Source organism: Lygodium microphyllum, chromosome 25 (assembly GCF_053477565.2).
Source record: "Lygodium microphyllum isolate KBCC chromosome 25, Lygodium_microphyllum_v1.1.10, whole genome shotgun sequence".
Taxonomy (NCBI): Eukaryota; Viridiplantae; Streptophyta; class Polypodiopsida; order Schizaeales; family Lygodiaceae; genus Lygodium; species Lygodium microphyllum.
This window is the reverse complement of record NC_141159.1, coordinates 4,906,872-5,016,491: the sequence shown is the minus strand read 5'-3', so window position 1 is coordinate 5,016,491 and position 109,620 is coordinate 4,906,872. Positions and strand designations below refer to the sequence as shown.

Here is a 109,620-nt window from a genome sequence, read left to right as displayed (position 1 = left end):
TTGGCTTCTATCTATGGCTAGAAATTATATCAAATGGACATGAATAATACTTTCTTGAATGGTATATTGCAAGAAGAGGTATACATGGATCAACCAAAAGGATATGTCCACCATACATATCCACATTATGTGTGCAAGTTGAGGAAGGCATTGTATGGATTGAAGCAAGCACCAAGAGCTTGGTGTGAGAAGATCAATAAGTTTTTATGTAGCATGGGATTTTAGCAAATCATGGATGATTATATTCTTTATGTCAAACATACTGGAGATGAAGTTGTTGTGGTCATCTATGTTGATGATCTCATCATTACAGGTACTCTAGAGAGAGAGATTGTTGAAGTATGGGTTGCACAAGAAGTTTAATAATAAGGATCTTGGCTTATTGAGGTATTTTCTTCGCATTGAGGTGATTGATACTCCACATGGAGTTTGGCTAGTGTAGAGATAATATCATTAGAGATGTTAGATAAGTATGGAATGATAGGATGTAAGCCACTAGAGGATACATCTTTGGATCAAAACATTAAGATGGTGGATGATGGTCCGTATGTAGAAGATGTTACTATGTTCAAGAAGATGGTTGGTGGCCTAATCTACGCAATCATTACTAGACATGACTTGAGTTACTCAGTGGGAGTCATTAGCCAAATTATGTAGAAACCATGCAAGTCACATTTGGATGCAGTGAGGAGAGTTTTGAGATATGTGAAGAAGATTGTTAGCTTTTGCTTGTTCTATGAGAAAGGAATCAAGCCTACATTGTTTGTCTACACATATGTAGACTAGGATAGAAGTATCATGGATAGAAGCTCCACTAGTGGCTATGCATTCTCATTTGGTTCAGCCATCATAAGTTGGAGTAGCAAGAAGCAACCTACTGTTGCTCTATCTAGCACAGAAGCAGAGTTTAGAGGTATTGCATTGACAGCATGTGAGCAAATATGGCTGAGATTGTTACTATGTGATATGGGAATAGAGAAAGATCGTGGAGTTATCATGTAATGTGATAACATTAGTAGCATTATGTTGGCAAAGAACCCAATCTTCCATGCAAGGATGAAGCATATTGAAGCGCACTACCATGTCATCAAAGAGAAGGTTATGGATGGAGAGATAGACTTGGTACATGTCAAAACCAATGACCAAGTTGCAAACATCTTTACCAAAGTACTAGGTTAGGATAAGTTTGAGTACTTTAGGAATGCACTCGGGGTATTGTATTTGTGAGCTCATTCTAAGCTTGAGGGGGAGTGTTGAGAAATAAAGCATGATAAGCTACAACCTATATATGCACAAATAAAGTATCCTATTTGTAAAAAGCCCTAAAAAGGTCAAAAGGTATCTATCTCTTTAGAGGATACTTGGTGTGTAATCAGTTGAAAATGAAGGATGAAGAATAATGAAGGTGAAGAAGAAGAAAAACCCTTGAGCCTCCATATCTCTTGTCATTGCCCTTTCCATTGTGCATCATTTTTCATTCTTGTCAATAACATATTGGACATGTGATTTAAAGTCTTCAAATTGCAATGTCTACCTGAAAATGTGCAATGTCATGTCAAGCCTCCAAATGATGGAGAACCTTTGTATAATAAGCTTACATTGGAGTGTGACTAAGAAAGATTGTTTCTTGTCAAATCATGGTATTACACAGTATATCCTCAACCAAAGATGGAAGAGGTCATAACTATTATCTACCACATTGTGCAAGTGATATATGAATTTTTTGTATTTGCACCCTTGGCATAGCTAGCGGAGCTTTGAACTTTCATGCATCACAAAAACGTATGTAGGAAGATCAAATCACTTTAACACTTTACAATTTTGTGAATGCTATTGAAAGGCCCACACATTAGCAATTGGTAGAACTATCCCAAACACTAATTATGTCCCTCTAGAGCTTCTCATATGTGATAGGCTATAGGCATCATCGATGTTTGGTTGCAAAATTTTCATAAATCTTGGCTCAAGTAGACCATGTGGCCATAAAGAAGAACAACTTATCATATCATATGGCACCATCTAAATAACCCTTACTGTTATATGTAAACTATCTATTTTGCCCATGTGAGATGGACTTGCCATGTTGCACTTTCATTAAAACCTATTTGATGCATATATGATGTCAAGCTACTGCTTGATTGAAGTATTTTGACATTGTTTCTCATTCCTCAATTCTAGCCACTAGTGGGCACTAAGAATGTGGCTTAATGCTTAACGCATGCTTAGGTGTGGTATCTATTGCATGTGCGTGCGTACATGTACATGCATATATGCACATGGGGCATTATCACCCCCAGTTTGGGACATGCCATGCCATGGTGTGCACACACATGCCCACCACCCAAGTTCAAAAAGTAAAATGAGAAACTTCACCCTTAAGTAGGAGAAACAATTTAAAACTAGTAGAGCAAAAGTTGGAAACATTAAGCATTTTTAATAAAGATTGAAAAAACACCTTTGTTTTTAAGAATTAAAAGCTTATTGGAATATTCTTTCCGTGGTTATATCAAGGTCATACCATACATTTCGTGCGCATATCATACACTCATTCGGTACGATTAGCGCGCATTCGAATGATCATTTCATTTGTCCATTGGTGCTTTCTTCAAGATTTTGCCTATTTTTTTGGCCTATTGTACATTCAAACTTCTGTTCTTTCGTACCTGTCCCTCTTCTCTTCTCCCTCACCTCAACCCTTTTAAAACCCCCCTCCTTCTTACCCCTCGCCCCCCCTCTCATCACACAAATCAACCTTCATATTCTTCAATCTCCCTCTCTTGAGCTCAAGCCTCCATCTTCTTCAATCACCCTATTCTCTCTTTCCCTCTGCCTCTCCCTTTCCCTCACGTTGTCTTCATCCTCTCCCTATCCATATCCCTCTTTCTCTTCCTCTCCCTCTCCCTATCCGTTTTTCTCACCTTCTCTTCCTCTCTTTTCCCTATCCCTATTCCTCTCCCTCTCCCTTTCTCTATATACATTAGAGGCTTTAGAGGCTAGACTAGCACAAACATATGTAACATTAGGTACACTGAGAGACAAAGTGCACATATATAGCTCCATGAACCATGCACCAAACTATAGCATACATTGATTACATCCACACTCCTCTATGGGGCATGTGGAGTGACCATTGGTCATGACAATATCACATACGATATGAGCGATGAGCTCAACTCCACATGAGATCATTAGAGTAGAGATGGCGATAGCACCTATGGTGGTTGAGGCCATGCTCCTAGCAATGACTTTTATACATAGATTATGGGAGCTTCCTCAAGATAGATACCCACATCTAGCATTGTCTTTATCTAGACAATTAGCAAACAGAGGGTGATAGACACGGCTGGTACAGTTAAATGGATACATGGATGAGCTTGCATGGTTTGTAGATTGATAGAATACCCTCTTACGATTACAACTTGGATTTTCCTACACTTAAAGTCAATCAATCGGAGCTAAACCATGTGATCACATTGACACTTGAAAGTGAAAGGACTTGGAATAAACCCTTTCTTCACATGGCAAAAGGACGACACAATACTAGAGTCACTTGCTTCAGCTCTCTAAGGATGGGTTCATCAAGCTATATGGATACCCAGCTACCGCATGAGGTACATATAGTTATTGGACAGATCTATACCTCAACACATCATCTAAGGATTGAGACAAGAAAGTGGGAAGGTGTGGAGATAGAAGATTGCATGTGCCAACTTTGTGAGATAGAGCTAGAGATAAAGGAGCATTACATTTGTCTATACTTGATATATCACAACATTCAAGGAAGATACCACTATTTTTTTCAAGAGGAATTAGGACCAAAGGTGTTTGGGATTCTTTCTCTTAGAACTTCAAAGGTGTAGATCAGTTATTATACCAGAGACACCACAACCAAGCAATGTCAATCATCCTTGGAAGGTATTGAAGCTTCTCTTTCAACCTTTGAGCATTATCCCTCACCTTCACAAACCCTACTGGAATTTTCTTTACATAACCATTATCATCACTACTCTCATAGACATCTATGTCAACTGTAGCTTTTGCTTGATATCAAGACTCATACACATTGAATCTCACATCCTTGCTCATGTGAACCTCTTTAGTAATAGGATCATAATATTTGTAGCCCTTCTCATTTAGATACACAATAAAAATTTATTTAATAGCTTTTGGTTCCATCTTCTTCCTCAAATCATCAAGAACATGTACATAACTTATGCAACCAAACACCCTAAAGTATGCAACTGTAGATGTCCTGCTATACATCTCATATGGAGACATATAATGTGTCAAGGCTGTAGGTGTCCTATTCATGATATGGATTGTGGTATGTACTACTTCAGCCCAATAGGTCAAGGGCATGTGCATTTGATTTATCATTGTCCGTGCTACTTCCGCAATAACCTTGTTCTTCCTTTTTGCTATACCATTTTGATGTGGTGTAAACTTGGAAGTGACTTGTCTTTTGATCCCTTGGTCTCTCAATAGTAAAAGAAATTGTTTGACATATATTCTCCACCATTATCCAATCTCAAGCATTTTATATAGCCTCCAAATTACTTTTTTGCTATAGCCTTAACCCCAAAAACTTTTCAAATGCTTCACTTTTGTGTTGCAAAAAATACACCCATGTCATCTTGCTAAAGTCATTAATGAAAGTGATATAAAATATGCATTTTCCACTCAAAGAGACAATTTGAAATAGACCCCAAATATGGAAATGTATCATTCCAAAGGATAACTACTCACTCTCCCCCTTTTTGAAAATGGGAGTCTAGACTGCTTGCCAAACTGACAAGTCTCACATACATGATCATAATTTACATATCCAAACTATGAAAGGCCATGGACAACTTGTCTAGACTGCATCTGTTTAAGTCTTTGCAAATTCACATGTCCAATTCTTCTATGCCATAGTTCTACATCTTTATCATACATGCCTTGTTTCAACATACATAGAACTTTGAATGATGGAAGTTCATGCATCCAAAGCAAATAACCTACGTCTCTTTTTACCACGAGCAATAAGTTTGCTAGGTCTTCCATTCTTGAACTCCTCAATGAAACATCCATACTTGTTAAACTTCACTTGCAATCCTTGATCAGCCATTTGATCAATTGATGCTTAGTGATAGTGGGCACGTATAAGACATCCTTAAGCTTATTTTCAATCTCATCTCTAGTCACCAAGGGCACACTCCCAATATGAGTTATCTTATGCAATGTGTCATCTCATATAGCCACATAGTCTTTAGTTTGCATTTGCTACTTTCTATCAAACCATTCTGCATGGTGATTCATATGGTTTGTAGCACTTGAATCCAAAAACTAGTCATCCTCTTTAGGAGGGTGTGACATACTCCCAAGTATATGCTCCGTGGCAAAGAGATGACCTCTAGCATTTTTCTTATGAAAGTACTGTCTCTCAAAGTGACCAAACTGGCCACAATAATGACATGCACCATCTCTTTGTGGACTAGAGCATCCTCTATATCTTAAGTAGGATCTCCCCTTGCCTGTAGGCATAAAATCACCACATCCAAAGATACTATAGTCTCATGCAAAGGTGTTTCCATGGCCATAAGATGATCCTCTAGCTCTAGATGAGCTACATGGCCTCGCTTAAGATAAGACACACTATCGTCATTTGCATTCTTTCCACTGCTTGATGCATTGAGGCTCAACTTAATCTCTTCTGTAAGACACAAAGAGATCAACTCTTCAAAATTAGGCATAGAGTCTTCCCTCACAGAAATTGAGGTATCAAGGGACTTTTATGTTGGTCCAAGTTTGTTTAGAGTGACAAATACCAAATCATCATCATCAACTAGTGTATTTATTGAAGCAAGATCTTCTGTAACTTGTTTAATTTCTACCACATAATCTCACTGATTCTTCTATTTCCTCTCCATGCACCATATGTAACCTCTACTTTAGCTTTATTTTCTTGGCCTCCACATGTGCCATATATATTTTCAATGATTTTCCAAGCATACTTGCAAGTATTTACATTTTTAATATATGGAATCAGTGTCTCTAATATACATATAGATATCCAATGCAAGTCTTTCCTGTTTTTTCTAGTCAATCCCTATATGCCTTTTTCTAATATTTGATAGCCTCATCAGGTAGTTTTGGACATGCATCTTCACTTGTAATAAGGTCCCAAATACCTCTTCCCATTAAGAAATTTTTCATACGATAGGACCATATACTGTAATTGTTCATCAATTTATCACCCACAATTTGTGTAATCTATGCATTTTTTGACATTATGACAGCTACAAACTCATCAAAACTAGTTGTATGTAATGTACCAAATCAATATCCAAGCATGTGAATAGGACGGAGCATTGGTCAAATCCGAGACCATAAAGCATTCAAAATCTCCAAATAAATGCATATAAATTGACTTTTACTATAATAGTATCGTACATGTTCCTACTATTGTCAAATGTACCCATACATCATGCCCATATGTCAAACATTGGCTATCTAGCAATGCCAACAATGGAGTCCCAGACAAGCTCAACCCATAGTAATTTTCTTGGAAATTTTCTAACATTTTTTCCCTTTCGAAGAATCTGCACTCAAAAACGACATAAAACTAGCTCTTAAGTCTCAAATCAAGCTAGTTTACTCTCTGTAGTGTGAACAGAAAACCTGTGAACCAATTCCATTTAAAAAACTAGTTCCATCCCTTGATAGTGTGAACTCAGATCTTTAGAATAACTAGCTTATCTTTATTAGTATGAACAGATCAACCAATTAACAAGTTCAATCTCTCACAATGTGAAAGTATATTTGGTGGAAGGGGATTTCATTTTAATTGAGCATTAAAAAAAGCTTAGTCTATGATTTTCTACAGCATTCTGAACGGTGCATAATCATCCAAGTCTCATACATGCAAACAATGGCACGAATGCAAGGACTGTATACTCTCATCTTGCACGCCATATTTAGAGCTATAGGCTCTATACCTCTATTGTTTAATATGAAATTTCCTTGAAAAAGCTATTCTAGCTCTCTTCTCTATGGCAGACATGGATAAGCCCCTGCTTTTTCTGTCAAATAGCTTGTGTGCTTCCAACAAGCTGGCCTTGTGCTTTCGGGCTCAAGCAGCACGCCCCTTGATTGAGTAGGATATGAGCTCAAGCTACCCCCTTGCTTTCGAAAATCAAAGCATAAGTCAATCTGAACTCGAAGACCAATAAACCTTGCTGTTATACATCATTTTTAGCCTCCTTTGGCTTCCCAATACATTCAAAAGCTAGCACCAATGCCCGAAATTTGAGCCCCAATGGATCTATAATTCGATGTACCTATTTTGGGTGGATTAGATGATGATTAATACTCGATTCAACAACGGAAAAAAAGCTTTCAACTTGATGTAGACCTGGATTCAATGCACTCCTCGATCCAAGCTTTCGATCCCGCAATCTTGTTCTGATACCAAATGACAAGAATGAAAAAGGATGCACAATGGAAGGGGCAACGACAGGAGATATGGAGGCTCATGAGCTTTTTTTCTTCTTCATTCTTCATCTTCAATTGATTACACACCAAGTATCCTCTAAAGAGATAGATACATTTGACCTTTTTAGAGCTCTTCACACAAAGGCTACTTTATTTGTGCATACATAGGTTATAGCTTATCCTATGCTTTATTTCTCAACATTTATTTTGTGGTGGCCAATTTTAGATAGCCAAAGTATGGAGTGTTCATCACATTTATGGACTTTAAGTTGCCAATCTATTTGTAGGATAAGATAGCATCGACAACCTTCCTTGTGTTGGGGGACGAGGAAAGAATGATTAACATATGGTTGAGGGACAAAATACTTTTCCATTTAAAGATGAATTCCATGCATGTCATTGAATGGTATCAAATTAGCTATAATAGCATAATACATAGCACTCAATTAACATCCTTGTCTTACATATTTATTAGGCTAGAGAGTTTCACTATCAAATATAATGCAGATTGCTATTCTATCCCCATAAGTCTAGCAAATTGTGCTAGCCATTTTAGGCCCAAAATCCATTCTATTCAACCTTTGGCAACAAAGTCCCATTTGACCATGCTGAAAGCTTTTGCTATGTCTTGTGCATTTATATGTATCAGCATATTCAATGCATTTATATGTGCCACTATCCATGATTTGCATCCTTGGCATCCTAGACATAACCTGCTAGTAAGGTTTGCAAAGCCCAAGAGATGGATGGGTCATGTGTGGTAGAACGATAACTATCAACTATGAGTTCTTCAAACTAGTTAATGTAAACACGTCATGCGAGATGAAAGGTCTTAAGGGTAATGCTCATTTGGGTGTAGACGTTAGCGATTGGTGGTGCTACACACCTAGTCCCCATCACCATGGGAGGATTGAGCATATGGGATGGGCAAGAACTCCAAGTTTTGTGCTCTCTATTATTATTTAGAGGCTGTAGAGCACTGAAAGAAAGCACTTGGTTCAGGTTGAGTCCATATAAAGCAATAGGTCACTAGAGGCAGGGCCAAGGGGAGCTTGCTTTTGAGTTGAAATCAAAATTGGGTTAGTTGTAGGTTTCCTCCATGTTGTTCTATTTTCTACCTTTTCCTTGATGCATTGAAGTGGTCAATCTTTTATGTGATGGGGTTCTTTTTGTGAAGCATGCCTTATTTGCATGATCCTCATTTTTGGCATGCAAAAGTTGCAATTTAGAGTTATAGGAATGGTCTTGTATTCAGGTACTAGTTTCATCCTTTATCAAATTTAACATGAAATGATGTTTGAACCATGGGTAATTGGTGTCTAAAATAGTGATGCACTCCATTTTCTTGTCCAAATTTTTATTTGATTTTAAAATCATAGTGAGATTTGTGGAATTGCATTGTAACTTTGCCTTGGGCATGATTTAGAAACCCCATCTTGAGTGGAAAGTGGGAGGGCGAATCCCTAATGGATTTGTCCCATGGTTAACGGTGGTCTCAGTGAGATGAGAGTTTACTTTAAAGTATTAGACTTAAGAGATTTTAGGAAAGGGTTGGACAATGCCTATCCTAGGAAATATTATAGAGGGCCCAATCTCATATCATTTTGGGGGATTAGGGGGTTAGACTTTGTCTCATAGATAGAGGGATAGACGTGTCAAGTCTCCCTCATTTCTTACCTTCTTAAGTGAGGTGTGACACGGGTTCGTTTTGATTTGAGGAGCTGATTTGCACAATAAGATACTCGATAATCGGTGCTAGATAAACCATTAGATGACTGTTGTACTATTTAGGAGCCTCAAATTCAAGTCAATCCTCATGGATATGGAGTGTAACTTCCCCTACAAGGTAGATTCAAAATGAATCTAGGCAACAATGTATGTGATATTCCAAGGGAGTTTCTAATGGTATCACCTAAAGCTACTTAAACTGTACCATCAAGGGTTCATTTGATAGGCATGTTGTACTGGTATCAGAGTGAAACAATATAAATAAGTTAGCAATAATATATAAATGTGTTTTCTTAATATTTTGACTTGTAATATCAAGAGCGAAAGAGTTGAAGTTAACCTAAAAGAAATATTCTAAATGCTATGATATTAGTTGCCAACCACCTTCTGCGACCATGAACACTGAGCTTTAAGAGAAGAAATTCCTCTTGAAGCGTAACAAGCCACCGAAATTTACGAGGAAGAGACTTGATATCAGGACTGATGCTAAAGTCTAGATCGAGACCCTTCAAGATTATTTTAATGTGGTAGGAATAAGTATAGCTAATAAAGCTATGATTACAAAGCTATGGCTGCAAGACATGAGGCATGGTTGTGATAGAAGTAGTGGTGCTAGGATAATGCTACCACCAAAGCCCTTGTAAGCTAGGAAGATATCAAGAAGGCCATAAGACAAAGTTACTTGTTGCCTCTTATCCTTCTATCAAGATGAATGCATTCTTTATCTTGCACTAGCTAGGATTAATATATGGAGGCCTATTATTCCAAGTTTGTGACACTTTAAAAATATGCGCTGCCTATGGATACTACCCAACATGTGAAAACATTCTGCTATGGGATGAATCAATCCTTGGATGCTTATCTAGAGTACCTAATTCCAATTGATTTACACGATGCTCTTATACGAGCCAAAGCTTTGAATAGGCCAAATGAAAACCAACTTCTTAAAAGATAACTACCTCAATGAATGCTAAAGACAACTATGATGACTCAAAAGACTAATGGAAGAGTTGCCGCAAGTGTAGTGAGAAAGGCTACATTTGAAAGAGATGCTCTAATCATGATGCTTCTATTTCAGTGAGTTGGGACATATCCAAGAGAATCACCTTGAATTGCATCAAGGGGGGGAACCGATAAAGAAGTGAGGCACAAGTTCAACATTTGACTTCTCTCAAGAATCATATAATGATGAAGGCATATAACCCAAATCAAACGATGAGAAGGCCAAAATGGCCAAGTTCCTATAGGCATCTATGGTGGTTAGCTTGATATATGCCATGATAGCCACTAGACTTGACATAGCATTTATAGTGGAAGTTGTGTCTTAGTATATGGTCACACCTAGTCGATGACATTGGGACATCATGAAGGGTATTGTGAGGTACCTTAAGGGAACTACATATATGTGCATTTGTTATGGTAGCCAGGATACTGCATTCATGGACTGCACAAACTGTGATTATGCAAGACATGCAGATAGTAGAAAGTCCATCTCTAGCTATAACTTCATCAAAGAGACTTCTCAACTACTTGTCAAAATATTGTGAGCAGGTAGCCATAACTTTAAGCAAGTCTTCAACGCCTTAATGTTCAAGGCCTAAATGGTAAAAGTAATGCGATTCAAAATCAACCACATAAACATGTATACTTACTTTTATTGTTTGTTCCATTAACTTATCCCGTCAACAATGCAAGTTTATTGTTCAATGGCCACTTACAAACAAGTATAATTATTGCTTCTTGAGGCTCTCGATACTTCTTGAGATAGGGCTCTTTATCCTTACCCCTCCTCTAACTTCATAGGTATTTCCAATCCATGCAAAGGATCAACGAGGCAGCTTACAAGTTGAAGCTACTTGATCATTGAAAGATTGATAATACCTTTATGTGTCTCCTTAGGCATCTCCAAGGTGACATGGTAGAGGTTGAGGAACTTATGGTTCTTAAATTGATATTGGCACATAATCTCTAATGTCTCTCATTCCATTCCCAAAAAAAAAAACAAATGCACACAATCACATCCAAACCTTACGTCCCTTCATCTTGGGTCTTAACAATAAATTGCTTTTTTCCTCAATTCTTTTTAAGAGTGATACATTGTCTTGAAGTCTTTTTAATTTGTTCGCCACCTTGTCAAGAGTGATACATTCATCCACAATCTTTGTATCACCTACAAGCTATAACCAATGCTCTAAATTTAAGTCCCTCTAAAATGTGTACATGTATTTTAACACCATTTTCACCATAATCAAGAGTGATACATTCATCCACAATCTTTGTATCACCTACAAGCTATAATCAATCCCTCTAAAATGTGTACATGTATTCTAACACCATTTTCACCATAAGCTAAACAGTTTTTGGGTCTTGTAGGTAGCTAAGCCAATCTAGTTCTTCTATATTTACTCTCTTTGCTAAGTGGCACTAAATATTTCAATGCAAACAAAAGCAAGGTTTTTTGCCTTGAGGAAATACCATCCCTTAGCTCTATGAGGCTTAAAATTTTATACTCATTACTTTATACTTTCATTATAAGAACAACCAAAGGAATCATCAACTTAGTTATACACATTGCTATCGATGTGAGAAAATAAGCAATTATACTTTTCTTTTTTTGCATTGGCAAAGCCATCAAGAAAGAACCTTCTCTTCGCTCCACAAATGCACAAAATTTGCTAACATTGCTTTATTGTTTAGCATTACCATAGCCAAGAGATAGTTTTCAAAAATCCAATGAAGTTCTTCTCTTTGCTCTATCAATGTAAAATTGGAAATTGTAGTTCCAACCACCCACAAAAGCATTCAAAGCTTCAATTATCAATGGAGCAACCACCTATCATTGATTTTATGTTCAATGTAGAGCAACGACCTATAATAATGAAGCCACGATCTAATAAGTTTTAAAACTACAACTTTATGAAATGAGACCTTGTAACTTATTGCATTTGGACAATTCTAAACTCAAAATATGCACATGATGATGCAAGCCACATAGACAATCTCCTCTTCCTAGGTGTGTTGCAATTTTCCCTCTACTTCACCTCATAGTGCAATGCATGATGATTCTAATTACATGTAAACAAAATACCTTGAGGTTGGAATTGATACAAGGTTGATAAATGCATATAGAAACATAACCTTGAGTGGTCACATCCACCCTAAACTCAATCTTGAGTGTTCATATTCTTTGACTTTGGGATAACTCGTCTCAATTCATTTATAGTGGCATATAGATCTCCAAAATGGCCCTACATAATGGTCCCAAAGGCATAGCAAGAATCTAGTAGTCAAGCACTTAAAGAGCAAACTAGGCTTTCAAAAATCATTTTATCTCACATATGTTGATTTATTCATTGTAATATGGATCATCTTTACATGTTAATCATACCACAAAGTGACAAACCTTATTATATGATAAATCAACTAAGAAGCTACCAAAAGAAACACCCTTAGAATGAGCATGTGTACAACTTTGAAAAGGTATTGCACAAGTTAAAGTACGCCAACCATGGGAACCTCACATACCTCTATTTACCAACCCTCCACTCTTCAAGCAACCTATCATATGCGACCCAAAGCTTCAAATGTTTCAAGGGATCTTACACGAAAAATGCTTTAAGATCACAAAAATGATAGGAAATGAAGATCTTGTATGAATAGTGGTTATCTAGTGATATAATACGAGGAAAGCAAGTGTTATTTTATCGATTGAACATAGGTTGAGTCATTTGTCCTTTAAGAAGCCATATACAAAGGGAAAGGCAAGAGTAATGCAAGTATTGCATAACGTACAATAAGGATACCATAAGGTTAAGAAAGAAAGGAATCAATGCTTAATTGCATGAAGAAAATCCATGGCGAGATCAAGCAACCTACACAGTATAACAATAGGACCTTCACCAAATATAAGTATTTGATAACACCCAAAAGACTATTCAAGGCTCTACATTGAAGGTCTTTGGACAAAACAAATGCTAGTATGGCTTAAGGACAAAGATCAAGCCTATGGTACACTTAGTGAAAAGATGTGTATAACTTGGAACCATTTAGTTCTCAACCATACTAAGCTTCGAAGAACCAAGTGGATACACCTCAACTTGTAAAATCCAAGGGCATAGAGAATGTGTTTTACTTAGCCGCTCCTTCACACAAGAAAGAATAGCACATGTGAAATAATCACAAACTAATTTTGCTAGCCTAAAAAGTAAAACCTTGCTAATTTTTGTGGAGACAAAAATAGACAAACGAAAGCCATCATGTTGTCTTCTATGTAATAGAGAAATGAAAGCTATCATGTTGTCTTCTATGTATAGCCTCCCTAAGCATGTACACTCACATAATAATCACACCATAATATATACACAAATTGGGCCCTCAAGTGTGGGATAGCACTCTGGCTTTTTCCTGAAGTTTGAGCCATCTTCCTATCCATACATATGTCTTGTGCACATAAACAAACTAGCACTCCCTTAGGGAGAAAGCATGAGAAGTTTTCCCTTATTGGTACAAGAAAATCTGGTGGTTTGCAATTTCTACACCAAGCTAGCAACCTCCATAATGACCAACTTCAATCAAGTCAATTGATGCCAATCAGCCTCCCACCAAGAGATCCTAATTCCATGAATGACATCTTATCCAATTACCACTTTTTTTCATCCAAAGCACAAAATAACTCCAATTCCCATAGTGAATTTCCAAAAAATTCAACATCCAAATCAAGCTCCAACAATAATCACCACTCTTCTCTCAATGGTCCCACAACAACAATCCCTAAAATTCTTTGTCTGGTGCAAGCTAAGGCATGGTACCTCTGACAAAGAGTGCCATGGGACTAGCAGTCATCCGGAGAGGGGGTTAATGTTAATTATATGATGGAAGGCAACAAAATGGCAAAGCAAATCAACAAAGACGCCCAAAGGCGGAAAAAGTAAAGTGAAGTGCAAGTCAACTAAAGGGTGCAAGACATATAATAATTGCCAATCAAAGCTCATAGTCATATAATTAATTGTAATATCATTTTCAAAGCCAGGCATAGCACCCATACAAGTTGTAATATTTTTCGTCAGGTAGAAAGACTATAGCTTGGTTAGAATGTGAGCACTAGCTTTTATTTACTTTCATGGTGATAGATATAATCGTGTATGTATGCATAAACTAGGAAAGAAAAATAAGAAAGATAGGCACCCAAGTTAATTGGAAGCCTAAACACCAAACCACATGTATAAAAACTAGAAACGAAATGAATAAGCTCATTCTTGTGGTGTGTAAACTTGAGAGCATGCTTCTTGTTGCTTATATTCTATCTACTTGTACTCCATCTTGAGAGAGAAAGAATGAGAGTGCAAGAGTGAGGGAGAGAGTGAGGGACTTGAGAGGTGAAGCTTCTTTCTTGCATGCACTCCTCTTATTTCCCTTCTTGGGTGAAAGGCAGATTGGAGAAGAGATCAAGTTGTCTTTCTTCTTCTTTGCATTTCCTATCATGGATCAAGTGCTCACAAATCTAATTGAAAGCTATGGAGTAGAGGAGGCAGATCAAGTACCACTGCACGAATCATGGAGCCATCACCAAGATTTCACTTCATAACATCATAAGCAGAAGGTAAGCTTTCATGTGGTTTGGAAGAAGAATGGATAGATCAATGAGTGCAAAGTAATATATAAGCTATGTGAGAGATAGTTGTTGCCAAATTGGATGAATCACTTGAAACAATAAGAATTCTATCAAGTACGATATGTGTGGCTTATTAAAGCCTCGAGACACACACACACACACACACACACACTCTCTCTCTCTCTCTCTCTCTCTCTCTCTCTCTCTCTCTCTCTCTCTCTCTCTACACACACACACACACCCTTGTGTGTGTGTGTGTGTGTGTGTGTGTGTGTGTGTGTGTGTGCGTGCGTGCACGCGCGCGCACGCATGCGTGCACACGACCAATACAACTTGATGATTAAAAGGAAGGTGGAAGAAGTAGAAGAGAAGTAGGAACAACCCCCGTGACTAAGCTCAAAGGAACCTAAACTTGAGTTCAATAAGGATTTGGACTTGTGTTACAACTCTTCCTGCCTTTCCAACTCTTTATATTCTCATATCAAACAAAATGATAAATGAGCATAGGCATAACCAATTAGTATTTTGAGCAAGTATGCATCTAGAATCTTCAAGTTAGTCCATGGTGATTTACTTCCTTATAGCAAGGGATTTGAAAGTGCACCTTAGAATGAGAAACATGAGAGGTAGCTGAGACAATGAAACTAAAGCTCTAGCATCGGAATAATCAACCTCTTTCAATACTCCCTTAAACCCAAAATTTCAATCTTCAAATGCTACCTTCTCCACTAATTGTTTGGGTGACCTCATCTCATTTGATAGACTAGCTATATCTTCTCGTTTACTACTAATATTTATTCTCTTAATACACCATGTAGCAATAAGAGATTCATAATTAAAGCTACTAATGTTTAGGATTATCTAATCACACTTACTCATTTTTTTAGCACACACTGAGTTTGTAGGCTCTTCACTCCAAAAAGTGATTGTTTGAAGAAAAAGGATGCAAGAGCCATCATAACAAAACCTTTATTTGAGCATTGGATAAAGATTGTTAGTAACACCTGTGTGAAGCACCGGCTTGGTGATGCACTTTATGTAGCCTAGGCATAGAGCGCTTAGTTCCTCTTAAGCAACTAAATGCAAGTCAATCCATCATGGTTAGCCATATGCAAACTTTGATAGTTCTGTGACTACTTTATATATTGGATTTATTTTATATGTTTGGAAGCTTAGATTCCTACTTCTAGAAAACATGTGCCTTAATACATCATTTGCTAGAGAAAAGTCCATGCAAACATCATGAGTTTATACACTTTATACACGCTACCAATAAAGATGACAATTTCAAACACGTTTTAAAAGGATTGGACTTTGTATGAGTCACAAAATTCAAAAAAAAAAATCATATTGTATCTTATAAGCAGTTGTAGCTTGTTGTGATGGAATTGTTAATGTATGTAAAGTAAATATATTGCGAAAGGTTACAATAGATAATTGGATCAATCTTCATTCCTCCATTCTTCTTCCACTCACCATGTATAAAGCATCATAAACCACTATGGATAAATGCATTATCTTCACATTACTCTAACTTGATGTTGTCTGGCTTGATAGTATCTCATTCTCTCTAAACTTGTTATTCTAAAATTTCCTATTTGTTTACAAAAGTGTTCTCACTTACTCTTTCCTAAGCTACCACCATCAAGTTGGGTTACTAGAACTAAACATGTATCACCATTTCATGTTAAAATACCATATTAAGGAAAACACTATTTGGTCATAATTTTGTTATCAAAATATACTCTTAGTCATGTATCTATTATTTTGAGATAGGTCTCTTTATCTTTGCCTTTCCTCTAACTTTATAGGTACTTCCAATCCATGCAAATGATTAAGGAGGTAGCTTACAAGTTGAAGTTATACCTTTCATGCGACTCCTTAGGCCTTTTTGAGGTGACATGCTAGAGGTTGAGAACTTATGGTTCTTAAATAGATATTAGCACTTAATCTCTCATGACTCTCGTTCCATTTCAAAATTTTTAAAACAAAAACGTTTTACAAATGTGCACTCTCACATCCAAACCTTGCATGTCCCTTCATCTTGGGTCTTATTGATAAATTACTTTTTTCCTCAATTCTTGGCATTGTCTTGAAGTCTTTAATTTCTTCGCATTCTTGGCAAGAGTGATAGATTCATCCACAATCCTTGCATCGCCTGTAAGCTATAAAAAATGCTCTAAATTTAGGTCCCTCTAAAATGTGTGCATGTATTCTAGAGCCATTTTCAACATAATCTAAACGTCTATTGAAACTTGTAGGTAGCTAAGCCCCATCTAGATGTTCCATGTTTACTCTCTTCACAAATTGGCACTAAATATTTCAAGTCAAACAAAAGCAATGTTTTTTGCCTCGATGAAATACCATCCCTTGGCTCTATGAGGGTAAAAAATTTATGCTTGTTACTTTATCATTAAGAACAACCAAACGAAATATCAAGTTAGTAAAACACATTGCACTCGATGTGAGAAAACAAGGAATTATACTTTTCTTTTTTCGTGTTGGCAAAGCCATCAAGAATGAACCTTCTCTTGGCTCCACAAATGCACAAAAATTGCTAACATTGCTTTATTGTTTAGCATTACATAACCAAGAGGTAGTCTTCAAAATCCAATGAAGTTCTTATCTTTGCTCTATCAATGCAAAACAAGAAATTGTAGTTCTAGCTACCCACAAAGGCATTCAAAACTTCAATTATCAATGGAGCAACCACCTATTATTGATTTTATGTCCAATGTAGAGCAACAATCTAATAAGTTTTAAAAGTACAATTTTATGAAATGAGACCTTGTAACTTATGACATTTGGACAATTCTAAACTCAAAATATGGACATGATGATGCAAGCCACATTGACAATCTCCTCTTCCTAGGTGTTGCAACTTCCCTCTACTTCACCTCATAGTGCAATGCATGGTGATCTCAATTATTTGTAAACAAATAGCCTCAAGGTTGAGATTCATATAAGGTTGATAAATGTAGACAAAAATATAACCTTGAGTGGTCATAGACACCCTAAACTCACTCTTGAATGTTCATATTCTTTCACTTTGGGATTACTTGTCTCAATTCATTTATAGTGACATAGGGATCTCCAAAAAAACCCTACATAATTGCCCCAAAGTCATAGCAATAATCTGGTAGTCAAGCCCTCAAAGAGCAAACTAGGCTTTCAAAAAATCAAGTTATATCAGATGTGTACATTGATTCATTGTTATATGGATTATCTTTCCCTATTAATCAAACCACAAAGTGACAAACCTTATTATATGATGAATCAACTAAGAAGCTAGCAAAAGAAAGACAACCTTAAAATGAGCATGCATACAACTTTGAAAAAGGTATTGCATGCGTTAAAGTATGCCAACCATGAGAACCTCACATACTTCTATTTTTCAGCCCTTCACTGCTCAAGCAACCAATCATAAGCGACCCAAAGCTTCAAAAGTTTCAAGGGATCCTACACCAAAAATGCTTTAAGATCAAGCCTATTGTACACTTAGTGAAAGGATGTGTATAACTTGGAACCATTTAGTTCTCAACCACACTAAGCTTCACACCTCAGCTTGTAAAATCCAAGGGCATAGAGAATGTGTTTTACTTAGCCGCTCCTTCACACAAAAAAGTATAGCATAAGTGAAATAATCACAAACTAATTGTGCTAGCCTAAAAGGCAAAACCTTGCTAATTTCTCTAGAGAAGAGGTTAGTATATGTATATATATAAAATCTACCACTAGTTTGGCATTAAAGACCTTGTTCTGAAACAAGGTCTTCTCTAAGACCCTTTATTTACACATTATGCAACTATATATAGCAAAAATGAAGATGTGCACTCCGACACAACACATTTTTTGGATGCTTTTCAACGGTTAAAAAATATCTGGTATCTGAGCTCGGTATGCTTTCCTGCAGTTGCCAAAAATTCAAGATATCTTGAGCTCAGTATGCTACTCTAGATAGCTGCTTGGAAGGGAGATGCACACCTGTAGTACTGTGTACACTGTATACCACCACTGGAAAAGGAACACACAAGAGTGCTAATTGCAATCTTGCAGGACCGGCCATGTCAGCGAGGTACTACTGCTTTCAATGACAAGGAACCGCTTCTCAAAGACGATCTTCTTGTCAGAAATTATACATGAACAAGCTCCCTTTTGAAGAACCAGAATGCCTTCAGGACTCGGACTGATGTACAAGTAAAGGAGCTTCGTCCCGATGAAAGGCTTTGTATATACGGCTATTCTAAAGTTTTCAAAAGCCTAAACAACCCAGCTGCCTCTCTGATCCGCGAAAACTCGATACAGAATGCCTGGACCTCAATAAATAAATCTTGGACTGCCAACCAACAACAAAATGTCGACATCACTGACTAAAACTGACCATTGGTAACCGTCTTTAGAAAATGATCATACCATTTATAATTTTGTTGCGAATGAGAGACTGTAAAAATACACAGACGAGACGAACCAGACGGTTCTGCATATATTTATCCTGCAAACCAAGAGAAACGTCAAGGACACAGTCCAGCCAACTGGCATCCAAAGAATGCATCTTTAAATCAACCATTTCAATCCTACCAACTAGACACGTCCTTAAACATCTACCATAACATCAAGATTACTCCGGCTGCATGTTTTCACGGGAATAGTTGTGACTTGCATACATTTTGACACACACAAAATAATTCTGGCCGTAAGTAATTTGATAGTGTCTCAGAAAGATGATTGATTTGTAATACCAACCAAATGTTTTTTGTAGAATACAAAGTGCAGTTTTTGACCTTTTGGTGTAGAATAGACCCATGCCTATACTAATGTCTATAACATAATATCAAAGGCCCACATTTCTATCACTAATGATTTGCTGCCCATGTTCATGTAAAGGACTTTTTTTGACAGGGGAAAAGACTTCAAGCATAGTAAATATGCTTTGATGCCACAATCCCTAGAAAGATTCGTGTTGCATTTCATGAGAAACACAAAATATATAGAACATGTCATGTAGCATATTTACCTTGGTCTTAGTCTAGGAAATTAGCACGAGTCATGAGAACTAGGGCTAGGTATAAAAGGCAGAGATGTCAGATTTTGTGTACTTATGATCTTTCGAATATTCATGCTTGTCATCTCCATTCTTGGAGCTTTGAGGTTTCCATCCTCTTACCATGGCACGAGGTATGTTTTCATGCTCCACCATAGCATGTGTTGAGTTACATGCTACACCATTGCAAGAGGTGTGTTTCTTGCTGCTCTTTCATGTCCACCATTGTATCTTTTGGCTATGGCTACATTGAGTCATATGCATAATGTGACTTAGTTATGGCTATTTCATTTTCTTAATTTCTTACGATTGTTAGAAGTCTTTTCTACTTAGAGGCTAGCTTTATTATAGTGGTATCAAAGAATGTCTTTGATCCAACAGGGATGTCATTTTCAAGCTTTTGTTTGGTTCCGAGCATAGAAGATTGGTTGCAGCAGTTAAAGAGGACTTGCCAGTTTACAACTCATTCAAAGTTTGAACAATTTGGAAAGCTTTGGGACAAAAGAGGAGGCTACAAGAGACAGAGACCAGTAAAAAGAGAAGCTTCTTCCTTATCTCTGTCGCAGTCACTATTGTGTCCTGCAGAAAACTTAGATCTTCACCAGGATCCAGGGGTACCTCATGCTCTTCTGTGCTTTGTGCCCCACCCTTCTCTCTAATAGTCACCTGTAACCTCTTTCATTTCCCCTTTTTCTAGTTTTCTATATTGCCTGGGGTTGCCAAACTGCCAAAGCCCCTCACACTCCTTGATGCTGCAGTCTGAGTTGTTCAGCCCAAAGCTTCTTTTGCAGACAGTCTCTCTAATGAGAGACCTCCTTTGTGCAGAAATAAGAAAACTCTGGCAATGAGAGCTTGCTTGAGTAGAAGCTTTGATGAGTTTATCGGGAGTAAGCATAGAAAGAATGCAAGCTTAATCTATCAAGTAGAAGCACACAGAAGAGCTTCTGCTAGCTCCATGCATTCCTGCACAGATACTTTAACAACTTTTGGTTTAGTGGGCTCCTCATGATAGAGCAGGGTGTGTCTTCCAGGCCCATGTGCACCTTGTACACTGAATTTTATTGCACAAACTCTTGAGCCCATTGATCACATGGCTTCACAGCTGCAAATGGTGACAAAGCAGGCAACTGCATTTTCCTAAAAAAGGTTGCAAGATGCTTAAGTGACAAACTACTGAAATTCAAGCTCACACATAGAAAGTTTCTATGCTGTTGTAGGTTTGGGAGTTGAATACTGACTTCTTTAGAGGCCTTTCCCAAAGAAGTGGATGCCATGAGGCTCAAGAAGAGCGCCGTTCCCATGTCCACTTGATAGTTAAAATAAATTAGGGAAAACTCAGGAATGCTGAAAAGAATAGTAAATGAAGAAGATTTATCCTAGTAAAATCAGTTGATTGACTAAGTAGCTCAACTGAGATCTGATACCATGATAAAAATCATGGGCGATCTAGAGCTAGTTATCTGTAGCTAGGGTGGATTGTGAACTAAGGAGATCAGATTGAAATAAGGACTGAAATAAACCAGAAATAGAGAGCAAGCGGACCAAAACAACCAATTCTAAGGACCTGATCCAACTCTTGCTCGCATTGCGTAAGACTGATCACAATGAGCAAAAGGCTCGAAAAAGGCTTATCCTAGTAAAATCAGTTGATTGACTAAGTAGCTCAACTGAGATCTGATACCATGGGTTATCTAAAGCTAGTTATCTGTAGATAGGGTGGATTGTGAACTAAGGAGATCATATTGAAATAAGGACTGAAACAAACCAGAAATAGAGAGCAAGTAGACCAAAACAACTACTTGTAAGGACCTGATCCAGCTCTTGCTCACATTGCTCAAGACTGATCACAATGAGCACAAGGCTCTTCTTGTATAGGCTTCTCATAAGGTACCAAACCCTCTCTATCCATGTGCAACATGAGAATGAGTCACTGCTATTTAAGCCCTCCTCCCATACACCATTCGACCATATTTCTTGACAGTCTTCCTGCCTTGGACCCCAACTAGAGCTTAAGGAATGCCGTCAGTCCTCCAGTATGGTGGTCTCTCTCTTTCACACTATACCTTCTTAGATTATTGCACATTGTGTTGACCTCTTCTTGCACATATCAAGGTTTCAGAGCTGTTCGATCAGCCTCTTAAACATAAGCCCAACTCTTAACAACCTCTGCCAACATGCTACAGTTTAACCTGACCATAAAAATGAGCACAATACCAGCAAGTGGCCACTTTCCATGAACATTCAACCCATGCAATCATGCATTTCATGGTGTGATACAGTTGGCTACCACAGATCATCTTTGTTAATTATACAAAGGAAATTACAAAGAGACCTAAAGAAATAACAACCGATGATGATGTTAATTGAGCAAAGGGACATCAGATATGTAAAACTCAAGGATCAAAAACAGTTAGAGTTGATGGAAGAAGTATGGGGATTTGAAAACTTAGAGAGTGACCGTGTGAGACTAAAAATCAAAGCATATCATACAGGTTCATTCACAATTGCTGCACACAAACTATCCCTTTAATTAACTCAACCAATCCAAAACAAGATGTAAAGTCCAAAATCCAAAAGCTCATGATGTTGCACAAAGTGAAGCCATACTACACGCACTTTCTCAGAAAACAACTTGCCACATCAAGGCCAGAAGGTTTTACCACCACTTTGCTGCTTACCTTGATATTTTCACAAGAAGAGATGCAATTTGAGATATACATGTGTACAAATTCTGTGGGCAGATCTACAGCCGTTGTGAGTCTATTAACAACCTCCATAGAGTGTAGACTCATGTCCATGTTGACCAAAACTTTAAAATAACTGCCAAAACAATGGCATATCTAAAATCAGAGAAACCATAACAGTACAATTTTCATAACAGTGACAGAAGCAATGAAAAAATAAGAGTCCAACCAGGAATTCTTACTCAGAAATTTGCACGGAGTTCATCAACTTCAGCAGCACTTCTACAGCAATGACAGGGTTGTTTTCCACTAATTCCTAGTTCCAAAATTAGCAGCAAAGATCAGAAAATTTGCAGGAGATTATCAGTCAATGAAATATATGAAGACTTCTGTTTGGCGCCGGATGTCCAGCAAAGTACTTTTGTGCAATAAATCAACACTTATCTTCCATTTTCTTAATTCCAGCAAGACATTGCATATCAAGATAATTTAGTTTGCTATAAAGGAGGATGAGCTCTAGTTTTGCGTAAGCATCTATTATGTCTAATTGCTTAGAGAGATTATTTGTTTACATTAATCAGAAATCTATACGGCACAAATGAACCCTGGAATCCTTTTCATAACTTATAAGTGCACAAAATTTTACAACTTATAAGACAATTTGTGCATCAATATCCATTTACCTTTCTAGTAACAGTCTACATTTCTTAGATTTATTGCCCATTTTGGATGTCCAATGATGTCATGCGCATGTACATTGGATCTATGTGGCTGCTTCTTGAAGCAACCTATTATAATAGCATCCATAATCTCCTAAAGGCCCAGGGGTTAGACGCACCAACTATCTGTCAAAAGATGACGTACCAACGAGATAGTAGGGTTTGCAAGGAGGAACACAAAGTGAACTCGGCAAACATGGAGAAGAGAAGAGAAGAGAGAAGAAACTCTGATGAATGGAATGACAAAGTTCTGAATCATGGAGTAAATGTGATACAAGGGAACAAGGGTGTCGTAGCACAAGGAAGATGATGAAGACAGCCACGAACTACGAACCGCAATGTCCTCCTGAAAGGGTGTGAGGGTAGTGGAGAGGCTGGAGAGAAGAGGTAACGGACTGAATGAATCAGCCGTGAGGAATGAATGAGAGAGTGGCCTATAAATAGGCATAGTCAATCTAGGATGGCACCCTTTTTTGGGACTGCAAACCCTAAACACAAACCCTAAACGCAAAAACGCAAACTACGGGTGAAGGGTGAAGGGTTTCTCAACACCCCCTCTCAGGCCCAAAAAGGAGAACAAGAGAAGAGTGAGATGGAGATGCAATGCTACATGCTAAAGAATGCTCATGCAGCAGGTGCCACTTGGACAGCGTCCCTGGTGGAAAAATTGTTCACTTGCCCAAGCACCCTAGTATAAAGATGATGAAAACATGCAATGCATAGGAGGAATGTTGGACTTTGTGTGGTGCTGAGAACCATAAGGATATACTCGTACTCGATCTCGGGAGGTGGCTCCATGCTGACCAAGTGACCAAGGCAAGAAGAGAACAGGAGGAAGAATATGTAGAGGATCCCTAAGATCCAAGATTTCCACCGAAAAGGGAACCTGCAGTAAAAAACAGTAGATAGAGTAAACTAGAGAACCCAAAACTCAACCTCGAGAGAGAAGCCACTAGCTCCGTGCATCTATGCTGGAAGGAATACGAAGGCCATGTCACCAAGTCACGGCTGAACCTTTGAGGTCCCGATCTAGGTGGTACCTGAAGATCCTGGGTATCGATAGAAGAGATGACTGGTCGAGAACAACTACCCCAAGAACGTAGAGAATAGGTGAAGAACTTCATGTGGAGTAGGTTCCCCCTTTGAGGTGGGAGGTGGAGGGGCCCCCGCTGAAGTCGAAGAAGAAGTGGATGCCTCCTCTGAGGGCAAAGAAATAACATCCCCCTCTGTAGTAGATAGGGAATCCAAAAACTCATGGATCACGGACTCCGAAATGTCTGATGATGAAGGAAGTGCCGCCGATCATGCCGAAGAAGGTATCTAGGTTGCCAAAGAGCTCCCAGAGATGGCCTCTCAAACCTGAGTAGTCAAGGGTGGGGAAGGGTGGGGCTCAAAATGAGCAAGAGGTGGGCCACATTCACTGACTCTCAGTGGAGCGAACTGGATAGCCCAAGAAGAGGAAGGAGTCGAGCAGCTACTGTCTCTTGAAGGAGTGGACTGACAAGGAGACGGCATCAAACAATCGTTGTCTCTCAATGGAGCAAACTGTAAATACGTAGGTTGTGGAAGCCACTGTACCTGAAAATAAGTGGGAGAAGGCTGTCGTCGGCATTGCGACGATCTCCAAGAGGTCGTAACGCCAATCGATCCTCCATGTGCTCGAAAGGACTTAGTGTGCATTGGATGCGTCTTATTGCCTTGAGCATAATACTCTGATAGCCAATGCAAAACAATCTCTATGACCCAAAAAGGAGAGGTAGCACAAGAAGTGCTTGGTGGAAGACGCATATACTCCGAGGGATGGGAAGCAAAGGTCAAAGTCGGTAATCTTCGGTGGTGTGCCCAGTGATGCCACAGTAGGAGCACCCAGTAGTTTGGTCATCTGTTGGTAAAGAAGCCATGGGTACCAATGTGCCTTGCTGAAAAAGGAAGAGGTGAAAGAGGTCAGCTACGAACCATGAACCGCAATGTCCGCCTCAAGGGGTGTGAGGTAGTGTGAAGCACGAACCGCAATGTCTGCCGCAAGGGGTGGAAGGGTTGTGGAAGCGCTAGAAGTGAGCTGCCAATGGGAGGAGGATGCTACAAACAGTAAGAGGTTGCAACTAGTAGAAAAACACAGGTGAGGAGAGAGAAATACTAAAAACGCAAGTGAGGAGAGAGAAAGACTAAAAACGTAGGCTACAGGAGAGAGAAAGACTAAAAACGCAAGAAAAAACAGCAATAGCAGTCAATATGCTGAAATTAGCTCCGAACAGTGTGTGATAGGCTGGAAACAAGCACCAAACTGTTGTAGACAACAATGGCCAGCTTGGACCGCGATGTCCTCTGCATTCGGGGTGTGGGCAGCAAACTGAAATACCTGAAATCTGCAAAAACGAGATTGTTTTCTAAATGGAGAGTGATTAGCAACAGTCGCTCTACTGTAAACAACTGCAAACTACAGGTGGAAGGCTGGAAATAGGCGCCAAACTATAGATGACAGCAAGGGACAGCTGAGAATGCGATGTCCTCTGAGAAAGGGGTGTGGGCTGCAAGCTGAAAACACTTGAAACCTACAAAAACGAGATTTTGATGCAACGGAAGAAGAGAAGTGGATGCCCAACCTGTCAGAGTGCAGCGATGCGGAAGCGTGGGACCAAGACTGAGAGACAAAGAACGCAGAGAGAAAAGAGAGAGAGAAAAAGAGACAGTGGAAGATGAAGATCTGCTGTATAAAGTGTGCTGTATACAAAGATGTGCAAATATGTACACGGGCGCAGTGCGTGGAACTGCATGTCTCCACCTCGACGATGCAACCTGCTGTTCACCTCGAAGTCCGCTGCAATCTGCACGATCTCCAACCTGTAACCTGCAAATCGAATTGTGGAAAACTGTGCAGAACATCGGCTATAAGTAGCCAGCCAAAATGCGCCCAGAATAGACAGGTCGGCTGCATTAAATGCAGCTCACTGACCAGTACAGGTCGGACATGGCAGTCCGACTGGTCAGTCCGACCAGGCTGCCGTGCTGTATGGCCAGGAATCTGATCGCTAACACCCCCTCTCAAAGCCTGGACGTGGCAGAAGCCTGAGGGATCTGGCATGTCTCCGAAGTAGAGCCTGGGAAAGCGAAGATTGTCCTCCGTCTTGCAGTTCTCCACAGCGATGGTCTCATCCAGAAGCTTCTCTCTGATGAAGTGGTACTGGATCTCTATGTGCTTTGTCCGGGTATGGAAAACAGGATTCCGTGCCAAGGCAATGCAACTCTCATTGTCGCATTGCAGCAAAGTAGGACGAGTATGGGGGCAGCCAAGCTCCGCCAACAATCTCCAAAGCCACAGCCTCACATGTGGTGGAAGACGCGGCCGATATTCCGCCTCAGTAGATGAAAGGGCTACCGTGGGCTGCTTCTTGCTACTCCATGAGATAACACCAACACCCAAGGTAAAACAGTAGCCTGTAGTAGACCGCCTGTGGTCCACATCACCACCCCAATCCGAGTCGCTCCAACCTGCAAGTACAAGATCTGAACCACCTGTGCCTGCTGGATAATGAATCCCTGAGTCAGATGTCCCCCTCAAATACCGAAGTATCTGCTGGGCAGCCTGCCAATGCATCGTCTGAGGTTCACTCATGAACCCCGCCAAGAGACCAACGGCAAAACAAAGATCAACACGAGTGTTGAGGAGCCAAATCAATGATCCAATCAACTGACGATAGCGGGAAGCATCCGCCAAGGGAGAATCTGAGTGTGAAGTGGCCTTCCAGTTCGGATCCATAGGAGTAGAAATGGTCCGATAATCCTCCATCGCAAAAGAAACCAAGAGCTCCTGTACATATCTCTGCTGAGAGAGGAAAATCCCCCTCTGAGACTGATAAATCTCATGGCCCAAGAAGAAGTGGAGTAAACCCAAGTCCGTCATCTCAAACGTCTGATATAAAGCTGCCTTCGTCTCTTTGACCTTCTGTGCATGATCACCTATGACAATCAAATCGTCAACATACAACACAAAAAGCACACAACCAGCCTCGAAAGTGTGTACATAAAGCTGCGGATCAGCCTTGGAACGCGGATATCCCAACTGTGACTAAAGAAATGAGTCGATCTTCTCGTTCCATGCACGCGGAGCCTGCTTGAGGCCATATAAGGCCTACTTTAACCTGTAGACTTGCCCATCTGAAGTTACAAAGCCAGGAGGCTGCTCGACATAGATCTCCTCCTTCAAATCACCATTGAGGAAGGCCGACTTCACATCCAACTGGTAGACAGGCCATCTCCTATGGCCAGCCAAGACAAGAACAGCTCGAATAGTCGCCATACGAGCAGCAGGGGCAAAAGTGTCATGATAATCAATCCCTGGGCGTTGTACAAAACCTTTAGCAACAAGGCGAGCCTTGTGCTTGTCCAAAGAACCATCGCTAAGGTACTTGGTCTTAAAGACCCATTTGACGCCAATCACCTTCTTATTTGAGGGGCGAGGCACGAGATACCAAGTGCCATTCCTCTCAATAGCCTCCAGCTCGGCTTCCATAGCTTTCTTCCATGGTGCGGACTGTAAAGCCTCCTTCATGGAGGTGGGCTCTCGATCCTGCATAACACGGGTCATCAAACAATAGTTAGAGCAAACAAGCTCCGTAGAATGTGCTTGGTGCCTCCATGACTGCCGCGGACCATCCTGCGGTCCCCGCTCCTCAGAAACCCCCTCGATCCCTGAATCTCGGAGTGTGTCACGGGCCCAACGAGGAGGAGACCGGACCTCTCCTCGTCGCTCTCCATCAGCTGAAGACTCTGGGATATCCACCGGTGGTAACTCCTCGGGGGTGACCACTGGAACAGTAGACTCTGTATCGGAAACAGAATCGGAATCAAAAGGCGCTGGCTCCAAAGAAACTATCTCGGGAGCCCAACTTTCCCCTGGATCTCCAAGAACGAGATGCTCCTCACCTGCTGCTATGGCCAGAACCTCCACGAACCGCACATCTCGACTAGTGTACACATCCCGCTTGACGGGATCATACAAACGATAGCCTTGGGACTAAGAGCTATAGCCAACAAACACCTGTCTTCGAGAAGCTGCTTCAAATTTATCACGATGAGTCTTGGAAATGTGAACATAGGCATCACACCCAAAAACCCTGAAATAAGAAACATCGGGCTTAGTTCCAAAGTAAGCCTCAAAAGGTGTTATCCCATCAACGGCCGAAGTGGGGGATCGATTAAGGATGTGGACTGCAGTAGCCACAGCCTCGACCCACAAAAACTGTGTCTGTTGGTGCTCCATCATGGTGCGCGCCATCTCGATCACACTTCGGTTCTTCCGTTCAAGAATGCTATTTTCTTGAGGAGTGTTGGTGTTAGCAAACTCCCGATGAATACCTTTATTTGCACAAAAACGAGTAAACTCATTAGAAACAAATTCATCACTCTTGTCCGATCGCAAGGTCTTCAATCGCTGGCCCGATCGGTTCTCCTCAAAGAGAAGCCAATCCTTAAAGTGAAAGAAAGCCTCCGACTTCAACACCAAGAAATAGACCCAAGTCATCTTGCTGTAGTCATCTACAATCAACATGAAGTACGAGCTCCCTGTCAAGGACTCATTCCTCATAGGGCCACAAAGATCAGTAGATACAAGTTCCATCAGGGAAGTAGACCACCGTGAAGCTTTGTTGGGAATCGCATCCCTATGCTGCTTCCCACGAATGCAAGAGACGCATGCCTGCTGGCTCACCACTATGTCCGGCAACCCTTGAACAAGCTATCCACGTGACGCCCTCCGAAGATAATCATAGTTCAGGTGACCAAACCGAGCATGCCAGAGCTCTGACTGTGTCTGAGAGATAAGAAGAAGAGTAGGAAGAGCAGTAGAAGACGTCAATTTGTAAATGCCATTCTCCTCATATCCTGATGAGAGAACCTTCCTTGACCCACGATCAAGGACTCGCACCGAATCACTGTCAAACTCCACCAATAGTCCAAGTGAACAAATCTTATGAACCGAAAGTAGATGATACCCTAAACCTGGCACATGCAAGACCTCTGAGGTATAGATACCACGACGTCCATCTGGAATAAGCTGCATCTCACCCCGTCTTGCAATAGACACCGAAGAGCTATCTCCGATGAGAATCTACCCACGCGAAGATCGCAACTGGGCAACACCAATTGATGAAGGAGTCATGTGCCGGGAGGCACCACTGTCAATGATTCACTCTCGAGCCTGGGTAGCTGTCATCGCAGCATTAGAAGCCTTCGGTGTAGAGCCCTCAATGACTGCTAGATAGAGAAACGCAGCTGATGAGGGTGCAGCCACCGCTCCAGAATCCTTCGAGTCCTTGTTGGTGTCCTTCGTGTCTTTGTCGGGGCAATCCTTCTTCCAATGGCCGGTCTTACTATAAATATGGCATGTGGATTCTTTTTCCTTGTCTTTCTTTGACTTATTGTCCTCCTTCTTCTTCTTTTGGTCCTTTCCCTTCTTCTGAGAGGCTTGACCTGTCAAAGCTTCTGACTTGGAAGCTTGCTGTCCCTTCAGTTGTTCCTCTTGGTCCAAGATCATAGGAACCAGCTCTTCCCACCGAAGAGTAGACTCACGCCCCGAAGCAATAAGGACGGAGTAAAAAGCACACAATCGTGGCGGCGATTGGAACAAGAGTGTGATCGCCATGTCTTGGGAGGAAATCGGCTTCCCCGCATTCGGAACCTGCATCTAAAGCTGTCTAAGCTTGTTGATATGCTCCCGCAACGAGGAAGACTTGTTCACGGACAAGGTCTGCATCTGCACCTCCAAAGAAACCCGCTTCATAAGGGTCATCCGGTTATACATCTGGTCAAGCTCTAGCCATATCTCCCGAGCCACCGTCAAGTGCTCGATGTGGGCTATCACGACTGTAGTACAAGACAGAAAAAGAAAAAAACGAATCCGGGCATTCAGTTTGTCCCAGTGAGACTGTGCCTTGGCTAACTCTGCACGAGCATCGGAAGAGAGTTTGGACTCATCTCTCACCGAGGGCCGGTCGATCTCCTCCTGTACAAGCTCTGCCAAATCATAAGACTCAAGGATGGCCAACATCATCACGTGCCAGATGCGGTAATTGTCGCCATCGAGCTTTTGATCTACAGGGAGAGCCGGTAAGACAAGCACCTTCCGATCCATGATCGTCTAGAACTCCAAGTCAATCTCTGTAGACATCTTCACTTGTAATGCCTTCACAAACGCAAAAGCAACCCCCTCTGACTGTGAAAACGCAGCCTACTAGGGCTCTTTCTTCCACGTCCCATACCTTCTTTACCCGCCGGAGGTGATGAAAAAGTAAAACCTGCACTTGAAAGCTGAAAACTCAGCCTTCCTCCTCTTCAAACAACAGTAAACAGCAGCAAATCCACCAACTGGACTCCTTTCCCGCACGCCCACGCTCGCTTCAACCTTGTTCCAATGCGCAGCCCTCCCGCTCGCCCTCAAACACTGGAAACGCAGCCTTGTGTCGCGATGAAATCTCCTCTTCAAGTAGGTTATTCACTCAGTCAGTCCTTCTTCACTGCTCTGATACCATGTTAGAGTGCAGTGATGCGGAAGCGTGGGACAAAGACTGAGAGAGAGAGAACGCAAAGAGAGAAGAGAGAGAAAGAGACGGTGGAAGATGAAGATCTACTATATAAAGTGTGCTGTATACAGAGATATGCAGATATGTACACGGGCGTAGTGTGCGGGACTGCGTGTCTCCACCTCGACGATGCAACCTGCTGTTCATCTCGAAGTCCGCTGCAGTCTGCACGATCTCCTGCCTGTAACTTGCGAACAGAACTCTAGAAAAGTGTGCAGAACATCGGCTATAAATAGCCAACCAAAATGCGCACAAAATAGACAGACCGGCTGCATTAAATGCAGCCGACTGACCAGTACAGGTGGTCAGTCCAACCAGGCTGCCGTACTGTACGGCCAGGAATCTGATCGCTAACACAACCCGCCACCGGTCTTTGCCTTCACTGGAGTGGAGGATCTTTGCCACTTTTTGAGCAAATCCAGCTCTAATACCGTGTCAAAAGATGATGTACCAACGAGTCAATAGGGTTTGCGGAGAGGAACACGTAATGAACTCGGCAAACATGGAGAAGAGAAGAGAAGAGAGAAGAAACTATGATGAATGGAATGATGAAGTTCTAAATCATGGAGTGAATGTGATACAAGGGAACAAGGGTGTCGTAGCACAAGGAAGATGATGAAGATAACCACGAACTACGAACCGCAATGTCCTACTGAAGGGGTGTGAGGGGAGTGGAAAGGATGGAGAGAAGAGGTGACAGACTGAAAAGAATCATCCGTGAGGAATGAATAAGAGAGTGGCCTATAAATAGGCACAGTCAGTCTAGGATGGCACCCCTTTTTGGGGATGTTGTAACCAGCTTTCCTTCAGTGAATGGGTGGTAAATCCCTAATTACAAGCTAATTACAGCAACAAACAATAAATGCAAATCTGAAACTACAAATTTACCTACTGATATTGGACAATGCACACCCGATTAGCCCCAAAACTGGCGCCCCTTTCGGTATTTATTTAGCTTTATTGAAAAAAAGGTTAATTTACAATGGGATTTTCCCGATCCCCTTCGCAATCCAAACTCCCTTTGCTGTCCAAAGTGACCAGCAAGTCTTCAATCTAATTTGCCCCTTAATTCGGCACTTAATTGGCCTTCAACTACTTTGATGGAGATGGAAATGCCCTAAATTCAATGGCTGGCTAGTCCTCCACCTGAATTTAGCTGAAATTCACCTTCAGCCCTGAAAAATCCAAGTCTTGGAGCTTCAATTTCTGGCACGCTTCCTGAGGCTACCGCTAAACTCTAATTTCTCCTGTAAATTAGGATTTACAGCAGAGAAATTTACAATTTCTCACCCTCCAAGGATCCAAATGCTGAGATCTTCGAAGCAACGCTGTGAAATGGCTAGGAGATGAGAGAGAAAGCTGTAGAGAGAGAAAAATCAAAGTTTTGTCGAGAAGAATGACTGAAAATCAATCAAATGCAGCTGCTGCCCTACCAAAACAGCCTGTAGATGCAAAGAACTGAAGAAAATCAGTCATTTACTGTTGTTGCCCTGTCTCAATAACCTATAGATGTTGTCACCTGCTATTGATTGGTCTTCTCCTGCCCTTAGCTGCCTTAGAAGATCCTCCAATGGCTACAAATCAGACCAACAACATCTCCTCCCTCTCTTTTTGCAAGCTGATTATACTAAAAATGCCTCTCTCCAACCTCTAAAGACGTTTTTCAATCTTACATACGCATTTTTAATAAGTGGCAACCTTTCAAAATGGTTTTTCCAACATTATCCATAATTAAATATTAATTTGAGCAAGGCTATGAAATGTCTAGGAGATAAGAGAGAAAATTCAAAGTTTTGTCGCGAAGAATGATTGAAAATCAGTCAAATGCAACTGTTGCCCTACTACAACAGCTTGTAGATGTAAAGAACTGAAGAAAATCAATCATTTACTATTGCCGCTTTGTCTCAACAACCTATAGATGTTGTCACATGTTGTTGATTGGTCTTCTCCTACCCCTAACTACCTCAAAAGGTCCTCCAATGGCTGCAAATCAGACCAGCAATATTTCCTCCCTCTATCTTGCAAGTTGAATACACTAAAAATGCCTCTCTCCAACCTCTAAAGACGTTTTTCAATCTTGCATGGGCATTTTTAACAAGTGGCAACTTTCCCAAATGGTTTTTCCAGCATTATCCATAATTAAATACTAATTTTCGATCTTTAAATACTAAAAATTAATCTAACGATTATTTTGGTGCCCAGAAAAATGATTTGACTAGCCAATAATTAAATTGGCTAGGTAACTTCCATTCCCGAATTGGCATTAGGTACCATTAAATGCCACATCTCTAATGTCACCAACTAACACTTATGGCCAAATGAATGACCTAGGCCAACAACTGGAGTATAACTTATAGCAACTTTTGTCTTTGACATCCCGTGGTTTCCTTGGGTCTCGGGCTCGTAAATTTACTCTAACCCCAATTACACCTCACATGTCCAACATTTACTTAACCATGTGATTAAAAATTAATCCACATATTAAGTGAGGTTTCAAAAATACATGTCCTCATGACAGACTGCAAACCCCAAACGCAAAACGCAAAAACCCAAACTACAGGTGAAGGGTGAAGGGTTTCTCAATACTATCCCCTTCTAAGAATCGTTGAATCATTTGTCATGATTTGTGTCAAAAGGGTCTATATGACCAAGTGCACAGACGATGGGACCTTGGAATATACAGCAGTGTTTGCGCTAATAGCACAAATGACTATCATCTTGATGATCATTGCATTGGTTACTCATGAGAGATGGCTATGAATTCAGCCTTTGAATTGTCTTAATGGTAACCTCCAAGAAGAGATCTGTGGAGCAGCCATTGGGCTTCAATCTCACAATATCAAAGGATTCAAAAACTAGTTACAAAAGGCCCGTGATGGACCAAAGCAAGCACCCCAAGTTTGGTATCACAAAAGGCCCTTCATGAACCAAAGCAAGCACCCCAAGTTTGATATCAACAAATCTTCTACTTTTTTCTTGCTCATGCCTTCCAGAGGCCAAACTTTGACCTGGTAGTAAGTGACAAATGGACAAAGATTAGACTTCTTCACTTTATATTAAGCTTCGGACATTTGAGTTGAAACACCTACCTAGATTCAATAGCATAGTAACAGGGGATGGCAGTCTCGGCCCTGCAGATGTAGGGACACTACCCCACACACAACTGTTGGTGGAGATACCAAAATGGAATGGGGATCATCCCCTATCTCATGCCCAACAGCTATCCCCTTTTCAAGGACAGCCAATGTTTTTGGCAATGGATGTCTTCTTTTTCTTTTGACTTTTAACCTTTTTCTTGCAAAAACTTGAATACATTAGATTTTTTTGTTTCCCTTTCCTCACACAAATAAACACATGCAAAATAAGCATACTCGAATACCAAATCAACCCAAGTCACATGCAAGAGAGTCTTTTTAGAACGTGTCTATTCATGAATATCCACATGTTTTGTGATAGTACACATCCACCCACCACATTACATGCATAGATTTGGTAAATATGAAGTCTAAAAGGTTATTTATATATGCTATCCTACCCCCCGTTCCTATCCTTGGTTTTGGCCATCTCCCATCCCCATTCCCAACCCCGTCCCCATACCCCATCCCATGTTACTATGTCCAATGGTTAACCTATAGACAAGGCACAATACAAGCCATACACATAGAAATGTAACAAAGGAATGGATATCAAACTTGCATAGTAACATGGGATGGGTTTTGGGGACAGGGACGCTGACGCTGACGCGGACGACCATCCCCTGTCACCATGAGAGGGGGCTATAAGATGGGGACAGGATTGAGACAGTACAAGGACGCAATGGGACTAGGAGGCAAAGCTAGAAAATGGCTATCCCTTGTTACTATCCAGACTCACCTCCAATCATGCAAACCCACAGAGCATGGGACCAACGGAATAACAAGCCATCCTCAAGTCAGAAGGGCTAGAATCTCTTACCACCAACTGACACTAACCTTTTAAATACACCTTGTATTTTCCTCAGAGTCTTTATGGTGTGAACACAACCAGGCACTTTTTACCCTCTTGTGTGGGAGGGGTTTTTTTCCCCATGTGAATTCACTTTAGTGTGTAGGCCTATATAACCTCGAGGTTGTAGCTTGTATTCTCATTCTTGTGATTCATTTTAGTGAAGATACTCTTGCACGCTTCTTTGTGTGTCTCCTCTCACTCTCACTCTCTACTCCACTTCTTGTCTATCAAGCTGTCCATTCGATTCAATAGTGGTATCAAAGCCATTGTGCCACTGGCCGCACCGCCATTGCTACATTGGTTCCACCGCCACCTTTGACGTGTGGAGTCCCTCATGTGCTGCCCGCAGCTGCTGTCACATCAACTGTGACCTTTTCTGCATCGCTTTCTCTCTACGCGGCCTGCACACAATTTTGGGTGCAGTCCTGCACACACGTGAACGACCTCAGCCTTGCACCCAGCCTCTCTCAGCCCTGCCTCTACACATCTCTGCAATTTTCTGTTGCACCTGAAATCTCAGAAACCCTACTTTTTTAATTTGGAGTTTTTCAGAAATTTTCACAATTTCCGATTCGTCTTGCCTGTCTCATTCTCAATTTCCAAGAAATTATCAATTTCACCCACTCCGCACCCAACAGTTTGGGGGTTTTGACCGAACTGCCCAATTGCTGCAATTTCTTGAAATTTCCACCATAAAATTTGGGGCTTTGCTGGATTCACAGTCCATTGCATGGATCTTCATCGAGTTTGTGCAAATCCGGTAATTTTTCCACCATTCCCACAAAAAATTTGGGGATTACTACCCCAAATACTTTTGCATGCAAATGCTTGAACAGCATCTGCATCAACACTTGCATTGATTGTAAGCTCTTTATCATCTCATTGTAGTTTTTAGCCTTTTTTTTGAGGGACTGCATTGGTGTAGTCTTAAACCAAGAAGAATATGCAGTTGCTTACACAAGCAAAAGGTAGTAAAATGCAAAAAAAGAATGCTACTACCTATGAAAAGGAGCTAATCACCATCATTCAAGCTTTCAAAGATTTGAGACACTATCTTTTAGGCAAATAGATCCTGACAATCTGAGGTATTTTCTCAACCAAACTAGAGATTTCTAAGAGGCATATTCAATGAGCCAATTATTTAGCTCAATTCAAATTTCAAATATTGCATATTCCTGAGAAGCAAAACAAGGTAATGCCTTGTCAAGAAGGCCTAAGATTCATACAATGTCTATAATTCATCATACAAATTTCATTGGTATGAGAAACATATATGCTTCTAATGAAGGTTTTAAAATCATTTGAAAAAGTTTACAAATTGGTAAAAAGACAAACTCTCATGTTATCAAAGATGGATTTTTTTCGATGGGAAATAAATTTTGTATTACTCAAGATTTGTAGCCTAAAATAATGGAAGAATGACATGTTGCTCCCTACATGGCTCATCGTGGTATTTTGGACACAATTGAGATGCTTAAAATGTATTTCTTTTTGTCAAGCCTTCGAAGAGACATTGAGCAGTTTGTTAAAGAATGACTTGTGTGTCAAAAGATAAAGTTTGATCACCAAAAGTTTGTAGAGCTTTTACAACCATGACCAATCCCAAGTTAACCTTGTGAAAACATTGCTATGGATTTTATTTTTGGCTTACCAAAAAAAGCCAATGGCAATGATAGCACATGGACTATTATTGACAAGTTCAACAAATAGGCTCATTTCATTCTAGTCAAGAAGAATATTAAGTCTCAGTATATGAATAGCATATTTATTCACCAAATCTTCAAGCATCATGGTTACCACAATCCATTGTGAGTGAAAGGGATCCACGAATAGCTAGTCTCTTTTAGTGATCTCTCTTTGAAAATTTAAATACAAAGCTTATTTTTTCTTCCTCTTGTTATCCTCAAATTGATGAACAAAGGGAGATAATCAATCTCACAATATTGAATACGTTGAAGTGCTATTGTCATAAAGCCAACCAACAATGGAAAAAGTATATACATTAAGTAGAGTGTGTCTCGAATAACATAGTTCATACTTCTACACGTAAAACACATTCGAGATCATATATGGTAAACCACTCTTACTTCCTATTCTCAAAGGGGGAGATATTTCATCTAATGAATTTATACATAACACGGATACACCGTGAGACAAGCTATACAAAGATCTCAAGGAAAACAAAAGAAAGTAATAGATAAACATAGAAGACATTTTGTTTTACAAGGAGGTTGCATGTGGCTGAAATTTAACAAAGCTTGTCTAAGAAACTCTAACAAGCCTTCATCCAAAGTCACTAAGCTCACAACAACAAATTAAGAGTCATTTCAAGTCAATGAAAAGATAAATGATTTTTGTTATAGATTACAACTTCCAAAGAATTAGAGAATTCACAACACTTTTCATATTCATATTTCGAAGCCTTATGACAGGCCCCTTGAGAAACCACATCATTCTGTGCAATTTTCCTTCTTCAATTCCATTTCGGATTTCAATTTCCAACCCCAAAAAGCCTTTCTACGGCCTTTTGAGAGAGTCAGAGCGCCACTCCGAAGACTTCAGTGGACGAGACTCGAGACTGTTAGTGCCTATATATACCACTTCCCATTCATTCTTCACCTAGTTTACCACACTCACTTCTTCTAAGACTTTCGTCTCTCCTCTCTCCTTCCATCATATTCTATAAATGCCCTGTCTACTGTGCATTAGGTTTGCGTTTGGAGTTCATTTCTAACCTAGCGTCAACTTCTCCAACCTAGCGACAGCACATCCATAGCTCACAACAATTCCTCCTCCTCCAAGCGTCATCTTCACCTTTGTGTTTGACTATCTAAACAGTTTTTCTTCATCGTGCAACTTCATCCACAAGCAAGCATCATCATCAGGGTTAGTTGGATCTTGTGTTTTGCATCCTCGCCACTTCCTTTATCAGACGTCACACTTCCTAGTTAGCGTCATCATCATTAGAGATTGTTGACATTTACATTTTCAGTAACTGGCAACAATCAGTCTTTAGTCCTACGTTTGCAAACTCAAAAGGCCTAAAGACTGATACCAGTTACTGGAGAGTTTTTAGGCATCAGTCTTTAGGCCTACGTTTGCAAACTCAAAGGCTCCTCACCCTTCGACGACACTCTCCCTACTCCAAGCATCACCTCTTCATTCCTGCATTGCACATTCACAAGCTTCTTTAGCAATCTCTCTACTCCAAGCGACAATTCATCATCCCTGCGTTTGCAAACTCGGAGGCTTCTTCGGCAATCTCCCTGCTCCAAGGCATCCTTTGTGCTACGGCACCCTTGTTTTAGATCCACTTCATTATTTCATTCATTCATCTAAGTTTCTCTTCTTTTCTTCTCTCAATGTTTGTCGTACACACTTTGTGTCTCTCCATGCAAATCCCACTCTCTCTCTGGTTGCTCAGTCATTTCTTGACAAGGCCTCCACCACTAGAATCTAAAATAGAGGATCCATTTGAAGTACGTGAACGAGAAGATATAGTTCAACCAAGCAAATAGTTTTTCATATGATTAAAAAACAAGGAACATTTCTAAAAAGTTTCTTTTGAAATTTAAAATTATTTTCATTTAGATTCTAAATGGAGCCATAAGAGTATTTTAACGATTATCAAAAAATGCTTTCACCTTATGAAAAAGTTGTAGGATGAAAAGTACATTAGATGCTTATTTTTTTATAGGACACCTTGTGATCATGTAAGCATTTCAAAAAGATACATGAGATGCTTATCTTTTTGTGAAATACCTTGTGATCATATTTGGATTGTCATTGATGAGATGCCCAAAAAGAATCAAAAGTTTAGTCAAGTGCTCAAATTGCCAACAAGTCCAAATGACTAAGATTTTTTCACTCAAATAGTCGCATCGACTAGAAGCCCACATAATGAGTGATTTCAGAGGGAAAAACCAAATGCTTATGATCAAGAAAATAAACCATGAACCGATGAACCTATACAATTAAGCTCTCCAAAATTGAAATTTGGCGACTTTTAAAATTTCAAAGGTAACTATTTTTTTAAGTTACTTAAACTTAAATTTTTTTCATGTTAAAGGCTCCGAAATTTCACAAGGAACGATTTCGACTTCAATAGCTATCTCAAATTCTTAACCATTTGAGATATTACTCAAGTAGAAGGCTTAGAAGCTTCTTTCACTAGAAAATTGACAGATGACATCTAGAATAGGACTTGTCATTTTGAAAGTAACAAGTGTCCCTACTCTTATCATTTTGTTGAGCACTTATCATTTTCAAAAAACACTTGGCATTTGTAGCCTCCACTTTCCACTTTTGAGCACCCAAGCCCCACATCTATATATTGGAGGTCTCTCTCTTCACTTTGAAAAAGCACTAACACTGAAATTTCCGCCACATGCTTTATACACGCTTAGCTAACACTCATCCAAAAAGCTTTCTACTTAGAGTAAACATATCAAAGCACAAAAAGAAGGAAATAAGCTTTCTACCTAGTTTATGCAAAAATTAGGATCAAACTCTAATTCTCACAATTGCAGCAAATTAGTCCATTATATATGGTTTAAGCACTTGGTGCCCATGATTTGTTTCAATAAAATCCAATAAAGGGGGAAGGATCGGTTTCCCTCTCAATCCAAGATGGCTCTATGCCATCGGGCATAAAATCTGAGATATCACAATCAAAGTACAAAGGAAGCAAAGTGAAAAAGTCCTTTCAAGTGAACTGTATGACTCTACACTCCCGATGAAGCATCAAAGATAAATGCATTCCTCATGGTTCATATATGCCAACAACCCCAGAAGCGTAAGAAAAAAAACAGCACTTTCATATCAGCCTGCATGGCATCCACAAACTTGGGATGTCCAAAGATCCACTCTTTTCAAAGCATCGATAGTCCAACCACACGAAACCAAATGGCCAATAGTAGTAACCAAACACTCCGCACCATCGCACAAGTAAGGAGCCAATGGCAAGGGATATCTACCGATGTTTAACAAAAGAAGTAGCAACCATTGAAAATCCTTCGCTTTGTCACAAGGACGTGAAATTTTGAGATGTTTTAATCTTGCCGATAATATGAGACGCACATGGCAATTATTTCATGGTAACAAGCCAAGGACCTCAAGGATGCAGTGCATGCCAAAGGAAGTTATATAAGTTATACCTGATAGCTACTAGGTGATACCCGGTGTCAAACTTGGGCCTAGACCAATTTATTGGCCACTAATATCGATGGTGACACTACAGACTTTTGTTACTATGTGGCAAAGAATGATTGACTCCATTATAATTGCCAAGAGTTTTGAAAATGGAGATATGGAAATGCATTTTAGAGTCTCAAAATGGATATTCGGCTAGAAGCTGGAAAGTGTCATTCATGAAGATTTCATTTGGCTTTATAAAAGATTAGCAAACAAGACATCACAATTTGTACAAGAGTGGATTCTTGTCAAAGCATAGTAACATGGGACAAGTTCTAGGGACAAGGACGAGAATCAAAATTTGCAATCCCCTACTATCAACATCAAAGAGGGCTGTAACGTGCGGATGGGAGTGGATGTTATAGGGACAAGATGGGACAAAGACAAGCAGCTAGAAAATGGTCATCACATGTTACTATGTGGCAAAGAATGGCCGACTCTACTATAATTGCTAAGAGTTTGAAAATGGAGATGTGGATATACATTTCAAAGTCTCGAAATGGACTTTCGGCCTTGGTCTAAAGTGACAAAACAAGAAAATGGAAACCGGAAGAATATGAATATGAATATGAATATGAATATAATATAAATGTGTGTGCATGCACATGCGCACGCATGTTATACTACACTAGAGAAGTTACTACTTTAGCATTTACATAGTTAGATGCTTACGTTGCCAAACATACACATTATGCTCACTATTTAGTAGCTATTGGTTGCTAGCAAGAGTTACGAGTTAGTACAACCTTCATAGTTATGCAAATCTTTGTGTGACTCCATGCATCCTCACACTTCGGATGGCTTTAATAAAGAGAAATAAGCATGCAAACACATGCAATAAAAGTATAATTGAGATTAGAAATGAAACCTGAAATCTAAAAGACATTGCATGTCGGTCAAAAAAAAAAACATGGGTGGATAAAGTTCAAGGCCACTTCCCTCAATCCAAAAAACAAAACTTTTCCTTTTTCAACACAAGAATTATGGAGATGATCTGATCATGAAGATGCTTGCTCGAGATTGATTTGATCATGGACATGCTTAGCTTTGAGTACTGTAAAGTCATGTTTAACTTTTGAATTTTGGAAAGCTTTATTTTCTTTTGCATTCTAATAGTTGTGTCTGGCTATTCTGTGCAAGAAAAGCCATGAGCCAAAAGCTGCAAGGCTGAGATAGCATCAAATTCAAGTCGTGGCTAGCAATTTGGACAAATTGTGCAGTGATTGCTCAGTGTTTGCTGTCAAAAAGAGAGGGCACTACTGTTCCAAACCTAGTGAGCCTGTTGACAGCAGCTCTCAAGGCTGTCTTGGCTTAGCAAAGCTAATCCTTGGGCTGGCGGTGCTAATCAGAGCATTGGCAATGCTTTCCAGAGAGCTGGCAGTGTTGCCTTAGAGCCGGTGATGTTTCTGGCCTGCTGCTGGCTGGTGTGCTTGCAAACAAGCAACCAGGCTATTGTGTTGCTGTTTTGACTGATAACTAATTGACAATTGTGGAGGCCGATCTGATCATGGAGATGCTTGCTGGCTGCATGTGTGCTGCTGTAAGTCACGAAGCAAGACATCCAAGGTAATCTTAGTTGGCTGCACTGATTTAGACAAGGTGCTGGTGGCACGTCAGAGATGCAGTAACGGTTGTAGCACCTGAGTGGGGCAGATGCATCTAAGTAGAGTTGTATTATTCTATTAAAATAAAGTAAAGAAACACTAACAGGTGCATGCAAAGGTTTTGAGCAAATTGTGCTCATATCTGGGTGGCATTGTGCAACCAAGGTAACAGTGAAACATTTCACCCCTGAATCAATCACACCTGCAACATTGCATTTCCGCACAAAATGTTTCACCCTTGGGGATGTCCTAAGTGAGATGCAACATGAAATCGCAGAATAACACATGTAAAATACATATATTCAACAAGTGTACTATAGACATTGCTTGTTTCCTTTGGAGTGAAATGGGTATGTGAAAAACACTAAAATATTTCAACAGTGAAACGCATTTCATGTTACATGCCTCGTGAAATGTGTTTCATGGTTACCATATGTGCAACTACCTAGAAGTGTTTTAGCTCCGCTTGTTCTTTACTTTCTATTCTGATTAACTGTTGAATCTATGGTCGATTTAAGTTCTGCTGCCCTATGGTTTACTAAAGGTAAACTCACTTTGGACAATAGAAATGACCACCTAGGGCCATTGTAAATGTCTAGAACTTTGGCCAATTATGTGTCTGTGGTACTAGGAACATTTCTAGCAAGGTTCTAGCTCATTTTGTGACTGGTCATTTGTTGAGGAAACTGCTACCGCGTCACAGATACACTGCACCTTCATAAAGGATGCCTCCCTTTGCATGTTGAACCCCAATGTCTTTCAAAGAATCAAGAGACCACATGAAAATATTAGAAAAGATAGTGGGGATTAGTTTGGAAGGCAAACATCGAGACTTTAAATAGACACAACTTTACAGCTCTTTGAGTAGGACATGATGGGCCAATTAGTTAAGTTGCATCTAATACCCCTTTTCACTCATCCCAAGGGGGAGACGGCAAGTATCAATTTCAACAAGCAGCAAACCCTGAAATCTCTCCTTTAAACTGCTATTAGATAAGGCTCAAATAGCGTCCCATACTTGTTGATTGCTTGAAGTCCAAGTTCTGCCGTTTTTCTAAATGTTACAAGGGCTAAAAGTTAGTAAGTGTGTTTTGGGGACTTTACATCCTTTAATGGACCAATCAGGTAAGTTGCATTTCAATCCCCTCGTTTTCTTCTGTGTAAGGAGATTGCTTCCCCCATCCTCATCAACCACCTGATACATAGATATGGACTATGAAACATACACCATCTTAAATGGACCAGTCAGGTAAGTTGCACTTAATCCCTCTCTTTTCCTTCTCCCCAAGGGAATTACTTACCCCATTCTCATCAGCCACGTGAGCCATAGATATGGACTGCAAAATATTTGACAGCTGCAAACCATAGAATCTCTCCTTTGAACAGCTAATAAATCACGCTGAAATAACCTCTCAAGTCCTGTTTATTGTTTGAAGACCTAGATATCCGCCTTTTTCACAAAGTTACAAGGGCTAAAAAAGGCCCCATTAACCTAAATCTTGATCTTCCTGCGGCACATTATCCTTCGTATATGAATCTCTTATCACCTGCTCCCTGCTTGGCCTCCATATAGATGAAATGGAAGGCGTCTTCCGACTGACCTTTTTTTTTTCGTGAAGATAATTGAATTAAGTAGTAAATATTTACATGAGACCATCAGGTCAACATTCTCACTATATCTCTTACATGCTATTACATCAGAGCATCAGGTCAGCATACTCAATCTCTCGCACACTGTCACTGTAGAAATTTACAAGATGTGAGTAGGCTTCTCAGAACAACCTATTACATAACCAATTCTAATAAATCAAACAGAAAGACCAACTGGAGTAGAGCGAACAATCGCCAACCAAGGAGCGGCAATGTCCGGAAGGACCAAGTCTGCTGACATCATAGAAGTGATTTGCCATAAGACCAATCCACGCACACAGATCACATGCCCATGGATGCTCGATGCCGAATCAAAAAGTATGCCATATGTGACACAGGGCTGTCCATCTAAGAAAATGGAATAGGCAAGAACAATCTGAAGACAAAGAGGGCATAGAGGACATATTTCCCATAATCCACGAACGAACTGGTATGTGGTGCTGGGACATCGAGAACCACACACGGGAAATGAAATTCCATATCTGTCTCACAATAGGGCAAGAGACAAAGAGGTGAAGCAATGTCTCATCACATGTAGTACAGAAAACACAGCAGCCTCCAAAGATCTTTCAGGTACGGAGCACTTCTCCCATTGGAAGACCCCCAATGAGCAGCCTCCACATGGACACTTTACCCTGATACGGAACCTTAGACTTCCAAAGCTGGATAAATCTGTCCCACCACTTCTTTTTGCTATCCCTGAGATGACAGAACTTATTAACCTTCCCCGTGACCCATCTTTTAGCTTCCACCATCTGATGATATATCTAATTTATTGACCTTTTCTGAAAGTCATCAGGAAGCACAAACTTCCAGTCACGCCATGGATGCAATGGCTGTAATGTAAGCAAAGGAGAGAACCTCTGAAGACAGTCTTGTATAGAATACCAAATGTCCATGTATCCACAAGGCACCCTAAAGTACCGACGAATACGCCTAAAAGAATAAAGGTGGGGCTGCCCCGGAATAACCCCATCATAGACTATCTTCAACCCTAACCTAGCCATCCGATTAAACTTATCTCGCTACAAATCTTTTGTGTGGCCAATCCAACAACCTTGAGGAAGCCAGTATTTCTCCTTGCAACGAATTTTCCTCCGTACGAATATCCGGAGGACGCCAGACAGCAAAACAAAGCATCTCTTGCCATGAAGCACTTAAATGAGAAAGGAGAAAAGACTAGGAGACCTTTATGAGCCTCGTAGAATTAAGCGCATGCCACCAGGAAGCATGAATAACCATGCTTCCATGAGAGATGCCAATCTTTTCTATGAAGAATTTGGCAATAGTTGACCAAGGATGACACTGAATACATAGAATCTGCAAAAGGGACAACCTCAAAGCGGCCATATGCAAATTAACATCCAACAAAGCTGCACCCCCCATCCTTTTCGGAGTGGTCACATGCTGCCAAGAGATCCATACCTGCCCCAAACGATTGCCTTTCTTTTTCCACAACATAAATCTGATAGGCTGGACCAATTCCAAAAGAGACTTCTTAGTCCAAGGCAACAATGGCAGAAAAAACGAAATCATACTAATCATGATGCATTGAGCCACTTTTAGCCTAACATGAAGAGGCCAACTCTCAGATTTCCAGTACATGAACCTGTCATGGATTCGGGATGCCATCCAATCCAACAAAGCATGGGGAGCAACCTCCACACCAATAGGATATCCCGGGTGTCTAGTTATATTGCCCCTTGGGATCACAATTCCATTCCATCCAAAGGCCTGTAGATCATTCTCCGTACAAGAGAGAATGGTGGATTTTTTAGTATTAATGTGAAGACCCGATGCCAAAGCAAAAAGGTTCCAGACCACCATTGCCCGTTTGACATTAATAGGATCCGCCTTGAGAAACATAAAAGAAACATCTGCCAAAGATTGACCCACCAGCTGATCACCGCTAGGAAGAGATAAGCCAACTATCTCACCTTGAGCTCCCAACTCATCTAATAATGAGAGCATCGGGTGAGTTACCAAAGCAAACAAGAAGGGGTTGAGTGGACAGCCTTGCTAAGAGACCGAGATAAGGCGATTCCCTCCGTAATCCCTCCATTAAGAGCAATATGGGCCACTGCACCCTGACTTATGGTATCAAGTAGAGAAATCATACGGGGGCCAAAACCCATTGTAGACATTAATTGCCGCAAAAATGACCAACTGACATGATCAAATGCCTTCTCAATATCCAACTGAAGCATAACAACCTGCTGGCTAGAATCTTTGGCATAATCGATTCCCAACTAGACATTCAAAATGTTGTGCATTATATTCCGACATTTAATGAAACCGTATTGACGTGGATGAATGAGGTGCGGAAATACTTTTTGCAATCTGTTGGCAATGATCTTGGAGAAGATTTTATATAACGATCCCATAACTGAAATGGGTCTCCATTGTTTCAAAGAGGACGAAGAGGGAACTTTGGGCAACAACCTGATGACTGCAATCGTCCAGTCTGAAGGCATCATACCCGAGTTCCACACCTGCTGACACAATCGAGTAAATGGGTCCTTAAGCAGTTGCACATTGGCTGAAAACGGCTCGTTAGGAAGCCCATCCCAGCCTGGACTTTTCCTTCAAGGCAAGTGAGACGGCACTTCTTCCACTTCCTCTTCAGAAATATCGGCCTCCATTAGATTCAACCATTCTGGTGCCACCTGATTACTAACCAAGCCACAAATGTATGTTCGAGCAGAGAAAACAGCATCTGTAAGGATCTCTTGCGGACCCAACAAGGCCCTGCAAAAGTCAATAGTCATCCGAATAATGGAGGCATGATCAATCACCATATCACCTTGCCCATCCTTTAAGCGCACAATATTTTCCTGAGCATATTTCTGATGCACACGAGTAAAAAATTGATGAGTTTGATTATTGTTATCATGTAAAGCTTCGGCTCTGGCTAACAGTTTGTATTTTGCATACTCCTCTTCCTGAAGAGATTGGACCCTGCCTTTCAACCATTCACTGCAAGTGAGCAAGTCATCATCGAAATCCCCAGTCTGACAAAAAGCTAAGGAATGGGCTACTAAAGCTTGAGCATGTTGCAATTCAACTCGAAACAAGGAAGCATGTTGAATACCATATTGTTGAGATAAGGCTCGCGCATTATCCCTAAAAACCGCCCATGCTTCCATTCCTATAGATAGAACCTTCAAGCTAAAAGAAGCTATTAGGTGCTGAACATCTACCAAAAACTGATTTTGCTGCAAAAAAGATTGATTAAACCGAAGACGCAAATGGGCAAGGAGAGCCTTGAATGCATGAACAAGTATGTGGCTCATTTCTAGGACCAAAGGGTAATGATCTAACAGAACATGTCGTCTTTCCACCCGCATATCAATGACTACAGGAAGAAAGGAGACACTTTGGCAGATGTAGATTCCATCCAGTCTGGCCCAAGTATTTGGATGCTGAAAAGAGCGATAAGTATATCCAGCTTGTGATGGATACATCCAGGACCACATGTCTTGTTTCAAAGATGTTGCTGCAAGAGCGTCCCAAGCCTGCCGCTCAAGACCATCCATAACCGAATGTGGAGAGGTCGCTGATCTGCAGAAACACAGGCATTAAAGTCACCCATAACAAAGCCTTGACAAGCCAAGGTAAGGCAGTGCAGGTCCTCCCAAAGCTGATGACGATCCCTTGCATTAGAAGGAGCATACACGCCTACAATCCACAGAACCTCCCCCTCATAACATATTTCCAAGATCAGAAATCGACCGCGGGTATCTTGAGAAACCAATGTTGGTTGCAAGGAGGATTTGACAGCCAGCATAATTCCCAATTTGTATGGAGCGCGACCACTCAAAAAGACCGCATAATCCTTATACACATAAGAAGATCCAACCAAAGAATGTTGTTTGTGCTCCACAGCACAAAAAACATCCCAATTTCCGGCAAGCACAACTTTCCACAACAGATATTGCTTGCTGCCCGAAGAAATACCTTTTACATTCCACAAAGCAAGTTTCATGATCAATCAGACAATAAGAAAAACTATTGAACCATCGCTTTCCCTTTCCCTTTTACATCTATAGCCTTGGCAGCCTGGAATCTCTCCATTTCAGTACGTATAACATCTACAAGATCTGCTCTCTACATACCCGCAATCGAAGCTTGGGAAGTCACCTCCAGTTTGCTGGGAGTGGAAAACGTCCCGAGGAGGCACAAGCCTTCCACGAGCTTCGAATCGCAAGGCTGAATCAGAAGTCCTTCTATCTTCCACTGCTCGGGTATGCAAAGATTGAGGTTTCATATAAAAACCCCTACCTCTGCGTTGGAAGGTTTAAGTGATTGGGGGTGGTGAAGGATGGACAGGATTCAATCGAGAATCTTGCCTAGCATTACGACAAACCACAGTGACCCAAGAATCCTCCCGAGGAGACAAATTCCGCCCTACCACAGTCGAAGGACGCTCCCCACCCTTGTGAGGGTCATTCTTCTTGCCTTCGTCACGACCTTGTTGGGGAAGGTGCTCTGGATCAAGTATTGTTTGCTGAAACATGTGTTGAGGGTGGTGGTCTTGCATTTCCATATCTTGATCCATAGAGCCCTGCACTACCTCTGTATTTTTGTCGCATTCCAAAATGAAATGGCCCAATTGACTGCATCTAAAACAATGTCCCGCAAAAGTACCCCATTTCAACTCATACACCAACGTTTGTAAGCCTAGAACTTCAAAATGAATTTTTTTCGGGCGAGGTTTACTTGTATCCCACAGCATACATGCCCGGTTCCTATTATAGGAAGCCAGTCGAGGTTCCACCACAACCTCACCAAGGGTTCTCAGTACCATAGGGAGAAGTCTCCAAAGATGCGCAGGAAAATCCACCACCTCTACCCAAATTGGGCAAGCCTATATCAGCATGTCCTGAAATTCAGCCATGGGCCTCCAAGGGACCACATGAACTAGCTGCCCATCCATAAACAAAGGAATGCGTTGCATGACAAGAGCCCGTACTTCTGCAGAACAAAACAGAACCTCAAAGAACCTGCATACGCCCTGAAGCATCATCTGGGCATTGTTCAGAACTGCAGCCAAGCACGAATTCTGCTGATCAAAAGAGTCCTTCTAGTAAAATAAAATATGGCTGCCCTCTCATGGAAAGCAACTATCTGTTGTAGGACCAGGTCAGTTCCCATGACTGCTACTACTTGATCCCCTTCCGGTAATGTGTTAGCTTTATCCTCATTACTGTGAACATAATCCGACATAAGATGATTGGCAGTGGCCAACATTAACTGTAAAGACCCATTAGGTTGTGGACATGAAACATGAACCTCAGGCTGAGGCAAATTCGGGCCGAAGGCCGGTTCTTCAACCGACATCCTACGACGTTTGCCCATCTCTTCACTATCCAGCAACGGCCCAGGTTCATCTACCAACAAATCACCATCCGAGTCAGCCAAGTCTTTGTCATTCCCTTGCCCGATCTGCTGATCGAGAAAGGCCATATCGATACCATTAGATTCCTACAGGTTTGCCATAGCAGAAGCAGATTCCGATCCCAAAATTCTTCCTCTGTATCTCTCTCACTCTGTTCAAAACCCTCAGATTGTGCTGCAAGCTCTCTACACAGTTTCAAAATGAGCAGCTACACGTTGAAGATCGTCCATGCCAGAGGCGGATGCAGAGTTGGCTACAGCTGCCCCACAGCTAGTAGTAGTAGTATTATTAAGGAAGCTCTGAATCTCCTTATGATGATGAATATCCGTCAGGCTGCTACTGCTCTGGCTCAAGTAGGGTTCCAGAATAGAGTGCATGGACCTGCACGGACTGTTGAAGGTGAAGAGCTTGCCGGCAGCCGAGAGGACGATGAGGGCCACATGGACATCGCAAAGCACGATCAGCTCTTGGCCCTTCTTGAAGAGCCCAACCTTGCGCTTGCAGAAGCTCACGTTCCGCCTCTCTCTCTCTCTCTCTCTCTCTCTCTCTCTCTCTCTCTCTCTCTGTGTGCGCTGACACAGAGCAGGATTGTGCAGGCGTTCAGGCCTCGACAGAGTCAACACAAAGGGTCAGGTCGCCATCGCTCGATCCAACCAATTTTAAAAACCCATCTGCTTGTCACACAAGGATTTTCCTAACTTACTACACAAATCTTTTTAAATCATTACCACTAACTAAATGTTTTTTGAGAGTATCAAGGGCCTCCTAACTTACTACACAAATCTTTTTTAATCATTACCACTAACTAAATGCTTTTTAAGAGTATCAAGGGCCTCCTAACTAGAGAATAATTTGGACCTTGATTTCAGCCTGGAAAAAATTGGTCATAAACAGAGAAACCTTCATATACATTGTCTTGAGGCCAAAAAAGGTTGACTCAATATAATTGCTGTTCCTAAATACATCTCATGATCACTATCATGAGTGTAAGAAGAAGGGACATTAACAAGTGCATAACAATTTTAAAATGCAGGGTGTGAAGCCACAACATCAAAACAAACTGTCAGAAACTATCTTGAAGACAGAAATGAAAGGAGACTTACAGGCAGCCTCCGGGGTGTCAAACCACAGTGATAGACAAGTTTCGGATCTGCTTCTAGCTCCAAAAGCACTTGCTATGCCAACAAACAGGTGTCATCAGAAATGCCACAAACTAATGAATATAAGTTTCAGTGTGTATGCTGGGAAAACATGCCATCAAGCAGAATATTATACTTGCTGCTGTGTGAGGGACAATGGTCCTTTTAGGGCTTTTGTAATAAGCTCTCTAAGTGCTGCTCCTCTACTTATATCAGCACACATTCCGTAGTCCCACAGAAGCTCATGATTGTTATCTGGCATCAGCCACACTATCTGCACACCATTCAGTAAACTCTTGTTCAGCCCAAAATTGTTGATGTTACAGTGGCCAATCACATTCCAGGCTTTCTTCTGACTAAAATCTTGCATCTAGCCTCCTGAACACATCACTGTCAGGTAATTATGAGGTTGGCTATGCCAAGCAAAGTCATCAAAAAGTGCACACTTGGGCAATCTTACCCTTAACTCTGGGCAATGTCCACTGCAGGAACTTATGTTTAAAAAACAAACAGACTTAATGTGCAGTTACCTCTCCTTCCTGTGTAGGTAGTTGAGGAGGAAATGGGCGCACCCAAGGAGGCTCAAATCCTTTAAGTGTAGAATTTTGAACCAATTCAACTGCAGCTGTATCCTGATCCCCAGAACCAAGACGCAGTTGACCTCCAGACACGAGACCCCTATAAAGTTTACATTCAGACAACACAAACGTTAAAATAATACAGCCCACTAAGACAAAAGGTGATCTCATTATCCAGGTCCAGAGAGTTAATCCACATCCTTACTCTTGGGAAGCCACAGCATCGGCACTCAGGGGGATATCAGGATCAGGTAAAGCTGTGCCAATTGCAGCCTGCTTGAAACAGCTCACCTCTACTTTAGGAGGAGACCTATCTGCAAATTTTTGTAACATAACCTCGCGGCTTTCAAAATTCTGCAATTAAAAACATCAAAAAGAAGATATTAGACAAACTATAAGTCTAACAAATCAAAGACTCCCAATGCTTTACTGAAGCCACAGGAATATGTCCATACATGGGCAGATGGATCAAAACTGGTGATAAATTCAGTGACAGTTCGCCTGTGAAACTGCGAAAGCAAACAATTGTTATATTTTACCTCTCTTGTATTTATATTTGAATGTCAATTTGACTAACCAAAATTTACATCAAAGCAGCTCCACGTCACAAAAGCATAATGCTCTATAGGGAAAGATTCCAACCCCCCATTCCCCAATCAAGAACCTACACCAAGTAATATGACATGCAAAAAACTTGGTCTCTAACTCAGAGAATATATTACAAATATCACTCTCCATTTGCAATCAGCAACACAGCCTGCACTCCAATACCGCGATGAGAGAAGGCATCATGCATGCAACAAAGTAGAGTATGAACATGAAGAGTGGAGGAAGAATACGAAGGAGATCTATGGATGAATGACCCAAATGTAAAATGACTGGTGAGTGGTGGATGTACAATGGCAGCGATTGATGAGCATGAACAACTGGGTGTGGCATTTATAGGGCAAAGGTGGGATGCCACTCAACAGAGATAAGGAGGCAGACATAAAGTACTCCATCCATGAAAGGCACCTGGCCCAACATATGGACATACCCAAAATAAAGTTGGACCAAAACTCTGTTAGCAATGTACAATAAATCATGGTTCTATTGTCAGTCTACTTGAGTGCATTTCATTTCTAAGTAGGCTGCATATTTATGGCTGGCCAACTTGCATTTATGGCCTTATTAGTTGCCAGATGACCCTATCATCAGTTTCTATTATTTCAGCCTATTTAAAGGCTACCTCTCCATCTCATTATCATATGATGCGTGCACACTTCATCCTATTGGAAAGAGGGAGACTGGGAGCACTCTATTGGTTGCCCACAGTCCATTACACAGTCTTGTGCTTTGATATATGGATTTTGTTACGCGAGTTCATTATTTCTGAGTAGTGTGTTCTTGTTCTCTGTGTTCACAGCAACTTCATATTTTTGCTTATATTGCTCCACATCAAGTGCCTTGGTTCTGGTGCTGCCTTCTGTGTTTCAACTGCTGTTTCAGGTCTGATCCCTCTTCACAACAAACTTTGCATTTTGCTACTATTAACATTCAGCTGGCCTGGGCACTTCATCTAACAGCTGGGTAGCAGACTTCAGCTAATGGGTGGACTGTTTATCTTGCATTTTCAGTGCTGTATCCTATGTTTTCACGGCTACAGCCTGCATTTTGATCAGCCCAGGCATTGTTCATACTCAGCTACTGACATTTTCACCATTTTTTAAAAAGTCATTTTTCTTTTTTTTCACATGCATCAACATCTTCCTACCTATGTTTCCATCTTTTTTACGTTTTCAGCCTGATTTACACATCAGAGGAAAGGTTCGCCTATCTTGGTTGTGTGCCTCTGTTCACTACACTCAATTCACAAATAGTTCCTGCCACCAAAATGGGAAATAAAATTAATGATTTAATTAAACTTAACAAAGATTTTTAATCAAAATGAACTTTAATTTTGGTACCCCTAGCTCTTGGCATGGTGACCATTGCATCAACAATGAAAGATTTGACACTAGGGCATGCGACAAACATGTATGCCGGCCATGTGGTACATGGCTAGGGGTAAAGGAACAAGACACAACATGAAACTTTCATTAAATTGAAAGTTTGTAATTTACATTTGAGCTACATTGAGAGTTTCGCCCAGTAAGCAGCTCACTTAGGATACATAAGTTATTAAGCAAGCCCTAAGCTAAAGTTTCGCTCATTGAGCAGCTCACTTATGATTAATGACTAAGTCATTAATAGCACTTAATCAAAAACGTAATATGATTAAGGAGAAGCCGGTTACTCATTTGAAAAGCTTATTTTGGCTATTTGCCTCACCATCAACAATAAACTGGATTCCATTTTCAGCCCCAACTTTTTCAATATCTTCTGCCCATTCCTCCACAAGCAAATTTGCACTTTTTCTTTTGCTTGAGGCATCATGTGAGGAAATGAATTGCATCTTTCCATGGGAAGAAGCAACCATCCCATGGATGGACTGTTTTTTTCGAGTATTACTCCACCCATCCGCTATCAAAGAGACACCATTCTTCACCCAACTTTCTTGCACAGCTGCCAAAGCACATTCACTTACATCCTTTTCCTTTTGCAACAAAGTGGTACGCAGTGTCTCATATAACGAAGGCTTATAGGTTGGACCATACTTTGCAATCTCTTAGACCATCTCAAGGAAGTAAGGAAATCTTATAACATTAAATGCAGCATGATCATGGTAGAAAAACCTTGCCACAACTACATCCAACCTCTCTACAAGGATCCCGAGTTATTCCCGAGGTTTGTTGCTTGCTCCATTTTCCATGATGGGATTCTGAGGATACAAAAGTTCCAAGTCCCCCATGCATGACTCCATCACCCATGACTATATTGTCAACTTGTCCACTAAAAAAAGAGACATCAATTGCTTGATTTTTCCTTGCACATGCTTTGTCTTCTTCACTTGGATACTTTGCCAAGAGCTGTCTTCGCATTTCAAGTGTGGTGTTTGGACAAAAATTTATTTAGGCTCCGACATTAACAAGGCATAAGTATTGCTTCATACAATTGGATCCTCTTGTTTTCAATTGGTCACACCTTTTATATTTCCATTTCTTTGCACCTCCATGAGACTCGGTCTGTTTTGAGAGTCTAGAAAGAGAGAGAATATGCTATATTATAGGTTGTAGCCAAATAAAGAGAGAGAGGGAGGAAAAGTTTCAACTGTATACTCAGAGCTACAGCTTGTTTTGAAATGGAGAGAGAGAAAGATGAGACTACAATCTACTTGACAGTTTTCTTACCTAGAGGCTGAAATGATTGCACATGAGTCGCAGCACACAATGCCCTACTCCCGACAGTCCAACAGTTTGCATGCCACTCATCACAGTCCGAACACCTCGTGGGTCACTTTCAACAGTCCCAATAGCAATCGTCACTTTGGGCTGCATCCACATTTTCCCAGCTGTCCCCCCTTCATAGATGTTCCCCATAGTGTTTTCCCATTCCTTGAGCATTTTTTTGGTGTGGAACACGTTCCCAAGGGGATGGAACAGCATTCCCTTGCTACTATGCACCTAGGGGAGCACAGGTGAAGACTGAAAACGGATCTTGGAAAGGACACAAAGCAAGTTGGCGATGCATCAAATGCAACAAACGCAAATCTGTAGGGCTGAAAGTAGCCCGATTTGCGGCAAGAGGAGTACCTAATCAATAGATGAAACAATGAGACCTAAAATCAGAAAAATTTTGCAGCAAGGGCATAGATGTTGTAATAAACTACTGAACACAAGGACAAAAGAGAAAAACACAAAAGAACGTTGCAAAGAATATATCTCAAAAGAATGCCTAGGAAATGGAATTCATATACCAAACAAGAGAAAGACGCATACAATAGTGAGTCACTAACTCATAGGCACTGGCACCAACTCCTCTCTCCACATAACTTGCACGTGATAATGACTGACTTAGGAGGGAGCCTGAAATAAATAGGACAAAAATATGCCATAAATGGCCACAAGTTAGCCAACATTTAATGTTGGTCAACCGGCAATAAATGCCTAAAAGACATCATACTGACCATAATAAAATGCGTAGAATGCCTAGTTATGTCAAGCATGATCTAGACTCACACATGAGCTGACTAGACTGCTAACACTATGGTGGATCTTTCATCATCGTATATTTTTATTTTAATAATCACTTATAATCTAACAAAGGGTATTAGCAATGTACATATCATGTTGATCAGCAATCTACTAGAGTGTTTTCATTTCTAAGTAGCTGGTACATTTATGACTAGCCAACTTGTATTTCTGACCCCATTAATTGTTGGCTTACCTAAGCAAATTTTCTATTGCTTCAACCTATTTAAAGGCTACCACTTCTCCATCTCATTATCATATAATACGTATGTAAAAGAATACTCAAACACACAATATAAACACAATCGTACAACAAAGCATAGATTGATAAAAGAACTCGATACAGTTAGGGTAACTCAAAGACAATGAACGCTAAAGATAAATGAATAAATACAATGCTCAATGCAGCAAACACACTGTGCAAGGTAAATATTAAACCTCGAACTCTCGTGTCTTTGAAGAACAAAGGCAAAGGGTATGAATAAATACAATGCTCAATGAATAAATACAATGCTCAATGCAACAAACACACTATGCAAGGTAAATATTGAACCTCGAACTCTCGTGTCTCTAAAGGACAAAGGCAAAGGGTATGAGATGGAGAGTATTTCATACTCTATACGGATCTTGAAACGTTGCAAACACCCTCCGAGTGTACACAGTAACAACAAACACACATCAAGAGAATCTAGATCAGGCTCAACACGACTAGGACACCTCGAACAGTGGACAGCAACTAAAGAAGTGCCAGAAAGAAGCAAGCGTCACAGCGGAAACTGTAAACAAGCACTGAACTGTCTTGATGATGATGGCAACTAGCTGTAAGCTGAAAGCGCAGGCCGAAACAGATCAAACAGCAACAAACACAGAGTAGGTGAAGGCTGGGAAGGGTGTCTGATAGGAGGTGGAGGCTGGGAATTGGTTCCCAGCAGCTGTGATGTGATGTCGAACAGCAAATGCAAGGATAGAGGGCTGCAAACTGTCACCAGCAGCTGGAAAATAGATGGTACTAGGTGCTTGGCTGATGGACAGCAAGCTCAAATTGAGATATCCACTGGGAAGGGGTGTAGACACGAGAGAACAAACACCAACAATTTGCAAAACAAGATTAGAATTGAGTGATGATGGGCAGCCTGTCTATTTATAGATGAGTGGATCCTCCAAAAATGAGGTTGGGCATGTGGGACACAAACTCTCTAGGACAGCAGTCCTTTAACGAATCTTCTAGTAATAAGCATGTTTTGGGGCTATAATAAAACAGTTTTTACCTCCACACCTGCTCTTAGGCCCAAAACTGGAACCAGGAAGAGACTGCAAAGCATAGCCCAGCCATAATCATCCCAAAGGCATCCCATCCTAAAGCAACCAAGGCATCGGGCTAGGGGTGCACAAGGACCTGCCAAACACGATGGGGACAGCTCAAACACTAGGTAGTAATTGGAGAAGTGCCAGAAAGAAGCAAGCATCAAGCTGGAAACTGTAAGCACAACACAAAACTATCCTGATGATGATGGTGACTGACTGAAAGCTGAAAACCCAAGCTGAAACTGATCAAACAGCAGCAAACCAGCCTGGGAAAGGTGTCTGATAGTAGACAAAGGCTGGAAATCAGGTGCCAGCAGCTGCAATGTGAGACCAGCAAACACAAGGATAGAGGGCTGCAAACTGCAAACTGTCACCAGCAAGTGGCAAAAGGCTGATAGCAGGTGCCAAACTAATGGACAGCAAGCTCGAATTGAGATATCTTTTGGGCAGGGGTGAAGGCAGCATAGAACAAGAACCAACAATTTGCAAAACAACATTAAGGCTGAGTGATGGGCAACCTGTCTATTTATAGATGAGTGGATCCTCCCAAATTAAGGTTTGGCATGTGGGACATGGACACTCTCTAAGAAAGCATTCATTAAATAAATCTTCTAGTAATAAGCATGTTTGGGGTTGTAATAAAGAGTGGCAGAACATAAGCCTATTGCTTTGTAAGATGAGGATTGGGATAAAATGAATAAGAAACCCATTACTAATATTAAAATGGCTGTCACAGATGATATCTTGGTTGATATCAAGGGACTTACCACTGCTTATGCACTTTGGAAGAAACTCAAGGCTATGTATGAGAATACAACTCCTGTCAATCAAGTACATCTCATGCGAAAGTTAGTTAACTTGAAGCTTGATGAGTCTAAGCCTCCCTCAAAGCATTTAAATGCTTTCATTGGTATTTTGAGTCAGTTACAGGATCCAGGCTTGCTAGCTTTTGATCCTAAGCTAAGGGCCATCTTCTTGCTCATGACTTTGCCCAATTCATGGGAAACATTGGTTGTGTCATTGAGCAACAACCCCAACTTAACATTTAATGGTGTGCATGGTTATATTCTCAATGAGGAGATTAGACGCAAGGCAAGTGGAGAAATAGTGGATCAACCTACAATGTAAGAGGATGACCAAAAAATGCTACAAATAAGAACAAAAATTATAGCAAAAGCAAGGAAAAACAGCAAGACGTCACTTGCTATCAATGTGGACGAAAAGGGCATAAAAAGCCCAATTGCAAGTACTATAAAAAGGAGCAAGAATGCAAGAAATAGGCTAATGCAAAACGCAAAAAGAATAAGAAGGATAGCAGCTCTACCCCTAAAGAAATAGAAAAGGCAAATGCAGTATCTAATGTTGTTATTGAAGAGATAAAAAAAGATAAAGATGATAATTTGCTAGTTGCATCTTCAGATCCACATGCCATGACAGTGGAAGACATGTGTGTCACTAAAAGGGATATGATAGATGCCTTGTTGTCTGCTCATCATGGTTTGTCACAATCGTGGATTGTTGACAGTGGTGCTTCATTTCATATAACTCCATCCCTGGAGTGTTTTTCTTCTTATACAAAAGGTAACCTTGGGAAAGTCTATCTAGGCAACAACCATGCATGTGATATTGAAGGAATGGGCACCATACACCTAGTTCTTGAAAATGGTCACGAATTGATCTTTCATAATGTTAGGTATGTACCTAGTATTGAGAAGAGCTTACTTTCTATTGGGTAACTAGATAGCAGGAGTTACTTCACTATCTTTGGCGGTGAAATGTGGAAGATACAAAAAGGGTCTATGCCAGTCACTAGAGGTGGTAAAAAGGGAACTCTATATTATCTTCACTGCAAGACACTTCCTAGAAAGTTTGTTGCAATCGCTAAAGTGCAATCACACGGAGTTATAACACAAGCGTCTTGGACACATAAGCCAACAAGGTTTACAAGTACTTTCTTCACTTGAAAGAGTTAATGTAAAAACTCAAAGCTTGACTTTTGTGATGACTGTGTTTTGGGAAAACATGTAAAGACTTCATACTCTCATGGAGCCTCTAGGAAGGCATGTATCTTGCATTTAGTTCATTCTAATGTATGTACCATACTAATAAAAACTCATAGTGGTTTTCATTATTTTGTGTCTTTTATTGATGACCATTCTAGAAAGCTATGGGTTTACTTGCTTAAGCAGAAAAGCAAGGCATTGGACGTCCTTAAAAGGTTTTATGCATTTATTAGTACTCAAAAGGGTTAAAAATTAAAATGCATAAGAGCAGACAACGAAAAAGAGTATATATCTAAAAAATTCAGTAAGTTTTGTGAGGTTAATGGGATTAAACAGAAGCTTAGCTCCTTATAATTCGTCACCTAATGGTGTGGTTGAGCGAATGAATCGCAAGTTATGAGAAAAGATTTAGTATATACTATCCACAGCTAATCTTCCACAATCATTTTAGGGAGAGGCACTTAAAACTACGGTGCATATTTGCAACCGATCTCCACATCGTGCACTTGAAAGTGGCATCCCTAAAGAGGTTTGGTCTAGCAAACCTGCTTCATATCACTACTTCCTTTGGCTGCGAATGCTATGTACATGTACCTGTTGATAGCAAAACCAAACTTGACATGAAATCCCATAGAGGTATCTTCATGGATTATGGAGATGAAGGTGAAATGGGCTATAGAGTTTGGTTTCCCAAGTATGAAAAAGGTACTACGCAATCGATATATGGTATTTGATGAGTCAAAGCTACTGAAAAATGCCACATCTAATGATTTGGACAAAAAGAAAGTGAAATTTCAATATGATCAGCCACTTGAACAACCATCAACCATTGAAATTTCAACTTCATTTGATGTTGTTTATGATAACCAACATATCATCATTGAGCCAAATGAAAATGGACAGCAAAGAAATGCTGAACATCAGTTTGAACAACAAAATCAGCATGCTGAAAATGAATTACAGCAGCCCGAAAATGTATTACAACGACCTGAACATGCAGTTCAACAGACAAATAAAGAGGTCATTGACACTCCTTTGGATGTGGATCCATTGCCAAATAACACAGATCATTGGGTAAGAAGGTCTAATGTGTTAGGAGACCTATACAAGGGTTTGATCCCTCTTTGGACAGCATTTTGCTCATAGATGACGATGAGCCTCTCACATATAAAGAGGCATTATTATGTGAGTTAAAGAAAAAGTGGAAGCTAGCTATGCAGGAAGAAATGAAGTCATTGTATCAGAATAATACTTGGGATTTGGCTCCATTGCCCAAAGACAGGAAAGCTATTCCTAACAAATGGGTCTATAAAATCAAGTGTATGGATGGCAAACCCAAATACAAAGCCAAGCTTGTGGCTAAAGGCTATACACAAAAAGAGGGGATTGACTTCTAGGAAGTCTTTTCGCTTGTCATCAAAATGACCACTCTTCGGGTATTATTTGCTATCATAGCTTCTATAGATCTTGAACTTGATCAGATGGATGTTAGAACTATATTCCTACTATTGAGCTAAAAATGTATTAGCATTACTTAAACACCCCCAAAACATGCTTAATTAATGAAGAAACCTTGATTATTTAAAAGAAACACAATCCTAGAGAGTTTTCCTGTCCCATAAGCACAAACCCACTTGGGAGGGCCCAAACTTTCTATAAATACGTATGCTGCCCCCTCCATTCAGCCCTTAATCTCGTTTTTGCAGATTTCAGGTGTTTCAACTTGCTGCCCACACCCCGTTCAAGAAACAAATCTCAGCTGAAGCTGTCCATTGCTGTCTCCATCAATTGGCGCCTCATCTTCAGTCTTTCTCTCTCCTACAGGCTGTCCTGCTTGTGTTTTTAGTCTTTCTCTCACCTACTGCCTACGTTTTCAGTCTATCTATATCCTCATGGCTGTTTGCATTAGATCTAGCTTCTCACTGCTACGTTTTGTTGGTGTTCAACATCCGAAGGCTGCCTTGCTACGATTTGGGATCCATTAAGAGTACCACACACTCTCCAGCTCATTACCCCTGCCCTGATCCTTGAGATACAAGAGTTCAAGGTACAATATTCATTCACTGCATAGTGTGTTTGCTGCATGAGCATCGTATATTCAATAGTCATATCACTTCATTCATTCATTGTGTTCATTGTCTCTGAGTTACCCTAACCCTAACTGTGTTCTTTTATCAATCAGTGCTTTGTCGTACAGTTTCTGTTTATGTTTGTGTTAGGGTATTTCTTTACATGATATCAAAGCCTTGTACTCTCTGAGAAACCTAGGCCTTTGATCTAAAAGCTCTACAGAAGAAGCAAGAACAACAGTAGATTTAAATGACTTCGTACACAACAACACCGATTCAATCTCCAAAACCAACTATGCCGAGAACCGAGCGAGAGTAGGCTGATCAGCTTGCTCCACAAAATCCCGACATGGTGGAAGACACTTCGGATTTCATGGAAAAAAAGCTAGGCAAGCTGACCTCTGAAGAATACAAACTAATCATAGCTTATAGACCAAAGAAGATTGAGGAGCTCGATCGAAGGATTGCCCTTCAAGAAAAGCTTCTAAATGAAGGTATGCATGAATTTCTCTCTTCAAATATTGTGCGTAAATTTGATGATGTTACAGAGCCATCGAGACCTCCATCAGGGATGGGTCCCCCCTCGTGAGGAACAAGATTCATTTCTTTCATCCTCTTCCGTCCACTTCAGCGCAACTTACTTTAGATTCGTCTTTTATTCCTTCTTCTTTTGCCTCTTCTGCTTTGCAATATTCTAGTAGACATCATGTGGAAGAAAGAGTCCAGTCTATTGACTACAGAAAAGGTCCTCTTGATGACCAATTCTTGTATGTTAACACACATCATGAGGATTATAAGAAAAAGCCACGTACCTCTTCTTCTAACATTCCTTTTCTGTCTACTTCACAAAATCAGAATAAATTTGATGTTCCTTTTTCTTCATTGCATGGTGCATCATCATCTTCACATTTTCATTTCCAATCATTAAATGATAAAAATGAACAAAATGCATCTACACCTCACACACCACATTTTCAAAACCCACCCATCCCACCACATTCTTCCGCTACTTCTCCACTTCCATTCACATCATTTACATTTCCATTTCACACACCTCATATCATACCGCACATCGCACCGAGAGCTTATGGAAACACAGACGCATCCTTTAGGACCTCATCCTTCCCTCAACCGGGTGGTGTTCCACCTACTTTACACACATTTTCGGGATCATTGCAACTTGGGTATCCCCCCAGTCTCTTCCGAGTATGGATCGCTTGACTCTACAGTTTGCCTCCATAGGTGTACCTAGTGGACCTTCTGGTCATACTACTCTGCTCCTGTCTAATTTTGGACAGGGCTTCCGTATCTCAATGCCTCCACCTACACCGGCACCTTATGGAAACGTTCATGTTCTAGTGCCTCCGCCTCAATTGGCACTCATTGGACACTCACAGCCTACTTCTGCCTACCCACCTCTACCTCCTCCTTCTACCTATCAAATATATCCACTTCCACCATCTTATCCCCCACATCCATCTTACCCAACCTACCCGATACCTTATGGTTCTGGCTCATCTTTTGCCAAGCATGCATTTAATGATAAGACTCATTTTAACGGATCAAACTTTACCACTTGGTCGAACTCGATGAGACATTTCCTTGACTCCCAAAACCTATGGGATCTTGTGCAAGGATTGGAACCCCAACCCAATCCCATGCTTGTCCCATACGAGGTTGTCCGCAGATGGAAAGCTAGGAATGCCTCCGCTATTGTCGAGCTGATGCAAGGCTTATTGCCTCAGTTTCATTCTCAGCTTCAACATTTGACTTAGCGTTTAAGCGATAGGCACTCTTGACTGACCGCTATGCAGCTCAAGACAGGACCCCCGTCGTATCAATCTTCACCATGAGCTTCAACTTTTCAAAATCACTGACCGAGATGACTTGAAATCAAGTTAGTTGAGTATCGGCGTCTTCTCGCTGAATTCTCCACTACGAGGACTCCCAAGTCCTCTAATGATCAAGTCACATTGTTCCTAAATAAACTCCCCAGTAAATATTTCAATTTTGTGGAAGGTATAGTTTCAAAGCCTACCATGCCTACATTCTATGAATTTGAGTGTTAGCTATTGCGTTACGCACGGTTGTTCGATCAATTTCATATGAATTCCTCTTCAGAGGGGACTCTTGTTGCTCATTCGCAAAAAGGGCAACAAGAGAAGGGAAAACAAAACCAAACCTCCACTCAAATTCTAAATCTAAAGCAAAATCAATCTGGGGATTCACAAGAAACATCCTAATCTCTCAAACCTGGGTGGCACAATGTATCTAAAAAGAATGATATTGTCAACATTGTCAAAAGGCTAGCCATTTTGATGACGAGTGTCGATCAAAGACAAGAGGCATAGCAACAAAATCTAAGTCATAGACCCCCGCCCCTTAGTTAGGGCAACCCCCAACAAGGGAGGTAGGGTGATGGCAAGGGGCAGTTTAAAGGTCACACTCATACTGCCACCGCTCAGCCATCTCAGTCAACAACGTTCTCAACTCCAGAGGGCTTCTCTGACTGGTCTACAACGGCCCACATTGTCTCCATAGAGACATTTGATGCGAATCTCGTCCACATCTGTGAATTGCCTCCTGACGAGGTTACCGCAGAGGCCCACTCGTCCCAGCCGAGCACTTCATCTCCTGTTTGGATTATGGACAATGGAGCTACACATCATATGACTCCTATAGCGGACATTTTCCATTCTCAAGCCCTTGCAACCCATCCGCATAGGAAACAACTCCTCGATCAAGATTCAGGCTCAAGGTTGTGTCACTTTTGCCACTGACAAGGGTCTGGATCTAGCTTCGCTGGACAATGTATATCATGTCCCTCAGTTTGGGGTGAACTTATTATCTGTTCAGCAGCTTTGCCGGTTGGGGCGAGCAGTCTTCTTTACAGGGACCACAGTCAAGGTTCTTGACTCTTAGACTGGTTTAGTGATTGCTCGTGGTGAGGCACAGCCTAATGGCCTATACCACATGACACATTTTCTGACCGAGCCAACTGCTGCGTGTTGGAAATAAAGGCCTCATGCCTTTAAATGTGCTCGGATGTGAACACACCCTTAGCATTTGTACTTACACGCGTATATCTATCTAAAAACCTAAAGATACACACTCATTATTGTACCTAAAATTGTGCACACTCTCTACTCTGCTCTCTCTCACTCTTTGTCTCTCTGCGTCTAAGGAACACCTATTGTCTCGATCTTCGTGCCTAACCCATCACTACAAGCTGGTATCAGAGCGGACAAGAGAGAGCTCAAGTGTTACAGGAGTCCCAGGTGGACTCAACGAGTATCAGTAGACAGTCAAGTACAAACAGCACTCGCTAGTAGGCAACAGTCGCAAGCAGTGAGAACAGTCGACAGCTCTGCAGGCATCGTGGGTAGTCGCAAGCAGTGAGCACAGTCAACAGCTGCACGCATCATGAGCAAGTGCAGGCAGTGAGGACAGTCCACAAGCGCCACGTGAGACTCCAACGAGGAGACAGGATAAGCGAGGCATAGGTCGCGTAACATGACGGGCAACAGCTGACGGGCAACCAACGAGCGGCCGTTTGGTACACGCAACAGGTCACGGACCTGAACGACCATTGACCCGTAATTCTTCTTTTTTCTTTTTCAAAAATTTTAAGCTTGCTTTTGCCTCCTCTCCTCCAAGTATTCGCGCATGCAAGCACAATGTGCAAATCTGTGCAAATTTAGGCCCAGAAATTTGGGGCTTTTCCCGAATTTGGAGATCTTAACACAGAACTAGACAATCTAACTCAAAATTTTGCAAAGTCGGTGCACGTTTGACCGGGAATTTTGGGGGTTTTTACATTTTAGTAAAATTATTTCAATTTCACTCAAATTAGTGCACGCAAGACTTGGAAAATTTGGGGATTCGTCTAGATTTGGTGCGAGTAAGATGCAACAGTGATATCTCTCTCAGAAATTGCAAGAATTTGTGACATTTTGTCCCCAACATTTGGAGCTTTTCATATACATGCACAAATTGGGTTGAAATTTACCTAATTTCTCGACATTGATATACATTGGACCCTGTGCAATTTGGGACTTTTGCAGTTTGGGTTAAATTTGTGTACCATTTGGTCATTTTATGTACATGCAAGTTCAATTCCATGCAATTTGGACATCCAACACTTGTAAAATTTGGGGGTTTTGCTGAAATTGCTCTATTTTTGCAAAATTGGCCTGTTCTATGCATGATAGAGAAAATGCAGATATGTGGTTGATACTTTGAGCACAAAAATTTTGGGGCTTTTGATTGTTTGTGTCAAAGTTTATGCCGTTGGGTACATGTACAATAGAAATTGCAGCTAAAATTTGGGATTTCTTATATAATGTGATGCATATGCCCTTGGAACAGCTGTAATCAATTGTGAAATGCTGTAGTACATGGTTTGGTGCTTCTGAAAATTTAATTACAGATCCGAAATCTGTGCTTCTAAGTGGTTTTTTACTACTGCTTGGTACTTGTTTGTACCTTGGTGACTTGGGTGATAGTTTTGGGCCTGCATTTCATGTTTTTTTGTCACATTTGGGTTGAGAATCATGGCTGGCAGCAATGACAGCAGTAATCTAATGCACATAAAGAAGCTTGAAGGAGCACATAACTTTGCAGTTTGGCAAAAGCAGTGCTACAATATCCTGCTGCAAAAGAAGCAGGCAAAGCCGATAAAAACACAAGGGGCAAAGCCCGCAAATATGAAACAGAAAGATTGGGATGAGTTAAATGAGCTTGCACGGTCAACCATCGAGCTATCGATTTCTAATGCCTTGCTGTTTGACATTGAAGGTTTGGATTCTGCATATACTATATGGACTCGACTGAAAGAATTGTATGCACAGAAGAGTGCTGCAAGCAAAGTGTATTGACTAAAAAAGCTTATGGATTTGCGTATGAAAGAGGGTACACCAATGTCTACTCACTTGAGTGAGTTTAACTCCATTTTCAGCCAGCTAGTTGCCTTGAAGTTCATGATTGATGAGAAATTTAAGGCTACCTTCTTGCTTTCCACTCTACCACAAAGTCGGGATACATTCGGGACTGCTATGAGCAATTCTAATGCGATCCTTTTGTATGCTAATGTAGAGAGTGCTCTACTCATGAAAGAAATGAATTGGCAGAACAATGCATCCAGAAGTCTTCCAATGCTTTGCATACTAGGGATAGATCACAGGAGAAAGGCAAATATGATAGCACGAGACGCAGTAAATCACATAGCAAAGATATTAAATACCATCATTGTGGCAAGAAGGGTCACTTTAAACGTGACTATTACAAATGGAAGAAAGAGAAAGAAAATAGCAACAAGACAGATGATAGCAAGGAAGAGAAGAAAGACACTCAGCCTAAGAAGAGCAGTGTCAAAATTGAAGAGGTAAATGTAGTCACTCATGACAGTGATAGTGGGAGTGACGTACTCTTTGTCTCTTCACACTTTGGTGCATATCCTTTACTTGCAGATACAGATGATGATATGCATACCTGGATTCTCGATTCATGTGCTTCCTTTCATATCACCCCTAATCATAAGTGGTTCTCTGCCTATACAGGGGGTCGACATGGTGTTGTCGATCTTGGGGACAACTATGCATGTGACATTGCAAGTATTGGCAGTGTGCAGTTGCAATTTCGGCATGGCTTTGTCTTCATATTTTAGCATGTATGGCATGTACCTCAACTCAAGAAGAGCTTCATTAGCACAGGGCAGCTAAATGATAATGGTTTTCATACCACCTTTGGTAATGGAAAATGAAAGATCTGTAAGGGATCTAGAGTGATTGCCAGAGATTGCAAGAGTGATACTTTGTATCCACTTCATGTATCTAGTGTGCATGACCATGTTGTTGCAGTGACCGAGCAGCCAAGCGTTTCTTTGTGGCATGGCCGATTGGGACACATGAGTTAAACACGAATGAAAGTGCTTTCTCGTTTGGGTTACTTAATCATTGTATTCATGGTAAACATGCACAGATGTCTCACAAAAAGTCTCTTTCTTTGAAATCTTCTCCTCTAGAGTTAATGTATGTCAAATGCCAGGATTATCTTTAGGGGGAAAGAAATATTTTGTCACCTTTGTCGATAATGCTACATGAAAGGTATGGGTTTAATCTATTCGTAGCAAGGATGAAGTGGTTGATAAGTTTAAAAGATTCTTAGCATTGGTTGAAAATTAGACTAATAAGACACTTAAGTATCTCCGCTCTGACAATGGTGAGAAATATGTATCCACGGTCTTTCAAGCATTTTGTGACAGCAAAGGGATAAAGAGGGAGCTCATTGCCCCTCATAATCCACCCCAAAATGGAGTTACAGAGCGTATGAATCGGACCATACAGCATAAGGTCCGTACGATGCTGTCTCATGCCGCATTACCCCATGGTTTTTGGACAAAGCCTCTTATGACAACCATTCACTTAATTAATCGGTCACCAAACAGGTCTTTCCGAGGGGGGAACAGTACCCCAAGAAGCGTGGTCGGGCAAGCCACCTTCATATACGCACCTGAAAGTGTTTGGCTGCGAGGCTTTTGTGCACATTTGTAAAGAAAAACAGAACAAACTTGAGCCAAAGTCTTGTAAATGCATTTTCCTAGGATATGGTGATGAGGGTGAAATGGAGCATAGATTATGGGATCCCGAGAAAAGGAAAGTAGTACGAAACAATGATGTTATCTTCCGGGAAGATCGCATGCATAAACAGCCCGAAAAGACTGAGGAGGTCCGTAGGGTTGTATTCCAAGAAGAAATACCTTTTGGACACCAAAATGTACCTGTTGTACAGCAGCAAATGCCTGCTGTAAATGAACCTATAAATGCAGAAAATGATGCTGGAAATGATCAGCCAGCTATTGCCCATGATAATGAGCCACTATATGTGCAAGAACAGCCAGGACAGCAAGCTTTTAATGCTGATTTGTAGGCTGCAATGCCAAGACAACATACTGAAAATGGAAATTTGCAAGAACAGCCAGCAAACAATGACCATTGGGTTAGGAGATCGTCTAGGGCTACTAGACAACCTCATAGATTTGTTCCTCGTGCAAACAATATGGCTGATTATGTCATGTTGACCGATTGTGGTGAACCGTCTTGCTTCAAAGGAAGTAATGGACAGATAGAACAGCAAGAAATGGTATAAAGCCATGTTGTTAGAAATGGAATCTCTTGAGAAAAATGGCACTTGGACTTGGTGCAATTGCCTAAAGGGCAGAAAACACTTCCATGCAAATGGGTTTACAAGATGAAGGTCACTTCTGGTTCTTCACCAAAGTACAAAGTAAGATTGGTTGCAAAGGGATACAAGCAAGAGCATGGAATTGATTTTGATGAGATTTTCTCTCCTGTAATCAAGATGACTATATTGAGAACCATTTTGGGCTTGGTTGCAGTTGAGGATATGGAACTCATACAGATGGATGTAAAGACTACGTTTTTACATGGTGATCAGTGTGAAGACATATATATGCAACAGCCTGAAGGGTTTGTTGAACAAGGGAAAGAACAAATGGTCTGTAAACTCAAAAGGAGTTTGTATGGGCTGAAACAAGCACCAAGAGAATGGTATCATAAGTTTGATACATTCATGCAGTCCCAAGGCTTTCATAGAAGTCAAGTGGATTGTACACCAAGAAGGTAGCAGATGATAGGCTGATTATCTTGGTTTTGTATGTAGATGACATGCTGATTTTGCTGGCAGGGATACTCATGCCCTGGACTCACTAAAGCAAAGTCTTCATGGCAGCTTTGACATGAAGGATCTTCGTGATGCAAATCACATTCTTGGCATGCGAATACTCAAAGATAGGTCAAAAGGATTACTCTATCTATCTCAACAGGAGTATATCTCCAAGGTTTTGCAACGTTTCAATATGGAGGGGGGGAAAACGATTGGGGTTTCATTGCCTCCATATGTGAAACTTAGTACAGAGGACAGCCCTATATCTCATGATGAGAAGGCTAAAATTGCCAAGATACCATATGCTTCAGCTGTTGGCAGTTTGATATATGCTATGGTTGCTACATGTCCTAACATTGCCTTTGCAGTGGGAATGGTTAGCAGATACATGGCAACCCTTCGCAAAAAGCATTGGGATGCAGTGAAAGGTATTATGAGATACCTCAAAGGCACAAAGGAGTTGTGCATTTACTTTGGAAAGCAGAAGGCATTTGTTGTTGGCTTTACGGATGCAAACTATGCTGGTCATGTGGACTGCACGAAGTCCACTTCTCGGTATGTGTTTACTTTCACAGGAGGAGCGGTCTCTTGGATCTCCAGGTTACAAAAGTGTGTTGCATTGTCTACTACAGAGGCAGAGTATGTAGCTGCCTTTGAGGCATGCAAGGAGACTTTATGGCTTTCAATTCTAGTGGGAGAGCTTGGCATCACAGAGTTACATGTTCTCCATTGTGATAGTCAGAGTGCTATCATGCTAGCTCGGAATCCTATCTTTCATGCAAAGACAAAGCACATACAGGTGAAGTACCACTTCATTAGAGGTGTACTTGACAGCAAGAGCATTCATTGAGCTTGTCAAATTGCATACAGATGATAATCCTGCAAACCTTCTCACGAATGGTCTTCCAGCAGATTAGTTTGCTCATTGCCAACAGATAATGGGAGTTGGATAGATATATGTATTTCAGCTTTGTACATACCTAGACTTAGCTGATTTCTTTTCTCCTCTTAAGGCATATTACCTTTAGGTGGGAGGTTGTTGGGTATAAAGGCCTTGTGCCTTTAAATGTACTCGGGTGTGAACACACCCTTAGCACTTGTACTTACACATATATATCTATTGAAAAACCTAAAGGTACACACTCGTTATTGTACTTAAAATCGTGCACACTCTCTGCTCTGCTCTCTCTCACACTCTCTATCTCTCCGCGCTGTCTCGATCATTATGCCTAGCCCATCACTACACTACAAGCTCTGTGTTCCATAGCTTCCAGGCCTTAGCCACATCTTGGGAGCCAACAAATAATGAGCTCCTTTGCCATTTTTGCTTAGGGCATCTTGGTTATGACTCTCTTTATGAGTTGTCATGCTGTGAGCTGGTTAAGGGCCTTCCACGCCTGAAGCTAGCTCGAGATGTCTGTAAAGCATGTCAACTCGGGAAGCAGCACCGTACCCCATTCACTCAACAAACCTCACATTGTGAAGAGGCGCCTCTTAGATTGATTCATGTTGATCTTTGTGGACTGACATCCACTACTACCTTGAACAGCGCATTGTACTTCTTTTTAATACTGGATGATCATTCCACATACATGTGGGTGTATTTTCTCGAGCATAAGTCACATGCTTTCACATATTTTTCTGCTTGGATGCTGTTGTGGTTTATAACCAGACCGGTCGTCGTATCGGTTACATGAGTAATAGCGGTGGTGAGTTCATCTCCCACAAGTTTTGTGAGTTTCTACAGAAGCATGGCATCTCACGCCAGCTCACCTCTACCAACTCCCCTTCTCAGAGTGGAATCGTAGAGCATAGGAACCGGAAAGTCATGGAAATGGCACGCTCTATGTTGTTCACAACAGAGCTCCCTAAGTACCTTTGGGTCGAGGCTGTTAACACTTCAGTGCACATCCTCAACCGGTGTCCGACTACGGCTCTTCCTTGGAAGATCCCATATGAGGCATTTTTTGGCTCTCGGCCTATCATTTCCCACTTCAAAGTCTTCGAGTATCGTGCATACGCACACACGCCTGATGACAAGATAGAAAAGCTCACTCCCCGAGCTGATCTCCTTATTTTTGTGGGATATTTCTCTAAAGCAAAAGCCTATCATATGTTTAATCATCGGACAAACAAGGTGATCGTTAGGCGAGATGTCGTCTTTGACGAGAGGGACATCGTGCAGTCCTCTACACACGACTGCAATCCGATTTTTTCTTCCATATCATTAGAGATCGTGCCTACTGGACATGGTCTACTTCCTGCTCCTGACATTTCTATAGATTCTTCCGCTCCCAGGCCCCCTCCTCGAGACCTATTATCTCGTTCGTACCAGCAAACCTTGCGGGATTTGGGGATCCTACCACTCGATTCCACTCCGGAGGGACGTAGAAGATCTACCCGGCTTGCTCCTCAACCATCATTTGCGTTGCTGTTTACAACTGATTATATAGCGCATTCTTAGCTGGATACATGGCAAGAGGCTCTTCAGCACCCTCAATGGCAAGAGGCCATTGTGAAGGAGCTACAAAGTATTGACCAAAATGAGACTTGGACATTGGTGGATCGTCCGAGCTACAAGAAAGTCATCGAGACAAAGTGGATTTTTAGGACCAAGCTAAAAGCTAATGGGACTTTAGACAAGTACAAGGCTCGCCTCGTGGTGCAAGGGTTTCGACACAAGCATGGCATTAATTATGAAGAGACCTTCGCCCCTACTGCACGGTTGACTTCCTTTCGGTTACTACTCGCGCTAGCCACTCACCACGGTTGGCCGATACATCAGATGGATGTCAAGAATGCCTTTCTAAACGGTTTCTTGGAGGAGGAAGTCTATGTGAAGCAGCCACCAGGCTTTCCTTCAGGGAACCCTAGGGATAAGGTATTCCGCTTGCATAGAGCTCTTTATGAGCAAGCGCCGCGGTCTGGTTCCATAGGATGGATGAGTTCTTGCAAACTCACAGATACCATTCTAACCCTTATGACACGAACTTATATATTCGATCTACTGCAGAGGGGGTTAGCTATATCTTGCTATGCGTTTATAACTTACTCATCACAAGCTCAAATTCTACAACCATAGCGGAAATCAAGGCTAAGCTTAAAGCTATATTTGAAATGACAGACCTTGGTTTGTTGGGGATGGAGGTAGTTCGTTCAGTGGGGTGTATTTTTGTGTCACAGCAGAAGTACGCACTTCAGCTCGTGGAACAGTATACTCAGGATCAGCCACAGCCAATGGCTACGCCTCTAGATCCTACTATCCACTTGTCGAAGGATACCCTAAGATAGCCCTTCGATGAACATACCTATCATTCTGTCGTAGGAAAACTTATTTGGTTAATTCACACTAGGCCAGATTTAGCTTACTCAATTAGCATACGCAATCAGTATTTCAAGGCACCTAGAATGTCACATTGGATTGCATATCTTCGTGCGTTGCGTTATTTGCGGTATACTTATTCTTATAGCCTGACATATGGTTCTAGTTTATGTTTGCAGGAGTACACTGATTTTGATTGGGCAGGAGATCCTGGTATCCGACGTTCCTGGTGGCTACCTCTTTACCGTAGGCACAGCTCCCATTTCTTGAACCAGTCGTAAGCAGGGGACGATGGCAGCTTCCACGACCAAGGCTAAGCATCGGACTCTCTTCGATGGCACCATCGAGGCCATCTATCTGAGGAGTTTATTGGTGGTGCTTCACTTTCCATGTGACTCACCCACAGTTATCTACTACGACAACTAGAGTGTCATTGCCCTTACGGGCAATCCAAGCATCACACCACGGACACAACATGTGGAAGTCCACTTCCACTTTTCCAGAGAACAGGTTTAGCTATGCACTATTCGCCTAGAGTTTGTGCCATCATTAGATAATTTTCCAAATATCTTGACCAAAGTGGTCAACCAGCCGGTTCTTATGTACGTGCTACCCAGGATCTGCTTGGGTACACCCTCCCCTACTTTTTCAGCTTGATGAGGAGAGGGAAGTATCGAGCTCTCTTCAATGGCACCATCGAGACCATCTATCTGAGGAGTTTATTGGTGGTGCTTCACTTTCCATGTGACTCACCCATAGTTGTCTACTGCGACAACCAAAGTGCCATTGCCCTTGTGGGCAACCCGATCATCACACCACGGACACGGCATGTGGGAGTCCACTTCCACAATTCCAGAGAACAAGTTTAGCTAGGCACTATTCGCCTAGAGTTTGTGCCATCATTAGATAATTTTCCAAATATCTTGACCAAAGCGGTCAATCTGCCGGTTCTTATGTACGTGCTACCTAGGATTGGCTTGGGTACACCCTCCCCTACTTTTTCAGCTTAATAGAAAGAGGGTGCTTCCCGTTTGCTTTTGCTTCCAATTTGAGAGGCGGCGGCTTCAACTCTTGATAGTGACAGTGATGATGCTTACAGTTTTTATTAGACATTACATTTATTTTTTATTTTATATTGTATTATGGACATATGTAACTTCATCCGCACTGTCCAGATGACATGATTGTAAAAGGACACTTGGACAAGTGAACAATTCCTCTACGAGGGCATTGTCTCAATGGCTCCGTTGCATAGCATATTGCATGAGCATGATATCTTGCATCTCCATTTCCATTACCCCATACATTGGCATTCTGTTCATGTAAACATGCATTTGTGTGCATTTATCCCTTTTCAATCGTTTGGAGTGATCGACTTTAGGATCCACCATGTTCATGGCATTGCACATGGCAATCTCCAAGGCAACCTTTCCCAACTTGCTTGCTTGCTTTGCTTGTCTTGCTTGCTTGACATATTTGCTATACACACACCTTAGTCATTTTCTTCATTATCGACACCCAGTAATGGTAGGGATAGTATGCTTATTTTATGAAGGTCTTGGGTCTGACCATCCCTTATGACTCTCTCGTTTGGGGCACGAATACTCAATAGGACAAAACTGATTTGAGACCCTCACTTAATGCTTAATCTATCAAACCTAAAAAGCCCTTTTTTAAAAATTAAAAAATTAAAAAAACCTATAGTTGATTCCATCCGCCTTTGTAGGGCTTGGTAGACCACTGAGCAACTGACCTGCACCCTTTGTCTGATGCCCTGTCCTCTCTCGGGTGGTCACTTAGGCTCCCTCGGTAAGACAACCATCGCCTCTGTAGTTTTAGTAAGTCACCGGGCAGCCAACACACACCCTTTGTCCAATGCTCTGGCTGCTTTGGGATGGGACACCTTGGGATAAAAGATAAACCAAGAAAGAGCTTGACTGGCCTCTATTCTCGTGGCATCGTTGTTGGTCTTGAGAGGGGGTGTTGAGCTAAAAATGCATTAGCTTTACTTAAACAGCCCCAAAACATGCTTAATTAATGAAGAAACCTTGTTTATTTAAAAGAAACACGATCCTAGAGAGTTTCTCTGTCCCATAACCACAAACCTAATTGGGAGGGCCCAAACTTTCTAAAAATACGTATGCTGCCCTCCTTTCAGTCCTTAATCTCATTTTTACAGATTTCAGGTGTTTCAACTTGCTGCCCACACCCCATTCGAGGAGGACATCTCAGCCGAAGCTGTCCATTGCTGTCTCCATCAGTTGGCACTTGTATACCAGCCCTCTTCACGCAGTTTGGGGCTGATTCCAACCAAGCAACTACTGTTCCTGTGTAGACCTGCTGCCATACAGCCTACCACGTCATCACTGTCCTACAGTTTGCATTTAGTCTTTCTCTCTCCTGCAGGCTGTCCTACCTGCGTTTGTAGTCTTTCTCTCACCTGCTGCCTACGTTTAGTCTTTCTCTCTTCTACAGACTGTCCTACCTACGTTTTTAGTATTTCTCTCACCTGCTGCCTACGTTTTTAGTATTTCTCTCTCCTCCTTGCTATCTACATCAAATCCAACTTCTCACTACTGTGTCTGTTGGTGTTCGACATCCGAAGGCTGCCTTACTGCGATTCACGATCTGTTCAAAGTACGACACTCTCTAGCTCATTACCCCTGCCCTGATCCTTGAGATACAGGAGTTTAAGGAATAGTATTCATTCACTGCATAGTGTGTTTGTTACATGAGCATCGTATATTCAATAATCACTTCATTCATTCACTGCGTTCATTGTCTCTGAGTTACCCTAACCCTAACTATGTTTTTTTATCAGTATGTGCTTTGTCGTACAATTTCTGTTTATGTTTCTGTGTTAGGGTATTTCTTTACACCTACATGGTGATTTAGAATAAGAGTTGTACATGAAACAGCTAAAAGGCTTTGTTATGCCAAGAAAGGAGCACTTGGTGTGTTGGCTTAAGAGAAGCTTGTATGGTTTGAAACAGACTCCTAGACAGTGGTATAAAAAGCTTGATGCCTTTATGCTCTCACATGGGTTTAAAAGAAGCAATGCAAATCACTGCTTATATATAAAGAAGCTTGACGATGGAAGCCTTATAAATACTTGTGCTTTAGGTAGATGATATGGTTATTGCTTGTAAGCATAAAAGCCAAGTTAATGCATTGAAAAGACAGAATGCCACCTAGAAACTTGAATAACCATGCAACCATGCAAGATACTAGTCTTTTCAATGAAAAATTTTGCAATATCTAACTAGGGATGACTGCACACATGGTTCCTGCAAAAGTGACAATCTAAAAGCAACCATATGAAAATTAACATCCAATAAACATGCTCCCTCCATTCTTTTAGGAGTAGTCACATGCTACCAAGAAATCCACACCTGGCCCAAACATACCCTTTCTTTTTCCACAACACGAAGCCGATTGGTTGAACTAGTTCCAAAAGAGACTTCTTAGTCCAACGAAGTAAGGGCAAAAAAAACGAAACTGTACTGATCATCATGCATTGAGCAACTTTAAGTTTGACATGAAAAGGCTAGGCTTGAGATTTCCAATACATAAACCGATCATGTATATGGGATGACATCCAATCAAGCAAGGCATAGGGATCTACATCCACACCAGTAGAATAACCCAAGTGTCGAGTATATCTCCTTTAGAAATCATAGCTCCTTGCCAACCCAAAGCTTGCAAATCACTCTTTGTACAAGAAATCAAGGTAGATTTTTTAGCATTAATATGAAGCCCCGACACTAAAGCAAAAAGATTCCACGTAGCCATTGCTCGATTAACGTTAGTGCAATCAGCCTTAAGAAAAATAAAGAAATCATTAGCCAAAGATTGACCCAAAAGTTGGGCACCACTGGGAATGGACAAACCAACACTCTCTCCTTGATCAGCCAACTTATCCAACAATGAGAGCATTGGGTGAGTAACCAAGGCAAATAGCAAAGGACTAAGAGGGCAGCCTTGCTGAAGAGAACAAGACAAGGCAATTTCATCTGTGATTTTTCCAATTAAATGCAATACGAGTCACAGCACCCTGCATAATGGTATCAATGAAAGGAAACTCGAAGCCAGAAGGAAGAAGCTTAGCTGTGAGAGCTATGGCGGATGGAGAGCAAGAGCCAACAGAGAGAGAGAGGCTTAAAAGTGGGAACTCCAACAACCACAATGTGTGGTCGGGCCTTCCTTCATTTAAACTATCATTAAAAGAATAAAGAATAAGTGACTCTGACGAGCGCCCGCCACCTACAGTATGCAATGGCGGATACTATCAGTGTAGTAATACACGGGCGGCTAGGTGGAGGTACCTTTATCCCCAACAACCTCCCACTAAAAAGCAAATCTACCCCAATGAGAGAGAAAAAAGAAAAGACAATACAACATGTACACATGTACACATGTACAACAGGATGAGAAAGCAGACGTCATCTCATCCAATGCCCATCAATCTCCTAAGGAAGGCAAAGCGCTCAGTAGTGAGGCTCTTCGTGAACAAGTTTGCAAGATTTTGCTCAGTCGTAATCTTGACAAGGTCAACAGACCTGTCCTCAACAACCTCGCAAATGAAGTGATACCTCACCTCAATATGTTTCGTCTTCACATGGAAGACCGGATTCCTAGCCAATTGAATGGCACTCATAGAATCCAAATGCAATGTAGGCATAGCATCTATCATACCAAGGTCTGCAATCAAACGGCCTAACTAGATAGCCTCCTTGCAAGCCTCTATGGCTGCAATATACTCGGCCTCTATAGTAGAAAGGGCCGTATACTTCTGCGCCCTTCACATCCAAGAGATAGCCCCTACAGCATAAGTGAACACATAGCCAGAAATGGACTTTCTACTATCTGCATGTCCTGCATAATCAGAGTTAGTGTACCCCACGACTCTTGTATCCTGGCTACCATAACAAAGACACATATCTGTTGTGCCCTTCACGTATTTCATGATACCCTTCACGGCATCCCAATGTTTCTTGCCAGGTGTAGCCATATAACGTGCCACAACCCCACATGCAAAAGCAATATTTGGATGGGTAGCTATCATGGCGTACATAAGACTGCCCATGCTGATGCATAGGGAATCTTGACCATCTCGGCCCTCTGCTCATCTGTCTGCGGACAATCGGCTTGTGAAACCTTCACATGAGAAGGTAATGGACAGCGGACAGCCAATAGGCTTAACATCCTGCATACGGAAGCGCTCAAGGACTTTATAAATGTACTCCCTCTGTGACAGATAGAGTAGTCCCTGAGATCTATCGCGCGTAATACGCATACCAAGTATATAAGAGGCATGTCCCATATCTTTCATCTCAAAGCTCTTCTTCAGCTGAGCCTTACGAGCATCTAGCTCCTCATGAGCTATCCCTGCTAAAAGCATGTCATCCACATAGAGTACCAAAATCAGTAAAGAACCGTCACGGGCTTTCTTTGTATACAAGCACGGATCCATAGCACTACGGTTGTAGCCATGTGACTACATGAATGCATCAAACTTATGATACCATTCCCTAGGTGCCTACTTCAAGCCATATAGACTCTTCTTTAGCTTGCATACTAGGTGTTCCCTGCCAGGGTCTGCAAAGCCCTTAGGCTACTCCATGTAAATCTCATCCTGCAAGTCTCCATGTAGAAAAGCCATCTTGACATCCATATGGTACAAGTCCAGGTCAAGCTATGCAACCAAGTCCAAGACTAAGCATAGGGTGGTCATCTTGACCATAGAAGAAAAGACTTCATCAAAGTCAACACCATGCTCCTGCTTAAAACCCTTAGCAACCAATCAAGCCTTGTATGCCGGCTTGGGATATCTAAGGATACTTTTCAGCTTGTACACCCACTTGCATGGCAAAGCCTTCTTATCCTGGGGCAAGGAAACCAAATCCCAAGTCTGATTCTTATACAATGAGTCAAGCTCAGACTGCATAGTCCTCTCCCAAGAGTGACAATCACCCCTACGCATAGCCTCATCATAAGTGAGAGACTCTCCTGCATCTATAACCAGTACATCATCCATAGAGGGCGCAAAACGGTCAGAGGGTCGTCTATCTCTAGTAAAACGCCTCAAGCCAGGCTCTGCAACCTGACCGACATCCTGTCTAACATCAACATGTCTAGCATCTGATCAATGAATATCAGGTAATATTGCACGCTGTCTAGCTGGCCGTGGAACGATTGAACGGGAGCAGGTGGCTCCTCCTGAAAGATAACTCTGCGTACCTCAACCACTTTCTCAAGCTGCATATGCATTTTGTCCTCATGAAAGATGACATCATGACTGCGGATCACTTTCCGCACCTGCGGATCCCATAAACGGTAACCCATCTCTCCTGCATCTCCATAGCCAATGAAAATACATTTGACACTTTTAGAATCCAACTTATTGCGTTTGTCCTTGGGCACATGGCAGAATGCCTCACATTCCAAGACACGCAAATGATCATAAGAGGAGGGCTTAACTGTCCATACCTCCTCTGCAACCTGAATGTCAATGCCACTGCTAAGCGACCTATTAATGAGATGCACTACAGTAGTAACTGCCTCAAACCAAAAGTATTGCAGTAAGCCAGCCTCGCTAATATGCTACGGACCCTTTCTTGAATAGTCCTATTCATGCATTCAACCATACCATTCTAGGGAAGGTTGTAAGGGACAATCAACTGACGCTTAATACCCCGCTCATCACAAAACTGCTCAAAAGCACGTGATACATACTCACCCCCATTATCTGACCTTGGACATTTGAGCATTTTCCCAGACTGGTTCTCTACTAATGCAAGCCAACGCTAAAATGTGTCTAAGACATCGGATTTTCTTTTGATGAGATAAGCCCAAACCTACATGAGTAATCATCTATGAAAGTAACAAAGTACTTTGTCCCACCAAGTGACTGACAAGGCATGGACCCACATACATCTAAGTGCACAAGAGCCAAGGGCTCACCCACGCGTTTCTTACCAGACTTTTTATGCGTATTTCTAGTGTGTTTGCCATACAAACAATAATCACACAAGAATCAAAATGCGAAGAGTCAAAAGGCGGAAGATACTCCAAAGCACGGAGCATTTTCATTCCTTTAATAGACATATGTCCCAAACGAGCATGCCAAAGGGATACATGGAGAATAGAACCCACAGACAAAACATGATCCAATGTAGCTCCACATACAAGTAAGGGATAGAGGTTGCCAAACTTGACACCTCTTACAAGTACAAGCCTGCCACGAGTAATCTTCCATGCAAAGTCTCCAAAACACACAAAATACCCTGCATCATCAAGCTATCCAACGAGTCAACGCATGTACATGACGTACATCATGCAAAACAAAAGAACTGCCAAAAGGAAACTGTAGTTAAACATCTCCAATGCCCATAATGTCAAGAGACCTGTCATCACCAAGACAGACAGAACCAGACATGGTATGATAGGTATGAAATGAATCTCTGCAGGGTGTCACATGAAAGAGACACCCGAATCCAAGAGCCAGCATTGCGCATACATAGAATGTATCTCAGAAGTCTGTAAGGCATCGGATAAAAAAGCTACAAGTATGTAATCATCACCTGAATCAGTGGCCTGCATAACATTAACCTCTTCTATCTTCGCACTGGACTTTGTAGGTACAATACTGTCCTCAGAAGACTTTTCTTGCACTTTTTCTTTTCTCTTTTCCTTGCGCTTATTATCGCGCATTTTATGGCTCTGCGGCCTATGTCTTGCTATCCCACAATAATGATAGGTAAGATCAGACTTCCGTCCACGAAACTTACTGCAACCACGTGACTTGGACGTGGACTTCTGAGAGTCCCTGTCCTTATGATCATTATTATGTCTGCCATGTCTACCACCTCTAACGGTCAATGTATGTGAAGAGCGGAAAGCATCATAGTTTCTCCTGTTGATTTCCTCATTCAATAAAGCACTCTCAACATCTTTGATTTTCAATCCATCAAGCTTATACGTGCATATGGCAATACGGAATACATCCCATGATTCAAGTAAGGTGCCAAGCAAAAACAACGAGTGCAAGTTGTCTTTGAACTCAATACCCTGTGACAACACTCTTCATAATAGCATAAAACTGGCTGAAATGAGATGAAAGGGAGGTCCCCTCCTTCATGCAAAGATCCATTAACTACTTCAACCAATACATCTGTGACGCAAGACTCTATTGTGCATGGAGCTCCTGAATCTTCTCCCATAAATCCCATGCACTCTGATTTTTATCTTCAACAACATTATGATAGACTTCTTCTGAGAGTGACAAAATAATGGTAGACTTATTTTGCTTATCAACTTCCATCCAAACATCATCATCCATATCCTCAAGTTTACCACTCTTGAAACGCAAGGGTTTAATCTACAATTTCTGCACCAAAACCTGTCATATTTGGAACTTCCAATACCCATAGTTGGTACCATCCAACTTGGTAATGTTAAAAAGAGCTATATCTTTCAGATGACCAGCCATACTGTGCCAAATCAAAGCAAAAATGCAAAATTGCAGGTTGCTGTAATTAGCAGAAAATGCACTAAAACCACTACTAAAACTAGTTGAAAGGGTGGATTTCACCAAGAGAAGCACATGTCCACCAAATAGACCAAGATAACATCAAATAGTAAGTATTACCCTCATAGAAGTGCTCAAAATCTGCAGATCTCAGCTTACTGTAATAAATGACAACAGTATGTAAAACTGCCCCAAAATAAAGCAATCACTGATACATATGTCACTGCAACTGCCAGGTAACAAGATACATCCAACAATGAGTTTCCAGGGGCAAGAAGGTACCAAGAACTGTCAAACTAATAATTTGTCAGACGAGACATCTCATAGGTCTAGAAGTCATGCATGTAATGGGTCTCGGGGTAAGAGAAGAGACCAAGCACAAGCATAACTGATAGAGCAAGAAGCTCAATACATAACCATCCAAGATGCATACAAAATTGACAAACCTGTGACAGAGATAGGTGCCTGTCCCAATAAGCGTATCAAATCAGCCCACTACAGACAAACTGCAAACATAAAGCTCTCAAGAGAGCAAATGCATGTAACTATGCCACAAGCTCAAGCTCATCCGTAAATAAGACTGTGTACATCCAAATATACCAAAAGGCTCCCACAGGAAGTGAAGTCAGATGCAAAGAGAGCAAGCAACGCTCTAATACATCAAATATATAGCATCAAATATACCAAATCCCAGTAGGGTACATCCGAAGCATAAATCCCAAGCTATCTCAGACCCGTAAAGCATAAGCCTGAAAGCATTCGAAGAGCATGTAACTGACAACCAAATGTAATGCCCAGTAGATCCAAAATGCTCAAATACATCTGAAAACGAAGCTCCAAGTAACTGCCAAGCATGGGCAAACCAATGGCATCCATATCTAACCAAAGCATACATGCAAGAAGCCTAAATGTCAAGCAGTGACAACAAGCATAGACTGGTCCAAAGCATGACAACTGACGCCAAATGCCAGTGAAGAACGACCAAGTTAGAGCTTAATCCAAGCTCAAAAGCATTCCGGAACCAAGAAGAAGCATTTGACAACCTCCAAATACATCAGTATGATCATTCAAACCTCCAGGACGCACCCTGTATCCATGAACCAATGCATACACCAAGTAAATCAACTTCAGACCACTGTATTGCCGCAAGCAATTTACTGTTAAATGAAGCTCAAATGGTGCTCAAATCTGCTCCAAATCAGTCCCAAAGCATAGACATAGCATCCCATAACATCCGAGCATCACCGGGCATCAATAGGCATCAAATGGGCAATGCCAAGAAGCATTAAACAATAAATATCAAGTGATGCCATGTTTTGACAGTCTTGGAACTATGTATACAACAAAGGGCTGAAGGGGGAAGAAGCCGATGAAGGTCCAGAAGCTCAGGGAGGAGGCGAGAGATCAAAACATACCTGCAAATGAAGGTGCCATGGCTGCCATTGAAGCTCGGGTTGAAGCTCTTCAAATCCGGGCTGAAGAGAATGCCAGGCAAGCTCCAATGCCTAATTACTAACCAATTGTTTCAAAGAAGAGAATGCCGGACAGAAATTCTTCCTTCTGGGTTAGTAATCCGGGCTGAAGAGAATGCCGGACAGAAATGGGCCTCCATTGTTTCAAAGAAGTCAGAGAAGTAACCTCAAGCAACAACCGAATCGCAGCAATCTTCCAGTCTGAAGGCATCCTACCACAATTCCACACTTGCTAACACAAGCAAGTTAATGGGTCCTTAAGCTACTCAACATGGACTGAAAACAGCTCATTAGGAGGCCCATCCCAACCAGAGCTTTTCCTACGTGGTAAATGGGACAACACATCCTCCACTTCAGCCTTTGAGATATCAGCCTCCATCAAATCAACCCATTCAAGCTTAACCTAATTACTAACCAAGTCGCAAATGTATCCACGAATAGAGTGAACAACATCAAAAAGAATCTCTTGTGGACCCAACAAAGATTTATAATAGTCAATGCACATTTGAATGATGAAGGCAGGTTCAGTAACCATAACACCTTGCTCATCCAGCAAACACACAATATTTTCTTAAGCGCATTTCTGACGTAAACGAGCAATGAACTAATGAGATTGACAATTATTATCATGCAAAGCTTCCGCTCCGACTTGCAATTTGTATTAAGCATATTCCTCCTCCTGAAAAGATTGAACTCTACATTTTAACCATTCAATGCATGTAACCAAGTCATCAGTAGTATCCCCTGACTGATACGAAGACAACAAGTGAGCGTACAAAGTTTGTGAATGTTGCAAATCAGCTCAAAAACAAGAAGCATGTTGAATACCATACTATCTTCGGGACAACGCATGTGCATTATCCCTAAAAACAGCCCATGCTTCCATATCTCCAAATAGGACCCTCAAGCTAAAAGAAGCAATCAATTGTTGGATACAAAAACTAATTTTGCAACAGAAAAGATTAATTAAAACATACAAGCAAACGAGTAAGGAGAGCCTTAAAGGTATGAACCGGCCTATGAGTCAAATCCAAAACCAAGGAATAGTGATCTGACAAGACATGTTATCGCTCCACCCACATATCAATCATTGCAGAAAGAAAAGAATCACTCTGACAAATGTAGATCCTATCAAGTCTGGCCCAAGTGTTTGGATGCTGAAGAGAATGATAAGTATATCCAGACTGTTAAGGATACATCCAAGACCACATGTCTTGTTTCAAAGACATAGCTGCTAGTGCATCCCAAGCCTGCCACACAAGACCATCCATTACGGAGTGCAGTAAAGTCGCTTGATCCGCAGATACACGTGCATTGAAATCACCCATAACAAAACCTTGACAAGCCATGGAAAGGCAGTGCAAGTCATCCCAAAGCCGACGGCGTTCCTGAGTAATAGAAGAAGCATACACGTCCACCAACCACAAAAACTCACCCTCATATATAATTTCTAGCATCAGAAATCTGCCACGAGCATCCTGAGAAACCAAGGATGGTTGCAAGAAAGACCTAACAGCCAACGTAACTCCAAATTTATGTGGAACCTGACTACTAAAAAACACTATATAATCCTTGTATACATAAGAAGAACCTGCCAAAGCATGTTGTTTGTGCTCCATAGCACAAAAAACATCCCAATTACCAACTAACACAATTTTCCACAACCAATACTACTTATTGCCCGAAGAAATGCCCTTAACATTCCATAAAGCAAGTCTCACAATAAACCACAAGAGAGAAAACTACTAAATCCTCACTTTTCCTTTCCTTTTAACATCCGTAGCTTTAGCAGCCTAAAATCTCTCCGTCTCACTATGGATCACATCTACAAGATCCACCCTCTGCAAACTAGCAATCAAAGCACAAGAAGGGAACTATTGTTGCTGAGAACGGAAAACATCCTAAGGAGGCAAAAGCCTCCCACTTTGGGTGAGAACGCACCCTTACACTCTTGTACTTTATGTATATTATCAAAAACCTAAAAAGTGGTATACTCCTCTTTGTACCAAACATCAAGTGTGTCGTGCTCACTCTCCTCTCTACTGCTATCTACTCTCTATGTGTGTTATCCAACGCGTTTACTCTCACCTCACTTATTCCAGCTCCATCAAACTGATATCAGAGCCAATGACAGGCGTCAAGCCGCGAGACATGCGAGCAGTAGGCGCAGGCGAGCAGGAGTTGCAGGTGTCACACACGAGCAAGAGCTTCATGTGTCGCACGTGATAAGGAAGAGTTGTAGGGTCGTAGGTCACGCAACAGGTACACGAAAGTCGACGAGGAAGTCAGGCAACTGACGCGCAACCAGGCAAACCAGACACCCACAGTCGACGTGCAGCAGGGGGTCAAGGAGGTCACGAACTTGGCAGCAGACAGGACAACGACCAAGACCAATCATCACGAACTTGGTACACATGCCTACCAGTCCACGCAAGACTACGATGACAGGTAAAAGTCAGTGTTTTCTTTTAAAATTACAAATATCCTTTTTCTTTTTCTTTATTTCTTCTCCATCGGCATTCACACGCAAAGGCACAAAGTGAAATTTTGCCCAAGAAAATTGGGCCTTTTCTCCAATTTGGAGATCTCAACACGGAACAAGACAATTCAACCCAAAATTTGCACATTTGGTGCACATCTGCTCGAGAAATTTTGGGGATTCTTACATTTTAGTGAAACTTCTTCAATTTTACTAAAATATGTGCAATCCAAAAATTTGGGGCTTTTGCAAAATCCCTTCAATTTGGGCAATAAATATATAGTACATGCACTTGTGTACATGTATTGATGCAATCTCGAGAGATTACCCTCTAAAAATTTGGGGCTTTTGATCAAAAATTGTCAAATTTGTGCTCGAGAATGCCTTCAGAGCACAAATTGCAGTGAAATCTTAGGGATTTCACATGTAACTAGTGACTTGGTCTATAAAGGTGTCAGTAATTGCTTGAGGAGTGCAGCAACAGACATCCTTTCAACTCTGAAAATCTATTTGCAAATCTGAAATTTCTGCAATCTTGGGATTTTCTCACCGCTGGTTGGTACCTCTATGTACCATAGTTACTTGTGTCACATTTGGGCTTGTCTTTGGTGACTGGTTAGTCAATTTGAGACTGCAAATTATGGCTGGAAACAATGACACCAATAATCTTTTGCACGTTAAGAAGCTTGAGGGTGCACATAATTTTGCAATTTAGTAAAAACAATGCTACAATGTCTTGGTGCAGAAGAAACATATAAAGCCCATCAAAACAAAGGGAATCAAACCAGCAGACATGGAACAAGACGAGTGGGATGACTTGGACGAGCTTGCTCGCTCTACCATTGAGCTCTCAGTGTCAGACAACTTGCTCTTTATTATGGAGAAGCTAAATTCAACATATGCAATGTGGCAAAGGCTTGAAGAATTGTATGCTCAGAAAAGTGCAACCAGCAAGGTTTACTGGCTGAAAAAATTAATGCACTTTCGCACGAAAGAAGGTACAGCCATGTCTGTACATCTAAATGAGTTTAACTCAATTCTCAGTCAGCTGATTGCTTTGGATTTCCATATTGATGAAGAGTTCAAGGCTAACTTCTTGCTATGTTCTTTGCCTGAAAGTTGGGATACTTTCAGGACAACTTTGAGTAATTTGAATACTCAGCTGTTATACTCTGATGTGGAGAGTTTTTTTCTGATGGAAAAACTCAAAAGGCAAAATAACTCAGTAAAACAAGTTTTCTAATGCATTACACACTAGAGGCAGATTTCAGCACAAGGGAAATTCTGAAAATAGAGCACGCAACAAATCTCGTGGAAAAAATGCGGAGTGCCATCATTCTGGCAAAAAGGACACTACAAACGGGATTGTTTTCAATTGTAAAAAGAGAAGGGCAAGAACAAAAACAATGAAGCCAACAAGGCTGAAAACAAGGACAGACAGCCTGCAAAGAATAGCAATGTGAAAATAGAAGAGGTTAATGTAGTCACTCATGATACTGACAATGATGGTGATGTACTTCTTGCTTATTCTTTTAAGTGCACATGCATTGATTGCAAATTTTGAGGATGATATGCACACTTGGATACTTGATTCAGATCCGTTCTTTCACGTCACACCACATCATGAGTGGTTCTCTGACTACAATGGTGGTGTACATGGTGTTGTCCACTTGGGGGATAACTAATGGAAAATATGTAAGGGCTCTCGCATTGTTACAAAGGGGTCCAAAAGTGATACCTCATATCCTTTGCATGTATCTGGTGTGCGTGATCATGTAGTCGTCATAACTGAGCAGCCAAGTGTTTCTTTGTAGCATAGCCAGTTGGGACACATGAGTCAATCTGGAATGAAAGTGCTCTCTCATTTGGGTTATTTACCATCTTTGAGGTATGCTAATTTACCATCTTTGAGTTATGCTAATTTTGAATAGTGCGATCATTGTAAACATGCTCAAACATCACACAAAAAATCTTTCTCTAAAGTCTTTACCCTTAGAGTTGGTACATTCAGATGTATGTCAAATAGCAGGATTATCTTTAGGGGGAAAGAAATATTTCATTACCTTTGTTGATGATGCCACACGCAAAGTATGGGTTTATCCAATCCGTCGCAAAGACAAGGCCTTGGATAAATTTTAAAAATTCCTAGCACTTGCTAAAAATCAAACCAACAAGACATTAAAATGCCTTTGCTCTGACAATGGTGGGAAATATGTATCCAAAGCCTTTCAAGACTTTTGTGACAGTAAAGGGATTAAAAAGGAGCTTACTACCCCTCATAATCCGCCCCGAAATGGTGTTGCAGAGCATATGAATAAGATCATTCAAAACAAAGTCCGTACAATGCTCTCACATGCTACTTTACCTTATGGATTTTGGGCAAAGGCTGTTACAACAGCCGTACACTTGATTAATCCGTCACCAAACAAGTCTTTGGAGTGGTCGGGCAAGCCACCTTCGTATGCTCACTTGAGAGTGTTTGGCTGCGAGACATTTGTGCACATTCGCAAAGAAGAACGCAACAAACTTGAGCCAAAGTCTTGTAAATGTGTTTTCCTAGGATATGGTGATGAAGGTGAGATGGGGTATCAATTATGGGATCCCGAGAAAAGAAAAGTAGTACGCAACAATGATGTTATCTTCCGGGAAGATTGCATGCACAAACAGCCCGAAAGAACAGAGGAGGTTAGAAGGGTTGTATTTTGGGAGGATGTACCAATAGGACAGCAAAGAATTAGACAGCAACAAATACCTGCTGTTAATGTCCCTGAAAATGCAAGGAATGATGCTGAAAATGATCAACAAGATCTTACCCATGATGTCCCACAAATTCAAAAATTCAACAACCACCTGTGCCTTTGGAACAACCTGAACCAACTGTACAGCATGCTAAACCTGCAAAACAGCAAGCTGTTAATGCAGATCTGCAGGCTGAACAGCTAGCAAATCTTGACCACTGGGTCCGTAGGTCGACCAAAGTGCAAAAACAGCTAGATAGATTTGTTCCTAGTGTAAACTATGTGGCTGATTATGTCATGTTAACAGATTGTGGTGAACCGTCATGCTTTCAGGAAGCAATGGACAGACAGGATAGTAAAAAATGGCACAAAGCAATGCTATCAGAGATGGAATCCCTCATGAAGAATGGCACTTGGGATTTGGTACATTTGCCAGAAGAACAAAAAGTGCTACCCTGCAAATAGGTTTACAAAATAAAAGTCACTTCTAGTTCTTTGCCAAAGTACAAGGCACACTTGGTTGCTAAAGGGTACAAGCAAGAACATGGAATTGATTTTGATGAAATCTTTTCTCCTGTAGTCAAAATGACTACTTTGGGAACCATCTTGGGCTTGGTTGCATTTGAATCTTACATGGTGATCTGCATGAGAAGATCTATATGCAATAGCCTGAAGATTTTGCTGCAAAGGAAAAAAAGCACATGGTATGTAAACTCCACAAAAGTTTGTATGGACTGAAACAAGCACCACCAAAATGATATCACAAATTTGATACATTCATGCAATCTTAGGGATTTCATCATTCTCAAGTTGATCACTGCTTATACACCAAGAAGGCAACAGATAGCAGCCTTATTCTCTTGGTTTTGTATGTGGATGACATGCTGATTCTCAGGCAAGGATGTTCATGCCTTGGACTCCTTGAAGCAAAGTTTACACAATAGCTTTGATATGAAAGATCTTAGTGAGGCCAATCACATTCTTGGCATGCATTTCAATATGGAAGGGGGAAAAGCCATTAGTGTACCATTGCCTCCATATGTGAAACTTAGTGTAGATGACAACCCTATATCAGATGATGGAAAAGCTGAAATGGCCAAGATACCCTATGCTTCAGCTGTTGGTAGCTTAATATATGTTATGGTTGTTACACGTCCTGACATTGCATTTGCGATGGGAGTGACTAGCAGATACATGGCATATCCTAGCAAAAAGCATTGGGAAGCAGTAAAGGGTATCATGAGATACCTTAAGGGCATAAAGAATTTGTGTATCTCTTTTGGTAAGGAGAAGTCATCTGTTGTTGCGTTCACGGATGCAGACTATGCTAGCCATCTTGACTGCAGAAAGTCTACTTCAGGATATGGTTCATGTTCACAAGGGGAGTAGTCTCTTGGATATCTAGGCTGCAAAAGTGTCGCATTGTCTACTACAGAGGCAGAATATGTGGCTGCCACAAAGGCATGCAAAGAGGCTTTATGGCTTTCACGTCTAGTGAGAGAGCTTGGTATTACAAAGGTTCCTATCCTCCACTGTGACAGTCAAAGTGCTATCATGCTAGCACAAAATCCTGTCTTTCACGCAAAGACAAAGCACATACACGTGAAGTATCACTTTATCAAGGATGTACTTGACAACAAAGGCATTGAGCTAGTCAAGGTACATACAAATTAGCCCTGTAGACCTTCTCACGAAGGGTCTTCCAACCGAGCGGTTTGCTCATTGCCGCCAGATGATGGGGGGTGGATAGTATATGTATCTTTCAGCTTTGTATATCCATAGACTTAGCTGATTCTTTCCTCTACCTTCAAGCACGTTGCCTTTAGGTGGGAGGTTGTTGGGAATAAAGGCTCATTGTGCCTTTTATAGTGTTCGGGTGTGAATGCACCCTTACACTCTTGGACTTTATATATATTATCAAAAACCTAAAAAATGGTAGACTCGTCTTTGTACAGAACATCAAGTGTGTCGTGCTCACTCTCCTCTCTACTGCTATCTACTCTCTGTGTGTGTTATCCAACACGTTCACTCTCGACTTATTTATTCCAGCTCCGTCTGGCTCCATCATAAAAATCAACATTGTACATGATTTTGTCTCATAGGCCAATTTTGGCCTTAGAAGACATTAATATATATTTCTTTCTTTTCATGTATCTTAAATGTAGTATTGAATTGTTTCACCTAGAACTTTCCCAAAGGTGACACATTTGGGAGGTTGAGATACAATATGTAGTTCAGCCACCATCTACTTATCTAGAAGAAGACTTTATGTTTTAGGCTATGGAAACCAATGTTCAAGCTAATGTTGGGAATAAAGGGCCATCGTGCCTTTTATATGTGCACGGGTGTGAACACACCCTTAGCACATTGTACTTTCATACATATACCTATCTAAAACCTAAAGTGGTACACTCATCATTGTACCGAAAAACGTGTTCACTCTCTACTCTGCTTACTCGCACTCTGTCTCTCTCTTAGAGGATAAGGCCTGTCTACCTCTATCTCCGTGCCTCATCAGTCCCTACAAACTGGTATCATAGCCAATGGCTCACTCAAGCTATTGAGAGGTGCACGCGACACACAGAGTCTCGTGTAACAGTCTTGTGGACTGTTGAGGAGCCTACAAGAGGCAAGGCGAGCAGGAATCGCTGGCAGGTTGCTGGCGGGCAACAATTGACTGCACGGGCAGTAGTGTGACGGGCTGCGACTAGTCAAGGTCCAGCATGGACCAAGGCGCTGCAACTGACGGGCAATAGTGGGTAGCAACCAACGCGCGACGCCAGCGGGCAAGGAGACTTGACGGGGCGCAACGCGTGACGTGCAACACGTGACAGAGCCATCGGTCGAGAGCGCGACAAGGAGGCATGATGGGTCAACGGACCTGTCATTCAAAACTTTTTTTTCAAAAAAATCTTTTTCTCAAACTCCTTCCCCTAACCGGGGTTTGCGCGTGCAAGCACAAAACATCAACTTTGTGCAATTTTGGCCCAGAAAGCTGGGGCTTTGCCAGACTAAGCACTGTTCGTGGGAAAATTGAGGCATCTACATCGGAATTGTAGACATTGTGCGCATTTGAATTGGGGATTTCGCCAAAATTATTGAAATTTTGCTCATCTGAGTGAAATTTCTTAACATTTAGCCCAGAAATTTGGGGCTTTTCCCAGATTTGGGAAATTTGATGCAGGGCAAGCAAATTTATCTCAGAAATTGCAAGAATTTGTGACATTTTGTCCCACATTTGCGGCTTTTCATGTACATATACAAATTGGGCTGAAATTAACCCAATTTCTCGACATTGAGGCACATTGAACCCCGTGCAATTTGGGGCTTTTGAAATTTGGGTAAAATTTGTGCAACATTTGGTCATTTTATGTATATGCAGGTTGAATTCCGCGCAATTTGGACATCAACACTTGGTGAAATTTGGGGGTTTTGCTGAAATTGCTTCATTTTGGCAAAATTGGACAGCCCTATGCATGACAGAGGAAATGCAGATGTGTGTTTGACGCTTTTGAGCACAAATTTTGGGGCTTTTGATCGTTCGTGTCAACTTTTAGGCCCGTGGGTACACGTACAACAGAAATTGCAGCTGAAATTTTGGGATTTCTCATGTAATGTGATGCACATGCCCTTTGGAACAGCTGTAATCAGTTGGATAATGCTGTAGCACTTGGTTTGGCACTTCTGAAAACTAAATTACAGATCTGAAATCTGTACTTCTGCGTGGTCATTTATTGCTGATTGGTACTTATTTGTACTTTGGTCACTTGGGTGACAATTTGGGCCTGCATTTACTGGTGTTTTGGTCGCTTTTGAGCTGAAAACCATGGCTGGCAGCAATGACAACAGTAATTTGATGCATATAAAGAAGCTTGAAGGCGCACATATTTTTGCAGTGTGGCAAAAACAGTGCGACAATATCTTGTTACAAAAGAAGCAGGCAAAGCCGATCAAAACTAAAGGGGCAAAGCCTGTGGACATGGATCAGGAAGATTGGGATGAGTTGAATGATCTTGCACGCTTAACCATAGGGCTATCGATTTCTGATGCCTTGCTCTTCAACATTGAAGGTTTGGATTCTGCATATGCTATATGGACTAGACTAGAAGAACTATATGCACAGAAGAGCGTTGCAAGTAAAGTGTATTGGCTGAAAAAGCTTATGGATTTGCGTACGAAAGAAGGTACAGCAATGTCTACTCACTTAAGTGAATTTAACTCCATTTTCAGCCAACTGGTTGCCTTGAAGTTCATGATTGATGAGGAATTTAAGGCTACTTTCTTGCTTTGCACTCTACTAGAGAGTTGGGATACATTCAGGACTGCCATGAGCAATTCTAATGTGATCCTTTTGTATGCTGATGTAGAGAGTACTCTACTTATGAAAGAAATGAGTCGGCAAAACAATGCATCCAGCAAGTCTTCCGGTGCTTTGCATACTAGGGGCAGATCACAGCAAAAGGGCAAATATGATGGCAAGGGACGCAGTAAATCAAGTGGCAAAGACGTTGAATGCGATTATTGTGGCAAGAAGGGTTACTTTAAACGTGACTACTACAAATGGAAGAAAGAAAAAGGAAAAGGCAAGAAGACAGATGATTGCAAGGAAGAGAAGAAGGACAGTCAACCTAAGAAAAGCAGTGTAAAAATTGAAGAGGTGAATGTAGTCACTCATGACAGTGACAATGGCAGTGATATACTCTTTGTCTCTTCACATTTTGGTGCACATGCTCTACTTGCAGATACAGATGATGACATGTATACCTGGATTCTTGATTCAGGTGCTTCCTTTCATGTCACCCCTCATCGTGAGTGGTTTTCCGCATATATAGGGGGTCGACATAGTGTTGTCCATCTTGGGAACGACTATGCATGTGAGATTGCAGGTATTGGCAATGTGCAGTTATAGTTTCAACATGGCTCTGTCTTTACACTTCAGCATGTACGGCATGTACCTCGGCTCAAGAAGAGCTTGATTAGCACAGGGCAGCTAGATGATGATGGTTTTCGTACCACCTTTGGTGATGGAAAATGGAAGATCTGTAAGGGATCTAGGGTTATTACCAGAGGTTGCAAGAGTGATACGTTGTATCCACTTCATGTATCTAGTGTGCGTGACCATGTTGTTGTCGGGACCGAGCAGCCAAGTGTTTCTTTGTGACATGGCCGGTTAGGACACATGAGTCAAATAGGAATGAAAGTGCTTTCTCATTTGGGTTACTTGCCTTGTCTTCGTTATGTTGATTTTGAGCATTGTGATCATTGTATTTATGGCAAACATGCACGGACTTCTCACAAAAAGTTTCTTTCTTTGAAATCTTCTCCTCTAGAGTTAGTACATTCAGATGTATGTCAAATGCCAGGATTATCTTTAGAGGGAACGAAATATTTTGTCACCTTTGTCGATGATGCTACACGGAAAGTAGGAGTTTACCCTATTCGTAGCAAGGATGAAGTGCTTGACAAGTTTAAAAAATTCTTGGCATTAGCTGAAAATCAAACAGATAAGACACTTAAGTATCTTCGCTCTGACAATGGTGGGGAATATGTGTCCACAGCCTTTCAGGCATTTTGTGACAGCAAAGGTATAAAGAGGGAGCTCACTGCCCCTCATAATCCACCCCAAAATGGAGTTGCAGAGCGTATGAATCAGACCATACAGAATAAGGTCCGTACGATACTGTCTCATGCTGCATTACCCCATGGTTTTTAGGCAAAGATTATTATGACAGCCGTTCACTTGATTAATCAGTCACCAAACACGTCTTTGGGAGGGGGAGTTCCCCAAGAAGCGTGGTCGGGCAAGCCACCTTCATATGCTCATCTGAAAGTGTTTGGCTGCGAGGCTTTTGTGCACATTCGTAAAGAAAAACGCAGCAATCTTGAGCCAAAGTCCTGTAAATGCATTTTCCTAGGATATGGTAACGAGGGTAAAATGGGGTATAAATTATGGGATCCCAAGAAAAGGAAAATAGTACGCAGCAATGACGTTATCTTCGGGGAAGATCGCATGCACAAACAACCTGAAAAGACTGAGGAGGTCCGTAGGATTATATTCCAAGAAGAAATACCTTTTGGACAGTAAAATGTACCCGCTGTACAGCAGCAAATACCTGCTGTAAATGAACCTATAAATGCTGGAAATGATCAGCCAGCTATTCCCCATGAAAATGAGCCATTACATGTGCAAGAACAGCCAGGACAGCAAGCTGTTAATGCTGATTTGCAAGCTGAAATGCCAGGACAGCATGCTGAAAATGGAAATTTGCAAGAACAGCCAGCAAACAATGACCATTGGGTTAGAAGATCGTCTAGGGCTACTAGACAACCTCATAGATTTGTTCCTGGTGCAAACAATATGGCTGATTATGTCATGTTGACCGATTGTGGTGAACCGTCTTGCTTCAAAGGAAGTAATGGACAGATAGAACAGCAAGAAATGGTATAAAGCCATGTTGTCAGAAATGCAATCTCTTGAGAAAAATGGCACTTGGACTTGGTGCAGTTGCCTAAAGGGCAGAAAACACTTCCATGCAAATGGGTTTACAAGATGAAGGTCACTTCTGGTTCTTCACCAAAGTACAAAGTAAGATTGGTTACAAAGGGATACAAGGAAGAGCATGGAATTGATTTTGATGAGATTTTCTCTCCTGTAATCAAGATGACTATATTGAGAACCATTTTGGGCTTGGTTGCAGTTGAGGATATGGAACTCATACAGATGGATGTAAAGACTGCGTTTTTACATGGTGATCAGCGTGAAGACATATATATGCAACAGCCTGAAGGGTTTGTTGAACAAGGGAAAGAACAAATGGTCTGTAAACTCAAAAGGAGTTTGTATGGGCTGAAACAAGCACCAAGAGAATGGTATCATAAGTTTGATACATTCATGCAGTCCCAAGGCTTTCATAGAAGTCAAGTGGATTGTACACCAAGAAGGTAGCAGATGACAGGCTGATTATCTTGGTTTTGTATGTAGATGACATGCTGATTTTGCTGGCAGGGATACTCATGCCCTGGACTCACTAAAGCAAAGTCTTCATGGCAGCTTTGACATGAAGGATCTTCGTGATGCAAATCACATTCTTGGCATGCGAATACTCAAAGATAGGTCAAAAGGATTACTCTATCTATCTCAACAGTAGTATATCTCCAAGGTTTTGCAACGTTTCAATATGGAGGGGGGGAAAACGATTGGGGTTTCATTGCCTCCATATGTGAAACTCAGTGCAGAGGACAGCCCTACATCTCATGATGAGAAGGCTAAAATTGCCAAGATACCATATGCTTCAGCTGTTGGCAGTTTGATATATGCTATGGTTGCTACACGTCCTAACATTGCCTTTGCAATGGGAGTGGTTAGCAGATACATGGCAACCCTTCGCAAAAAGCATTGGGATGCAGTGAAAGGTATTATGAGATACCTCAAAGGCACAAAGGAGTTGTGCATCTGCTTTGGAAAGCAGAAGGCATTTGTTGTTGGCTTTACGGATGCAAACTATGCTGGTCATGCGGACTGCACGAAGTCCACTTCTCGGTATGTGTTTACTTTCACAGGAGGAGCGGTCTCTTGGATCTCCAGGTTACAAAAGTGTGTTGCATTGTCTACTACAGAGGCAGAGTATGTAGCTGCCTTTGAGGCATGCAAGGAGACTTTATGGCTTTCACATCTAGTGGGAGAGCTTGGCATCACAGAGTTACATGTTCTCCATTGTGATAGTCAGAGTGCTATCATGCTAGCTCGGAATCCTATCTTTCATGCAAAGACAAAGCACATACAGGTGAAATATCACTTCATTAGAGATGTACTTGACAACAAGAGCATTGAGCTTGTCAAAGTGCATACATATGATAATCCTGCAGACCTTCTCATGAAGGGTCTTCCAACAAAGCGGTTTTCTCATTGCTGACAGATGATGGGAGTTGGATAGATATATTTATTTCAGCTTTGTGCATACTTAGACTTAGCTGATTAGTTTCTCCTCTTAAGGCACATTGCCTTTAGGTGGCAGGTTATTGGGAATAAAGAGCCATCGTACCTTTTATATGTGCACAGGTGTGAACACACCCTTAGCACATTGTACTTTCATACATATATCTATCTAAAACCTAAAGTGGTACACTCGTCATTGTACCTTAACACGTGTTCAATCTCTACTCTACTTACTCGCACTCTGTCTCTCTCTCAAAGGATAAGGTCTGTCTACCTCTATCTCCGTGCCTCATCGGTTCCCTACAGCTAACAACAGTGAACCAACAAGTTTGCAAGGGGAATGTGTTTCAAATATATAGACTAAACCAGGCAATGTGATATATGCTAATTTGGCACTCGGCTAGGTTTTGAGATGAGTAGCAGCCTCATCTACCAAGTATATTAATACCCAAACTCGGTAAGGTAATTCAACACCCATGGTAGGAAACATGGATCAAACAATACATCATGCAAGTCAACCTAGATTCTTGTAGCCATTTGCCTACTATGGCAATCTCACTTTGACAAAAAAAGCCAAATATGACAAAGAGAGAGGACAATCAATAAAGTTTGAGGCCTTCATGGAGTGCATGACAAGATGAAAGCCTTGGCTTTTATTCAACAATTTGACAATGCTTTTTTTAATGGGAACTATAATGAGTGGTCCAATATGCATAAGGCTTCTACTTTTCTCAAAGGGAATCCTCAACAATGGTGGACAAATCTTGATTCAAGACAATACATCAAAAGATTGGGTACCCTTCAACCATGAGTTTCGCAATGTGTGGCTCACTAGTTACTTTGAAGTGGAAGTGAAGACTGCATGGAATCAATTGACGGCATCGAATTGCCAACACTTGGAGTGAGTATGACAAAAAGTTTTGGGAGGCTTTGCTATCTCTTAGTTGTCAAAGGGAATTTACCACAGAAGAACAAACATAGAAGTATTGTTGCAAGCTACCAAAGCAAATCTGGGACATTGCAGGAAGACCAAAGTGCATAGCATCTTTCAATTGATAGAAAATGCTCTTGTAGTTGATGATTAATGCATGGTAACGCTTGTTAGTTACAAGACCAACAAAATCAAAGCTGTGAAAGAGGACTTCTAAGCCTAATAATGGTGGAAAGAATTCCAAATATGCAACAACTAAGCAGTGTGGACATCATGGCAGCAAGTATGAAACACAATAGCAATTTAAGGCCTTGTGGGCTGCCCAAAAATGCTTTAGCAATGAAGAGGAAGGTCACATAGCATGTGAATGTCCTAATAAGAAAAGAGCAACCCAAGGGAAAGATGAGCAATGAGGCAAGTAAATTAAGATCTCAATTGGATTGGTTTTTGACATAATTAGTGAGAAGCCCAATTCAAATGCTACAGAGTTGTCTAGGGCTTTTGTAAGACTCGCAACCTTAATGCACAACTCAACAAAAGAAAAGAGAACCCAAGCAAGGCAAAAGAGATTCTAAATTCTTTATTACAATAGCAAAATAGGGATTTATAGTATGTACAATTATCGGCCACCAATTATCTAGCACTTCAAATCCACAAAATCACCTAACTATCCTATCTAAGATAGACTCCACCTCAATCTACCTTGAAAAATCTTCACGTCAATCAAGCCACAAACACTCTAACTCACCTCAATCTTGTGCATACTCCAAAACACAAATAGACTCACTCACTACTACTCACAACATGGCACAAACAAAAGAAAAGCATACGATAGTTGAACACCAGCAAGACGATCACCACTATGATCCACCACACTTGACTAATTGACAACCAAAAGTGGCTTCAAATAGCCCAAAAACTCTTCAAATAAATTACAAAGTAGGCCAAACTTTTATTGACCTTCTAGGGCTATTTTAAATGTCTACGACTTTGGTTAATTATGTACCAATGGTCTAAGAAAATTTCTAACAAGATTTTTTACTCTTTCTATTGCCATAAAGTGTCTATTTTATTGCAAAAAATGTTGTCATATCACAGGTGCACTACAACTTTGGGAAAAGTGAGAGATCAAATGGCCTTGATCTTCTAAAGAGCATGAGTAAATTTCATCTCTCCAAAGTTGGAAAGGAAGTTTTGTTAACAAAGTATGTCAACTCGTGTGAGTCTAAGCTGCAGAGGCTTGGACACATTATTTAGGTTATTTACGCATTTTTTATTGTGCCATTTTATGGTCATATTGGGCATTTATTGATGGCCGACCAGACATATTTTATGGCATTATTCATGCCTATATGTTCTAGACTCCTCTTCCTCCGTCAGTTCAATTCACCACCTGGAGGTCCTGTGGAGAGAGGTGCCCGTGCCCGTGCCCGTGCCCGTGCCCACACAGCCAGTGACTCACTATTGTATGCGATAGTCTCGTGTCTGATATATGGATTCCATTTCCCGAGCATATATCTGAGTTCTCATCTATATTGTGTTCTTTCTTTCCCGTTCTCTTTTGTATTGTGCTTCAATAGTCTATTACAACTTATGTTTACACTTCCATTGCTGCACCACTTCTAACATGGTATCAGATTTCAAGATTTGTGCTCCTACTGTGTTTTCTTATTGATTTCAAGATTGTTTTCACCCTTACTGATCAGGTGACTGCTGCTCCATACAGGCGACCTGTTTTACCTGCATTTTTTGCAGATTTGCCATCGTCTGCTATCTACAGCCCCTCTGTTGCCTGCATTTTCATTTTTTAGGCTGCTGTGACAGTTTTTCAATCTATTTGTGGCAGTACTTAGCCTGCGTTTTGGTGTTCCTGACTCCTTCCTAGCTGGGCGACTGTACCTTCAAGTCGTTTTTGCTGTTTTTGGCAGTTTTTGACTAATTTGTTGATTTTTTGCAATAGCTTTTGTCTTCTTTTGGTCAAATGTTGGATTATACTGTATGTGAACTCTTGTTTTTTGCAGCCTGTGCTCGTGTTTTGGCTATGTTCCCTCTCCAAATACCTTCTCTTCTCTACTTCTCTTCTAAATCCTCTACAGGTGGCTCCTCCGTGCACATCCACCGATGATACATTACATGGAGGTTTAGGTGAGGCTCTTGCTGCTTCAGAGAGGGGTTCAAAGATGAAGAAGTCGAAGGCCTTCCACTGTGCCGAGAAGGATCACTTGCGAAAGGACTGCAAAGAGTTAGCGATTTCCAAGAAGAAAAATGAGCAAAAGATGAAGCGAGATGCGGTAGGTAATGAGGTCATCCCTTACGACTCTTTGATGCCAAAGAGGGAGTGTGAGAGGGTGGTGAGATGGGGCAGCCATGCCTCATCTATATTTCTATACAGATGCACAAGATCCAGAGAGAGATGTCCCTGACGCATCGATTGAAATCTGGCATATTCAAATCTTGGAGCTAGGATTGATTTCCAGGTTCATGATGGGCTGGTATTTTGACAGAGAGCAGGTGGCTCTCGTCTGGAGCTCACATGAGGGGACACTTTGGCGGTCTGGCCAAAGGAGGAGGATCCATGGTCATTTAAGCGTTGCGGCATTGGTGACAAGATGGTCACGTGTGCTACTTCAGAGGCATTGTTGATAGATATTGAGAGCTGTTATGATCTTCTCTACTTTCAGAAACAGGTATGATCAACATTAACATCAAGTTTTCTTCGCGACACCTTGGTGGTGGCTTAATCACCCACTGCCATGGGTATCCATGGTTCTACTTGGTGATTCTCTGTTCTATATTGTGTTCTTTCTTTCCAATTTTCTTTTGTCTTGTGTTTCAGTAGTTTATTACAGCTTATGTTTACACTTCCATTGCTGCACCACTTCTAACGAGTTTAGTATCTCCAAAGGAAATGGAACCTATGAGTGTGGCAAATTTAGCTTGTTTGTGGTCATTATTAGCATAATATACCTATAATTAGCAAGTTAAGAATCCATATTTAAAACTATGTGGATTTTGAGAGATCTCATATCATACCACTTGAAAGTTGTGATGTTCTATTGTGTGCTTGGTGACATAGGATTCTTAAGTTGGTAGACATCTTTAATAAGAACATCACTTTAGAGCATAGGGGAAAGGATGTAAAAATTAAGAGAGGATAAACCCTATTGTATCAACTTTGACTATTTATAATGTAATGAAAAACCATATTTCTACATACTTGGTTTTTATTGGGGATAAGAGTGATAATGAAGCTGAAGGTAAGTTATCCAAGCTAAGGAAAATAAGGGCTGGTTTCTGACAACAATACAAAGACTTTTTTTCAAGCCTTTGCCTAGAGAACTTCCACATGACAAGCCAAGGGATCATCCTATTGATCTAGTGCCAAGCAATACTCCACCGAACCAGCAATCATACAATGTTAGCACAGCCCAACAAGAAGAGTTGTTTGGGGTGGAGGGTTTACTTCATAAAGGGCTGATTGAGCCTAGTTCATCCCTTTTTTATTCACATGTTCTTTTCGTACAAATGAAAGATGGTTTATGGCCATGTATATTGACTACTATGCCTTGATCAAGATTACTATTAAGAACCTATTTCCTATTCCAAGGATAGATGAGACCCTTGACATGTTGGAAGGATCGGCAATTTTCATCTAGATATATTCGAAGAGTGGGTATCATCAAATATGCATTTAAAAATATGTGCACAAGATGGCCTTCAAGATAACCTTTGGCTTGTATGAGTTTTTAGTGGTGCCATTCAAGCTTACCAATGCTCTTGCAACATTTGATTGGATAATGCATAGAATCTTACATCAATATAGATCTTTTGTGGGGGCATTCTTTCATGGTATTATGTTTCAAAGAATGAGATGGAGCATTCCCAGCATCTGGCTATAAAAGTGACACATCATATTAAAATCTCGTTTGATATAATACACAGATTAGTATATAATCACAATCTTTCATACGAAATATTCTTCATACAAAAGAATAGTGCGGTAAGAAAGGGAGGGGAATCTATGCTGAAGCACCCATATGAGCCATCCACAAGACCATGGAGAAGGGAGTTTGATTCATCTTCAATGTATCTATACAACTGCTAGCAGAAGCTATAATAGGTCTGCAACATTCTCAGTTGAAGAAGAATGCTAGTGTTCTAAAGCTCCCAATTCAAGCAATCCATTCTTCTTATGGTGGATTATGCTTCCAGTTAAATGCATTTGGCAAGGCTTTGGTAACCGACAAAGAAGGTACACAAACACTTCCATACAAACAGTTATAAGCCTCCAGAATCCGATAGCATGCTTCAAAATAATAAGAGAAGAGAAGACGGCTGAAAACCTCGGAATTGTTATTATTGTTGAGCGAAGTAAGAAGGTGTAGGACAAAGGCTCTCTCTGTTTTATTAGCAGCTTCATCTGCTGCTGCCTGTATTATATAAAAGCATTAGAGCATACCCTGCAACCAGTTCAAAGACGTCTCACAAAAACCAAGTACCTGATTAGACAGTACTTTACCTCTACTAAAATCGACATGAATGGGTTGGCACTCAGATGTTCTATTCGATATAACTCATTAAGAATGTAAAATGCTGCAAGACGCTGCGATTGCTTCAGAATTTGTCGATCCTACAAAACCAAAGTCCTTTGACATGTAAGACATAGGCAATGCAGTCGACTTATGACCGTTTCTGTCAGTGCATAAATTATATAGGAGTGCAGATTAAAGTTGCAGCTGTACGGGGAGAAGCCTTGAATATTTATGACGGTGCAACGAAGCCCCTATATGTGACTCCGTGTGTGACATTCTCGACGAGAATCAACGTACTTGCTACCATAGTTCTCTTAAAATCAATTACAAGCTGATCTGGGAGGATAGAGGTAGTACCTCGAGCAACAGGACCATGGCGCAGCAGGCTTGAAAGCGCGTATGACGTTTGAAATGATCGGCGAAGGTTGAGAGGATAGACTCCAGAGATCGGTCTTCCGCCAGAATCCCCAGCAGGGCTGCAGTATCGCCTGGACTGATCATCTCTCTCTCTCTCTCTCTCTCTGTGCGTGTGAGCGCGCGAGCACTTGGCGCCTTGCCAACAAAGTCACGTGACGCGATGGTGTCGACAATAGCTGTGCTACAAGCACTATATCCGGTCAATATGTAGTTACGGTGCGTTGAGTAACAAGACAATGGAATGGCAAGGCCGTGAGATGAAAGGAAATAGGCAATAATTTACGAAGGCGGATTTTGGCCTTGGCGCTGCTCGGCCCTAACTTGTATGCATCAAAATAAAAGAGGTCATTAAAAATTTTCAGGCACAAGAATGTGGCACAAGGATGCTTATAGCTTGATTACAACAAATAGTTACGACACTAACTATGATATTGGTAAACTTTCTATACATGCAAACATCCATTGTGTAGGAAGGAGGTAGAGAGTAGATTATCCTTCTGAGGTAAACAAGAGGATGCTAGGGTAACGGCTAATAGCCAATAGTTGGGCAAGTACTCCTTATATAAGTACACATTGTATAATCATATGCAAGATGAAGATAACAAAGTGTACCATTCATTGTACCCATGAGACTCTCTTGTGTGCTTCTCTATCCCAATCCTCTTATACTCCATGGCTTCTACCTTGCATCCCACCATTGCTTCCCTCTCAACTCGTATCAAAACTACATTCATGGGAGCCCATGCTTGGAGTGAGGAGTGTAAGGAGTGAAGCTTTGCCACAAAGATCAAGGATTTTAGCTTCTTCTACAATTGCTATGGTTGTTGTCCACATCTTGATAGAGGCAATATTCTCATCATCTAGCTCTACATCTAAGACAAATAGGTGTTCTAGATTTAAGAACCATGAGGCTTGATTTGACGGTTACGATAGCCCATTTTTCCGTTGTTTGAGGCAACCAATAGTGACTGGAATTGATGCAAAATATCTTGCTTTTAGATACTTGAGAAGAGGTTTTTGTACATGCTTTAATATATGCAAACATAGGGCCTATTAAAGCATTGGGGAGACAACTTATGATTTGGAAGCAAGGAGCTTGCTTACTAAAAGCAAGGGATTTAAGCAAGGCCCATACAATCTATATAATAGATATATGAAAAGAGAGAAAGACTTATAGTTTTCTGAGTTAGTGATGTCTATGGGTTGTGCTACTTATCCACATGCTCCAAGAGAATGTTTGCTATGGAAACGACTTGTTTTTAGATGAATTTTGAGGCTTCAAGCTATTCTCCCATTTAGGTCATATTTTTTGGTCTTCTAGAAGCTTCATATCATTTTTTAAATCACAAAAACACCTTTTTGTGACCTCTAGATGAAGGTTAATTGAGCTAAACCATGTTAGAGGTTGTTTTACTTGATATCACAACAAGATTGGTATGCATTGAAGAGTGCTTGTAGTATTATGGTATTATCATGGCACCAATCCTCCTTATTGAAAAGAGTAAATATTTAATCATTGGTCAAGTAAAAGCTAGTGAAGCCTATCAAATGCAGTGGTGTTAAGACTAAGGGCATGGATGCAAATATACCCTTTTCAAACAATTACTATTGTGGAAAGACTATGTTCTTATTGGTCACCTTACCTGAGAGGACACTTTCAAGACAACTACTAGTAACTCCACGCCTACAGGTGGTCTTACAAGTACTGATGATGAGAGCAATTTAATGCTTATTGAGGAGGTGAATAAAAACAGCAACGGTGAGCTCCAATGCACTCATTGTGAAAGAAATGTCAAATGCTAGGGGAAACTCTCATGAGAGAGACAAGCCAAGGAGTAAGTCTCACAACAAGAAGGATTTCTACAAGTGGAAGAACAAGCAAAATGGCAAAAAGCAAGATGAAGGTAATGGCAAAAGGAAAGAGGAGGGCAAGGCAAAGATAGAGAATATTAATTCATATAGTAATGATGATGGAGATTCTTATATATATATCCTCTTTTTGGTGATGCATTTTTTGTTGTCATGGATAATGGCATGTCACAAAATTGGCTATTGGATTCTCAAGCATGATGCATATCAATTCACATAGAGAGTGCTTCACTACTTATGATGTTGGGAGACAAATTTGCATCCATCTTGGTAATAACTATGCATACAACATTGTTGGTATTGTGGATATATATTTGTCAATACTTAATGGATCTTCTTTTGTGTCATGAAATGCATGTGATGTTCTTGACTTGACTAATAAGAGTCTAAACAAGATAGCTTGATATTTATGGCTATAAAGTGATCTTTAAATATCATATATCAAAAATTTACAATGGGTATCTTGCAATTGCCAACAGGCCTAAATTGGGTATTTTATATCCTTTGTACATTTCTACGATTAACGCATGTGTTGTAATTATCATTGAGCAGCCCATTAGTTTCTTTATGGCATCGCATGCAAATATATGTCGATTACTAGAATAAAAGCTTTATGTCATCTAAATTATCTTTTGTGTTTGAACTTCTCTAATCTTGGTTTTTGTGAGCATTTTCTTTTTGAAAAACAAGAGAGATAATGGTACTAGGAGATCATAGTGCTTGGTTCATTGTGATTTTTTTGGGTCTATCCCGTGATCTCCTTAGGTAGAGCTTCGTATTTTGTCAATTTCATGGATGATGCTACTAGGAAGGTTTGGGCTTGCATTTGTAGAGAATCAATCAAGTAAAAAGCTTCGGTACTTAAGAACTAATAACGGTGATGAATATACACTTCTCATACCTTTATGAACTTTTTGTGCTAGTTGTAGTATCAAAAGAGAGTTGATAACTCTTGAATATCCTACCCAATATGGCATGGCTAAGAAGATGAGCATGACCATCTAAGAAAGGGTCCAAAGTATGCTCTCTAATGCTAGTCTCGCTGATGCATTTTTGTGCTAAAGCTGAAGACAATAGTGCATTTGCAAGCCATGGTAGAATTCCAAAGGAGTTATGGTTTGGAAAGAAGCCTAGTTATGTTCACTTATGTATCTTTGATTGCAAAGTATTTATGCATATACCTAGAGACAAGCGGTGAAAGCTTGATTCTAAGTCCAAGAAGCATATATTTCCTAGATATGCAGAGTTAGGAGAAATAGGCTATCACTTATGGGATCTTGAGTCTAAGAATATAATATGCAGCCATGATGTCATTTCTAACCAAGATAACATGCATAAGCAGGTCGTTAAAACACATAAGATCTACAAAATAGTGTAGAGGATGGAATATACCCATCACATGAGTAGTATGTATAGCTTATTCCACACGATGCAAGCCTTGGATAGCTAGCTAAGGCCACATAATCGAGCCAATTTAACAATGATATATAAGGGTTTCTAAACCACTAGATAGATAAACTTCGCTCTATATTTGAAACTTATCCAATAGAACTAACCTCGAGTCAAATGAGCAAAAGGTTGAATCTTCAAAATTGTTAATTGGGGCAAGAAAATGAATGACTTGCTACCATCAAGTTTAACATTTCTTTTCTAAAAGACCAAAATTTATTGTGCACCCATAAAAAGGTAGGGACAAAGGCAATAGACTCCAATGAGCTCTTGACTTTGAGTGGCATAATTGTACCAAAGTTCCATAGAAGCATGGAATGCTTTTTAGTGAGTGCTCAAAGGGGGATAGTAATGTAGCAGCATGATGTAGAGAGGCAACACTTCAGGCCACTATGGTTAATTGTAATGATTCTTGCTTGCACATGCTATTGCAAGAGTTTGAAATGTATCTTAGCCATCAAGAAGAGCTTTCTAATCATGCTAGCAATGTCTAGTTAAGAGGTCAAAGGGGGATAGCAATGTAGCAACATGATATAGAGAGGCAACACTTCAGGCCACTATGGTTAATTGTAGTGATCCTTGCTTGCCATGCTATTGCAAGAGTTTGAAATGTATCTTAACCATCAAGAAGAGCTTTCTAATCATGCTAGCAATGTCTAGTTAAGAGGTGAATGGAAGATGTTAGGAGATTCCCCCACAAACTTCTACTCTAGTGCCCTCGATATCAAACATAAAAAGGAGATTACGGTTTTTATGGAAGATGATAGAGGCAACACCATAAGGATGATGAAGGAATACCATCAGTCTTCCAAGAGCACTTAGTCCTTATTGTTATGATTGAAACACTAGCTATTTTGGCCTATTATGAGAAGCTCCACAACTTGTTTGATGATGTGGCCAACAATAGGAGAGCCTCCTACTAGGGAAACCCTTTCAACTAAGAAGGTTAAAATGGTAGCAAATTCTAAAACATGGTGGGTCCCTAGGGATGGATGGCATGCCATTTGAAGTCTTTTAAGACTTAGTAGACATGCTTAATTGGTCAATAAAATTTGGTTATCTATTGGACAAATTCAACAAATGGCAAATCACCTTGATACCCATAATGGTTAATAGAAGTAAGCTAGCACATTGAACGCTGTCAACCATGCTTGGCTTCTCTTACAAAGCGTTGGTCAAGGCATTAGTTGTGAGGATTAAGCACATTCTTGCAATGATAATTCACCCACATTGATATGACTTTGTATTTAGTTGCAAGATTCATGACATTGTTCTAAACCTAATATTTTCTATGGAGCATGATTTGAGCTTTACAAGTTGGTTTTGTGTCAGTCAATATAGACCTTAACAAGACCGACAATAGAATTAGATGGCCCCTTAGATTAGATACTCTAAATGAATTTCATTTCAAACTGATATTTATGCAATAGTGGGGGCTACCTTTAGCAATGCATATGTATGCATTAATGGATTAGTGTCCTCCCCCTTTACATTGAGGAGATCCATTAGATAGGGACCCAATGGACCCCCTACTCTTCTCTCTTACTATTGATACACTATTTAAAAAAGGTAAAAGGGTCCAAGGAGTTATCAAGGGGCTCCCAATGCTAGAGGGTGGCTCTTTTGCTTCCCACTTATTTGCAAATGATAATGTGAGTTTGGTGATGGCAAAGATAGAGTCCATTTAAAGTCTTTGAAAGGTATATGAGGAGTTTTCTACCCTATATGCTTCCAAAATCAATGCATCAGAGACTAAGTTGGTCCTTCTTAGTTAGGAGGATCCATAGCCATGGAGGTTGGAATATGGATTTACATTGTTAAACCTATGGAGGTTTTTAGGTACCTTTGGTCTCTCCTTTGGAGTGGGTATCACAATCATGTTCTATGCTAAAAGTGGAAGGCAAGGTGGTGAAGTGGCAATATGCACCCCTCTCATTCGGAGGGAAGATAGTGGTACTAAAGCTTGTGGGACAAGGTAGAAAGATTGTTTCCTGGTCACATAATGACCACAAGGCATTGCATTAGGCTAATTAGGTGAACTTGACAATGGATAAAGCAAATGGTCATATTAGTCTTGAGCTCTTGCATGAGAATTCTAATAGACTTTACTTAGAACTACATGAGTTATTAAGAGGCCCTCCACAGTGGGTTGAGCTACTTGGTAGTAGATTGAATGGGCACATACTAAAGGTAATTAAAGATGTGATTGGAAATGGTTGCTTTATGAGGTTCAAGCACTTCAAGGTTGGGCCATTGGTCTAAGAATGGTCCTCGATACTTGAGGACAAGAAATATTGTGAAGGACTATGCACAAATGGAGACCCTTCTCTCTTAACATCTAGCTCTCATCGTATGCTCTACTTCTAGCATTGGCAATAGAAGACCCAAAGACCTCCAAACCTATCCTCGCAAAGGGGATGAGTGGATAGGTGGATATATGGAATCACATGTCACATTCCTTCAAGGAATTAGTTTGGATGGAGTAGTTTAATGGAATCAATAATAAAGAAAATGACTACATTGTAAGAGTTTCACAAAGGCTCAAAAATACTTGGCCCATGGTAGAAATTATGAGAAACATGCACCCTATTTAGCTGCTAGCTGTCCATAGAGGGGAAATGTTATCATATTGCAAGCAAAGGAGGGATCAGAATGCTACTCACCTAGAGTGTTGTTCAAGGTGCGGTCAACCTAGAAAATACACTTCTTGTTGGCTAGGATGGCTTTAAGGAAGAGAAGGACTAAGAGAACGTGCAAAGCCACACCTTCTTATAGGCTAAATATGACAATTTTAATGATCAATTTGTTGTGCCTTTTGATGTTGATATGGGGCACTAGTGCTTTCATTAAGCTAGGGACCTTCCACAATGGTACAAAAGCAAAGGTCCCCCATTTAGTGGAACCACTTCATATTCTACACTGGAGATGACAAGTGTCAAAGGGAGATGTTTCAATTTTCACATTGTTGTGTGACTTAGTGTGACCTCACTTGCAATAGGGAAACATATCAACTCACTATCCTAATACAATTGCCCATACTTTCTCACTTAAGAAAAGTTGTGGGCATTTATCTTAGTATACTACTTATCCTTATCGTTTTTAATGGTAATTATATTCTTAATGTTATGACATTAAGTCTCATTATTTGATTTTAACCATTTTACTTGTATCACACCAAGGTTAGAAGAGTTGGCCTAAAGATCATATTTCTTTTTAAAGTCACAATAAACTTCTATACTTAGTGGCTTTGGTCTTGGAGCTAAATTGTTTGTAGTTGAGTGGTCTTAAGTTGGATCTTCTCTTAATGCCATAACATTGCGTCCTATGGTTATATTTTGTGGCCTAAATAAAAATTAATTCTGCATGGTGATGACATTATGTCTTAGACTTGGATGTTTAGCGTAAGTGTTGAAGTTCTAACTTGTGTTGGTGTTATAGCTAGGCATTTTGGCCTTGAGGCTAAACCTTTAAAAAAAAAAAAAACTTTAACACTATTCTAAAGTTGAAATTTTTTATTTGTGTAATGGCCAAAATGATAAATTGGTTGTGTCTTCTTAAGGTTGTACATATTAGGTCGAAGGCTAAAATTTTCATTCATGCTAGAATATTGCATGTTAAGCTTAACACTGTGTTAAGCTCAAAGACTTCAAGTGTTTGCACAAAAACAAATGCTTTTGGTTGGTTTGAACTAAAAGGCTAAATCTTTTGCTTGTTTTGCTTATGCATCTTAGCCTAAAAAGGCTAAATCGTTTATTCATCTTACATCATTGTCACAACATGTGGTTTGGCTAAAAGGTCATGTTTAATTCCTACTTTGGCCTACAAGTTAAACAATTTAATATTTTATTAGGTCACATGTTTTTTTCCCAAGACTAAATCTAATTTTACACTGATAAGTAACGATAAAATTTGATTGTTGCACTTCACATGCTAAATGTTTTAATGGTCTTTTAATGTTAAGTTTCTAAAGATGACAACTTAACTCGTTCAAATACCAACTATACATCGCTCAAATTGTTCTTATGATGGTGAAAGAAATGACTAAAAGGAGGGTCACCAAAACACTCGTGTCATGGATTCACTACTTACATACAACACCCTACAAATATCTAGGTGAGCTATTTGATTTGCAACAACAAAACCTAAATTACCTTTTAAACAATATTGCAGATGTTGGATGTTCAACTTAAGGGCAATGGGGCTGATTATAAAGTTAATTAGGGTGACATTTTTCTATTCATGGTCTCATAATGCCTCAACCAAGTATAACTTCAAGTTGAAAAAACACATGATATGATTAAAGATGAGAATTTGAAATCTCATTTTTAAGTGGGCTTTAAGCCACGATGACAGCAAGATAAGAGAAGAAACGAAGTAAACATGTACAACTTTGCTTTTAGAACGAAGTGAGACCTTATTAATTAACAAAGAAGAATGCATGTGGAGAAAATAAGAGGATAAGGTGGTGAATGATGTGATTGAAGTGGTTGATGATAGTGGGTCTTATGACAAGGTCATTCCTTTGTTTTGTGCCTATTGATGTTGGGATTGAAATCATATGGGAGATGTGCTAAAGAGGGTTGAAACCCAAGCTAAATAATAACAAGGATATAATGAAACAATGCCCTTTATTGATGATAGTGGGTCTTATTACAAGGTCAGTCCTTTGTTTTGTCCCTATTTATGTTGGGATCAAAATCATATAGATGTGCTAAAGAGGGTTGAAACCAAAGGTAAATAATAACAAGGATATAATGAAACAATGACCTTCATTGATGAAATCTTACTAAGAAGATTCTTAGTAGAGGTAAAGTTTTATTCATAAGAAAGTACCTCACAAGAGGAACTAAAAAGGGAGGGAAGACTTGTTATATCTAAAGAAAGTAACAAAAAGGGAAGTCGTTTCTAGAGTGGAGGGGTTAGTTTTGTCCCACCAAAATTTATCTCCAACCTTCTAGACTACAACAATGGAAATTCAAGCACCAAGAGTTATCGTATTGCTTCTTAAGCTTTGTTTTGTCTTGTGAGCATTTGTGACAAAGGAGTTATGCAAGTGAAGATAGAGTAAAAGAGTAGGATGGTTGAATATCTTAGGTCAAAGATAGATTGTTAAAGGAGGTGTGCAAACCCTAAAGAAATAGGTGGTGCCTCCTATCTTGCACATCATTATCAAGAATTTTGTTGAGATGGCAAGCTCAACACATGTAGACTAATAGGTCAACACTACACTTAGCATATAAGTGGTCATTACCATCCTCACATGGCCAGTCACTCATCACTCATTGTATTTAGTTAGTTACACTTACCTAAAGCCAGCATAGTTATAGAGCTAGTCAACTAGTATAGTTATACTGTTGACTTAGTAGGTCACTTTTATTTATGTTGCATCTTATTTATACATTGTGTACATTTTGTATTTTGTGAGGAAGAAGAAATAAATAAAAAAGAAAACATTTTGTCATTCGTCTCTCTTCTTGTATTCTTGGTTAAGCTTCTCCTTGCATGTTTTGTATGTCTTCAACATAGTAGTTCGAGCAGGTCCCCCCAACATGCGATTCATGAAATGATATCAGAGTAGTGCTATTAAGAGAGGCTAGTTCTACTTTTGGTGGCCTTAATAATGAAAAGGCTTACAAATATTTTGTTACTTCTACGTATGTATGAAAGCCATTTCCAAAATTTGATGACCATTGAAGAGATCAGTATGTAGGGTGAATCATCTAAAAGAAGTGGTGAATAGGTCCAAGCATTCTACTTAAGTTCAAGAAGGGGACATGACACGTCCTCTTCAAAAGGTCATGGTATGGGTCGTGCTATCAGTAACCAACAAAATAGTTAAATTAATAGTTTGGTAACATGCATATTTTGGGAGGCCATGGTAATTTTAGAGGTAAGGGGAGTTGTAGAGGAAGAGATGGATGGTAGAATAGAGGTTCTAGTAATTCTAGAATTTTTCGTCATTGCTATGGAAGAAAAAGTCACATTGTAGCCCATTGTTATGATAAAAAGGATAACATTCACAACGATAAATTATAGCAAGGGAAGTATGCATAGTTCTCAAGATAGAATGAGAATGAAAATGAGTCTGTTTGTCATGCAACATATGATAAATGTTGTTACATAAAAGGGAACAAGTGATGATGTACGATACTTTGATTCACATACATCTAATCATATGAAGCACTGTGCTTAATGGGTTGGAGAAATGTAAGATTTACAAAGTATAGGTTATATAGAGATGGGTGATGATTCATGCTATCCCATTTCACATGTAGAAAAAGTTCCCTTGTCTTTGCATGATGGATAGATAATGTGTTTATTAAATGCAATACATATGCTATGTATCACAAAGAATTTAGTATCGATTGGTTAGATGATAGAGCAAGGGCTATAG

General features: G+C 40.7%; 1 protein-coding gene across 1 annotated transcript; it reads right to left on the bottom strand.

Annotated features, from left to right (window-relative positions):
• Nucleotides 1–18,337: 18,337 nt before the first annotated feature.
• On the bottom strand, nucleotides 18,338–100,156 carry LOC148013863 (CCR4-NOT transcription complex subunit). Its single transcript, XM_087667021.1, has 12 exons — nucleotides 99,849–100,156; nucleotides 99,479–99,589; nucleotides 99,303–99,389; nucleotides 50,838–50,891; nucleotides 50,588–50,736; nucleotides 50,335–50,482; nucleotides 49,941–50,078; nucleotides 49,769–49,840; nucleotides 22,780–22,853; nucleotides 22,532–22,673; nucleotides 19,226–19,304; nucleotides 18,338–19,148 (listed from the first exon to the last, which is right to left on the bottom strand). The coding sequence occupies exons 1-12, from the start codon at nucleotides 99,990–99,992 to the stop codon at nucleotides 19,051–19,053; spliced, it is 1,296 nt and encodes a 431-aa protein (XP_087523147.1). The 5' UTR covers nucleotides 99,993–100,156; the 3' UTR covers nucleotides 18,338–19,050.
• Between the last annotated feature and the right edge of the window lie 9,464 nt (nucleotides 100,157–109,620).

Coding starts and splice junctions, on each gene's coding strand:
- LOC148013863 (XM_087667021.1), bottom strand. CDS start 99,992: ATGATCAGTCCAGGCGATACTGCAGCCCTGCTGGGGATTCTGGCGGAA. Junction 50,483..50,587: donor GATGCTGTGGCTTCCCAAGA/GTAAGGATGTGG, acceptor TAAACTTTATAG/GGGTCTCGTGTCTGGAGGTC. Junction 19,305..22,531: donor CTTCTTGTGAAAATATCAAG/GTAAGCAGCAAA, acceptor CTTGGTTTGCAG/GATAAATATATGCAGAACCG.